Source organism: Phoxinus phoxinus, assembly GCF_949152265.1.
Source record: "Phoxinus phoxinus genome assembly, chromosome: 9".
Classification (NCBI taxonomy): domain Eukaryota; kingdom Metazoa; phylum Chordata; class Actinopteri; order Cypriniformes; family Leuciscidae; genus Phoxinus; species Phoxinus phoxinus.
Window position 1 is genome coordinate 8967568 of NC_136884.1, and position 141681 is coordinate 9109248.

The 141681-nt window shown below is 38.0% G+C and overlaps 13 protein-coding genes across 36 annotated transcripts; 4 read left to right on the forward strand and 9 right to left on the reverse strand.

Annotated features, from left to right (window-relative positions):
• Window positions 1-36212: 36212 nt before the first annotated feature.
• Window positions 36213-39429, reverse strand: LOC307004112 (uncharacterized protein). The gene is made up of 6 exons (XM_079623061.1): window positions 39001-39429; window positions 38683-38745; window positions 38078-38236; window positions 37458-37505; window positions 37270-37344; window positions 36213-37171 (listed from the first exon to the last, which is right to left on the reverse strand). The coding sequence occupies exons 1-6, from the start codon at window positions 39157-39159 to the stop codon at window positions 37061-37063; spliced, it is 615 nt and encodes a 204-aa protein (XP_079479187.1). The 5' UTR covers window positions 39160-39429; the 3' UTR covers window positions 36213-37060.
• Window positions 39430-44834: 5405 nt separating this feature from the next.
• Window positions 44835-47022, reverse strand: ifng1 (interferon gamma 1). Of its 2 annotated transcripts, none has more exons than XM_079624440.1 (4): window positions 46755-47022; window positions 46231-46308; window positions 45855-46058; window positions 44835-45192 (listed from the first exon to the last, which is right to left on the reverse strand). In XM_079624440.1, exons 1-4 carry the CDS (start codon window positions 46881-46883, stop codon window positions 45055-45057), a joined length of 549 nt encoding a protein of 182 aa, XP_079480566.1. In that variant the 5' UTR covers window positions 46884-47022; the 3' UTR covers window positions 44835-45054. The 2 variants fall into 2 exon arrangements, with proteins under 2 accessions (XP_079480566.1, XP_079480565.1); XM_079624439.1 differs by having other exon boundaries at window positions 44938-45192; window positions 46243-46308; window positions 46755-47012.
• Window positions 47023-51415: 4393 nt separating this feature from the next.
• Window positions 51416-52701, reverse strand: ifng1r (interferon gamma related). The gene is made up of 4 exons (XM_079623812.1): window positions 52493-52701; window positions 52207-52266; window positions 51895-52104; window positions 51416-51748 (listed from the first exon to the last, which is right to left on the reverse strand). The coding sequence occupies exons 1-4, from the start codon at window positions 52631-52633 to the stop codon at window positions 51665-51667; spliced, it is 495 nt and encodes a 164-aa protein (XP_079479938.1). The 5' UTR covers window positions 52634-52701; the 3' UTR covers window positions 51416-51664.
• A 7059-nt stretch (window positions 52702-59760) lies between these two features.
• il26 (interleukin 26) lies at window positions 59761-63113 on the reverse strand. The gene is made up of 5 exons (XM_079622898.1): window positions 62897-63113; window positions 62762-62815; window positions 62012-62161; window positions 61782-61871; window positions 59761-60626 (listed from the first exon to the last, which is right to left on the reverse strand). Exons 1-5 carry the CDS (start codon window positions 63041-63043, stop codon window positions 60522-60524), a joined length of 546 nt encoding a protein of 181 aa, XP_079479024.1. The 5' UTR covers window positions 63044-63113; the 3' UTR covers window positions 59761-60521.
• A 4401-nt stretch (window positions 63114-67514) lies between these two features.
• il22 (interleukin 22) lies at window positions 67515-70072 on the reverse strand. The gene is made up of 5 exons (XM_079624446.1): window positions 69105-70072; window positions 68884-68949; window positions 68193-68348; window positions 68045-68110; window positions 67515-67958 (listed from the first exon to the last, which is right to left on the reverse strand). Exons 1-5 carry the CDS (start codon window positions 69237-69239, stop codon window positions 67872-67874), a joined length of 510 nt encoding a protein of 169 aa, XP_079480572.1. The 5' UTR covers window positions 69240-70072; the 3' UTR covers window positions 67515-67871.
• A 398-nt stretch (window positions 70073-70470) lies between these two features.
• Window positions 70471-82988, reverse strand: mdm1 (Mdm1 nuclear protein). 18 transcript variants are annotated; one of them, XM_079622498.1, is made up of 16 exons: window positions 81999-82063; window positions 81773-81864; window positions 81160-81265; window positions 80716-81023; window positions 80223-80357; window positions 79716-79892; window positions 78451-78578; window positions 78113-78209; window positions 77460-77492; window positions 75860-76059; window positions 75535-75771; window positions 74817-74950; window positions 74422-74558; window positions 74106-74343; window positions 72560-72613; window positions 70471-71377 (listed from the first exon to the last, which is right to left on the reverse strand). In XM_079622498.1, exons 2-16 carry the CDS (start codon window positions 81788-81790, stop codon window positions 71268-71270), a joined length of 2112 nt encoding a protein of 703 aa, XP_079478624.1. In that variant the 5' UTR covers window positions 81791-81864; window positions 81999-82063; the 3' UTR covers window positions 70471-71267. The 18 variants fall into 18 exon arrangements, 16 of the variants coding, with proteins under 16 accessions (XP_079478624.1, XP_079478629.1, XP_079478615.1 ...); XM_079622503.1 differs by lacking the exons at window positions 81773-81864; window positions 81999-82063 and adding an exon at window positions 82852-82988; XM_079622489.1 differs by lacking the exons at window positions 81773-81864; window positions 81999-82063 and adding an exon at window positions 82797-82902.
• Window positions 82989-83004: 16 nt separating this feature from the next.
• calua (calumenin a) lies at window positions 83005-88019 on the forward strand. The gene is made up of 7 exons (XM_079622504.1): window positions 83005-83180; window positions 84405-84641; window positions 84802-84995; window positions 85336-85502; window positions 86340-86400; window positions 86523-86722; window positions 86809-88019. The coding sequence occupies exons 2-7, from the start codon at window positions 84415-84417 to the stop codon at window positions 86911-86913; spliced, it is 954 nt and encodes a 317-aa protein (XP_079478630.1). The 5' UTR covers window positions 83005-83180; window positions 84405-84414; the 3' UTR covers window positions 86914-88019.
• A 1298-nt stretch (window positions 88020-89317) lies between these two features.
• On the reverse strand, window positions 89318-95288 carry opn1sw1 (opsin 1 (cone pigments), short-wave-sensitive 1). The gene is made up of 7 exons (XM_079623649.1): window positions 95201-95288; window positions 94422-94521; window positions 91658-92226; window positions 91408-91576; window positions 91157-91322; window positions 90359-90598; window positions 89318-90279 (listed from the first exon to the last, which is right to left on the reverse strand). Exons 3-7 carry the CDS (start codon window positions 91995-91997, stop codon window positions 90184-90186), a joined length of 1011 nt encoding a protein of 336 aa, XP_079479775.1. The 5' UTR covers window positions 91998-92226; window positions 94422-94521; window positions 95201-95288; the 3' UTR covers window positions 89318-90183.
• A 1793-nt stretch (window positions 95289-97081) lies between these two features.
• On the forward strand, window positions 97082-110392 carry tnpo3 (transportin 3). Of its 3 annotated transcripts, none has more exons than XM_079623643.1 (23): window positions 97082-97640; window positions 99746-99946; window positions 100200-100273; window positions 100486-100642; window positions 101259-101402; window positions 101491-101666; window positions 102754-102892; window positions 102971-103117; window positions 104023-104130; window positions 104286-104377; window positions 105140-105279; window positions 105370-105561; window positions 105746-105837; window positions 105916-105992; window positions 106574-106646; window positions 106725-106865; window positions 106968-107084; window positions 107473-107567; window positions 107709-107865; window positions 107956-108123; window positions 108472-108584; window positions 109107-109199; window positions 109569-110392. In XM_079623643.1, the coding sequence occupies exons 1-22, from the start codon at window positions 97521-97523 to the stop codon at window positions 109165-109167; spliced, it is 2784 nt and encodes a 927-aa protein (XP_079479769.1). In that variant the 5' UTR covers window positions 97082-97520; the 3' UTR covers window positions 109168-109199; window positions 109569-110392. The 3 variants fall into 3 exon arrangements, with proteins under 3 accessions (XP_079479769.1, XP_079479770.1, XP_079479768.1); XM_079623644.1 differs by having other exon boundaries at window positions 97137-97640; window positions 106574-106634; XM_079623642.1 differs by having other exon boundaries at window positions 97354-97640; window positions 106574-106634; window positions 107709-108123.
• irf5 (interferon regulatory factor 5) lies at window positions 110386-118866 on the reverse strand. Of its 4 annotated transcripts, none has more exons than XM_079623647.1 (11): window positions 118558-118839; window positions 116773-116896; window positions 115672-115794; window positions 114469-114655; window positions 114356-114381; window positions 114213-114240; window positions 113870-114124; window positions 113696-113794; window positions 112538-112927; window positions 111883-112001; window positions 110386-111315 (listed from the first exon to the last, which is right to left on the reverse strand). In XM_079623647.1, the coding sequence occupies exons 2-11, from the start codon at window positions 116821-116823 to the stop codon at window positions 111127-111129; spliced, it is 1467 nt and encodes a 488-aa protein (XP_079479773.1). In that variant the 5' UTR covers window positions 116824-116896; window positions 118558-118839; the 3' UTR covers window positions 110386-111126. The 4 variants fall into 4 exon arrangements, with proteins under 4 accessions (XP_079479773.1, XP_079479774.1, XP_079479771.1 ...); XM_079623648.1 differs by having other exon boundaries at window positions 118608-118792; XM_079623645.1 differs by having other exon boundaries at window positions 113696-114124; window positions 118558-118866.
• Window positions 118867-121370: 2504 nt separating this feature from the next.
• On the forward strand, window positions 121371-127117 carry ccdc87 (coiled-coil domain containing 87). The gene is made up of 19 exons (XM_079623355.1): window positions 121371-121915; window positions 122003-122154; window positions 122544-122794; window positions 122924-123086; window positions 123157-123250; window positions 123801-123880; window positions 123978-124132; window positions 124227-124347; window positions 124426-124623; window positions 124756-124875; window positions 124960-125075; window positions 125166-125295; window positions 125397-125509; window positions 125719-125834; window positions 125935-125966; window positions 126087-126242; window positions 126331-126445; window positions 126583-126725; window positions 126814-127117. The coding sequence occupies exons 1-19, from the start codon at window positions 121828-121830 to the stop codon at window positions 127012-127014; spliced, it is 2544 nt and encodes an 847-aa protein (XP_079479481.1). The 5' UTR covers window positions 121371-121827; the 3' UTR covers window positions 127015-127117.
• Window positions 127118-127812: 695 nt separating this feature from the next.
• Window positions 127813-139177, forward strand: pnpla8 (patatin-like phospholipase domain containing 8). The gene is made up of 10 exons (XM_079622292.1): window positions 127813-127975; window positions 129617-130673; window positions 131132-131281; window positions 131387-131538; window positions 132482-132576; window positions 132670-132841; window positions 133091-133148; window positions 133233-133427; window positions 136966-137164; window positions 137909-139177. The coding sequence occupies exons 2-10, from the start codon at window positions 129795-129797 to the stop codon at window positions 138181-138183; spliced, it is 2175 nt and encodes a 724-aa protein (XP_079478418.1). The 5' UTR covers window positions 127813-127975; window positions 129617-129794; the 3' UTR covers window positions 138184-139177.
• akap14 (A-kinase anchoring protein 14) lies at window positions 128420-128899 on the reverse strand (the record flags this gene model as incomplete). Its single annotated transcript, XM_079622986.1, has 1 exon — window positions 128420-128899. The coding sequence occupies one exon, from the start codon at window positions 128897-128899 to the stop codon at window positions 128420-128422; it is 480 nt and encodes a 159-aa protein (XP_079479112.1).
• Window positions 139178-141681: the final 2504 nt, after the last annotated feature.

Sequence of the window (141681 nt, forward strand, 5' to 3'; positions counted from 1 at the left end):
CTTCTTATGTGTTTTCATGCACCACACAGTGCTTTTCTTGCACGAAGAAAAAAGATATGGACACACAAAGCTACCTTTATAAGACTATATTATGTTTTCAATCCAGGTCTTCCATACCACATGGGTTTAATGTCTGCAAGCCCCATTTCTGTTTTGAGTTTTACTGTCTCTTATGTGTGTGTTTTTTTGATCTGCTGAACTGTCCTGTTTAATTACTGGCATTGGATCGGTAAATGTAGCTAATCTTCCTCAGCAGGCACTGTCATCAGCAATGATGTCAGCTGATTTGAGGGTCGGGGAGGGCCTGAGACCTTTAGTAAAAGAAGGCAGTTTCTCTTTTGCTCTGTGGTAAATATTAAGCTCTGTTTTCCCCCCATGTACAAAGATCTGAATTGGCTATATTTTAAAATTAGTTGTACATTATAATCCTTAAAACTAAACAATTAAATATGTCTTGCATTTATAAATTATATTCTTAAATAATACATTCAATTAATTATATGTTTGAATATTATTTGCAGCACAGATACAATGATTTTATAGTTCACAAAATCACAACCATATAGTTCACAGCACCGCATTGCATATCCTTGGCTTTCCCTGGACTTTACACTTGGTGGTCAAGAATGTTTTGGTTTAATGTATTAATGAAGATTTTTGGAAATACAGCATTCCAATTTCATTCTGGGTGATATATAACTATTTATAAGTTATTGTTTTTGCCATGTTTAAGAAAACTGAGAGAAAAAAACAACGACATTCAAACACTTAAATTAACTGAATATGAAACTTAACAATTGCAAATGTTTTTTTTTTTTCAGAATTGTGTTTATGCCATCAATACAAATAACTACTCTTAAGTGGTGACAGGATAATTAACTCTTGATAGTAATGGAGAAGCTGGCAGCCTGGACCATCTTCATCACCATATTAGGAATGTGAGAGACTGAGACTGCCATGATAAGTCAGTTGAGGTTGAGCCATGCTATTTTCAGCCATCAGAATCCCAGAGAGAGAAGACGAGCAGCTTTGAATCAGGGGATCAGAGTGCCTGCATACAAGTGCATACATCTTGACCTGTGATTGGGCATGCTGGGATAGCTATGTTTCTTTGAGCAGTCTCTCTATTGTTCTAGACTGCAATAAAAATAGTATGGCAAAGCAATACTAAAGCATTTGGATATTTGTTAAAACACTGCTTTAACTATAATTATTAGATGCAAACTACCATGATCTCCACTTGCTCTATTACTTGTTCTATGTCATTTGAATACTATAGAAAATATATCACTGTATTGACAAAATGGTTTCTTCATGGCTTAGCTCTGCAGTTGATTGAAAGGTTAGAAGAAGGGGGAGCTTTTTGCGATCGACCATATCATAACAGAGGAGATGAAAGGTTTATAAATGTGTGGATGAGCACTTTCCAGCATCATTGGAAGTCTATCAAATCCTTTATGGATAGAGATGTGCTGTATCAGCTGGCTGAAGATGATGTTCAAGCAGTTTAGCTTTACATTTTCCTTCTAATGCAAACTGTAAGTTGTATATTGTTTTCCTATCAGCTCTGTAATTATAGGTCCCAAACCAGATGCACCGCTTTGGCTCTTATACGCTGCACTAACAAATAATATCACAGTCACCATGTTTTTAGTCGAAGTCACTGCAGTTTGACATTATCTTTATGTAGGTACCATTAACCTTGGGTAAAACTTGTTTTATTTTATTTTGTGCTTATCTGACAGATTCAGTTTTATTTAATCATGTAATGATTTTGTAGTATTTTTTGTAGTATTCTTAATCATGCATGCTTTATTTGGCTTAAACCAGTTTTGAGTAGCACAGAAAAGTTATATGCAAATAAGATTAATTGAAGTTAGTTTTTAGTTTTGTAATCCAGGAAAAAAAATCAGTCAATGTAGAGTCCAAAAAAAAAAATCAGAGCTTCCTTGGAAAAGCTTTTTAGTCTGTAGTTGGTTATTTTACTCCTCATTTAGTCTTTGGTTGTCTTTTCCTTTGTTGCAGTTGCAAAGCAACAGTTTAGTCAGCGGATAAATCCCTAATGCAATCAGCATTAATTAATGTGGGCAGGTGAAAGGTCACAGCATAAGCCAACCATTGGCTTTAGGGCTTGTATGTATGAAGCAGTGAATGCAGGAGACATAAAGACAGGGAGTATATATACTCATACTAAACAGAATGATTAATCAAACACACAAACCTGGTCAGATTACAGGGCACACAGGCAAACAAGAACAGAACTAAAAACACAAAGCCAAAACAGAACATATATGTGACAGTTCTCTTAACAGGTCTGTGGGGCTAGACTTGGTGGGCGGGCGCTGTGAGCGAGGTTTAGATTCCTCACCGGCAGGCATCACAGTATTCAGATTCTTCTACACATGGCCTGCCAATGTGAATGATTCTGTCCCCCTCAGTCACTTGAAATTAAATTAGTGCTTACCTGTTCTTCCGACACAAACAGCAAGCAGCTGTTTCTGTACAAAGGTCCAGCACTGCATGACCCCCTTATATTTAGCCTCAGACCTGCTATCTGTATGCCATTTTGATCAGGTACATCGGGTCCCTAGCAAGGTTATATGTTTGGCACAGGTTAATGGGACCCTGGGTTGTAAATCAGGATTAACTGTCAAGAAATATATGACTTTTTGACATCAGTGATTTTAAATTTGACAAAAATTCTGATGTAAAAATCTGTGTAATAAAAGTACAAATATATGTATAGTGTCAATATTTTTAGGAAAGATTAGCTCTGCTGTAAGCATTGTTTTACTCAGCTACTATAATGTGTCATGCTTGGTAAGCAGAAAATTATGTTTTACTTTCAGGTGAGAACACTCATTTCTCTGATTGAAGCTTCAACTGCAGACAGTTAATGACTTGCCAGAGAAACTCCACAGCCATTTATTAAAGCATTGTAATGCACTCACCATCCAAAAGTGAGTGTTTGCAGAGCTTTATTGGATTTTGAAGTGGATGCTGAAACTAGAGATGTCTAATGAATGATTCAACCATTTGCAGATGTTTTAGCAGCAGAGACAAGGCAGGCACAGGATCCAGCAAACACCTTAGCTAGCCATAATGTCTTACAAGTCCTTACCACTTCTCTGTGCTTTTCCAGGTCAGATTTTGATTATGCTTAGTAGATAAATATATTTCATGCCAATATTTGTTGTCATTCAAAATAGAGATTACTGTACTTACTGTTGTTGCGTCCGCCATTACACTAAAAATTAGGACAAAACCACAAATCCCACCTTGCTTTTGCATGGGCATGTTATCCTAAGGATCTCAGCCAGTAAACCACACACGTGTGAGAGCCCATTTGTTAGACCTGCATGGCACAGGGCCTTCTTTTCATGCCAGTTCCACTCTATTGTTCTTTCATAATGGATAATGTGGGGACAGCAATGCTGCCAACATGACTCACACAATAGGTAGACAAAATGGATAGGTGGTCATTTTAGCTGTGTATTTGTATGTTTGTGTGCGTGGATATACAAAGTACTGGTTGGATAAACCAGTCATAGAAGGGGACACCAATGGGTCATCTGTGCTGCAGTTCCTATACCTGTTCTCATTCTGTTTTTTCCTTAGTCACCTTGCTTGATCTGTCATTCAGCACTGTTTGTTTATTTCACCTCTACATCAACCTCCATTTGCACCTGCCTATCTTTCTTTCTCTCTCTCTGCCTGGCCAGCCTCAGCTCCAAAGCTTCCCATTCTGTTTGCTCAATTCCCTGTTGTTCTGAGCTGCTAATAGTGCACTTTCCTGAAAAACTATTCGCCTTTTCAGGACAGCAGAATTCCATGTCAGCTCTGGAAAATCTGTTAATTGTCATGTTAATGCCACCATTAGCTGCTGCAATTCTCTCTTCAGAGACTCACCAATCAACATCACTTCCTCCCTTGTTTTGACTGCATGCTTCACAGCTCCCTCATCTTTACAGTACCATTACAAAACTGCAGTAAATAGTAGTCTCATGGTTACTGGGTGTTATTCCCTAGGATAGCAATAAATAAAAATTACAAAATATAATGTGCGCATGTTGTCTCACGTGAGTATCTATCAAGTCTGTTTATATAATGGCATGTTACAGAATAGTTTTTTTTTCGCAATCTATACTTAATGTAAGCTCGACTTCTATTACAGACGTTTATCAGTACTGTTTAATGGTAATGTGTTGCCGTTCTCTATCTTACTATGCTCACAGGGTGATTGAAAGATGTAGACTTCACTAGCCACACAGCTTGCCACCAGTAGGCCGATGAGGCCCAGGTGTCAGTGTTAATTAACAGCTTTTGAAATAGCCCTTTACTATGGGCCTGGCTATCAGCATCTATATAGGGGAGTGAACTTTATGATATATTTGCAGATGGCACGCACCATGGAGCCTTTGGTTCAAGTTTCTTCGGCCGTAGCTCATGGGTCCTATTTAGGCCATTGGCAGAGTTTGAAATTTGAATTTCGTCACCCATAAATCTTCGCTCAGGCCATAGCACGGGCAGGTTATTCATGCAACGGGTTCTCTCATCGTTGTTTGTCTTTGCCCAGGTCCCTCAGGGAACATAGTTGGACTGGAGGGGGCTGAGGTATCATAACAGGCAGCTGTCAAACAGAGATGAAAGCTTTTCCTGTCAAACCATGAGCTTGCCAAGAAAGGTCCTCCTCTGTGAGCTGACATACTCATCCCAGACTGCCACGTCCTGAGCCAATCCCACACCAGGACTGTGTCCGAACATAAAACAACCTATCTTCATCAAGTAATTGATACAGAAAATATATCTTGCTCTAGTCACTATTTAACTTCTCTTTTGGTTTTTATTTATTGTCTTTTTAGTATAGACAGGAAAGTATGGACAAATGGTCATCCGGACATGACCCAGGTTGGATTCAAACCTGGGTCTCCATGAGCAGACAGCTCTTAAAAGCATATGAATAATCCACTGCACCACAGCTCTGATAGATCATTGCTTTGACCTGTTGTTAATTTCCTGCTGGCTGTAATCAAAAGTAAGCCATTAGATTGTATCAGTGCCATCAGGTTTGCATCATTGTGGCATTTCATGTGGCACTAGTGTACCTGCAGTTTTGTTTTGTGAGATGTATTTCTGCTAATAGATCAGGACACTTAAGCCCTATGAAGATGCACAGGTCAAGTGTACTTAGAGAGGCACACATACTTTTCACCCATACAATATATGTCTTTCATTGCTGCTTGTCTTTTAGAGGGTGTGGATATTATTGGCATCGTTTTACTAGCCCGTCGTTCTCTGGAGAAATGTGACTCCATTACACAATTAGAACCAGGGCAGTAAATTGTATGTTTGTGTCAAAGCGTATAAGGCCAAGATACAGTGACAGAATGAAGACTGTCATACTAACACAGAAAGGTCACGTATATTGGCGCACATCATCAATGTGTGAAAGTTCAAAGGGCATTTGATTTGTCGGAGCGATTTGACCATCTGTAAAGTATATTCAACCTTAATAAAGTGGGGGGGTTCAAATTATTCTTTTCAATTAATCCGTTGATTTAGTTCACAAAACAGTCTGAATGATTAGTTCACAAATCAAACTGTTCCAGTTCTCACTGACTCAATGATCAGGTCAGAGGGATTAACAGCTCACTGGAGGGGAAGATTATCAGTGAAAACAACTTAAATGTGGGTCTGTTGCTCACACAAACCTGTTGTATGAAATCAGAAGGAATATAGTGAATTTGTGAACTGGATCAACCATTTAATTAAAAAGATTTGATGCAAAATAATGATTTGTTCATCATTAATTCTCTCGTGAATGAGCGGTTGAGTAAATAATGGCAGATAACTTTAATTATGCTAATAAAAACTAGCCCTATTCACAGCAAGCCATTTCTCTATATCAACGAAACATTCAAGTATTGGAGTGTTGGATTAAATAAGCACGTCTGTCTATAGACAACGAAAGATGTCCCTTTAAGTCATGTCCTCATCCTCTGCGATTTTTAGCAGTGTAATTGCAGAAACAAAGTGAGGTATTGCGTCTTGAGCTAATCTGATTAGCTAGCCTATAAGCAGGTACAGGATAACACTGTCCTGTGATCCCGGGAGACTTTGGAAATGATGCGTCATGGAAACATGCATCATTTGAAACACTACAAACAAAAATATGCAGCATATTGTGTGAGTAAGAGGTAATGTGAAAGGATGATGCCTATATTGTACCTGTGGCATGTAATTGTTAATATGCTATTTAATATGTCATTTATAATATGTTATTTATTTAAGATGTTGTAGTTTTCATATAACACATGCAAAAAAAGCATTTTTGGCATAGTTGGCCTATCAATATCATTGCAGTTTCTGTCCAGTCAGTGTATATATTTCATCAAAGCAAATGAAATGATGATCTCACCATTTGTACATGTCTGGTAGTTGAAAAGCACGAGGCAGTTAGAGAGATCTGAATTCTTTGGAACTGTATGGATTGCTATCTCTTATCCCTGTTTGCCATAGATTAAAAACCTGATGCCTCAGGTTTCTAGGCTTTTTCTTGCCTTTCCATGAACACTGAGCTACATTAGGGTGTTATCATTATTCTGTTGATGGATGTAAGTTTTGCACGTGATCCATGTAGCATCTGTCCCGGATCACCTTACAGGTCCTATCTAGGAGAATAAATGTGTTGGGGTGGGGGTAAGAAGGGATCGGCTTACGGCTCTGTACTGTGGCTGTTCCTGCTAGCTCAACTTGACATTTGTCATATCGCCCAGAGGCAATAAAGAGCAAATAAATTGTTTGGAAAAAAAGGTTGTAACTTATACTTCATATTGTGGTAAAGGCTGTATCCTGTGTAGTCATTTATATAAAACAAAACTAGTTTGACCAAGTGATCTAATTTGTCCTGAGCTGACTTTCCTGTCAAGAGCCTTCATGTTAAAGATACAATATGTAATTGTTTTTAGCCGCTAGGGGTCGCTAACCTCTTACAATAACAGGCGCAGTTTCATGACGCAAAATTTCCTGCGTAATTATGGAACTTGTCGTCAAGCCGATGGATCTAATAATATTTATGGTTGAGTGAATACATTGATGTTTTTATCATGACTATGAAGCAGGGCGCGATTGCTAATAAGAGACAGATATCAGCGCCACACACACGAGTCCCGCGGATATTAAGGAATAAGGACATTTAATTCTACCAAACTACCCACAAGTGCTGAATTACTACTCACAAAGGTCAGTTTATTTGACGAATTAAACTTGTGAGGTAACACAGCGCTGTTTCACTTGGTCTACACTATCACACTAAACTGCATTTGAGTGTGTTGAAAGTTATAATGTTATTCTATGTGTTAGTTTGCTTGCTATATGAGACTAGCAGTAAGCTAGATCAACATTAGAATAACATACAGATCATATTCTAACATTTCATCATGTTGAACTATATAACATTGATTAGTTTTATGTACATTTGCTCACCTGTCTAATAAAGTACATGAGAGCTCTGTCAAGTCGAAGTTTGTCATGGACGTGGAGCTCTCGGCGTCTCAAAAACGCCACGCTGATATTGATCCTCGTGTTAGTTCTCCTTTTTTCCCAAAGTCTGCTTGCCATGGTCCATAAATTTTATTGGACGCAGTTGTCCACGTCTGTCGCCATGGTCACTATGGCAGTACAAGCGGCCGGAAACCAGGGATAATGCGGATATTACGTCAGTGACAGGCAACAAGTGAACAGGTTTTCCGGGATGTCAATAATTTAAAATTGGAATTTCTCCGAAATTAAAAATCTTTGGGAACTTTTGGGATATTGTAAGTACCCAACTGCAGAAAATATAACACGGTGCAAGTGATTTTTGGATATTTTATTACAAAAATCTTACATATTGTAGCATTAACATTCTAATGGTGTCTTTTTCCTTTGAGGTCTGATGTTAAACAAACAACTCAATTGTCAGAAAGGGGGACACCAAAGCTGGCATCTACTTGCCATCAATCTGTGCATGAGCTTGGCTCTTGCATGTAATTAGACAAATATCGTATCTTTGATGCTGTACTATCCAGACTTTATATATTAAGAGCAGGATAAAAATTGAGGTCTATTTGACATGTAACTGTCAGAAATGTAATAGTTATTGGCCATCATCCAGTTTTGTCATTACTTGCCCTAAAATGTAAATTGCTTTCATTAGAATATTTTGCACACTTGGAATTTTCAATTTACTACAGGGGGTCATCTGTCTTGGTCTGATCAGATGGCACAGCACTGGGTGATAATGTGTAATGTGGACGCCTTTGTGACAATCAGCGGCTGGAGTGCCCGCGTGAGCCACTGGGGGGCACTCCTTCTCTGTTTCACTCATTTTTATGTTTTACTCTGGACTGATTAATGTTGATTTTATGCACCTGTGTTTTATTATCTTGTTTAGCGCACCTGTCTTAAGCCTGAGTGGCCCGTTGCACCAGTGCTGAGTATTGTTTGTGTCTTACTGCATTACCCAGCGTTTTCCGAGTTCCTTTGTATTTTCTAGTTTCACGGTTCCTGGATTCTTTGCCTGTCTCTGGTTTTCCCGTTTGCCTTCTCCCTGCATTGTACTTCTGATATTGGACTGCTTACCTGGTTTTGACCCCTGCCTGTTTCCTTGTACCTGTCTCTGGATTCTCCTCTCATTAAAGCCTGCATTTGGATCACCACTGTCTGCGTCCTCGAGCAGTTTATGACAGAATACTGAGCCACTACTGATCCAGCGGCTGAGAGAGACACGGACCTCGTCATGGATCCCACAGCGCAGATCGTATGCCTCCGTCAAGGGGAACGTCCTCTCAAGGTTTTTGTGACCGATTTTTTGAAGCTCTCTCGTCAGTCCTATTTAGATGATTTCTGTTTAATGATGTTCTTTCGGGGAGGACTGTCTGAACCGCTCGGCTCTGCTCTACCGTTTCCAAGTTCAAGCTGGACTCTAACCCAATATATTGACCTGGCCCTTTCCATGGGCGGTTCGCTTTTTACTGTGGATTTTTTGAAACTTTTGCTTCACAGAAAGCCAGACGATTCGCCATTGTACACTGAATCTACGCGTCAATTGTCTCCCGGTGAAGCAGCGATTCGTAAGGGGTCCGCCGTAACCACGCAACATGTGAATCCCGACGTTCGGACACTTCACGTGAGCTCAGTTGTATTCCTGCCTCAAGGGTTTTCTACTGAGTCTGAGCGCGTGCCAACCGAACCCACGCTTCACGTCAGCCCAGCCGAGACCGCGCTCGATGAACCAGAGCTTCACGTCAGCCTCGACGAACCGAGTGAGCCGAGTGAGCCGAGTGAGCCGAGCGAGCCGAGCGAGTCAAGTGCATCCTGTGAGTCAACTGAGTCAAGTGCATCCTGTGAGTCAACTGAGTCAAGTGCATCCTGTGAGTCAACTGAGTCAAGTGCATCCTGTGAGTCAACTGAGTCAAGTGCATCCTGTGAGTCAACTGAGTCAAGTGCATCCTGTGAGTCAACTGAGTCAAGTGCATCCTGTGAGTCAACTGAGTCAAGTGCATCCTGTGAGTCAACTGAGTCAAGTGCATCCTGTGAGTCAACTGAGTCAAGTGCATCCTGTGAGTCAACTGAGTCAAGTGCATCCTGTGAGTCAACTGAGTCAAGTGCATCCTGTGAGTCAACTGAGTCAACTGAGTCAAGTGCATCCTGTGAGTCAACTGAGTCAACTGAGTCAAGTGCATCCTGTGAGTCAACTGAGTCAAGTGCATCCTGTGAGTCAACTGAGTCAAGTGCATCCTGTGAGTCAACTGAGTCAAGTGCATCCTGTGAGTCAACTGAGTCAAGTGCATCCTGTGAGTCAACTGAGTCAAGTGCATCCTGTGAGTCAACTGAGTCAAGTGCATCCTGTGAGTCAACTGAGTCAACTGAATCCTCTGAGTCAACTGAGTCAAGTGCATCCTGTGAGTCAACTGAGTCAACTGAGTCAAGTGCATCCTGTGAGTCAACTGAGTCAAGTGCATCCTGTGAGTCAACTGAGTCAAGTGCATCCTGTGAGTCAACTGAGTCAAGTGCATCCTGTAATGAATCAAGCCCAGTGAAGCGCCGTCGCAGAAGGAGAAGGAGGACTCGTTGGGCTCGCCAGGCTCCGGAGGGCGTTCCCAGACTCCTCGCCCTGCCGGCCCCGCCTCTGCGCCTCGCCCTGCCGGCCCCGCCTCTGCGCCTCGCCCTGCCGGCCCCGCCTCTGCGCCTCGCCCTGCCGGCCCCGCCTCTGCGCCTCGCCCTGCCGGCCCCGCCTCTGCGCCTCGCCCTGCCGGCCCCGCCTCTGCGCCACGCCCTGCCGGCTCCGCCTCTTCGCCTCGTTTTACCTGCGCCTCTTCCTGTGGCGGTTTCCAGCCTGGAGGCTTTAGCCTTAGACTTCCCCAAGTATTTTTTGGGGGGGGGCCGTAGGTACCCTGTGAGGGCCATGGAGGCGGCGCCTACATGGACCTCTACACGTCGACCTTCGGCTGAGCTCTTGTCACTGGTCCTGTCCAGCCCTGTGCTCCCTACGTCTTGGTCCTGTGTTAAGTGTGCTCCGCCCTGGTCCCCTGTTAAGTGTACTCTGCCCTGGTCCTGTGTTAAGTGTGCTCCACCCTGTCTCCCTTCTGAGTGTGCTCCGCCCTGGCCGTCGGCACGCCCTGCTCCGCCCTGGTCGCCCACGCTCCACGGCCCAGGCCCGGTCTGCCTGTGTCCTGGTCCCGTTCCCCTGCACGGGCCTGGCCCTCCATCCCATCCCCCGTTGACCTCCCCCCGGAGCTCTTTGGAGCGTCTGGAAGCCGCTCCTTAGAGGGGGGGTTATGTGACAATCAGCGGCTGGAGTGCCCGCGTGAGCCACTGGGGGGCACTCCTTCTCTGTTTCACTCATTTTTATGTTTTACTCTGGACTGATTAATGTTGATTTTATGCACCTGTGTTTTATTATCTTGTTTAGCGCACCTGTCTTAAGCCTGAGTGGCCCGTTGCACCAGTGCTGAGTATTGTTTGTGTCTTACTGCATTACCCAGCGTTTTCCGAGTTCCTTTGTATTTTCTAGTTTCACGGTTCCTGGATTCTTTGCCTGTCTCTGGTTTTCCCGTTTGCCTTCTCCCTGCATTGTACTTCTGATATTGGACTGCTTACCTGGTTTTGACCCCTGCCTGTTTCCTTGTACCTGTCTCTGGATTCTCCTCTCATTAAAGCCTGCATTTGGATCACCACTGTCTGCGTCCTCGAGCAGTTTATGACAGCCTTCATAATCTGAATGCAATGCTTTTTTCTTTTTTTTTGTTATTGCGCATTTTATTTTTAACTTAAATCAGATAATAGGTTTTCCCATTTTTTCTATTGTTCTTCTGCCATCAAAGCCTCAGGAATAAATGTTAAACAATAAAAGACAGGGATGTGCAAATTATTTAAAAGCTTTTGTTTATTAACCAGTAACCAGTGGCATCATAAATATTAGAAAAGAGTGTAGTACTCCACAAGCCACCATGACCAGTGATAGGTAGGCCTAAATGAGATGGTGGTCTAAACTTGGGTCGCTTTGAATGCCGAGAACTTTTGTATTTAATACTTGCTTATTTTAGATAAAATGATATACTGTAAGCTCATATCTCAGTGTCCATCCTGTATTAACTAAGCCTGGTTCATGCAAGAACATGTATTGCATACATCATTTTGTACAGTATGTTAAACATCAACTAGCCCTTGTCCACTCAAATAAATGATGGTCTATATTTGGATAAGCAGGCACCATGCTGACCTTGGGTATCTCTTTGTTTGTCATGAGGGATGATGAGGGGGTGCTTAGAACATGTGTAAAGTGATGCATGTCATGTCTATGCACAGGTATAGCTATACAATTTTAGGAACCAACACGCAAGTAAAGTGCTACTTACTGAATAATCAGACTACACACTACAAGCAAAACCTCCCCAGTTTCTTCCTAATTTACAGCAATGCATTCTTGCTCAACAGTGCAAGGAGGTGAGTACTCAACTGCAATGCAGGTGAAATTGCCATTGAAGGCAATATCTGCAATGACCTCGCCCCACATGGGTCAGCCTTGCACACCAAGACCTCTACTGTCAATCCTTGACATGGCATCAGGTTTCAACACAGGGATTACTAGAAAAAGATCTGTCCTCCCAGGATAGCACAGCGAGGTTATATTTAGCAGGCTTGATGAGTAGCCAGAATAATGCCACGTCTGCTGTCCACTGACCGCCCTTTGCCCCCTGATGCTCCCCAGTGAGAGTCTCACCAAGTGAGGGCCACACAGCAAAGAGTTTGAAAAGCAGGGAACTCCCAAAAAAAGCAGTCTACTCATTGAGTTTTCAATTTCTTCCTGTCATCTTATAAGACATTGTTCTTGTCTTTTTACATATTAGAATCTAAAGCCTATTAGTCATCGCTGATCTAGCAGAATATCCCAAGAGTGTGTGATTGTTTCTGTATCCAGACACAGACATTTCACACACGTTATTTACCCGTCCGCTTCGGTGACAATATAAAATAGCCCCTTAAACTGAAGATATAGCTAGTTGTTATATTTTTAATAAGTTAAGAGCATTTTACAGCATTTTTATATATTTTTTTATATATATTTTTCCGATAGGTATGTGTCACAGGCATGGAAATCATTTTAGTCTATCTTTTTTCAGGTATGCAGCTGAGGCTAATGGAAGAAGTTCTCTTATACAACTTCACCTTTAATCTATTGTGTTTTCTTGACCCTGACATATGGGTGGCACAACTATTCTGCAAGAGAAAACAGATACTAGCTAGTACTCCAACTCGGGCACATTTGTGACCCCTCTCTCATCTTATTTGTTTTCCTCTGCTTTTTTTTCATTGAACATTCTTAGCTTGCAAGTACTCTCCATGACACATAAACAGCTTTAAGTTTACCCTCTTGTAAACCAGTTGAGCCAGCATTTTAACTTACAGTCATGCATAGAGCCTTATCACTTTGAGTCTTTCATGTCGGAATGGAGTGACAGGCTGGACCTTTTGTCTTTTTTCAGGTGCTTATTCATGGCGGTTTTCCAATTATCTTTACTTAAATATATGATACATAAGCTAATAAAAAGCTGCATCTATACATCCAAGCATTTATATAGCAAATTAGCATATTAGATTAGATTTTGTTCTTTTTAATTTGAAAATGAAAGAGTGTATTATGAAAATGCACAGTAGCCAGATCTGTTTTCACATATTCCAGATACTTTCTTAACTGCTGTTTTCTCACCACTGTAATTTTTTGTGTGTGTTTATTTTGTTATTGAGAGGAAAGCTATAAATGCCAATCTAAATGCCACTCTCAGCAGTGTGGACAGCGTCAGGTGTTCGTTGACAGTATCGCTGGCGCTGCAAAGGTATTAAAAATGTTTTACTTCTAAGTGAAGAACGAAAAAGTACTTTGCCATGATTGGGGCCTTGAATCACATTCACTCTTGTATGTTACGTGTGCACGAGTGCAAGTACGAACAATAAGTTGCTGGGTACAGCTCACTTAATAGCCACCAGTGTCTCAAATAACAAGGGTTTCTGAATTCTACTTATAGACTTTTTTTTCTCAAATCATATTTGTTCAGCAGACTTTCCACACAATTATTGTCCAAGTGGTCAAATAAGATTTGTATGTGCAGACATAACTACGTTTTTTTTTACATTATAGTTGTGTCGCATTAAGAGTAACGCAGAAGACAGTGGCTGCATTTACACTGCAAGTCTTAATGCACAGATCTGATCTTTAGACCATATCTGATTTTTTTTGTCAGATTTTTTTTGGGATACCAGACATGTCTAAAGTGAATGTTAGCTGCCTGTTTACATTCACTTTAGACATGCCTGGTATCCCCCCCCAAAAAATATTTAAAAAATAATATATCTGTGTTTACATTAATCTCTGCCAAAAAATTATTCTGTTGGTGATCGCTTTATATGCAACAAGGTTGACTCTTAGGTTTTGAATGGCCGTTCAAAAGTTATTTTTATAATTCACGTCGGGTGGCACCAACTTGCAAGCATGGTTAAGTTAAAAGCTGTTATACTGTAGGCAGCGCAAAATCTGGCTGAACGGATGTAAACCGGAAAATAACGGTAAGTTTCATGTTATTTTATCTACAACTCTAGAATTCTGAAGCGAAATAAAGTAGCGTGGTAAGATTACATTTAAGAATTTCAATGAATTAACAAACGAGAGAGAGAGATTGTGTGTGAATTATCCGTATGCGTCTGTAAAGCGAACTATATAACACTCTATATAACAGTGAAGCTTTTAAGTTTAATAGCAAAAACAGCAAAGTTATCACCTCATTGCTGACAAATATAATGTAGCTTTTGTTTTTTTAAAAATCACAAGGCAATTTCTATCCTCGTGAGTTCTGAATGTTTCAGTGTGTGCAATTTTTACCTATATATAAATAGGTAAAGTTTCCACCTCAAAAGCTGAGTTTTATTGCATACAGGCTTGTCTGCTTCATAATACAAAATTAAAAAGCTATCTTTGGCTTGGAATTCCAAGGGGAATCAGATATACTTGTTTAGACATAGGTCAGATGTTCAGATATCGGATATGTATCTGATTTAAAACCACATTTGGAAGTGGCTCAGAACGGATGGTAAAAAATCAGATCTCGTGCAGATTTTGTGTTTACACGTGTGCAACTAATTCCGAACTGTGTCAGATTCGGATTCAATTTCAGCAGCCAGAGCATCCAGACTGAGACGCATCTATAAAAATATGATTGGAATTGCATTTTAAAGCACCTCCATAAGTGGTGTGAATCAAATTGGAAAAATCATATTGTATGTGTTTTTTGTTTGTTTGTTTGTTTGTTTGTTTGTTTGTTTGTTTGTTTGTTTTGCTGTCCAGACTTTCTAAAACCCATCTGGATAAAATCTGGATATGCAAAATATTAGATTTTTGTTGATGAAAGATGAAAATGGATTAATTTAAAACTAATGTGAAATGTAAAGGAGCTCCCATTTAAATACTGAATTGACAGAAGGTCATCTCTAAAAAAAAAACTAAAAAACAGTGCTCTAAAGAAGACCAAAGACCAAGAATATCAGAGCCCTTCATTAGCTACGAAGATCAGGGTCAGTCTGTCCACTATCTTAATTTGATCCACTGCTTGCTCATGTCTATGTCTATGAAAAGGGTTCAACAGGTTCATCCAACTGACCAGGGGCAGGACATACACCCATTCAATGGAACAGTAATATGATACTACTGATCTGTCTGAGGGATTTGAGTATAACTCAGAATCCCAACAAAGCAAATCCCAGCTTCACACAGTCACACAGGTGTCACTGTTCCCAAGTGACTGTTACTAGCCAGGGATGAGTGATTTTCTTTCTTTCTTTTTTCAAAAGGGTTGGATCCCTTGTGCTTGCAGGAATCAATAAGCACATCTTTAGAGCAGGGCTATTTCTGACTACACGATGGGGCCTGGCCACATTCCTGCTTCACAAACTCTGCTCTGTATGTTATAAGGCACAATCATACATTGGCTGTTCTTAAATAAAAAGTCCATACAATTTTTTTCTGCAGAGTATAACATTTTAAAGAATGTGCAAAACCCCCCACAAATATTTTCTTTTATATTCCACAGAAAAAAAAGAGATGCATATTGTTTTGGAATGACATGAGGGTGAGTAAATGTTACAAAATTACAACAAAAGTCAAGATGTAATTAAATTAAATTAAAATCACGCATAAGTAAGAAGTAAAGCTTTATTTACATTGCACCTTTTAAAACCAGTGGTTACAAATGTGTTTAAAGAAGAGAAATGCATGTGTGCATTCACAGAAAAGAAAAACATACATAGACATAATAGAAATAAGATAATATCAAAATACAACAATTAAAAATAAATAAAGGAAAGACCCTATAGTGATTAAATGTGTTTTTGAGAATTGGTCATGTATCTATGCAAAAACATTTCTAAATAGGTTCTATCCTGATTGTTGATATAGAGCTCATAAGTCATTATGCGGGTGGTCAGTGTGGGCCAACACACAAAAGTGGACCTTGGTCTGATATGAGAGACCCTCATGACCTAGATTTGGCAGGTTGGTTAAGTGAGAGCTCTTAAATTTCAAGTGACCCAATTGGCTGCATAAAATATTGTCCCCTGCTGGCAGTAACTGATTGCCGTCTGGCCTCATGAGAATGTGTAATGTTATCTCTTTATTTCGATCACTTTAGTTTATTCTCTGATCATTTTTTAATGAAAAAATTTGAGTTTTTCTGTTTTAGGATTTGTGTCTTAGGCCTCTCATGTGCTACGCTAACTTATTCCATCCCATCCAAATACTCTCTGGTTGCACCAGTCCGTGTTTATGACTGTGAAGTAATAATAATGATGGCTTTTAAATAAAACAAATATTTAAATGCATAAATATGTATTTGAAAATAATATAGAAATTTGATATTCCATGACCTCTATGATTCACATTTGTTTTATTTTTCTCTCTCCATTGCTAGTGACTACCATAGCTATACACATGGACCATCAACTTCTAACTGTCCGCTTGCTATTGTTAGTAACCTTGTGAAACTTTTAACCCCCTTTTAACATTTTTCACACATATGTCAGTAGGAAGATTCCATGACACTGGTTCTCTAAATATAAAGCCAGTTCCCTGTTCCTACTCAGGAATAGACATGTTTCCATCAAAGGTTGGCCTCTGGTGCACGACTGGAACATATGCAGCTTGTTCTTGCTCTACATTTCTCAAGCTCTTTTTTATAGGGTCTCGGAGTGTCCCTATAGGTTTAAATTACAATCGTCTATCGGCACTTTGTTGGACTGCCGGCTCACTTGAACGTGACAAACTAAATCCCAACTGCAGATCTGAGTCGGTGTTGTACTTCATGTTGTACTTCAACTTAGGGCTGGGCGATAAAATGGTATTGGCATCGACAGTACACCATTGTCGGTAACGATATAAAAAATGTTCGATATAGCGCTCGATATTTTTATTAAAATGCGCGTGCATCTCCCGTAGATCTTAGTTCGTAGTTCACATATTGCGTCTAAAAACGCATGGAAAGTCTCCTGTCTCCTTCTTTCCAAAGAAGCTTTCTTTGCGCTCCCGTGGTGTCTGTCGATGCTATGCAACCATGAACTGTGCACTCCACATCATGTTGACTGAAGGTGCGTTCCACCACAACGTTGCCCAACATCAAATGGCAAACGTAATGAAAGCGGAACGAAAGCTGCGCAACTCATTATTTTGTGCGCTAAGAGATCCGGTAAAGAAAGCATTTGAATTCGCCACAAAAGTAATAACATCGCTGCGGAATCTAGTGAGAAACATAAAAATGTATCTCTTATTAACGGATCAAACAGCGCTGACGTGGAAACCAGGAGAAACATTGTGCCATGAATGAAGTAGGCTATTTTATGAAAGTTTGGCAGGAATAGTAAAATCCTTTCAAGTTGTCACACATCTTTTTTCACTTCAAAACTCAAATATTATCACATTTAAATGTTATTTTTAATGTGATGACCAAAACATTATTTGTTTATCCTTCAAAGATTATACCCTCATTTATAAAACTAAAAGTTTCAAAATTTTGTATAAAACTAAAAATATATATTTGAAAAAAAAAATCAAGGAAATTTCTCAGGCATTTCTTTTTTTCCGCTGTATCGGAAACTAACCGAACCGTGACACCACTGTGTATTGAACTGAACTGAATTTTGTGAACCATTACACCATTATTATTACTTATTACAGATGTTGATCTACCTCAAAGTTTGCCTTGATTGTTCTACGTTTACACTTTTACATTGCACACATTTTGTAACATTTTATTTTAGTTCAAGAGTTTCTTTGACACTTACTTTTGACTGCTAAAACTAATATAATTAGTTGTTTGCCTTAATAATGTGGATAAATAAATAAAAAACAGTGGTTTAAATTCAAACTTTTCTATGCTTGCCTTTTAAAAAAAGGTTATAAAAAATTTCAATAATTATCGATACCGAACGATATGAAACATTATATAAACATTTTGTTATCTTTTTAGAAGCAACAATGTTATTTATATTTCTTCCAACAGTAAGCTGAGGACACTGGAACCAATGACCCATTTAACCTGCGAAATAGCAGGACTATACAGTAGAAACAGCTTTGTCCACAATAACAGACTTCTATTTCATAGTTTATCTGCTGCATTTTCTGACTTCATACACACTTCTAAAGATGACATCAAACATATAGCTGGACAGCCTTTCACAAAACATTCAAGCATTAGCATGTCTTACAAATTATGTATAATATCTTAATGAACTGTCTAGCTTATTCATGTCATGTTGGAAATATGTTTTTTTTTTTTCAGAATTCTGAGCAGATATACTGTGATAGGACTACATATTCACACTTTTGGACATGTCTGTCCATTTGCTTAACCGCTTTTATAAATATATTAAATAATTTTAAGGAAATTAAGTTATAAATGCCATTGAAGGATTGTTGGTAGAGGGTGGTGCAAAAGTCTGATAGATCACTGGTCCAATAATGACTGAAGGCTAGATGTTAGCCAGAGTAACTCTACAGATTTATTTGCAAAAGTAAGGAGGGAAAATATATGGCCAAATATTTTAGTTTAGAATTTCATACTTGAAACTCTTGTATCATTCTCAGGATGGATAATGTACCCAGAGGAATGCATTTGAAACAGACGATCACACTAGGAATAGAGTGACAGTCAAGGAGATTCAAAACAGAGTGCTTGTGAAAGCTGACCGAATCAGAATGCAGGGCTACCCGCATGACACTGAGCAGGACGCATCATCTGGTTTCATCACAGATCATTTCATCCTCCAGCTATCCCATTTACCATGGTGTTCTATCGGTGCCAAACAGCAGACTGATCCGAGTAGCTGGTGAGCGCTTTTCACATGAGTGGCGCTCCAGTAATGGCTACTATTCTAGCCTGTGGTTGAAGCTACATCTGGGAAACTGCAGGCCCTGTCACTGACAGCCTCAGTAAAGAGCATCTTTCCATGGGATGGTATTTCAGCATGCCGTTTTTGAAAGGCAAGCTAGACAGTGGTCCTCACATGGTTGCGGTTGCAGAGGCTCAGCTCTTGGCTCTAAGCAGGTCATCTCATGGAGGGTATACCCCAGCTAGACACATGGTCCTACCCCCTTTCTCTCCTAACTTAAGATTCAATGATTGCATGGGCTGGCAGATGTCAGAGACTTAGAGTGCAACTGTACATCAATAAACAGACTTTGCCTCTGCCAAAGCTCATTAAGGCTTATGTTCTCCACTTATCTACATGGCAGACAGACCTGCATGCCCTTCTTTCTATAGGCTCATTCCATGTAAGATGTGATGTGGCATTTTTAGTCCACACTCAAAATAACTATTTTTGCTGCTTGTTAAATTGACTTACCGGTAATTAAAATGAGCTGAAGCAATACAATTTTGTTTCATTGTCATGTTCACTTCATTTCATCATGCTCAATCCACCTAAATTTGTACAATGAAAGATAACAATATTTTTGTTTTGGGAAACATGAATCATTTTTGTTGCATTAACTGAAACTAGGCAGTGGATTTGTAGTTCCGGGCTTGCTTTGCATAGGACTGGATTATGTTATGAGTTTTTTTAGAAAAGGGAAAGACTTGTTAGTGTTTAATGTTCAGTTAGGTCGGACATTTAAGCGGTTACCACTGTGCTGAAGAGTAGAGTTTGTGGTTAGGTTGTGGGTGGCGATATTAAGATTATCATGTTCCTTTATTCATTGAGCCATATACGGAAGCATCAATGCAGTGATAAGTAACATGCAACCTATAGAAAGTTATTTAGCATGTAAACATGTGCTGTGTTAGTTATTAATTCTAACTTAAAGCAAGATGATTTGATAACAGTGCTGCTCTTTCCCATACGCAGATTATGCCACCTGTGTACGGCAACTGGCCCCGCCCCCATCAAACAAACAATACAGAGATTCTGTATAAATGTAATGTTCAATATTGCATTAAGAATAAACAATAAGAAACCACACATATATTTGTCATAACTGTGAAGTGCCGATAAGGGGAACATTTTAAAGTACTATTGCATTTCAATGAAATTCTGCATTGAAAGAATGTTAAAACAGAGCTAGCCAGGAAAATAGGTTCTCAGCTTCTCACTTACACAAAAAAGAATCAGTGCCAACATGATTGATTGTAACAACTACCACAAGCATTTATAAAAGCAGATATTTTACTTTATGTAGCTGATGGTGAAAATAGCTGAGACTTTTTGTGTACTGCAACAGACCTCCATATTTTGTAGTATGAATCTGAAGAACATGTGACCCTAATCTGTGTTTTACATGTTTGCTTTTAAGTTGCCTTCTGGGGACAGATTAATTGCCTTATCCATGTTTAAAATGGTCCTTGAGTTTCTTGCTTGGTTTAGATTCACTCTGTAAATTTTCTGATACCAAGCTTTGTGATTAGATAACTAAAAGCTGCAATTGAAGCCATGTCTATTTTAAAGAAATGTATATTAAGATGTATATATTTGTTGCAAATGGAATAGTCATTGATCTTGTGGAGCTTCCAAAACAGATGAAAAAAGGAAATACAATCAATCATTTAGATGACACTTTGGTGTCATTATATTTGATGAGATGTTATTTTATTTTCTTCTGCATACACAATCCAGTTTCCGAAACAAATCCTTGGCAATTTAGCAAGACAACACAGAAGGAACATCCTTTGTAACTTATAACATGTCATTGTGGAGTGAGGAAGCCAAACATACACTTTGTTTGTTTGTACTTGGGCCCTGCAACTGTCACCAGATGACAAGTTTGTCTTTTTGTTGTCTTTGTCACCGTCCAGGGTCTCACTAGGGAATAGACTTAATCACGGTCCTACCTCCATCCAACAAAAATACCTGCATCCTAGTAGCTGTTGACTGCTTCTCTAAAGCCTTCAAACTAATCCCATTCAAAGATCTACCCACTGCCATGGAGCCGAGGCCATTTTAATCACGTCTTCCTTAACTTTGGATAACCAGAAGACGTTGTGTCAGATAGAGGCTCACAATTCATCTCTCATGTCTGGAAAGCCTTCTTTCGTCTTCTCGAAGTGCAGTGAGCTTGTCTTCAGGCTATCACCCATAGATCAACGGCCAAACCGAATGCAAGATTCAAGAAATTGGACGTTATCTGCAGTCATACTGCCACCATCATCAACATAGCTGGAACCGGAATGCACAGAATTTTCTTCGTCAGAACACCACAGGACTCACTTCTTTCCAGTGCATACTCGGCTACCAATCGCCCGTTTCCCTGGAAAGGTAAGCCATCCGAGGTTACAGCTGTCAACCATTGGTTTTGAGAGGGTGTGGGACTCAGCTCACAGCACCAGGTCCTTCAGCACCACCCACTCGTTCCCAGTCACCTGAATACTAACCTGTCACACCCTCATCAAGCACCCAGTTCATACACACTCATTGTCCGGTCTCGTCAGTCTCTACACGAGTACACTTACCTGACCACTCACCTTCCTATGCCTACCTTCATCGCCCTCTTCCAGAGAATTTTTGCCTTGGACCCACTACCTTCTTCGTGCTTGTCTTGAACCTTGCAAGCAGAAATACACCATCATTTAAGTGTGACTGTCATTCGAACTGCTTATGCTCATCACTCACCTGTCTGCCTATCTTCCAGATCACCACCAACCCTTTAATAAAGAACTTTATTACTTTTGTTACTCTTACCTCTGTGTCTCCTCTCCTGTTTTGTGACAGATAGGCATAAAATGAAATAAGAAACCAGTGCCAATACAGTTGTGGAGCTCAAGGGACATGTAGAACACAGACATGTGCTACAATGAAAAGCTACTATGATAGAACCCAGTTAACCTGTTCCAGTCTTTAGGTTGAATCCATACTGAGACACCCTTTTTTTGTAAATACTGATGTTTACATAAGAATCAGACAGTTTCTGAAAGCTAGGACAAGTTTTCCAGTCAATGTGAGGTTATAGGGAATCCAAGACTGTGTACGAGGTAAACAAAGGTAGATTGTAAATAAACTTATTTTAAGCAATGAACTGCATTCTGTATAATTACATTTTTTTATAATTTTATTGAGCGTTGCATAATACATTGATATCAAATTAGCTATTAGATAATATTAGACTTTCTTTAATTTATCGCCATCTGTAAATATTAGACATATCATTTAAATTGTATTTAAATGTACATTTAATTGTGCATGGTCTTTTTCTGCTATTTTAACAATTAAATTACTTTTGTGGACATTTAACCCTCACTTAAATGTATTCTTTGTTCATACTGCACATTATAACATTGTGATATCTATATCCATTTGTAAATTTAAAATAAATAATATAAGTTTTTAGATTTTAGTGTTTTGTTTTAAATTTATTTCGGCAAAATATAATTTAAATATCAGCCATTTACCGGTTATCAGCCATTACAGAAAAAAAATTAGCGGCTTATCAGTATAGTTCAAATTTTTTATATTGTGCATCCCCTATTTCATTAGTTATTTATATGCCCTAATTGCGTATCGTAAAAAGACGCTGCCTATGCATATCATTGCATGATGGTTTTTCTGCCTAATAAAATTAAAAAATAATTCTAGTTGTAGTTATAACATAAAAAAAATCTTATTTTTTACAAATAAATCTATGTTTGTTACTTTACTTAGATAATCGCTACTTGGATAATTGCTTAATTTAGATTTATAGCAAAAACATTTTATATGAATATTTATTGCTGGATTTGGCTAATGCAATGAACACTATCCACACGGTGATGATGACGTACTGCAACATAAATCTAGCAACCTTTCTCATATTTCCATTTTTTTAAATTATTTAGTGTAATTTAATTACACTGTTGTCTACAACAGGTGCGACCGTTGTAGTGCCGCGCCACGCCGCAACAGCTTGAAGCTGTTGATGCTTGAAGCTGGATGCATCAAAGGAAACTTTTCAAATCCATTGTTTCTGTTGTTGGAAGCTTTGCAACAGTGTGGATTACCTTATAGTCTAGATGGGATGTACCCAAAAAGTGAAAGTGAGGAGCATTTATGGGTACAAGTCGGGAACCGGCCTACTTTACATATTTCAAGGGTGCTGAATCCAAAAAAACTGGTACCCGAGCGAAATTGTGAGTTTTTGACCTTCTAATTTGCATATCAAAATGGCCGCCAAATTGCCTATCTTGCTCAGTCGTTGGACCATTTTCCCCTAGTTTTTTTGTAAGTAGGCAATCAAGATGAGGAAATTAAGTTTCTAGATCGATAGTCAAGGGTCAGAGCAAAGATATAATGGAGGCTCACCGCCTTTTTTATGTATATATATATGCAAAATACCAACTTTTAAGTTGAAATTAAGCATTATTTGTGTCATTTTTTAAGGCAGACATAAATATTCAATCAATATCACTCTATCTTGTTCCCAGTGTATATTATGATATGTGATGTATTCCATATTACATAATAACTAAGAAAAACACCATTGCAAGTTGTCTGAGATTTCATTTTTTTATGCAAACAAAGCATTTATGCTCTTAATTAAAACATCGAAAAACCCAAGTGAATAGGGAAAAAAACACCATGAAACTTCCCTTGAACAGATCTACAGATCACATCTTGTTTCTGTATATTTTCTTTCATGTTTGTAGCTTAATTGCTTTGCTTTTTTCTGTTAGATTTTTAGTTCTGTAGTTCACTCCCTCTTTAAATTGTTTTTATACCTTTCTAGTTTGCTTGTCTGCCATTTGTCTTTGGAATTTCATTTTGATTAGTATTTCTTTCTGCAGTCCTTTTCCAAGTTCTTTGGTTACCCCTTGCCTTGGTATACTTGAGGACTACAACTCCACATTTAAACAAGGACATTGGTCATCACTCTGACATGCACACATTGCAGTGCATAACACCCCTGATTTTCGGCATTTGCACTGGCGTGTTTGTGCATTGTTTTTTACAGGTACACAGGATCATTTCTAGGCAACTTTCAGGTATTGGATTCTGTGAAATAAGAATGGGCTGTAGTCCTGAACCGCCATGTTTCCATCCCATGTCCAAGGGTGAAGGAAGCTCAGGTGTGGCATAGTGAGCATTTCTCCAAACGATTGCCTGGTAGTGTACTCTCAGCAGATGGAAGTGGAGCGCATCGCTTGTCGCCGGCATTGCTTCTGGTTTACCTGTCCTGGAGAAAAGTATATGCCTTGCTGCATCAACAGAGTCTGTTTTATGCACATCATATATTCTGCAGAAAAAAGCCTCTGAAGATCTTTGAGTCTCCTCCGTGAGATCACCAATTCCGAGGTTGCTGAGCAATTGATGGTGCATTTTCCAGACTTTCCACGATGTACTTTTGGTGTATTTGTACTCAACAGTGTATGTAGACCCTCAACAGTGTCTACCCCAAGCTATTCACGCAAATGCGTGGGCAAAGCTTCCCGAGGTATCATAATGGGTGCTGAACATTATAAAAAGAGGCTACTCACTGCAGTTTGCTCAACGTCCCCGCCGTTACATGGCGCGGGTCGAAACTACGGTAAAAAACGAAGTAGCTCATCTGCTTCGAGCCGAAATAGCGAAACTATTGAGCAAAGGGGCCATAGAGCCTTTATCTCAAGCTCAGAGCGAAGGGGGTCTATACAGCAGATATTTTCTGGTACCGAAAAAAGACAGGGTTCTCAGACCCATTCTAGATCTAAGACAGCTGAACAAAGTGCTTGTGAAACGCCAGTTCAGAATGCTCATAACCAGGAAAATCCTCGCGCAGATTTGCCAAGAGGACTGGTTTATGTCAATAGATCTGAAGGACGTGTATTTCCAAATACAAATAGCGTCACGTCACAGGCGATTCTTGAGATTCGCCTTTGAGGGCCAGGCATATCAATACACAGTCCTACCGTTCGGCCTGTCCCTAGCACCACGTACATTTACAGTGTGCATGAAACTTCGGGGCATGCGAGTTTTGAACGACTTGGACGATTGGCTGATTCTAGCTCGATCACACTCAGAGCTCATAGAACACAGGACCATATAACTCGAACATCTCGAGAATCTGGATCTCAAAGTCAATTGAGCGAAAAGTTTGCTGTCTCCCAGTCAGAGAATATCTTTTCTGGGCACAGAACTGGACTCGCTGTCTATGACAGCGCGACTGTCGCCAGAGCGCAGACTGAACATTCAGCGCATCACAAAATCCTTCCGCTGCGGCACAATAGTTCCACTCAAAATGTTTCAGAAAATGCTGGGTCTCATGGCCTCAGCATCATCAGTACTCCAGTTGGGTCTGCTTCGCATGCGCCCGCTGCAGTAATGGCTAAAAGCGCGAGTACCACCTCGGGCATGGGCCTCCGGTCTGTTTCGCCTCATGGTCAATCAGAAATGCGTCTCAGCTCTGAAACCTTGGAGAGCAATCGACTGGTATCAGTCAGGTATAAACCTGGGGACTTCCTTGAGTGTGAAGGTGGTGTCCACGGACGCCTCCACCTCGGGATGGGGAGCGCTGCTCGAGGGCAGACCGTTCTTTGGCCAGTGGTCAGAACGGGAGAAGCTTCTACACATAAACTGTCTAGGAAATGATGGCAGTCGACAACGTGCTGAGGCGCTTTTGTCCCCAGATAAAGGACTACCACGTCTTGGTCCGCTCGGACAACATGTCAGTGGTGGCCTATATAAATCGCCAGGGTGGTATCAGGTCCCGAAACCTTTACAGGCTGACGGAACACCTCCTGGTCTGGGCTCAGCACAATCTGCGCTCATTGAGAGCAGCACATGTGCCTGGTCACCTGAATTTGGGACCAGACAGACTGTCCAGAAACAATGTTCCAGCAAGAGAATGGTCTCTGCACCCGCAGACGGTCCTACTGCTGTGGGAGACATTCGGCAGAGCGCAGGTAGACCTGTTTGCGTCCCGCTCACTGTCCGAAGTTTTTCTCCAAGAGCAGGGATGCGCTGGCCCACGATACCGATGAGGAAAGACCTCCTCTCTCAGGCCAAGGGCTCGATCTGGCATCCTCACCTAGAGCTTTGGTCCCTACATGTGTGGGCCATCAACGGGTACCCGCTAACCTCCCGGAGGGAGTGTTAAACACGATCACGCAGGCTAGAGCCCCATCTACTAGACAACTCTATTCCTCAAAATGGTCTGTGTTTTCTGGCTGGTGCAGAGCTCGAGGCTTTTCACCCCCAGACTGTGGGGTTACGGAAGTTCTCTCCTTCCTTCAAGAGCTACTGGATAAGGGCAGAACCCCATCCATGCTCAAGGTTTATGTGGCGGCCATAGCAGCGTTTACTAAATCAGCGACTGGCCAGTCACTAGGGAGGAACGATCTGGTCATCCGCTTCCTTAAGGGAGCCAAGAGGCTGAACCCTCCCAGACCCCCTTCAGTCCCCATGTGGGACCTTTCTACGGTTTTGGAAGCCATGAAAGGTGCCCCATTCGAGCCAATCCATTTATCGGACATGAAACATTTGAAACACTCAAACCAAGACACGGTTACGTGCCTAAATCCCTCAACACACCGTTCAGGGCTCAGGATATTTCCCTGTCTGCCCTGCCGGTTTACAACGAGGAAAAGGACGCGAGCTTCCTTTGCCCAGTCAGGGCATTAAGAGGTTATGTGTCTCGCTCGTCTGTTTTCAGACAGACTGAGCAGCTCTTCGTTTCGTTCAGCGGACGTTCTAAGGGACTAGCCGCATCGAAACAGAGCCTATCCAGGTGGATAGTTAATGCCATAGCACTGGCCTACACTTCTAAAGGCTTGCAGTGTCCTTTGGGTGTCAGAGCGCACTCCACTAGAGGCATGGCCTCGTCGTGGGCGTTGTCTAGCGGGATTACCTTGCAGGATATCTGTATGGCGGCAGACTGGGCCTCCCCGTCTACATTTATAAGGTTTTATAACCTGCGACTAGTTAACTTTCTAAAAGTTAATCGCTTCTCGGGTCGATATTAACACACTGACAAAATTATATTCAGAATTTAAAAGATTATACCACTTTTTAATGCGTGATTGTGTAAAGGTGTTCACGAGATACCAACCTTTTGCGAACTTGCTTTCAACGTTGATCACTCATTCTCATGGAGACGCGGCGTGCACGGAGGGGGAGGGGTGTGTGTATTTGTGTGTATGCGGCCTGCGCACGCGTGCATGTGAGTGACAGAGAGACTATTCACCTGGGTTTTTCCCGTCTTAGAATTTAGAGAACAAATGCTTAATTTGCATAAAAAAATTAAATCTCAGACAACTTGCAATGGTGTTTTTCTTAGTTATTATGTAATATGGAATACATCACATATCATATATACACTGGGAAAATTTAAGAATGATATTGATTGAATATTTATGTCGGCCTTAAAAAATGACACAAATAATGCTTAATTTCAACTTAAAAGTTGGTATTTTGCATATATATATACATAAAAAAGGCGGTGAGCCTCCATTATATCTTTGCTCTGACCCTTGACTATCGATTTAGAAACTTAATTTCCTCATCTTGATTGCCTACTTACAAAAAAACTAGGGGAAAACGGTCCAACGACTGAGCAAGATAGGCAATTTGGCGGCCATTTTGATATGCAAATTAGAAGGTAAAAAACAAAAAATTTCGCTCGGGTACCAGTTTTTTTGGACTCAGCACCCTTGAAATATGTAAGGTAGGCCGGTTCCCAACTTGTACCCATAAATGCTCCTCACTTCTTATAGAAGGCCATTTTTCTGAAATCCGTCTAGCCTCAGATATACTACAGAGAATCCGTTTACAGTCTTTTCGCGCCACATCAAGTATAGACAGAATCATGATTTTAATGGTTTCTTGCTTTTGACATGTCGCGATGCCCCGCTCACATCTGTTGTAAACAGGGTGTAGCAGTATTATGTGTAACGTTACCTTGCTATTACTATATATAAAAAAAAGTTAACCTAGCGAGATTTCGAGAGTTGAGCCTAACCTTAGGCTGGCGAGTAGTGCATTATGTGAATTACTGTATTTAATGAGCAGCTGTGTTGGTAGTGGCATTGTAGTCAATCTCTACTGCATACTGCTTATTACATAATGAAAAAACTAATGCATGTCATACCAATGTGTATTCACATGAGTTACTTCTACATTTAATTTGATTGATGCTTTTTCATTTCATTACATTTCACAAAAAACAAGGCAATATTTTTTAAGCAGGGAGGCCCCCAAAGAAAAACAAATAGTAAGACTGCGTACTGTTTCACATCCATACCTGTTGCAATGCATGTTCATTTCTTAGACAGTAGACTGTGCCTGCATATATTAATACAATTATTATAATTTTTTTATATAGGTATTATAGTCACCTGCAATTGTGTTTAATGTAGGGAAGAAGGAGGAAAGGGATGCCTTACCTGTAATCAGATGACTTCTGGGTTGTTGTTTTTTTAAAGAATAACTTTTTTTTAAAGGTCCAATAAGTAGTTTTTATGTTTTTCTTGCTCCTGTTCTTCCCAGTGCTCCTTGACTTCATACTGTTTTATTTCTTTGTTCAAACTCATTCTGTTTGCATTGATGGGTTGCACACGTGATGATCCATACCTTCGATCTGAATTATGCCTATGCTAGACTCCTGTTGCGTCTTTAATATGGTGTCTAAAATATGGTGTTTGTTGTATTATTCCTTGATTTACTTGTCTGTTCAGCTTAGGTGTATGTTTGTATTTTTTGTAATGTGCTCTGACCACTGGAAAAGTGCCAGATAAATTACAATTATTTTGAACTTGGTCAAACTGCAAGACACTGCTGGCCAAGTGATCTCAACATAGAGAATTTAAACTACCACATTTCAGTATTTCATGTGGCTCTACATTTGCTTTATTTTGATGTCTGTGGCTCTCCCTTACCTTGTTCTCCAGCTATTTTCCGAAGTTCAAGAATCTCACTTCTTTCCGGGGTTTTTTCAAAACGAGCTTCCACCCTGAGGGGTTCAAATACCTGCAAAATATTATTATATTATTAGCTATATTGTACTGCACGACAAATTAATTATCCATATTATGAACATAATTATTAATGTATAATTATGAATATCTAAAGGTGCATTTGATTTTAATATCCTCTAGATGGCACAAAAACTCAACACAACACTTTCCTAAGCATCCATGTTTCCGTTTAATAGACAGTCTATAGCCCCTTTCATTATGGTACAAACTTTGCCGAAGCCATTGTTCTGAACAAGTATAAATTTTTTATAAGATATTAGCATATACAAAACATATTACTTTAGCTAAAGTAAATGTCAATACTGGGGGCCTTTTGCCCCATGCTGATTAGCCTTTTATCTCAAGTGTGAGGTAAAGGCTTCTCTACCCAATACATTTTTATGATTTTTAAACAAAACAAACTAATTTTATGGTTTATTTCCATACACAATATCCATAAATGTGTAATTATAAAGATATACATTTTCTGCAATCAAACACATTTTCCTATGGTATACACTACAATATTTCAGGCTAATTCCGGCCCAAAAGAGTCATTTGTTGGTGAATCTCGCTACACTTACTGCAATGTGCTTTTGATTCAATAAAACAAACCAGCTTATGATAATCATTTGTTCATGAATCGGTCTAGTATTGTGATGGATGCTGTTAATTCACTAAGAACGACTCTTAAAGGAATGCAAGAAGTGCTGCACGGGGTGTAACTTCAGTATCTCAGTGCTCTCGTGTGTAGGGTTGGTTTCACTCATAAGAAAAAAACAATCCAACTTAGGCACTCGTCTCGAGTAATTCAGTTTTTTTTTTTTATATATAAAAGAAATAAAAAAGAGTAATTTGTAAGTGAATAGAGGTAAAATATGACAACAAAGGCATGACTAACATGATCGAGTCACTTACCAATTTCTTTCATAAATTAAACACTTCCTCGGACTCGGAGACGTTCATAAAATCGTACAGTAGGCCTAGCCTATTCCTGGAATCAAGAAACAGCACACAAAAAAAGAATGTTACAAAATGAGTTATGTCTGTCGTAATCAATATCGAATACTGTTTTCTAGGCCTAGTTTTCGCAAAGTTAAGCCTGCTTCATAGTAAAAGGAAATAGTTGTTTTACAGTTGATTACTGGCTTAGAAATTACAACAAGTCACATTACAAAATAAGTAGGTTAGAGTCGATATTCTAATTACTGGCCTAAATGAGTTTAGGAATGAAGGAACCTTGCTGCAAAGTTGTCATGTGACCCGCCAAATAATTTCTAAAGTGATATTTTGAATGTAAGCTATTCAAGGTGAGTTCACCATGTTGTAATTACCGTAATTAAAAGATTCAACTTACGTCCTCATAAAATGGTAATTTTGTGAGAGGTCCTAACTTACTTGTATCACGTGGCCGCTGTTGATAGTATGTGCGTTCACGCCATAATTACTGTAACAATTCTGAACTGTGAAGAAGCATAGACCTTGGGATTACAACGTGTAAACTCGTAATTTTCTGATAGCTACGTCCATAGTCTACGACTTGTATCACGTGGCCGCTGTACCAACTGCCCACTGCAGATTTAAAAAAGTGTTCGATTAGTATTCGACGGAGCTTTATTTACTGTAATTACGACGACATGGCGCGAAAGCAGTAAGTGTTGCCAGGCTACAGCTCAGTCGTGTTGTCATCAGATTTACGACATGGCGTGATCAGCATAATTTTTTTTGTCCTCGAATTTTTTCCTTGGAATTCATATTTTGATAGTAGGCTAATAGGTCTATTAGGATTTTGTAATTATTTGATTATTCCCATAAAATTGTGCATCATGTCTTTAATATTACAACCCTATTAGCATACGCCTACTTCATAATAGCATTAATAAAGGAACTATAGCCAGTCTAAATTGCGGTGTATTTATGTTTGGGATCTTCTTTTTTATTTTTTTCTTGGAGGGATGTTTGTTTTTCGAATTTCTCCATTAGACGGCGCTATATCACCATAGATCACTCTGTATGCAAGGGTATTTTGCAATTGGATAAATGACTTATCCCTAATTTTTTTTTTTTTTTTTTTTTTTTTTTTTTTTGCTTGTTTGAATGAATCATACATATTCTAATGTATAGAATATCATTAGTTATTACATATTTTATATACTGCATCATTTAGATGAAAAGTTCAAAGCACCCTGTCACATATTTTCCTAAGTTGACAATGGCTTATTTTCAGCATATTCATGTAGCATATCAACTTTATGTGAGCACTCTTTCTTGTCAATGGTCCAGTCCTTACTGAGGAGAAAAGTGTGTATTTGGAAATACCCTCAGCCCCTCCCCAGCTCAGTATCCTTGTTTCAAATAAACCCCATGGCCTGGTGACACTGAGAGCTTGCTAACTTCAACACTTATTTTTACACCTCATGCATTTTTTTTTACCCCCAAGGTAGTCCAGACCAACCACAACCAGAAAAAAAAATGGTATCTTCAAAGAATAACCACAGTCATACTTGATAATTCTGAATAATATTTTCCATCCCTGATGTTTGATGAAGTGTTTAACAGTGTTGTTCCTGCAAAAATACAGATAATGCTGTGCACAAAAATGTTCTGGAAATGTTGCGATCTGACCATTTTGACTGGAAACATCATCCATTTCAAATGACTTCTTTAAACTTAAATTATTTGTATATTATCTGGGTCAGTAATTCTGTACATTACCTAAAGTAATCCCTTATCCTAATTAATTGCCTATTGTTAATTATAATTTTTATTTATAGTGTGCATAGATTTGTATATTGTATATAGGAAAGTTCAATTATATATTTACAATAGGCCTATACCAGCCATAAGGCGGCTCAACTAGGCCGTTCATACTTGTGATCCATGAGGCAGCACATGTGTGAGAGAGCATGTGTGTGGGTGGTTGGAGCCTGACTCATCCGTATTTTCCAATCACCTTTTCTTAATGTGACCTTCTCACCTATGGAACAGAAATGATTGTTGGATTATACCATTCTGGTTAGGGACAGTCCTTAAGCATCAGTGTCTTGTGAATGGACAAATGGCTCTATTGTATTATGCTCAAGCCATGTTTTCAGAGATTAAACAGTATTCCGCATGAATATTCATTGTGTGAGTGTTTCTGTTTGTTCTTCACTCCTACATGTTTACAACCACGCAGTGTTCAAAGTAATTGAGCATGCACAGGAAATGTAACACATTCTGAAATGACAACTCATGGAAACTAAATTGCTTCTGCCCTTTTCTATATGCAAATGAGGTGCAGCAAGGGCTAAGATATAGGTTGAATTTATGCTTACCAATGCATGAACATCTACAAGGGAGCACAATGAATCCAGAGAATATGGTGTTTAAAATATTGTTGGATTGTAGAGGATTGCATCTTGCCCAAAGTCAGTAACTGATGCAAGATGTTTCGTATAGTTTGATGTTGTTACTGTTTTAAAAAGACAGCATGTTGGCCTTTTATAGCCAACTGGATGTTATTCTTAGCATTAGCCAGTTGCTAGGCCCTATAAACTCTCCACAACACTTTAGCATCTGCCTAGCAGTGAACACCCTAAATTGCTTAGTAACACCGTAGCAACAAATCAATGAATCTAGCTTGTCTTTATCTTGATCACTGACAATAGTTTGCGGTTTAGTGCACCTTCTAAAAGCCTGACACCTGTATCTACAGTCGAATTACTCTGAAAAAGGATGTGTCAGCTCCTTTGTGTCTGTTTTGGTTTCATGATATGCATCAATATAATTTTCTATTTGAGTTTCTGATCTTTATCTCCAAACCACTTTGTACCTGGCTTCCGAAACGACTAGATGTGCATGTTGCAGGAGTGTAATTATTTTGAATGAGTTGTGTTTCAATGTCCATATTTTATTTTTATGTTATACTTCCAAATTGTGAAAAGTACACAGTCACCATTAGTCCATTGGGGGTACCGGGGTCAACGAATTGACATTTCAATTCAATTTATCTATGGAAGTGTTACAAGACTTTTAGGTGTTTTACTTGATGAGGATTTTACACTTGACCTTTCCAAACATAGTGTGTGGTTGTCCCTAGAAACTCGTCTCGTGTTTTGAAATCATACTACGAAAAAATTATTTCTTGTCTCAATGCACATATAGCACGAGGGCCTTGTTTGATGGAAGCCCATGTATGACACCGGAACCTTTAGAAATCCTCAACCTACACAATGTGCCAGTTCCGGAACATTCTCCCCGAAACTTTAAGCAGCGGTGAATTTCAATGATAGACGGGTGAATTTCAATTTCGGAGGGTAATGCGGTGAAGAGAACTGTATGACTTCAAAGGTTTGCGATTTGGTTAACTAAAGTCATTACTTTTTGTTCTGACCTGATCAATTATTTCTCATCTTCCTCATTTCATTACTATATAATAGCTGTATGCCAGTTAAGCATCGATCTGACATTTTGTGTTATAGCACATTTCATATATGTATACAACTTCATTAAAATGGCAAAACAATATCATCATTTTGACAATATGTTGCATATATATATATATATATATATATATATACATGCCAAATAATTTGTAGTTATTTTTCTTCCACCTCAATGCTGATTCCACGTAAGCTTTAATTCAATTGGTTCAAGGAAAAAGCCTCTAAAAGCTGATGTCATTAACATGTGTGTAGAGCAGAGATGCTCATGGTGCATTTTGGATGCAAAGCGGGGCAAAACGAAAGTGCTGACGATTAACACCCACTCATTTGCACACATATAAATAGATATACTTTTATTTCCAACCCGAATGCCTAATGACATATAACTTGCTGACTGTATGCTGGTCTTGTTTTCAAACGGCTCATGATCAGGTGGCATAAATGTTACATTTTCACAGGAATTGCAACAGGTGAATGGAGATGCAACAATTCTTCAGAAATAGTAACACAGCCTCACTGTCATGTTTTATTTCATTTATTTTCATTTGTCGCCTTCATGAAGCCAGCCAGCAAGTGATGTTTTCCTGTGAAAAGCACCCTGATTGATTCTCACCAAATTCTTCAGACTGTCACTGTGCGTCTTACCCATGGTTCTCTCTCACTCTATTTGTGTCGTACACCACCCTTCAGTAGAAGGATGAGTCTGTGGTCTGCTCTGCTCTACTTATCGTAAGCTTCACAAGCTCTCGCTTACCAGAAGTGACGGGACACGGGGGGTTTCTCAGTGACATCACTTCATGCGACGAGGCAGAGCATCCAGACAGGGCTGTTGCAACCATGCATGCATGAGAAGCAATCACACGTGTTTAATCATCTTTTTAGTCCTAGAAGATTATCAAAGATTTATAGATCTTTCATTTATTCATTACTTTCTTTATTTTCTTCACATTCACGCTTTCCTCACCCTTTCACAGTTTCCGTTGTGGGCGCTGCTGTGTCTTGTGTGTCTCTGGCTGGTTTTCAGCATGATTCGAATGAGATATCATCAAGATCTGAGAAGCCTTTGGCACCCTATAAGTCACTATAGTTTAAAAGCTTAGCAGCAATGATATCCTGCCTGGGCATGGTGTGTAGTTTCGCTGATAAGTTCTTTCTTTTTTCAAATCTATTGCTTTCACTAGTTTCATTTTTTTATTTTTTATTAAGAAAGACAACATGAGCAAGCAAAAAATGTAAATACTTTAATTAACTTGAAAAAGCACATCACTTCTGGAGCATTTGTTTGACTTAAACATTCTAACTAAATATAATGTATTCCAGTAATTAATAATTGGTGATGATTCAAAAAGGAGGGGGAAACAATGCTTATTGAAAATTATTAAATGTAACAATCATGCTTAGTATAGCAAAATACATATAGGCCCTTATAGGTAGGTGAAAAGGAACATATATTAAGTTCAGATCTCTGAACAGTTCGTTTCTTGATCACATCAGATTTGAATTTCGTATTGATTTAAGCAAATTGCATGTGTTTTGGCACATGTGTGCAAAAGAGTAAGTACAATTGTCTACAATTTCCACAATAATACACATGGCTTGTTGATCAAAACTGATGAGTTGATTCTCAGTGAAACTGTCAAACTCTTCACAACTTCTAAACTGTGAAAGAAAAGAAAATTATTTTATCGTGTGAGCCTTCGCATGCAAAATGATCCATTCAATTATCAAAATCTGTTGGACATGCATGTATAATCCATAAATACATTTGACATGGAATGTTTGTAAAGTCTGCTAAATTGGCAAATTGCCTCCATTGTAATGAAATCGGAATCACAATCTTACCAATCAAGTTACACGTCAACTGAAAGTTCACAGTTGCTTAAATTTTCATGGAAGAGCAATACGATATGAAAGAATGTGTGGTTTTAGGGGAAGACATAATAGAATATGTAAAAATGAACAAGCAACTGTGAATTTTCAGTTTACTTTCACTTGATTGGTAAGATTGTGATTCCTATTTCATTAGGCCATTTTACATTTCTGTAAAAATAAATGTGCTAAAAATGTTCGGTCCCACTTTAGGTGTCTTTAACTAGCCTACTACTGACATTTCATGTAAATGAATCATTTGATACAATGCACTTATTTTGTATATACGTTTTTACATTGTACTTACATTTATAAAATACTTGCATGTAATTACAGCTGTAATCAAATATAGAATGACACTGTTGACCCTTCCCTGACCCCTGAAACCACCCATAAACCTACCCATACCACTAAACCTGTACCTATAACCATACCTGCATCCCACCTCAATAACAGCACAAGTGTTTTGCAATCCAATATGAACACAATAAGTACACTGTACTTATAGGTACAGGACACCTAAAGTGTGACTACATGTCCATTTTTTTTGTTGTTGACTTTGCCCAGTAAATTACTACTGCTGAACTACTGCTGAAATCTGTATCTAATGAGCTCAGTGATACACAAAAGCTTTCTGTTAAACAAAACTGTCGTTTTTTTTGTATTACACATGAAATTTGTACAAAATATTTCCATCGGTTGCACTTTACTTTACAGAATTTGTACTTACAGTGTACCTAAAGTACTGGTTAAAATAAACTACGTAGGTTAAGGTTAGGTTTAGGGGTAGGTTCAGAGTTAGTACCTAGTTATTACCAAGTTATTGTAATAACTACAATATGCACATATGTACACGGTGAACAGGACTGTAAAATAACGTGCTACCAAGACATCTAAACATTTTAACCAGTATGGCTTACACAAAGACAAAAACACTTTTTATTTTGGTGGCATTGGCCAATTTACTGACTCAATAGGTTTTACTGTAAGCATGAAGCATTTCATGAAGCAAATGTTTTGGGTGAGTAACTACATTTTGCAGACATGCAACAGAGTTCACGAAAACAGTTGTTATAATTAAGCTTACAAATGCACAAAAGACAAACTGCAGTTCTGTTAGAGCTTGAAGTTGAAAGAAAGAAAGAAACTAACTAGATAGATAGATAAGATAGATAGATAGATAGATAGATAGATAGATAGATAGATAGATGGATGGATGGATGGATGGATGGATGGATGGATGGATGGATGGATGGATGGATGGATGGATGGATGGATGGATGGATGGATGGATGGATAGATAGATAGATAGATAGATAGATAGATAGATAGATAGATAGATAGATAGATAGATAGATAGATAGATAGATAGATAGATAGATAGATAGATAGATGAAACATAATTAAACATATTCATGGACATAGATGTTAGAAAGGTTTTACTGAGCAAGGAAAACAAGGAAAACATTTTTCTTGTGTTTTCATTTACAAAAAAATATATACTTGGTCTATTTTCTCACCTGCGTTTACTGCAGTACACTCAATCTTTCACCGAAAGTACGTAAGCAATATGCATATACGGTTTAAATACTCATTACTTAAAAAAAAGCAAAAAATACATTTGCACTAAAAGCATTAACAACTACAATTCCATATTAGAAACAAAAGGTCAGGAAAACGTGGTCTCATTTAAAAGAGATAGCTTGCTATTCTGTCACTGCTTAAACTGTCACGTCTTAAAGTGAGCAGGCAGAGATGTTACATAACACATTGTTGGCTGCAATTCATGGAACGCTATGCCTCTCCATAGTCATTCGTATTTTTCTGGAAGCCTTTTCCCCGCATGTAGAGATGGAGGGTTTTTAGCTCATCCATGACCCTCTCCTGGATATGCACATCACTGAGCTGTAAGTTGTGAAGATGGAGTTTATAACACACACACACACACACACACACACACACACGGACAAGTTTAATCCGTCTTTCAATAGTTCAATATTTACCCTCTTATTGGCATTCATCAGTTTTTGTAGCTGTAAGATAGCAAGCTGCTTTGGTTTCATTTTTTCCTCCCGAATCTGGATAGAAGAAGTGTTTTAATTCCTTCTGAGTAAAATTGGTGATTAATTACTAATTATTTACTAATATTAAATAATATATATTTATTTAAAATATGTACAAGAATATTTACCTTTATGCGGGAAGTTGCAGCCTTTTCATAAAGCTTATTACATTTGATCTGAAACAAGGTAGAGGGAGTAAAGAAATGAGTCAGTTGTTCAGTGCGGCCTAATACCCTAAGCTTAAGAAATGGACTTTTGTTTAGAAGCTCATGAAAGTGCGTATCTATACCACGAATGTTATTTCTCGTGTCATTTATACGCCAAAAATAGTTTTTGCGTGCATATGATACGCAGTTTTTGCGTGCATATGATACGCACTTTATGGCGTGTAATACGCACGCACTCCTAACCCCTAATCCTACCCAAGGGTTTTTTTCAGTGCGTATCATATGCACGCAAACACAATTTTTGCCGTATAAATGGCACGAGAAATAGCATTCGTGGTATAGATACGCATCTTTATGAGATTGTGTCGGGTAAAATGCTATATTGTAACCCTGATGGCCAGCATGAGGCCACAATGAACCTCAAAGCTGGTGAAGTTCTGCTAGTTATATGCTGTTACCCATTGCCCATTTTTTTCCAGCTTTATATGTTCCCTCTATTGCTATTTGATATAATCACTCAAAGGCATAGTAATGTAACATGACATGGTTTCATATCTATTCTGAAAAAAGAATGTGCTGACCTTATAAACACAGTTTCTGAGTTGATCCAAAATGTGTATAAGCTCACGATGGTAGTTAATGTCTTCTTTGTGGTGGACAGATGACGTCTTCTCTGTCTCAATGAGAACCTTTTGAAATAGGTCGATGATTTCCAGCAGGACACAGCTGTGGAGATTTTTCTGGTGAATGAAAAAGATACAGCTCAGTTTACATGAAATATGTGAAACCGGATGCCACCAATTGTAGATGGCATGATAGTATACAAATAAAAGTTTCCACAAATTGGAATTAAGTCATATATTGTGAAGCTAAAAGACTGAAATATGTGATGACATAGAAATCAGTTTTTTTATAGGTTTATCAAGATTGTTGCTAAAATTCATGGGGAGCCCAGCCCAGGACAACATTTGTATGGGTTGGGCTTCTTTTATGGGTTAGGGCCCAATTGTGTATCATACAGGACCTGATTGAGCCCCACCTCATAACACGGCCCCAGATTGATTTCATTACATTCATATTACTCTAACATTGATTTTTTTCATTAAGTAACTGGATTTATGGACCACTGAATATGATAGTATGATATATGATAACTTATAATATGAACTCAGACAATGCCTCTTACCCTTTTCCGTATTTTGTCAAAGGAATTGTGCCTCAGGAGGATCTTCTCACCATCTGCAGCTACCTAAGAGGAACATTCATACCGTCATATATTGAAATATTCTAAGTCTACAGGGCATTTAAAAAAAAAAACGTGTTAGTAAACTGTTTCTTCGTGTGAACACCTGACTTTTCTTATCTAATTGCAGCCCTTTGTTGTCACGCAAGATTATTTCCATGGCCATATCATTGTCGCGTTGTACTGATTTCATTCTGTTCATGCAGTTATTTGGCAATTTGAGTTCTAACACAAGACAGATAGTAGGATCAGAGTACTCACCACATCTTTGCTGACATACTCGGCTATATTCGCCACCGTGTTCAGATCAAAACAAGGTCCCTCTTTGATGCAGTTTTCATTTTGGAATACCGCCATGCATTCATGTATCGGAATGCCAAGAATTAGGATCAGAACTAAATATTGCAAAGCACTAGCCATATTCTGTCCCCAAATGACTAAATGAATGTTTCTGAATGGAGGTCCTGCTGATACACCTGTCTCATTCTTTTCTTCCTTCTTTTGCCTTCGCTCTGGTCCTCACCTTTTTATTTAGTTTCCTGGTGACGTCAGCATGTCCTTTCCTTCTTTTCTACCTTACCCATTCAGATCAAACAATGATGTCAGACTGCCGAACCGTAACGTAATCCATATTGGGTTATGAATCCAGAGGGGGGTCATGTCTGGGCTTAGATTGTCACTGCAGAATGCAAGGTTTTCAGGCAGCTTCAAGCTTTTCAAGGGAGCTTAAATAAAAGAAAGTCACCACAAAATTGTAATACAACTCTATAACGAGGTCATGACATTTATGCGGCTCGAGGATGTCCCAGATTCTAAATTTCTACCCAAACCACAGTCTTGGTCAAGGAAAGTTCATTGACAACATAAATGGCACCATGATAATGGTACTTACCCAAAAGACAATTAGAAAGAATTTAATATTGAGTTCGCAGGTTTGAGATGCTAAGGCTAGACTAAAAATCTTTCTGAACAGAAATGAAATGAGATGACTGATCATCTGATAAGGGGTCACTAACGGAAACTTAGTGGGAATTGAAATCTAGGCCACTTATCTCATCTCAATCTTTTTTGTTTTTGAGGTCAAACGAGGCTTTGGTTATTACTTTGCCATGTTATAACTTGATTTTATTTAAACGGACTTACTCTTGTTGTTATTCAATGGTTCAGTTTAATCGGCCTTGGAATCTGTCTCACAACCAACAATTTTGCCACTAATAAAATGTTTAAAAGTTAGTGTACTTGGTAATTAAACTCAAAGCTTGAGATGAAATATGAGATGTGACATAAAAAACAATGAAAAATCAAGGTAAACATCACTTGTGAACATTTTAATTGTGCATCTTTTCAAATTATTTAACTCTATTTAGGGATAAAAATTGCTAGCTATGAAATTAGCCTTGGCAAGACAAAGACGTCAGCTATTTTATTTAAAAAATCAGCAACATTTCCACTACGTAAATTTAATAAACACAATACATAATTTGAAATGTTTTCTCAAAAGATGTTATAATGGAAATGTTTCAGAAAAATTAATATTCCAGTGATGCAAGTATTGTTAGTGGACAAATTAAAGTCTTATTTCCTCGGTTAACACAGCAAATGTTAACTAAACTTTCGATAATGTCTACTTACCCTTAAAAATTAATTTTCAAAAAGCAACACACTGTAAGATGTGGCGTGCAATCTCCACACCCAAGGAATTTCCAACTTCTGTTGTCATGCACTCAGCATTAAATGAGAAGAGATAAAGGAATATAGGGTTGGGGAGGGAAGGGGAAGAGGGGATTTCCAGAGAAATGGTGTTTGTCTTATCCTCACTTCATCAGCGTTTACCCTGTTTCTTCGAAATGTATGTACATGTAAACAGGAAGTAGTTTGAGCTGATTAAAAATGAAAGGAATCTCAACGTTTCCTTAATGTACCGGGCCATTTAAAAATGTAAACATACATCATAATTCAAGGCTCACTTAGTTCCATCCCAGCCATAAACCATGATTTGCTTGCCTGACGTCGTCATACTCAGATTCTAGTCAGAATATGAGTCTGATACTGCTCCATTGGGCTGTGATTATTGGGTGGGTTTCAACCGAACCAGGAAAGAAAATGCCTCTGCACTCAATTGGTGCAACTACAACCAATCAGAGCAAGAATGTAAGTGTAACATCTATCCGATCGACCAATGGCTTGATCGCTGTTCCTATTTTAAAATGAATGCGCTGTTGATCTTGCGCATTCATTGCGCTGTTGATGACTCAATTTCATCTCAACATCTCAATTCTCCAGCGGCAACCATCTTTGTTGTAAACAAATTCAACCCAAGCACTCTTTGGTGACGTGGATGATTACGTTACTGTTGATCATCTGTCCATCATCGTATAAAGCCCGCCCTGAAAATTTGATTGGTCCGAACAGCTCTGGTTCGAGCATAGTTGCTCCACAATGGAAACAAGTCCCGTTGTTGTGGGACGGGACTTAGTTCGGCTGGCATCCAGGCTAATGATTTGCTATTTGATAGTCAGATGCAGGAGCAGGGGTCACCAAACTCGGTCCTGGAGGCCTGCTGTCCTGCAGGGTTTAGTTTCTGCAAGAGAAAGACTGTAAATTTGAAACATGTATATTTATCAATCGTTAGTCAACATTTAGAAGTACACTAGCATATACATGACCTCAAAGTTAACACACATGGACTGAAAGCCACAAAAGCCTTCTTTCCAGGATCATATTTCTATTTTTTCCTCTGTCTTCTCTGTCAAATGACTGTGGCGAGCCGGACGAGGTAGAGGGCCGTGGTAGAACGGCGCGAGGCCGGTGGCGTGATTGATGATGACCTGCACGACACACCGGTCTCGTATCTCTCACGGAGGAGCGGAAGTGAAGGACAAGAGAAGACCAGGCCTGGATTTTACGTTGTGTTCTGTTTATGTTTTATTATGTGTGTGCGCGGCAGTCATCCGCGAGGGGCTGCTGCCTTTGCTTTCATTTTGTATTTGTTTATTTTATTATTAAACTTTGAGAACGTTCGGTGGTTCCCGCTTTCTTCTTCCCATAACAACATACCTTGCTACAATGACTTTTCCATATTGCAGATGCTGCAGACACTATGAGTTAATATACAGAAACAAGGGTTGCACGTGTTTCCATACATGGTGCTAAAATATAAAGGTGTTGCATAGCTTCAGTGCTATATGGCAACAGGCAAAAAGGTTTATGTTGACACCCCGGGTTCTATTTTCTGCCATTCTTCTACTGTCAGATTGGATGGGGACCATTGGTGAATAGACATTTTCAAGTTTCTCCAGAGCTGTTCGATTGGGTATATATATACAGGTGCTGGTCATATAATTAGAATATCATATATAATAATGATTATGGCTTACAGCTTATGAAACCCACAAAATCAAAATCCCAGAAAATTAGAATATTACATGAAATCACACAGTAATTACACAGAAATACCATGGTCATTGAACCAGGTTTTGGTTCTTTTGGCAGTGTGGGCAGGTGCAAATCCTGCTGGAAAATGAAGGAAGCATGAAGTGCTCTGAACATGTCCTGGTAGACGGCTGCGTTGACTCTGGATTTAATAAAGCACAGTGGACCAAAGTCCTCTTTTCTGATGAGAGCAAATTTTGCATCTCATTTGGAAATCAAGGTCCCAGAGTCTGGAGGAAGAGAGGAGAGGCACACAATCCACGTTGCTTGAAGTCCATTGTAAAGTTTCCACAGTCAGTGATGGTTTGGGGTGCCATGTCATCTGCTAGTGTTGGTCCACTGTGTTTTCTGAGGTCCAAGGTCAACGCAGCCGTCTACCAGGAAGTTTTAGAGCACTTCATTCTTCCTGCTGCGGACCAACTTTATGAAGATGCAGATTTAATTTTCCAACAGGACTTGGCACCTGCACACAGTCCCAAAGCTACCAGTACCTGGTTTAAGGACCATGGTATCCCTGTTCTTAATTGGCCAGCAAACTCGCCTGACCTTAACCCTATAGAAAATCTATGGGGTATTGTGAAGAGGAAGATGTGATATGCCAGACCCAACAATGCAGAAGAGCTGAAGGCCACTATCAGAGCAACTTGGGCTCTCATTACACCTGAGCAGTGCCACAGACTGATCGACTCCATGCCACGCCGCATTGCTGCAGTAATTCAGGCAAAAGGAGCCTGTATTGAGTGCTGTACATGCTCATACTTTTCAGTTGACCAGCATTTCTAAAAATCCTTTTTTTGTATTGGTCTTAAGTAAAATTCTAATTTTCTGAGATACTGAATTTGGGATTTTCATTAGTTGTCAGTTATAATCATCAAAATTAAAAGAAATAAACATTTGAAATATATCTGTATATTCAGTGTAATGAATGAATATAATACAAGCTTCACTTTTTGAATGGAATTACTGAATTCAACTTTTTCATGATATTCTAATTACATGACCAGCACCTGTAAGATTGTGCATATGAGTTGCTTTTGAAATATAACTTGTCAGCATAAACCTTGAAACTTACCCTGTTGCTCAGAAATTTTGGAAAGTCTGTTGCCGTATAGCACTGTGGGGAAGCTATGCAACACCTTTATATTTAAGCACCATGCAGACAAACATATATTTTGCTACAATACAGATTGTGACATTGACATTGTATAATATTTAGCAGTGTATTTTGTTTTGTGCATCTGTGAGAACCTTTGATACTGTTAACCTCATTTAAAGTGAAATAAACTGGCTGGACCGCAGACAGTGCTGTCTGCAGTGTTTTTCTAAACTGTGGTGAGAGCTGGCATGTGTTAGAAATGGGTAGTTTCATGACTCTTAAAGCAAAAGGCAATCATTTTATCATGCTTAGATCCATGAGGTTTAATGTGCAAAGTGCAAAAAACATCTCTTGACAGCAGTAAATCATGGATGCTGTTCAAGTGTGAGTATGACTGTTATCAATACTCTCATTCTGCTGGTTTGTGGTTAATGCATCATCAACAGTTAAAACCCCTTTGCTGAGAAATAACACTTGCATCATCATTTCTTCTACAGTGAAAGCTGGTCCTCAGTGTAAGGCTCTTCTGTAATCACCCGGCATTTGAGCTTAAATAGGAAGACTGGTCAACTAGCTTCACCAAAAAGACCATGCAATTTGACCAGCTTCATGAAGTGCATGCCTATGCTGGTCCAGCAGTTAGACCAGCATCAAACCATAAGTAGTATAAACCAGCTTGAAGCGGCAAGGAAATTCACAGTGTCACATGCTAATTGTTCATTTGAACAGCGTCTGTAAAATATACAAAAGCCGTCCGCTTTCCCCACCCGCTTGACATAAGACATCCTGGCAGTAAAACAATACGTCTACATTTCCAACGTTTCTTTTTTGTAAGGAAGTCATGGTGAAACCTTATATGAAAAAATTGTGGACTGTAGTTGTGTATTGAAAGTTTTGCTTACATAAACAGATGGGCCCAAACCTGTTTAATGACATTTTTCTTTCTTTTTTGTCTGGAATTCCCATAAGTATTGTATAAGAGTAGTTTTATATTTCACATGCAGGTAGGTCACTTGACAGTCTTTTAAATAAAAATAAAATAGTGAAGGAAGAGATTGTGCTAGAGTATGTTAACATGACCACTAGCGGGTTACAGTAGTCTTAAAAGGTATGATTATTCAGATACAAAATGTCAAATTAAGTGGCATCAGCAAACAAATGATTCTTTTCTCGAAATTTACTTCACTTATCTTATCAATTTAAACCAATGAATGTCAAGTTTTTTGTTTGTTTTTATTTGTATCTAATACAATGACATTCTTACATCTTTAAGTGCGACATAAGTGTCCTTTTCCTCAGGGCTCTATATGTGTTGACTTTGGTGCCTGATTTCAAACGTGTAATATGATGGTGAAGTCATGATTTATTTTGCTTTCAGTGGCACTTTAGTCTGTAATGTGACATTCAGAGATGTGTGGGCTAAGTCAAATTTTAATCAATGAAACTGATGACAAAGAGTTTCAAATCCTGGGGTAGGACAGGAGACATTACTGTGTCAAATAGAAACATGTCTTGGCATGTAGACTGGCATATCTATAAAGTCAATTAAATCAACACTAGCATTCTTAAAAATAGTTTTTATTTAGTCATAGACCATACAGCTTTTGCTATGTACCTAGCAAGTGGTTTACAGTGTTGTTGTTGTTTTTTTCAAATAAATAAGCACAAATAAATACTGTCAGTTTGAGCAATTATCTCTTGCGCACAATGTGTGCACAACATAAGCTTTATAAATAAAATAAATAACACTGATTTTCCACCATTCTTTAAATGATGATCAAGATCTACTAAGACTTCTGCTTCCTGATGCTTTTGGCCTGTCGTCTCCTGCGGTCTTTATTCTTCAGGTTTCTCATCTGCGTTGCTTCTCTGTAGACACGCTTGAGCTCAAACAAGGCTTTGCGCTGGATGATTGGGTCATTTTCCTGCAATTGCAAAGCATTTAATCAGTGATATGTCTTTATAATGGCATCTTATTGATTCTGAGTGGACGCAAAGTAAAAAAGTGAAATTTACACTCTAACTTGTATGTTTTTTTATTTGATCAAGCATAGTATAGCAAATATAGTGTGCATTGTAATGGAAAACATAGTTTCAAAAAGCCTGGGCCACAAACCTTGATTACGCACTTTTAGAAATAAGACTCATTTCATGTGGTTACCAAAGGTGGTCTTTTAACCAAGGTCACATTCAAAATGTAGTGAAATATCAGTTCTAATTAAATGTTTAAAATGTGGTGGCAATATCAGGCAAATATTCCTGCCACTTTTTAGCTGTGCTAATTTTGTGCAGATTTTTTTGATTGTCCCTATATGCTCATGGTCCAAAATTAATGCAAATGCAAGTAAAAAACTATAGGCCTACTATACTACAAAAACAATATATACATTTTTTTTTAAATATCACTTTATATTTGTTATTGTTTATGACCAGTTTGTTTAGGGCCAGTAACATTTATCAGTTACCTGGCCATTGGCAGGTGTGAAAAAACATACTTTTATATATATATATATAGCTCTGAAGGTTTGGTGTTCGGTGCTTCTTGGTGTCAAGTTAGGTTTCACAGAATCTGAAACTATCATCTCACCTTAATCGCCCATAGGGTTTCTGCATATGTCTTGAGCTCTGCACTCTTGCCTGGGAAGTAGTTTTCTTGCAGTTTTTTCAGATGCTCTTGAACATGCGCCAATCTGTCTTTTGTAGCTACATCCAAGCTCTCGTTCTGCATGCGAGTAAATATCCTAGTGTATGTGTCCATAATGATGCTCATCAGTAGATTCTGTTCACTTTCCTGCCACACAAAAACAACACACATAAGCATAATGTGCAGTCATTACAGGATATCTCATATAGGATGTAACAAAACAATATGCCCTTTGGTTTAGAAAGGCTACACTGGTATCTTTTGGATCACAAAGGGGCAAATACCAAGCCATTCTGCCTTTTTGAAAGAGGCTATTTACCTCAAGATTCACCTTTAAGTCTTTCAGGATCCGCAGGAAGACAGGGTGTGCGTTGTGTGTCTCAAAGTCATCTTTTATCTGGAAGAAATGAAAAGGTCATCGTTTAAATCAGTTACTGTTTTAGACTGCAGATGTCATTTTGAACTCTTATCTCTTCTCACTTAATCAGATGAATGCGTTTATTATTATTAGCATCTGAAACCCAAACTCAACCTACAGACCAGACATTTTCCACCATGCAAGAAAGGCCCATATGTAGGAGTTTCAGTCTGTATGGATGGTAGACTATACTTCCTGTTTTGTATTAAACTACCTCTTAACCCCCCAATTTCAGTAAAACTTGACTAGTTTGTAAAGCCAGCTTGTTCAAAACGGTTTGCGGCCCATCTTTGAATATCTTGCAGGCCATATCCTCCTGGAACAGTACACCTTTATCTATCCCTATGAGTTAACTTTTTGAACTCTTTTTTTTACTTCCTGCCTATGATGTGACATATGAAGGAAATTCGAACTGGTCTACTTACATAGTACGCTTTCAGCTCATCAATGCTCTTGTCCAGGTTCTCCGGGACGCTGGCCTCGGCATATGTCATCCATCCCAAAGTCATCAAGCATACTCCCCAGAAAAAGGCCATCATGTGTTGCGCAATCATACTCCTTGTTAGTTTCAGGTGTTCGCTGAAGTTTGACTTCTATTCCTATCTTTTAAAAAGTCGAAGTTGCCTTTTACACTGTTGCGCGACACCCGACTGTTCTCGTGTCCTGTTGATGGTCTGAATGCATCTGTTCAAGTGAATGGGGTATTTATAGTTATGTGTGAGAGCAAGCGAGCGAGCGAGCTGTGATCTAGGTGTGAAGTTGTGTGGCTTTTACAGCCGATGTTTCCTATAAATCACAATGCACCATGATACTGCTCTGCACCATTGAGCCCACCACTCATCTTCTCGGCTGGAATCCCGTGGATGCCACTGGGCGGGGCTGTTGGTGGTTTTGTGGTCTGGAATCTTTTTGGTGATTCAGTAAGGTGTTCGGGCTTCCTAGGCCTAAACGTCAATGCAGGTATGGCCACTCCAATGACGTGTGCATTAATGACTGCCAATAGGGAAGGACGTAGTGGATTTTTCTTATCCTAGGGTTTCGAATAATGGCCTTGCACCAAATTTAGCAGCTTTTAACTTATACCCACTTGCATAATTTTCTTCTCTTATTCCATTTTCAACTTCTACTGGCATGCAATAAACTGTTCACACAACTCTTCTGTGCAATCTGACAGCTAGGAAATCACAAGTTTATGTTATTTTAGTTAAATAAGACGTTTGATGTTATGAGTATAAGAGTGATTAACCTTGATGCTTTATCTCTCTTAGATGCAGCTGGTGGAAAAATTAACAAAAGTGGGCTGAAACATTCACTAGAAGTTCCTCAGAATCACACATGTGACCTGCCACATACAGGGCTAAGATGCTGAGAAGAGATTATATAGAATAGATAAAGAAGGACCTTTTTGTCTTTCTGATGTCAGAAGAACTGAGTTGCGCTGTTGCTCATAAGGAGATGCAACTAGCGTTTGAGGTTTTAACACTTCTTCAGCTCAGCCTTTCGCAGAGAAAGAGAGAGAGTGACAGAGGAAGATAACGAGAGGAAGACAGATTCAAGTGATGAGTATAGTGCGAGACAGGTACGGTTACGCAAAGGGGAAGCTACTTTCCTAGTAGGTCAGTTGAGGTGATGCTACATCTAGGTAAGAATATGAATCTAGGAAGGCCATCTGAAATCTGAAGAAGCGTGTTGTGACTTGGCTTAAATTCAGGTTGCTATTTTTGTCATGATTAAGCTCCTCCAAACAGTTTTGTTATGGTTAAACCAAAAACATGAATTATAGAAAATCCCGCATTTACATGTACGTCATCAAATGTAGGAAAAGTGTGACTTGAACTCCTATCAGCCGTCACTCAGACACTCCGGACCTCAATGTTGGAGGTATGTCTAATTTTCCTGTACAGCGTCATCGGCGTGGTTGATTTCCCGCGGCTGTGGTTGTAGAGAGGTGTTACCCCAGACTCCTCATTACACATCATACAGACCACGTGGAAACCTAAAAGGATATTCCTTCTAAGAACCGTTTACTTGACAGTTTTGTACGGTTTCATTGTTGTTAATCATCAGCTAAATTTTTTTTTTAAATAATCCATATTTTGCCAAATATATTCAATCATTTTGAAGATTTACGGGGATTCTGAGAGTAAACCAGTAGGAGAATGAATTGTAGTGGTGGTTAGATGGTTTATCAAAGATAAATTCGTATCATTCCAAATGTATCCTGTAAGATGTGTTTTTTTTGTGTGTGTGTGTGTGTGAAAAAGTTCCATTTGACAAGGACTTAAGATGCAGCAGGAGACTAAAGTGATCCATCACTGAGGACGTTTTAAACATCTGTTGACATATGAGGCTGTAACCAAATATTCAATCATGGAATTACATAGAAAAGACTTAAGGGTTATATAAAGCAACATACATTTCATTACTTTATCACTATCCATTCCCTGGGGATCAAACCCATGACCTTAGTTATGCTAGTGCAGGGGTGTCCAATCCCGCTCATGGAGGGCCAACATCCTGCTGAGTTTAGCTCCAACCAGCTCCAACACACTTACCTGGAAAGCAAAGCCACTTAAAGGCAAGTGTAATGTCTGCTAACACTGCAGTACGCAGTGAAGGAGACCACAGTTTCACGAGTTCACACTTACAAATAAGTCAGATGGAATAAATGTGTATTTGGCGTGCTGTCCGAGGAGAGGGCTCCGGGCTCGGTATTCGGCCCGAACACAGAGTACTCCCCCCGTATTCCTGGCCGTGAAAGAATAAGCCAAGAGTGAGGAGTCGGGGTGGTGGAGGAATGCTGAAAACTGTCAAGGAATGTTGACAGTGTGAATATATATGGTTCCTCTCATGCTGATAGGGTAGACATGGTAATTGTTTGATGACAAGTTGATTTGATTGATTATTTGAACGTGCTCCTCTCGAACTTTGTTTATGAAACATGCTTTTTTTTTAAATGGATGTGAATGGAGGAGAGGCTTCACTATGCTGTACAAACGCGACCAGCTGTCTACACGACATGACAGACCATTGCAAGTCTATTTGTCCTTCGCAACAGAAGTATCACAAGAGCTTGGAGTGCATCCGAAATAGAATGTGGCATCAGTTCGTGGTCTTGTTGTGTTGTGTCGCGCCAGTTCCAGTGTAGTATCACTGATTACAATGGGTTCTATTGTCTTTGTCTGGTCTAGAGTTATGAAATAGCAGTGCCCGGCCACATGTTCTCAGTGCTCCGCCTCTAAATCCTAGACCTCAAGCTTAAACTGACATATTTCATGAACAACAAGGTACTGGATTGGAAATTGAAATCCATGGCTTAGTGTGGATGTCACAACCAAATTAACATATTACTTAACAATTAATAGTCATGTGCCTCAACAAGTAGTCATAACATAATTATACCTTTGCAAATCATTAGCTAATGATTCATTAAAGCAGACAACTGGAGGTTGAATATATATGACTTCGACCCATTCGAGTCACACATTAACACGTAATTATCTGTGCATTAGTTAAGCATGAATTAATCCACATTAATTCACACCGGACCACTTTCCAGACATTCCAGTCCAGACCACTTTTTATAAAAAAAGTCACAGACAATTGCACAACAGTATGATTATGTTTACGACACTTCTCATTCATTTCTATGGTCTCCACAAACAGTGATTGACTGTCACACAACTCTGAATGAAGTTCAATGACGTCAAGCCTGTAATGGGATTGGTTATCAAGGCACACATGATCTAAGTTAGCCATTACGCTTTCTCCTATGGTAGTGACACGCACCCTTGTATCACCCAATAAATACCCTATACCCTTAAATTGGGTATTTGAGAGGACAGCCATAGTGGTGTCCGAAACCATTGCACTCATTCAATCCCATAATGCATCCCATAACGAGTGTACAACTAATGTACACTCAACGGCTAGAGAATACCCATAATGCACTGTGAAGTTTGTGCCGAATGAATTCCCACATCTCGCCAGAAGGACGAGGGCGCTATCACAGTGGAATCATCCATCCATTAATTTTCCAAACTACTTGTCCAATGTGGGTACAGTGTAATATCATACAGGTAAATACGGTTTATTAAGGTTTATACATGCTATAGTTTCTCATGACAGAGTTAAAGAAAAATCTTTTCATTACTACTGGATCCTCCAGTTTGCTACGTTTCAAATATTTATGAAACAGCAAGCACAACCTATGCAAAAGCGGCAGCCCTTCCGGCGCACTTAGTGTCCGCTTACTCATTTTCATTCACTGCATCAAGTGGAATTGAATTGAGAGAAAAAAGTGGACTATATTAGTTGAGTAATGTAGGGAAGAGTGAATGAGGGTATAGGGGGATTTTGAACACAGCTCATCTCTGTTTCTAGTGAGTCTGAAGACTTTGATTAGCTGCTTCAGGTGTGTTTAATTAAGGTTGGAGCTAAACTCTGCAGGATAGTGGCCCTCCGGGACTTGGTATTGAGGAACAGTCCAGGTTTTGATGCACATGTGCTATAGGCTATGCTCTAGCCTACTGTTTAAGCTGCAGGAACACTTGTCTGTGGTTCTGGTTCAAACAATCAAATACATCATCTTGTTTGAATGACATTCACCCCTTAATGTTTCAAGTACTTGAGAATGGACACTATAGCCTACATGACTTTTAAAATCTGAAATAGGCATCATTCACTTGCTGACTTTGTAAATGAGAATACTAAACAAATCAGATCACACACTACCAGACTTTTGAGTCATTCCAAACCCAATAACATGACACATTGCTAGGTGTAGCATAACAAATGAAAATAATAATAAAATGGTCTAAAATCAGCTGAAAATATCAAAGATTGATATTCTCCTATATCCGCTACATAATTTTCTCTGAACTGACCAATGTTTACAGACTGGCTCTGACTTTCAGCAACTAGCCTCAACTTCTTGTAGATAGCAGATCAGCCAAAAATCTGTGCTAAAACCATGCAGTGTATTCCGGCCTTTATTTGAACATTTTTGTATTTTGTGTGCGTTTGTGTGTAATGTCATTTAAACGTACATTGTAAAGTTTGTTATTGAACAAGTCGAGCCGTAATTGAACGCAAAATCATTTTTATTGTAATTAACCATTTAGCCAGTGAAGCTCACAAAATATTTCAAGCAAATCCAGTTAGAAATCTGTAAACTGTAAATGATGCAAATACATGAGAATGCGATGAGAATAAGTTAGATTTTAAGTTATGGATGGTGTAGTAGAGTACATTATAAAGTCAAAAATAAATAATTATTTCAACATAATTTATAAATAAATAGGCTAATACAATAGCAAAGGACTTTTGGATCTTTTCATATGTGTTTTTCTGTTTGGGCCTCTTTAAACACCATAAGAAAGTCATTCAATGCTCCTCCTTGGGTTGTTCCATTTTTCACCTGAGGGAGAACAAACATATGTATTAGATATCATATCATATATATGATATCACATGGCCTATATCATATTATATCATAAACAGCAATTCAACAACTAAAAATGTACACTTTTCACAATGAAGACAGGACTATCTCTGTATGTTTACCTTGACTAAGTCAATGTTCTGAAGGTCTTTCCATACTCTATGTTCTGTGCTGTACTTGTCTCTCAGTTTTTTCACCTCGCTCATTACACTTGTTAGATTGTTTTTCACGTCTTTCTTCTCAGACTTCTTCATCATGTCATTGAACATATCTTCATAGATGTTCAGCATTCTTTCAAGCAACAGCGCATGACAAGTGCAGGAAGACTTGGACTAAGAGAAACAAATATCATTAGCACGAAATATACAGATGCATATATATATATCATTCAGTAGCATTTTCATATTTTAGCATTTTGCACAGTAAAAACTTACATCCAGGGGCAGATAAGAAGCAAAAACAGACTTTGGAACCCATTCTGTGCCAAGTATGTTCTAAAGAAAGTGGGCATAAAACAGCGACCGTTAATAATGAATGTGCATCTCTTGTGAATCTTAACCCCTAATCTAAGATCAAAGTGTCACGAAATGCTAATATTAGCTGCAAGACCGAACTATAGCTTACAGATATGAGTAAGATTATAAGTGATTCATCTTGCATACACAGACTGTATTGCTTTCAAACCCGCTGCAGAAGTTCATGACAGTAGATATCACTTACATAATCTTTTTGCAGATGGCGGATATTTGTCTTAAGTGATATGCTCTTCTCGGACCGTCTAAATCTGAACGAGTTGGTTGTCTGAAGAGATGCTATTACCAGAAGTCCACACATCAGCGCCATGTTGAGCCAAGAATCCATTCTTTGTGTTCGTGTTTCAAGTGACTTTAAACAAGAGGTTGTGAACTGATGCTAGTCAGCAGGTGAGTGTTGATGATCGGAAAGTGCCGGGGGGTTTATATAGGAGCACAACCTAAAAAAGAGCACCGGTATGAAGGCGGCAGTGGATGTGCTTGGGGTTTTGGGGTTTCTGTGGGCTACATTTCTATGAAGGTTTCCTATCAAAGATGAGATGCTCTCAAGTAAGTGACGTCACGTCACTAACCCCGTACCCCAGGAGCAGCTCAAACGATTCACAAGGTCGCAGTGGCCTTTGAGAATGACCATGGTTGCCAACCGCTTTTCGGACTGTTAGAAACTGGGTAGGGGATTTGTTGACATGCGCTCCCAATGAGTCAATAGCAAACCGAAACTTTGCTCATTATCAGATATAATTTTTTGTTTTGTGTGAAATCGAAACTTGTTATCAGTGGTTATCAGCTGGGTTTATTTCCAACAACTACATCCAATGGACATCTGTTTTTTCTTTCATTGTTTTTATTTTATTTTTATAAAGCATGTGTGCACATATGTACCTGCGTGAGTCTGCATATGTTGCATATGCATTTTTGACCACAAGTGTTTGTTGGCATATATGCATATGTAGCTGTTTGTGTTTGGTGCTGCAAATGCATACTGAAAACATTCTATAAATCAATTGCTAAATTATCACTGTAAAATTTTGATCCCATATGCATTACTTTGCATTGGTGGTAAATTTGTGGTGATGTAAATTTGCTTAAGCTTCAACTTACTGCCTGTGGCCACATAGTTTTTCAGTTGAATTCCCCTTCAAACTTACTGTGGTGTAGCAACAAACATCAGTTCTCTGAATCTGAACCTCGGAAATCTTAAAACCATGTTGATTTGAATTAAATTGTGCATAGTAAATGCTGTGGTATGGATTATGCATACAGTGCAGTACAGTGCAAGTTTCAGGAACGGTTTCTCTTTTAAGTCTGGGAGTTCCTGTAGCTCAAACAGTGGAGCGTTAAAAGTTGAATGCAATGTAGATTATTTGGATAAAAGTGTCTGCAAAAAAGCATTTAGCAGTTGCATACTGTACATGCTTGGCACATTGAAGTCTTGGTGCCCATGTCAGTGATATAGGTTTGAGTCTGACTTATAAAGTGATGTTTCCCAATCTCTCACTCTTCCAAATGTATCATTGTCCCTCTCCATTGCAGAGCCCAAAAATATGAGAAATAAAGTGATCTTAGAAGGTTATTTTATGTATCGATGTCCAGGTTTCTCATCTCTAATGGGTATTGCTAGCTTGAATTTAAATGGACAATTCCATGGATGCTTTTTATACTAGTTCATGCAAGATTTTAGCCAGCCAGCTTTTAAATGACACCTTTTATTCTTAAACTGTATTTATTTATTTTAATTTCAAAGTTTTACTTGTTTGAACATCTTTTTATATATATATTTTCATTTTTATAGGGGTGAATTCAGGATGCTTAGGAATGGAATGAATGAAATGGAAAAAGTGTCCCAATCAACCTGAATTCACTATTACACAAGACATAATTTAATGGAAATATTGTAATGTTATTAGTTTTGTTAAGTCCAGTGGGATAAATAATTGACTGGGGCAGGTGATGCCCTTTTGGTTTTGGGGTTGTTGTTGGCTACTTTTTTTTATAAAGCTTGTATTACAAGGATTCATATGATATGGTATTCATATGGTGTTTATTGAATGTTACCATGGTCGCAAGTCACCCAACAAACCTTCTAGAAACTGGTTGAGGGGAACTATGACTCAGCAAACTGAAATTTGCATCACTATCACATGTTATATTTATCCTTTTAGAACATTAAACATGTTAGTGGGTGTGTTTTTTATATCTAATAAATAATGGCCAACATGTTTGTTGTGTTATAAAAGTATACCATTGATGTAAAGAAGCCAATTTCTGCAACATACTTTAAAAAATGCTTTGGTAATCAGAATAATCCATAAGTCATAATTATGATATATAAGTCAAAATTAAAATAAAATTGTAACTTTTATCTCATAATAATGACTTTGTATCTCATAATTATGAGTCCTAATCATGATTTTTCCTTTCATTCAAACCTGGGATTCCATACAATGGGCACATTTGGTAATATCAGACATTTTTATGATTTCCCATCCATCTGAAGTCAGTTCAAACTCCTATTTTAAATCATTTGCAAATGTTATGGTGTTTCTGTAGCTCAAACAGCAATGCATGGTACTCAAAATGCCAAGGTTAAGGATTCAAGGATAAAATATTCAACTTCAATGCAATAAGTGACTTAATAGTGTCTGACAAAAGTCAAATTGCATTGTGCTGCATCATGCAATCCTCTCATTTCTATAGAATTGGTGGTTGATCTCTGGTGATGTAAATTTTCTTAATTTACACTTTACTGCCTGTGGCCACATAGTTTTTTTTTTCTTCAGTGGAATTCCCTGAGACATGCTGTGGTGTAGCAACATCAGTTCTCTGAATCTGAATCTCAGAAATCATTGACGTGCTTGTCTCTGCACTTAAAACCACTGTGAATAAATGGGATAAATGGATTGGAAAGAATGAAATAATGAAATGCTATCTGGCATCAGTAATTGGCAACACTGAAAGTGGCTAATTAAGATTTAAGCAGCAGATGAAACTATTTTAAGGGTCCAGGATGTGTCACATTTGTCAGATGGACTGAAAATGCAAGTAGTAGCAAAGTCATTCCTCGAAAGACAAAACTCGTTTATAGAAGAGTGTAGGGTGACTCTGAACTAAATGCCACTTTTGAGTGTGTATATTTCTACGGTTTTAAGCCATGTTGTTTATATTTTGCTGTAGTATGTCAGTAGGAAATATCAGTTTACATTTCCAAACATTCATTTTGCCATTAATTGTAACAATGCAGTTAATAATCTAATCCAGTAAGATTCAAGGAGTCTGACAACATCCGGTATGCACCACACAGAGATCTGATCTCACCATCTTACTTCAAGCGTCTTGGAGACGTTTCCGCAGTTCTTCCGCATTTAGTCTGTCTCAGTTTTTTCTTTTTTGTTCATGTATCACAGATGGACTCAATGATGGTGAGATTAGATCTACAGCATACCGGCTGTTGTCAGACTCCTTGTGCATACAAAAATGTCACTATAGATACTTTTTTTTTACTTTTTTTTTTTTTTTGTGCACATCTGATTGCATGATAATTTATAGGCCCACATACACTGCAGAACATTTAACCTAACATTCAAAATCAAATACTTCCATAGTATTCAAATAAACAGTACGCCTAAAGAATTTACAGTATTAGAAAACAGTAGGTGAAAAGTACCCAGAACTACTTCTGGCGAGATTCTGAAGTGTGTATTCGATGGACACTTCACTATCCCATAAGGCCAAGGGAGGGGATTTGTGAATGGAAGTGAAGCAATGCAACTGACACTAGTAGGTTACGTGACAGTAACAACATGGTCTGAATTTCATTCATACTACACATATTCATACTAGAGCGTACTTTTTAACAGCCACAAAGTGGATTCAAATTCAAATGTAGTAGGCTATACCTATTCAGACAGTAGCTCCAGTTGCTTTAGAAGATACCTGAGATCTGAGATACGCGATGAAGACTGCACATGTGCATTGGCTGGTCCAGCCTGAAAATGTTATATGAAAATGTTATTTGAGCATAAGAAACAACATTTATGGGACAGTTCAAGGCAGATTTTGTTGCTGATTTGAAATATGTTATTTAATTGTGAGTTAGGCAAGCAGTTTTTGAGATTTCAGGTTTCCCCCATTAGTAGATAGGACTTGATCTTGGGGTGCCCAAATAGCTGGCCGGAAGTGTTGCGAATATGGCCGCCATATGACTTTCCTTAAAAGGGAATTTGGTTCAAGTGGTATATTTTAGGTTTCAAATAATAAAACAAGATATGTTGTATAAATGATGACAAAAAATACATTTTCTGATTGTCAATTTGTGGATCATGTTCATACAGCAAATGTGATGCACTATGCTTAATGAACTTACATACATCCACTAGTAGAAATCACTTTGGGAGCAGCTGGATGTGAGTATAAAAATGTCTCAGAAAAGTAATGTAAGTTCAATGAAAAGGGAAACATTTAAGAATACTGTTCCGTCATTAATAAACAACTTCGCAGGAACACATGAGTTGCATTCTAGTAACTACTATTAAGTGGAATAGTGGAAACTATGGAAACTTTTTGTGGTCCGATTGGCTGGTGGTTTTAATTGTTTAAAAATTCAGTAACACTTTATAATTACTGTTCAGTAATTAATAAATAACTTCACATGAACAAATATGTAATGCAATATACATTTTAGTAAATATATTAACTAAGTATAAACTATATGATTAACAAATTAGTAAGTAATAGCACAAAGCAGAATGCAGTAGTTTATTCTATTAGCTAATCAATAACTAAAAAAATGTCATGTCTACCAGAGAACAACTAAGAAACTATATACAGTTTCAAAATTAATGTAAATAATGCATAATTCATTCTAAAGTGAAGATCATGCTAACCTACTAGTAATGATTAATGAATATTGTGTTACTCATTTGTTGTGTGTAGGGCCTATAAATCATTAATGACAGAATATTGTAACGTTTTAAGCTATTTTAAACAATAATCACTAAAACCACCAGCCAATCAGACCTCAATAGTTTCACCAAGTGGGCATTTCTGCGACTGTGACACACAATACACATCCGACCCCAAGATTTACCACCCGAAAGCCAAGATAGAATGAAACTGTGTCACTGCGAGGTTTAACCATGTCGTTTTATCAGATGTGATTCCGCTCATTTATATTGACTGAGAAGTATATGTTTTAAAAACGTAGCCTAAGTATTGGACAGCCATCCATAGAGAAACTGAGCAAAAAGAGTTCAGTCAAGGACTCTCCAGTCTCCACTCCTTATTGGAAAAGAGAGTGATTTAGCTGTATAATAGACTGAGTCACTGAGTCAATGACCTAACTGCTTCCTCCGCAGCCTCTCCATCTGCGTAGCAGCTTAACTGTGAGTTTCCAGTGAGCATGCTGTGGTCAGGTTAGCACTGCTGCTTCTGAGCACTGGAGTCACAATTCATTCGACTTCTCACTCACCCCTTTTTTCCTCTTTTGTAAGGAGGATTTGAGGTGGCAATTTACAATTTACATTTACGTAAGCATTTATGGTGAAATGAGTTTTATGCTAAAGTTACTGGGAGAGCAGAATTTGTGATAATGGTTTGACGTTTACGATTCATATAATAGTTTTTATTTTCTTAATTTTATTTCTTTATTAAGTCACTACAAAGCTTACAGACTAATTTGTGGATATTGTATTGAAGAAAATGTATCAAAACTCAAAGGGATAGTTCACCCTAAAATGAGAAGGAAGTCATCATTCACTCACCCTGGTGTTGTTTTAATGCCGTATGCCCTTTTTCGGTTCACAAAAGGAGAATTTTTTAATTGCCGCAGTTCACTCCGAGAGGCCCTGAAAAAGCAGTGAGAAATCAAGGTTAATAAATAGCTTACGTGACATGAAATACATGGCTCACGCTAATAGTCTCACGTATGCACACGTCACATAGCCGTGCAGAAGGTTACATTACATCATAGTTTGTTTTCTACCTAAACCTATCGCCCAGAAAACTTGGGATTCATGGCACGTGTCACATGGGATCATTCTGTGACACATTTGCGTCTTTTTTTTTAAAAGTTTGATGCTGGTCGCTATTTACTGCCATTATATGGACGAGTACAAGCTTTTATTTATTTATTTTTTATTGTGGTCCATTAAAGAAAGAACGGTTTACGGCATTAGAACAACACCAGGGTGAGTAAATTATGATTTAATTTTCACTTTAAAGAGATACAGTAGTTCACCCCCCCCAAAAAAAGTTATAATTTACTCAGCATCATGTCATTTTATACTTGTATGCAGCTTGGACATTCTTATAACTATCTCTTTATCTCTTATAACTGTCGTTTCACAGTGATAAGTGTACATGTTTAAGTTAAGTACACATTCTTTATTGATTCTAACAGGTAAATGTGTCTAACTACAAGGACTTGTAGTTGTGAGTATAAACTTCAATAGGCAACCTCTTGAAACTCCAAGCTTGCAGTTTTGATAACCAGCATTTGCAGCAGTTGTTTATTGGAGCTTTTGTGTCTAAGAAAGACAACCGTCTCTCTCTCTCTCTCTCTCTCTCTCTCTCTCTCTCTCTCTCTCTCTCTCTCTCTCTCTCTCTCTCTCTCTCTCTCTCTCTCTCTCTCTCTCTCTCTCTCTCTGTGTGTGTGTGTGTGTGTGTGTGTGTGTGTGTGTGTGTGTGTGTGTGTGTGTGTGTGTGTGTGTGTGTGTGTGTGTGTGTGTGTGTGTGTGTGTGTGTGTGTGTGTGCATATGCATGCCCTCGCCCTTTCGTTGCACCAGAACTGAGCATAGGTTGGGTTGTTTGGTGGCGATGCGAGAGAGACGTTTGTGGTCGCGCTTCACAGTGCTACAACTTCCAGGAACTGCAACTGTGTACAGTGACAGTGATGGTAGAGTTTGCATTGGTATTGGTTACAATTGTTTGACAAATAAAAAAATTAGTCACATTTTTTTTTTTAAGTATTATAAACATGATTGCAGACTAAATAGTCTTGGTTATTGTGCAATAGCCTATTTTGAGTAAGAATATATTATAAACTTTTGATCATTATGTGATTATTATTGAACTAAAATGTTAAGGCTCATAGCCTTCTGTGCCTAGTACCACAGTTGGCAAATAATCTACTTCAGCAGAGAGCGCAATACCTAAATATGAGCCACGAGAGGGAGCCAATAGTGCAGTCTAAAATCTAAAGTGACTCGGCGAATAATACAGTGTCTGTACGATTCTGTCTTCTTGTTTGCCAAGTTCTGCCAACTAAGTGTGCAGTCCTTATGTGCAGTGCTTTGATACTGTTGTTGACCATGTAAAGTTAGTTACATTTAGCACTCTGAACAGTAATTAGAGGCAACCGAACACCACCCGTCCGAAAGCTATATCATTTACAGTCGCCGGAGCGCCATTGAAAAGCTTTTGTCATGGAAACAAGACAAGCACAATGGGAACCTCTCAAGCTGATTTAAACTTTATTTAATTGCAAGGTTCACAAACAATATTCAATCACAAACAGCAATGCACAACACGGCTAACCGTGTTCATTTATGACACTTATCACACAGAATACTCGCACCTTTTTTTCTCTTTTGGGAGAAGAATTTGAGTTGGCAGTTGAGAGAATGTAAGGCCTGCATATAGTGCCTGATCATAACTTAATCAAATAAATATTAGATATTTTTAAGATCTCTCATTTCCCCTATAACATTTCAAACTGCTCAAATAATACTTTACAAGTAATAAACAAAAATACAAACAAATAAAACACAAAAATAAATTATGCATTTGAAAATGAACAATCACAAAAATACTATAAATATGCCTTCAATTATTCTAAACTATATCATACTGTATTCTTTATGCATTTCGTTTTAATAAGCATACAGATTGCTCTTCATAATGCCAAGTTACCGAAATGTTAATGCAAAATATCCGTATCCTTGGCTTGTCTAACCAGTGCATGTAAGCATCGAGTCTTTTTGCTATGTAAAAAAAAAATGCTCATAGCTTCCCTGAGATGTATTGGATTCAACTAGAATTTGGCTTGTTCAGTGAAACAGTGAGCCTTTCATGTTTTTAATGACTCAAGCCACTGTGTTTTGTGTGTATTAATTGAGCCTGGTTCCTCCACTGCAGTGTGTGTGTCTGGATAGTGATAGTGATACAAATGTGTTTGACTCCTACTGCATCCTGAGTTCCTCTGTGCCAGTGCGGAGAACTACTGGATCTTCTTGTGCGTTCTGCTTCTATCCATGGATAAACTGATCCAGACCAAAACATTGTGAAACTCTCTCATTGCTTTAATTTGAACTCCTGGCTCAGGCTGTGTATGAAAAACAGAGAGGAGAACTCATAAATCACAATGTAATAGCCATAGATAGAGTAGGCTTCTGGGTCAGTGATGAGTATCCACGACAAAGAAAAGTGAAAATATCTATCTATCTATCTATCTATCTATCTATCTATCTATCTATCTATCTATCTATCTATCTATCTATCTATCTATCTATCTATCTATCTATCTATCTATCTATCTATCTATCTATCCATCCATCCATCTAACAAATATCATAAATTATTAATTAATAAATATTATATTTTTCAGGAGTCACTCTACATGATATTTTACAACCTTAACTAAACTTTTCTTGTCAAAAAAAGTCAAATTATTAGTGCTGTCAGATCGATTAATCGTGATTAATTACATATAAGTATATATATATATATATATATATATATTTGTGTGTATATATATATATATATATATTTGTATATATATACTGTATATGTATATACACACACACACGCACACATATATATATTTACAAACTTTTATGTTAGATGCGATTAATCGATCTGACAGCACTACAAATTATCTGATATTTATAAGAGATAAATTATATATAATGAGGGTCTGCAGGGGTCCTCTCCATGATATCATATCCTGTTTTATGTTTTGTTTCTTTTGCATGGTGGTTACGCTATTTGATTGTGCAGATTACTTTTTTATATATATTAGCCTATATGAGTAGTGAAAAAAAACACTCATTGTATAAGATTTGTAATCAAGTCACTAAATGTGCGAATTGCATTTTTTTATATTTTTTTATAAATTATTATATACGCCATTGGCCCCTCTCTAACAATATTCTTCATCTATCTTATATTTGATAATTTTGAGATGCCTGACATTGGCTGATTACTGTGGCCACTTGACCGATCCACCAACTATCGATTTGTGTTTAACGCACAATTGGTTTACAAATATTTTGAATGTGAATTTTAAGTAAATATGTGTATGTGTTATAATCTTAATCGCTTTAACTAGCCTAAATTGTATTATCCAGCCACCCAACTAAAGTTATTGGTATTGGCATTGGCCCCTGACTTGATCATTTAGCACACTAAATAAACTAAGCACAAGTAAACTTCTAATAAGGCAAAGGGTGCAATCAGATAATAAAGTAATGTCTCTTACCATCATAAAAGTGTCCTCAATTTTTTTAAGTTTCTCTCGTGCGCATAATGACAGAGTTCGTTTGCCTTCAGTCTCCGGTGTCAAGGAAAACTAAACCAGTAAAAAAAAAATGGCCATGAAAATTTTTGTTTGTTTATGGCAACATAAATCATCTGTTATTGCCTTTTAGTTTTAATAACTTTCAACAAGTATATTTACTAAGTGGTAAATGTTAGTGATGTCTTACTTACACATGACTCCATGTTGCCCTTCAGCCTTTTGAAAAATTCCAGAAACATTTTTGTCGACTGATGAGCGTTATTCTTCCACAACTTTTGGAACACATGTTCATCATAGATTTCCAGGATGCGTTTTAAGTCAGCGACGTTCAGTTTCCGTTTCTGAGGTGTGCAGAACAGTTTATTTTATTTTACCCAACGTATTTTGTTATTCTGAATGGCAAATGAATAGGGAAGACCAGGGCTAGTTGTCACAGGAGCACAAAGAGTTAAAAGTGATGTTGGGGCAAATTGGTTTATTTGTAATACAATTTATTAACTGTTAACTTATTAATATATTGATCGCTGTTGTTTGAAATTTTAACATGTATATATATATCTTTATCCAATTTGTTTAACTTTCATTAATTGTTTAACTTTCATTCATTGTTTTAAGGATTTTACTTCTAACAGCAAGTTTGTATTGTGACTTTCTCCATATATTGTGACAACATGCCCTCCAAAAAGGCAAATTTTTGCATAATTTTGCAGAAACACACACACACACACAAATGTAAACATAATAAATAATAATATATGTATACATAATACATAAAATGTGTGTGCATTTATATATATATATATATAACATGTATATATAAAAGTATATACATATATTTTGAAATATGTAAACAAATACTTGTATTATGTATAGTTTTTTTTTTAAAATAGCTATGAAGTTTCAGTTCAGGTGTATAGGTAAATAATGCACAATTATCTTACCTTGTAGCAGTTTTTAAGTTGTCCTAATATCCGATGGAAGGGTTTATTGTCCCTCTGCAACAACAAAATAACATTTGTGATGCATGTCACCCTCTTAAATGCACATATCGTTACTGTATGAATCAGAATACTTACATCTAGAGGTTCCCGGATGAATTTTGAAGTCTTGATCATTTCTTTGATCATATGCAGCGGGATCCTCTCTTTCAGGCACTCTTCCTGCATATGGCCTTGAGAGCAGCACAGGACAGCACAGAGGGCGAGCAAGGTTACGATCCGCATCCTGGTTCGGTTTCAGAGAGGGCTGAAAATTGTATTGCACAGTCTGTACAGTACAGTGGCTCAGTGTGCTTTCAACAACCAGTGACATTCATAGCTTTTATAGCTCCATACTTTGTAAAAAAAAAAAAAATCCCCACTCATCACAAGTTTTTGTCAGTTTTCCTTTTTAGTTCAGTCACCTGCTGGCTGATGTGTTTTTTTTTATTGTAGTGACGAAAGCCTCTCGCATATTGATTACTGGACGATGAAATCTAGGTTGCGAGAGCGTTAAATGTGTTGCAATGCATTCAAACCTACAGTGTTTCCTTTGATGTGAATAGTGTGTCTTGAAACTGTTTAGCTATTGGAAAAATATCTGTGAGAATTTATGAAACATACGGAACACAAAAATGATGATGTCAGTGTTATAGAAGAATATTCTTAGTTTTTGCAAGTCATCACAATGGCAAAAAGTGTCGCAATGACCCTGAATTCACCCTATACTTAAGTTATATGTGTGTATGTGTGTGTGTGTATATATATATATATATATATATATATATATATATATATATATATATATATATATATATATATATATATAAAAACTTAAGTTTGTGGTTTAAGACAAAAAAATCTAATTCATTATTTAAGACAATTTAATTAGGCCCTATTTAAAATGATGTCAGACATTTGGGCCAGAGGTTAGTGACTACCTAGGTGATTGTCGACATTTACTGAAACACATTTTACCATGACAAAGTATAACCCCCTCTTCCAGAGGGCTTAACCACCTTCTCAAACCAGGTCAGCACCTACAAAACTCAGCAAAAGACCTTAACCTGACCCAGAAAGCATTCTCAAGAGCTGCCGCAATATATAAATACCGATCAAACCATTCAAAGGCAAACTGTTACAATGAACAGTTGAGTCAGAGGGGGAAAGAAGTTAAACGCTAAAAACATGCATTTGTTGACGGACCACTAGCCCATCTCAGTTAAATGGCTCAGCTCAGTTGAGTTGAATCATGATTCAGTGTGAATGAAAGGGAGAAAAAAGCTTCCCAATATCACTACTACTCGACTTCAACCACAAGATCTGATAAAATCAGAGGTTAAAGCTAAAAATAACCCCAGCTCCTTGAACAACTTTCACTCTTGTCAGTCTGCGTAATGTGCGTGCATGTTATGCATGTCAAACAATAGACATGAGGAAATATGAGCCTGTAAATTCCCAAGCCTGTCATTATGCAGTGGATTCCGCCATTTTTCGTATGTTTGCCTTACAAATTGGTCATGCTAAAGTTTTGAAATATTTGAAAGGTTTTGTAAAGTATCCAACAGTTATGCACTTCCTGGGAATTTCCCAATTCATCATACCTATAGAATGGAGGGCTTAGTATGCAAACCTTTTGTTGTTGTTGTTGGGTGATGCAATTATGATTGTGCATGCGCAAAGAGGGCATCAGAGAATTGTTCAGACAAACGAATATTAAAATGTGTTTTACCCCAGCTAGGGAACATTTGAAGAAACTTTCTGGCAAAGTTCTCTCAAATCTATGACCAAACCTTTCAGTGACATTAATATAATATTGTTCAAAGTTATCTGGTCTGTAAAATGTTAACAAATATTTGCCAAAAAATTGCCAATCATAAATTGATACTTATACGCAGCATGGAAGAGAAGGTGCGAGAATTCAATTGCAGAAAAGTTTATATAAAAAAACACAAACGAAGATAAACCAAACCGGAAACCGGGCGGTATGAACAACGCAGGGTTACTGGATTAGTTTCGAGTTGAACAAACCAAACCAATCCATTCAGGCTTTGTTGGTGTGACACTGATCATCAATTTTTTTTCTGTCAACTCAGGCTTTGATCCTGTTTATAACTATGGAGCACGTGCACATGAAAGTTTGACATCAGTAGCGAACAGCCAATCACATCCTGTAAAACACTTGAAACGAGAGAAATAGCGCGGAGACAGCGCATGGACAGTAGGCAAAAACATGCATATATTGACGGACCACTAGCCCGTCTCAGTTAAATTGCTCAGCTCAGTTGAGTTGAATCAGGATTGAATCTCAGTTGAGTTGAAACAAAAGCATGTATCAAAACGCTTTATAGGCTGCTGACTTGACTTTGCAGGTAGCATTTGGGCACGAAGGTACCTTATGAAACTGATTTTGGACCGGATTCTGAGGCAGCGTTTAATGATACAAAATCATGAATATAAAGTGAGCTTTGGTGATTAATCAAATATTTAATTACTATAATAGTTCTTGTTAAAAAAAACAAACATCAAAAGTGGAAAAAGTTGGTCAAAAACAGACAAACTGACTACCAACCGCAACTTTTAGACGCTATCTTTATTTTTTTAACTCAACTGTCAAGGAATGGAAAGCACAGGATTGTGGGATAAAGGCAGTGAGGACTTTGATTTTTGGTACTTGCTGATACCGACACCTATATTTTCTTTGCATTTGTAATTTTTTTTCAATATTGGGTTGAGTTTGTTGGGGGGAAAAACATACCAAAAAGTTGGATTGAGTTTGGGCCAGTGGTTCACATTTTTAGATACCAGTGAAAAATATAAATTTAAGTAAACAGAGTGTGTGCTGGGACTGGGAGGTTGTTGCTTGGCGACACGTAACTTGAAACTATTTCATGACATTCTATTAAAACGTACAAATATACGATAGGAAGCACATCTCCTTATGGCCTTACCCTAAAGTTGGTTCACCCTCTGCCTATAACAAAGATACAAGTGGGGAAAAAAACTGTCCTTTTCAGATCTAATGGTAGTTTTCAGGTACATAAATGTAATCAAATGTAAAACAAACATAGTCTTCACAGTATATATTAAATGTAGATTAATCTGTATTTAAGTTACAAAAGATATTCAGTCAAAAGCAGTGAGTTGTCTTTTGTTGTTTGATTAACATTAAAAACAGACGACAGCAGGAATATTACACTATAAAAAATGCTGGGTTGTTTCAACCCAAAATTGGTTTGAAATAACCCAGCATTTTTTAGAGTGTAGGTAGCCTGCTGTCACTTTAAAAGCTAATGCACGGATCCAATATGGCGACTGATACATAGGCTACTGATGTGTTGTCTTTCTCTACTGTTTAATTTCATTTAAGAAACGACTATGTACAAGGATACTCACCAAGATGGGCATTTTGAAATATTTGAAATTGAAATTGTCAGTTCAAGTGCAAGAAGTAGAAAGAGAATTCAATTCGGTATTCATGAGCTGAGACGCGGCTTTCTGGGCACATAATATTATTGTGTGTCATGTATGTATACTTTTACCATGTTCTGATGATTTGTGCTACACTACCTATCAGATTGTGCATATAGTTTGAGGCCTTATTAACATCCAAATCCCAAACCTACCCTACAAACAATGCAAATATAGTGGTTAGCACAATCTTATAGGAGATACAATCAGCCAAAGTGGGCCAGTAATATTTCAACACCTTACAAGTTACAAGAAAACCAACACATTTTTTTATGCTTTGCAATTTACTCCCTGTTAATGGTAACAAAACATGAACTGTTACAATAATATTTGTTTATATTTAGTAAGCAATCTTATAAGTTAGAAATGAAAATCCTGTCAAAGGGTTTTCTACCTTTCACAAGTCCTCCTCTGAGGTGTGGCCACACCCACCAGTGTCATATTGCATCATTTAAAGAAACAGTGTCTCTTTAATTAAAGACCATTGTATGCTTGTAAAGTGTAAACCCGTTGTGCACAGTACAACCAAGCTAAAATTACCCACCTTACCTGAATTCTCCCTAGATACAAATATATCTTTTTTTTTTTCACCAAACAATATCGTATACATTTTGCATGGTACCGTTCTATTCAATTCTACCATTGCATTTTCATTTTAGGGTTAACTAAATGTGTTAAAGGGATAGTTCACTTTAAAATGAAAATTCTGTCATCATTTACTCACCCTCAAGTTGTTTCAAACCTGTATGAATTTCTTTCTTCTGCTGAACACAAAGGAAGATATTTTGAAGAATGTCGGTAACCAAACAGTTTACTGGTCCCATTGACTTCCATAGTATATATATTTATTCTACTATGGAAGCCAATGGGACCAGATCACTGTTTGGTTACTGACATTCTTCAAAATATCTTCCTTTGTGTTCAGCAGAAGAAAGAAATTCATACAGGTTTGAAACAACTTGAGGGTGAGTAAACGATGACAGAATTTTCATTTTAAAGTGAACTATCCATTTAACAGCCACCCATATAAGTGAAGTTACTGCAATACATTGTTGAATAATATTTTATTTACTTTCAAAATCAAATAGCTGATCTCCTTAAAATTATTGTCTTGCTCACTAAGGGGGTTTCAGCAACCCTCTTAACACACATATGGGAAAGAATGATGGGGTTGTTCTGACTAACACTTTGATATTAAGACAAACTTTGGATATGCATGTTGTGAAATAAGCAGAAACAAGTAAGATAAGTAATATATAAATTTTATTTTAAAAACAAACACACATCTCATACTGAATGTAGAAAAATAAATTAATATATTGCAAAACAAAATCTATTAAATTATTATTATTATTATTTTTAATGCTTTTACAATGCATTTACTTGGTAGTGGCCTGTCTTAGGATGTTTAGCCCAAGTCAGTCACAACAGCAGCCACAAATGTGACCTTAAAACACATAGCATGAAAGCACAGTTCCCATGCCGTTTGTAAAACTTCATATAACATACAATAAATATCTAAAATAAATACATCCATAATAAATAATACTTTGAATACTGAAAAAAAAGAAGAAAAAATCCAATACTGATGAGGGTTTCAGAATCACATTCTTGCAGAGCAGGATTCAAAAAGGTAGTGGAAGAGAATAATCGTCTCTCCGACTGCTTTGTTACGAGCTAGTGTCAAACTCTGAAGAATAAACACAATGGATGTTAAAGGCATGCAGAACAACACATTTTTCACTGATTTAAAACTGAACAAAAACATCAACTTACAGTACGTCCAAAGGTACTAAATCTCTCCTTGTATTTCGTGACTTGTACATGTTCTGCACTGTCTCTCTGTAAAAACAGAATGTTTAAGTACAGAGCACATAACAGTTGGTCAGCTGGTCAAAAATATCAAACCGTTTCAAACACTTACACAGTATGGTTTCAAAATTTGTGAGACCCTGTGCAGATCAGACCTCACAAAACGAATTTGTGGGTATTTATCAACGTGCTCATGATCATCTGCATGCAAGATGTGCTTTAGATAGTAATCCAGAATCATGGTGTTGATGCAACAAGTGCCCTCTTCCTAGAACAGATATGATCATAACGTATTAGTTTAATGCCATAATAGTTTAGTAAGAAATCTAAGTCTCAACAATAGCTGAACGGTGACTTTTAGGAAAACATAATAAGTTTTAGTAGCCTATGTTATACTACAGTAACACTTTAATACAATTTAGACTAACTAAAAGTAACTTTGCAGCTACATGTCAACTAACTCTCAGAGGATTAGAAGACTGTTAGGTTAGGGTTAGTGGAATAAGTCGACATGTACATGTGTAAAATGTCAACTAAAACAGCTGACATGTAGTTGCAAAGTTATTAAACTGACTTCAAAAAACGACTTGAATCTTTTATAACTTATAAAAAAATAGAAAATTGTTAAAGCAATGTAAAAACATGTTGTCATAACGTATTGATCATATAATGTTTTAGAATCTAACAGATATAATTCAAAATTAGAAAAAGTACAGTATCCAGTGGTAGTAACAGTCAACAGTGGATTGCTTACTAAATAATTATTACCACAATTATTACTTAAAGTTAATTATCACACATACATTTAGCATAACCTCGGAGAAAACTGGAAGCAGTCGTGTTTCGTGGTCTTTGTCTTCCTTTTGAGCCTGCAAGGATTAATATGCATAATGTTATACATTGTATTTTCAAATAAATAAATATCTATGTAATTACATATCTACATAAAAATTAAATTAGTTAAAACATGATAGATATTTTATGTAAATAACATATCAATTATAGATGAGGCATTCAAACGTACATGTTCAGTCATCACATAGAGGTCGTTCCAGGTGACGGGGCTGTCTAAAGGCTTGGGCCGCGGGCGCATGAGGTGCATCGCCTGGCCGTGCACAAAGCACCAGCACATCACAGCAAGCAGAGTAAGGAACTTCATATTGCAGGTAGACGGGGGTGGATTCAGTGATATATGTCCTCCGCAGGCGAGATTTGGAGTGCAAGTTGTGACTCTAGAGCTTTTATGTTCTCCAGTTTTGTCCCAGATCTACGTCATTGTGGTATTGTCTGTTTACCTTTGGCGTAATAACCCAACCTGCACCTGAAGTTTATCAGGTCAAACGGATCTCCGAGAAACCGTGCATGCTTCATATTCGCTGACTGCTATGATTGCATCGGAAATTCATCTGACACAAATAAATCTTCCAATAATTAGGCTGCAATAAGGACGTAGAATGAGGAAGCGTTCTGAAGTGGACAGAGTAGCTGCTTCCTGTGAATTTCCCTCACTGACGAATAGTATTAATAAGTGCGCGACAAAAATAAAATCTTTATTATGTACATAAAGTTATTTCCACTTAATGTTGCTAGGTAATCTTTCAATAACCTTTTTCCTGATCAGCATGTTATGAGTTTGAAAGATGCAAGTGCGACAGGGAAAATATTATATCATAAACCAAATGTTGCTAAAAAAAAATCCTGCCAGGATGTTTGGGGAAGCTGTCAAACGTCTGTGACAGGAACAATAAGGACCACTGCAATAAAAGAACGAGCGCATTTTATTGAATTCATTACGTCAAACTGTGCAATGTATTGCCGAAAGTGACATAAAAACTCTGTGTATTTATGAATTTATGAAAGTTGTGTAATTTACTGACGTGGGATACAATTCTCAGGGATCGTATCATTGCGAAATTCTTTTTACATAGATACTTTTACATTGTCATTCATAAAAGTTATATCGAAAGGTTCTATAATTTATTAAATTATTCAAAAAAATATATTTAAAAAGAACATTTAGGCTCTGAGGTATGTACGCACACACACACACACACACACACACACACACACACACACACACACACACACACACACACACACACACACACACACACACACACACACACACACACACACACACACACACACACACACACACACACACACACACACACACACACACACACACACACACACACACACACACACACACACACACACACACACACACACACACACACACACACACACACACACACACACACACACACACACACACACACACACACACACACACACACACACACACACACACACACACACACACACACACACACACCACAATAATAATAATATATGTGTGTGTGTGTGTGTGTGTGTATATATATACATGTATGTACATATCAAATATATAACCCTTAATAGTAACTCGGATAAAAATTGGACAGATAAAAATAGAATATTTTTGCGTTTTTGGTGGCACAGCAGGTAAGAGCAGCAATGGCTATAAGAAACTTGCAGTGAGTCATATGTTGATTCAGTAGTCACTGGATTTGTTGAGTTCATTAAAGGTTTAGACTGACACAAATTGCTAAAGTTGTAGAATGATTATTTCAAGAGTCTCTTATTCGTGAATCATCTGTTCTGCATGAAAAATATGGTGAAGAAAATACTGCTATGTGACATGTTATGCGTTCTGACAATAAATACGTAAAACAATGAATTTGTTAACTGAATTTCAAGACTTATTTTTTTCCATGTTTATGAAATAGCATTCTCACACTATGAGCAATCCCTGATGTGAGCCTGAATGTAATGCTATGTGGTTTTATTGTGTTCAATTGCTCAACCTAGAACTATTAAATATGAATATTTATCAGATTTAATTTTGTATCAAAGAGAAATATACAGCATCTTTGTATCTCTCATACAAAAAAAATGTTTTTGTTGCAGACAGAGTTATAGTGTTTAATTAGCTAAATAATTTGTACTGAACTTGTCTAGTCATATAAAAAATTAAGTAAATAAAATATTAAATACAAATCTCTTTTCTTCATTTTAAATACCAGACTATCACAAAAACAAATTCTATTTTTTAAATTAGGAGAAAGACATTTCATGTTTACATCCTGAGGAGTAAATGGCCATTTTTCAGTCAATGCACAGCTGATGAATGGGCTTTGACACATTAGCCCTTTCCCCAGAATTCCTCCTTCCTTCTCTGCGCGCGGCCCAACAGCTCAGAGGCCACGGAGCACGAGGCTGCCGATCTAGATGAGATCTGAGACATCTTATCATCTGGATTTAATATGAAAAAGAGATTTGAAAAATGTTCAATGAGAAATATATAAGAATAATATTTAATATCATTATAATTATAAAATATATAATATTTTTTTATAAAAGACATTTTAAGATATTACTGTTTCCATAAATGAGTAATTAACCCTTTAAGTGTCACGCCCCTTTTTTTGAATATACATGAAAATGCACTTTCCGAACTTAAATGCTTGTAACTCAAGAATGCTTTGGAATATGGATGTAAGATTGGTCTTGTTTTAAAGAAGAAAATTAGCAGATTTTTGTAGAAGTGAAATAAATTAAGAAAGTGTAACAGAAAAAAAGTTATAGAAGTTTGAGTTTAGGAAAATAAAAAAATAAAAAAATTAATTATTCATATTTTATATAAAATATATTTTTTCAAAACCCTGGTGACTCTAAAACTGCACAAAAATCAAAGCCAAAAATCTGAACAAGTTGTGTTTTAAATTTTAGGTTGATATCTCAAAAAATGAGCTTTCAGTAAGATTTTGTTTGGGCGCAGTACCACACTTTTTCACTAGTTGACATTACTGCCCATATAAGGGCGCCTCCATTTCCATATATGGTTTTTCTTTATTTCTAAAACATTTTCAGACCTTTTTTTCTAAAATAATTGAACAAATGCTATCTTTTGAACTCTTGGCATGAAAACAAACTGAGGTTTCTACCATTTTTTTCATAATTTTTCATATTTATCACTATTTCAAAATAAAGGACTGAACACCTTAGGAGTATGAAAATATTATTGTTGCAAATTGATAAATTACAGATCCTCTGTAATTTATTTTGAAAATCAGTCACCAAATATGAAAACTAGAGATTGTAAGCTTTCAAATGATATATAGTTTGTCAATATTAATTTAGGTTTAGTATAGGATATTACTATTTTAAATATGTAATGAATTTGGGCCCACCGGTGGGCCGGTGACACTTAAGGAGTTAAGGGCAACATGTATGAACAAACAGTGCAGACATGCAAACGGTGAAACCAGTAATATGAAATGCATTAGCTGTTCTTGATATGCGCACCACATCAAAAGACACGTTGATCTAATTCCTGTTCCAACTAAAACTGCTAGACAGTCATACAAGCATGAAGTATGGCTGCTTATGGCTGCTCATATCTGCTAATATTAAGAAGATGATTTTACCACACACCAGAATCAGATTCAGGAAATAGAAACAGCTCTGGCCGAGAAATTCCCAGGTTACCTACAGAGGATAGAGGATATTGTGATAACGTATGGGTGGATTACACAATTGAACGTAACATCAAAGGCAGTGAAACTTAATCACGTAATTTCCACATTCTACACTGTACATGTTTTGTAAGGTTGGCTGGACGAAGTCAACAATATCTTATTTAATATGATTCAATCAACTTAACTACATTAGGTTAGACCAAAGGTCAGGTATAACAACTGACATTTTCAGACATTTACAGTTTTTCATTTAAAGCAGATTACCTTATATGTAACACTGAATAATTCTCAATACTGGCAGGGAAATAAAGTCACATTTGGCAGTAGTTTATAATGATTTTACATATGTACTACTGATCAAATGTTTGGGGTTGGTACATTTTTTAAATGTCTCTTATGCTCACCAAGGCTGCATTTATTTGATTAAAAAAAATCAGTAAACATGTTAACATTGTGAAATATTATTGTGATTTTTCTATTTGTATACATTTTATGTCAGTAACATTAATCTTCAGAAATCATTTTAATATGCTGACTTGGTGCTTTCTTATTATTATCACAGTTTTAAACGGTTGTATTGGTTAATATTTTTGTGGAATTTTATTTGAAATAAAATATTTTGCGAAAGTGTCTTTAAAGTCACTTTTGATCAATTTAATGTCCTTGATGAATAAAACTATAATTTATTTTTAAAAATACATTTGAATAGTAGTGTATATATATATATATATATACCGTATATATGTATATACCGTATATATAGATATATAATATAAATGAGTTAATTAGTTAATATATATATATATATAAATTAGTTCATTTTCAATGAGTTCAATCATTTTAGTGATTGTATGACTGTTTAAAAAAACGTTATGTGTATACGTTTTTTTGAATGAGACTTTTCAAATAACTAATTCCTGTCAAATGCCTTTGAGGTATAAATGCAATAATTCAAATTATGATAGTTCTCTTGAAATGTCATAATTAGGAGAAACGCAAGTATACATCAATCAATAGGTGTATTAACTACACTCGATAGAAGTTAAATAATCTTTTGTAATAAATGACTCCAGGAAGACCAGGGAAAATCTGACCCGATAGCATGAGGACAATACAGTGGTACCAAAATAATGCACTGACGTTAGTGGAAAAAAACTAAACAGACACCAAAAAAAAAAAGACAACAGGAGACTGACCTAGATTATTCTCCCCCTATTGCTGGCGGTAACCTAACCTCCCTCTACTCCTTCTGCTGGTAAATGACTCAGTCACGTTTCAATTGCGTGCTTATAGAGTGGCGCTTTTTTTCCCTATGTATGGATCGATGATCACGCAATCAAATAAAGCCATATTTTTGTAGCGCAAACTAAAATGTTCACATCTAACGTGCATAAATGTCTTTACAGCTTGTTAAGGCTCAGTAGCGATCGGTAGGCTTCTCATAATAAAACTCCCATGGCTGACACTAGATCTACATCAGTGGATGCTGAAAGGAAGCATACCATTATGCTGAAACTCCGGGTTTCTCATCATGCCCTGAATTCTGTTGGGAAGTGGAGGGACAGCAGCTTTGTGACGGTGGCTGGTCTGTTGTTTTTGTGTTGGCTTGGGTTGTCTTGGATGGGGGGTGTAGTCTGCCACTTCCTCATCCTCAGACCAAGCATCTTCACGCATGGGAAGTAGATCTACGGTGGTCAGGCCAGCAGCCAGTGGGGAACGTGGCAAGCTTCCATTCTCAGCCTTCGCAATACAATGGAGATTGAAATCTGAAGACAATGTATGACATAATATTGCACGTTTGACTTAAGAATCATGTACCTTACTGTGTGGCTGCTGTGGAGAGCCATCTATGATATATTTATAAGGAGAGTGAGGTTTTCCTAAAGGTGGCTCACTCCTCCTAACTTTCCTGGAGGAATGTTTGATCTTCGGAGGAGAGACCAGCAAAGCTCCTCCTAATAAAAAAATAAAAAAACAACTTTTTCCTTAATTGATTACAAAGTATGTCCAACGAACGAGAGGCTTGGAGTCATTCTGACTGCAAACCATTAAATCAAATTGAAACTGTTGCGAAATGCCAAATGTAAAGGTTCAATGTACGGATGTACCATCTGCACAGAAAAAAACCACAGCTGTCTGTAAAACCAAGTTAAACTAAAACATTATTCATTATTAATAGGTCGATGTGGCCTGAACTTTTGAAAGTATGTTACCAGTGGCTGGAGTTGTCCGATCGTGATGCGTTCTTTGTACAATCTGCAAGGTCTTCAGTTTGGGAGTTGGTAATCTGCCCGCATCTCCAGACCCATCCACCACCAATGATGACTCAGTTTCCAATAGCTGCAACCTACAAAAGATATGTGAAACGTCTGAATAAAAAACTGCCACGGCATAGGCAAAAACATTCTGCACACAAGACTCCCTGCTCCTGGATTTGGTACTATTTATACTGGACTTGGACTAGCCAAAAGGATGCTGGACTTTAAACGCTGGTTTAAACCCCACTGTAAACCAGCGTTTTGCATCTTTCAGAACTGAACTGGAAATTACTTCTAAATTCCAATACTATTCCTGAATTCAATTTTCATATAATATATCAAATGTATATATATATATAAAAAAAATATATATATAATACCTTTTATTTTTCATTTGAATTATTCTTAAACTAAATTATTTCAAATAATTTGTAATTAATAATCTATTTTCTGTATTCATTAACTTCATTTCAATTCAAATTCCAGCTCAACTTGCTGTGTTGCAGCCAACTCAAATTCAAATTCTTCAAATCTGACTTTTGAGCCCAACAATCAGCCCAACAATGAGACCGTCATGTCCATGTTAGTTGAGATAAGAGAACCTGCCAACACTAGAACCGTCTCAAATGGAACTGAGGTGAGGTAACAATTCAGAGAAACAACCAGCACAAACCTGTCATTTCTCTCCTTCATGTTTCCATGATCATCTTTTGGATTCCACTGATTTTTTTCAACTGTGAACTCTTCCTGTGAAATCTCAGACTCATTTCTCTCTGCATGTCCGTCTTCTTCACCCCAGGCCAACTTCCTCTGCACAGGGAGGGTGGGATCCTCTCCTAGAGAGCTTCTCCTGCTGGCTGCCACAGAAGCAGAAGATCCAGGGCTAGAGCTTGCCCTGGCACTGCCAGCCCTAAATAGACATGCCAAAGAGACCAGGTCATTAATAAAAGAAAGCTCTGAACTGACTAGAAGAATTATGATGCCTGAGCTCTGCTCACCGGGCCAGGTCCAGAGCCTCAATGATAGGACTGATACTAGTGCTTCTGCGGGCCTCAGATTCAATGGAGGATGAGGTGCCATTTGAAGGCTCCCACATCCAGTTGTGATCTGACAGGATCTGATTCAAGTGTTGCCGAGAAAAATGAGTTCCCCATGCCCGTTTCCTGTAGGCCTCTGCTTTCTCACGTAGCTCCCGCACCTGTCGAAAAACAGCAGAACTTTAGAATTGTGATAAATCAGAGCCTGGAATAATAGGGCAACGCTGCAGATAATATGTGTAGACAAGAAGACTGATAATTCATAGCAAGCACAGACAAAACACTGCTTTAAATATTCAGGACTCAACAATAAGAATGCCGAGCTGACCCAGTGAGATTTTTGGCCAGTTGATATAATGTTTTAAAAATCACTATTTAATTATAATAAAAAATATAATTTAAAAGTACCGGTAGTAAACTTTTTTCATATGTATAAAAATATGTTGGTAAAAATCTTAATTTTCTGAGGTGGGAAAATGTATTGTTGAGCCCTGATATTGTAATTATACATGCTTAACATAAATTTGATGAGTCAATATAAATTCACATCATGCGACATTGTCAGATCCGCTTCGAAACCCGTGGAGTATGCGTGTAAAAGTGGAGGCAGTCATGCTCCGCTCCTAAAGGGCTGACTCAAAAAGACACCCCTGTCCCATATGGCAAGACTTACATAAAAGTTTTGCTGGAGACTTTTTGAAGCAGACTTGACACCATAACCTAAAATCTAGTACTTCTGTCTTACAAAAGTTACTTTGTTTTTACAGGGTCAGCATGATACGAAACCTATAAGGTTTACAGTATAAGAAAAAAAATGAAGGACATACACCTTGAAATAAAGAGGCAAGCACTGAATTTATCAGCATGACAGATGCTGATCATGTAAAAAACAAAGACATCAGATCAAATAATTTACCAAGCAGCAAAGGTCATAGTGTGACACTCTCATAAAAATTGAGAAATAGTGATCAATTATATAATATGACAAATATTAATTATACTACATCTTTTTACAAAGAATATTATTTTTGTCCCCCTCTGTCAATTTAATGTATACTCTAGCTGTGTATTGTTATGGTTTACTTTTGAAATTGGGCAATATTGTTGGCTCCTCTAATATGCTAATATTGATTCAGATCTATTCACTGCTAAATGAATAATGAATGAATAAGTAAATCAAATAAAGTACAATTAGGTGTTATGAACTGTACCTTAACATTTTAGCTATGCTTTTATATAATCAGTGAGTGAGCCAAGTCAATATAGGGTTACACCTGAAAGCAAAAAAAAAAAAAAAAAAAAAAAACACAAAACCACAGACAACTTCAAAGTTCCAAGTATGCTGACAGATAACATCTTGATGATTGATCCCACATGCACACACACACAGACACTTCAAATCTAGGTCTATATGAGATGATACCATTTAGTCAAAGTTTGAATGATATCATACATTTGATGTGGCAGCACAAAACAGATACACATAACAAGCATATTAAGGTATCTGTTGAGACAGCAGCAGCAGCAGCTAGAGTATGGATGTAACAGGCGGTACAGTTACCTCATGATACCACTCGTGAAAACCATCACACTCCTGTAAGATTAAATCACACAGACCAGTGATTAGAGAGATTATCTATCTGCCACTTTAATCCATCTAATCATATGGATTTGTTGTATGATTTTCAATACAGGGACAGAAATTCAGATTTCATTTAAAATACCTTCATTTGTGTTTCAAAGATGAACAAATGTCTAATGGATTTGGAATGACATGAGGGTGGGTAAATTATGAAAGTTTTTACACTTTTGGGTGAACTAAAGCCGGGTGCACACTTTTCAAGACAAGCCATGACCAAAATAAACGTTAGAGATTTCTTTGTAGCCACCATTTCAATCATGTGTAAAATGCAGCTCACTGTCACCAAACGTGTCATTGATTGATGATGTAAAACTCCTGACAAGTTTTCTTGCGTGCATTTAACGCATCTTGACTGTCGAACAGTCTGACAATAATGACAACTGAGATCTTACAATGTGACATGGCTTACAGCGAGGATCATGTTCGTACAATCTGATAATCAACAATCGTAAAGGACTATTATAAATCACACAGTGGGCAGCCGTCTTTACTCTTTAATTCATGAATTTTACTTATATATTTTAGGCCTGCACGTTTTGTTCCCATATATATATATTTTTTCAGAAGCTCACCTCCTCCTTTGCAGGTCTGACCTTCACCCACGCTTTATCTCTGTAGCTGTATTGGACGGGAGAACGGAAGTTGGATCTGTACTCAGTTTTCACCTTCCTGTCAAACAGAAAAAGAGGGAGACTGGTAAATACTCTTATGGAATTTTAGAAAAAAATAAATTAGACGCAATTTGAAGAATTTATAATTGTAACTTGTTGAATAAAATACGGGTGTCAAAATAAACATGTTGTGCTTATGTGCTGCTTATGAAAAATGTATGAAACAGCCATATGAAATTAATTTTCTGTGTTGTTTCTGTTTTTTTCCAGTCCTGTACAAAATAAAATACAAAGGTCACCTCATAGCCTTGGGTGAAGGGTCTCTCAGGGCACAAGGTGACCTCATTTCCTGTTTCTGTAGATAGGTGACTTCCTCTTCGGGGCTTGACTTCCTGCTGTGTTGTCGCTCCTTCTTCTTCCTCTTACTCTGGTATGGTGGGCATTTAGGCAAAGGCACAAGAAATACCATGTCAAAGGTACAAACATGTATAATTCCTCACTACACATTGGTCAGCATGTGTAAAAAAATTAAGATATATGAATTTCAGTTATCTATAGTCGGATGCATTTACATTGTGACTGTCCCTAACATGCAACAACTGTGGCTCATACAGGTGATCTAACTGTCATGATCCTGGTATTCTCCTCTCTCTTTTTCTCCCTCTGCTGGTCTTATTTACACACATACACACGTACTTACACGCGCCTTCACTCATACTCAGCTGTTTCTCATTACCGTTTGCCATCACACTCATCTATTCCACACCTGTCTTCTCTTTCTCTCGGATTAGCATCACTACTTGTAGTTCCCCTCTTTCCTTTGTCCTCTGCCAGATTATTATCAATGATTACGTGCGTGTCAGATCTATCTCCCTTTTTCTCCAGTTTTGTCCTGTCTAACGTGGTCTTGTCTCGCCGTTCTCCCTGGCCTTAGTGTGTGCTCCATCCCTGCTCTACCCAGCTATCCTGCTGTTGATTACAAGAGATCGGTCCGAAGCCTCATCTAATACCTTCAGCTGCTGAGACATTACCCGGACCTTCCAGCCCAGCCCTGGCTCTTCTTCTGTTTGTTATTATCTAAGAGAACTTTCTGTTGACTGCCCTGTATGGCTATTTCCTTGGTTTCATTAAAGACATAATTTACCTGCTATTACTCTTGCTCTAGAAACTGGTTTATCCAGCTCCATACTGATGCTGTCATACTTGGAAAGTTTGATGTATGTGACTAAGCTGAAAGTATATCCACCAAGTTTGTGACGCAGAACTAAGCGATTTTCTTTGTATGTGTGAAACTTCCCATTTATTAGCAACTATAGGGAAATAACTTGAATAATAAAGGGCAGGAAGAACGGTAAATCTGTTTGCACTACAAACGAGTTTGTTAATGATTATGATCATTAAAATAGTATGACAGCAAATACCGGTTTGCAATATCAAGCAGCATAACAGACTGTATTGTACAGCTAAATGAATTGGAAGTGAATGACACTGGAACTAAGCCTTTAAAGTTACAAATGCCCGCACCCAATCTTACATTCAAAATAAGGTGCATATTTCAATGTACCTTCTCTGGGGTTGTGTTCTCTGTATGAAGCAGAGGGACCTCATATTGTTCAACATCTCGCCTCAAGCGCGGTGGTCTGGGAGGAGGTGATCCTTTGAAACTTCTCTTGTACTCGCTCTCGATAGTTACAGGGTTTGATTTGAAGGGTGGGATGGCTCTATTGTTACTGTACAACATCTAAAACAGACACCAAAAGGTCCAATGAAAAATTTATTTTCGTTGAATAATTAAAATTATAAACAAGATTAATAATGACATACTCAATTATAACACACACACACATATATATACGTGTGTGTGTGTGTGTATAAAACATAGTGGCATGCAAAACTGTACTGCCATCTACTGGAATAGTGTTTTATAGGTAAGAAATGCACTTCTGGTGAGCAAAAGTGCTCTGTCCAATAATATGTCAGTTAATCTGGCCAGGGACTGGACGCAAGCCTATGTGTGATGATACAAATTATTTTGAATTGTGACAATGCTGATAAAATTGCAAGGAAGTACCTCATGTGCAGCAAGCAGGGGCGAATCGGCAACAGGCGTTTTCCACATGAACTGTCGCTGGTACTCTGAGCTCAAACGACCATTTCTCTGTTGCTCAGACCTCAGTCCTGCTTTTTTCCGCAGTGCATGGTTAATCTAATAGACAATACAAGCTCTGAATTACTGTAACTGCATTGATGGTGGTATTAATAGTTAATAATACAATTCTAATGGTTATACACCAATTATGGTCTGAAAATATATATTATAATAAATATTAAGACTGGGCCTTTGAATGTATATATATATGTGTGTGTGTGTGTGTGTGTGTGTGTGTGTGTGTGCGTGTGTGTGTGTGTGTGTGTGTGTGTGTGTGTGTGTGTGTGTGTGTGTGTGTAATTGTGGTATAGAAACACAGAGGAATCTGCTCCTCAAGGGGAATAACTTGCTATTCCCCATTAACCCAACTTTGCACCGATATACACTTTTAACACTGACTTATAACCAGACTCACTCCATTTAGTCTCTGCTGGTCTACAGCACTGGTGGATGTCTGAGCTGCTTGTGCCTCTGCTTGTAATCGGTGGGATGGTGCAGTGGTGCCCTCTGGTGGCACGGGGTCTCTTGGGGCTAGAGGGGTCGCCTCTCTTTCTGCACTAGAGGCTCTGAGCACAGGTGTGACAGGAGGAGGTGTGACAGGCCTGCTCTTCTCCTGACGCTGTGGAGATGAAACATGCCCTTCCCAGTGGAAAGAACTGGATACCTGAGGTGGATAAAATAGCACTTTCCTTTTGGATATGAATTGGGGTTCCCGAGTAGTTCCTTTAATGATAGTAAAAGATCAATCAGTTCAATATTAACCAAGTTATTAATGTGATAAGCTTATTCATTTTTATGAATATTCTATCTATCTATCTATCTATCTATCTATCTATCTATCTATCTATCTATCACATACTTGACTGGTCAGAGGACAGTCCTGCCAGTCGCATCCTGCGATGTGGAGAATCGCTTCTGGGTCGTGTTGTTCGATTCTTGTATTTACTTCGATACTCGCTGATTCCCTATTAGAAGAGCATACAACAAACAAGTACACTTTATAGCACAAGTAAATCAGTATAAATGGGCGGTATGATAAATTCCATATCTGATTTATTAGAAAAGCCAATAATAACAATAATAACTGCTTAATAACTAGCTCTTAGCTGACAATTGGATCATCTTGATGCCATTGCTTTTTAATCCGCGCACAAACTTCTTCAAGAAATAACAGGAAGTCCCGACAATACAGCTTATAAAGGTTTTACTGTTTAAGTTTAACACGTTTCTTAATACAGTCACGTAGTTTATCTTTGTTTTCGGCAAAGCGTAAACTATATTTTACCAGAATTCATATGAATGTATATGTAGTTACCTAAAAGTAAACAACAAGACTAAATATCAAAACTGAAAGCATTTCTGCAGCGCGCGCTCTATGTTCCTTAAACAAATGACGTCGCACGAGCGCGTGCACTTTCAATCTGTGTTAGAAAAAAACTATTCGTTTCCAATGGATAATTTAAATAACTCACCTTAAAATGCACAGTCATTTTGAGTCAGAGCTAATGGTGTCTAATGCACAAAGAGGTCCGTGAACAAAAGAAGTGTGTGGTTTTTTTACTCGCTTAGTAGTGTGAGATACGCTACTTGCACACCTACTTCCGCGTTCTTTTAAATAGGGCTAAGTCAGTTCCGGTTTAGCAATGGCTACGTTCTACACCCGCTGTCTCCAAGATCTCCCACGGATTAACGTTACCTCTTAGTGGTGTGAGATTGGATTCGGTTGCAGGCTCGAGCTGTTACCTTGGTGAGGGCTGCAGCGTCCCACGATACGCGCATGCGCACGACTGAGAGCCGCTTTGTTATGACCTGTCTATGGTTATGACGCTATACTGCGCCGTGTGTTTATGTTGTAGTCATAGACAGTGGTTGTAGTAGTAGTAGTTTTTTCTGAATCCAAAACAAACATTCAAATAAAATAAGATCTTTACTTCTTAAGAATTTCAGTTACACTTTGATTTCTTTTTGGAACAATTTGTTTGAGAAGCTAAATTGTAAAACAAATGTGGTCTTTACTGCAAAAAATATTGATCAGAAATGAAATAAAAGAAGTACCCGTAAAATTTAACCTCGTAACTACGTTACCTGTGTTGCTTCAAAAATATATTCATCAATTGACGGTTTTTCAAATGTCACGCTGATTATTTCAACCACCAGATGGTAGTAAACGGTGTGGAAAAGCATCCAAGTAATAAATACAGGCTAACTTCTTCACTACTAACGTTACTCAAATGTGTAACTTAACTTGACTTGCTAACGTTACTTACTTACGAGTAGCATGTTGCTAAACTCAAGTTGCTTTCTAAACACTTCTGTTTTTGTGTTCTGTTCTAAACACTTCTGTTCAATGGCTAAATCTGATATCAGTTTTAGGTAACGTTAACCCAGCCATTCAAAATCGAGGCCGATACTACTTTTATCGATTTAACAAATATCTACCGCCACTTCAGTTTGGTTTGTGTAGTTAACGTTACACACTACACAGGATGGTAGCACCTTTCCGCGAGGATTTGCGGGTCTCTCTCAAATTTGGGGACGTGGCAAGACGTACCCAATAAGACAATTCACAAAGTGAACAACGGCCTTGAGCGACGCATCAACCGATTTTGTAGTATCTTGTGCTGATTGGTTTTCCGTTCGACTGTAGCCAATTCAAAGAGAGTGCGCGGAGTCAGCGCATTATTAAACAACGGTTTCAGTTACATCCGGGGTTTGTAGTGCTGAAGTGGCCCAATGGCAGTGGACGGACTTCACTATTCGAGCTGTGATTGGATCGCGTCGTTGCTCTCGTCCGAAAAACGGTGTGGCACAGGGGTTTGCAGATTGAACCAAAGACCCCCAGTATTGTGTCTGAGATTTTCGGCTTCGTACTAAATCTAGGTAAGTTTGTATTTGTATACGTGTTTGTTTGTACTATAGAAAATATGTTTGACCGTTGTATTGCCTGACCGTATGCGTTGTAACGTTAATGACGACTCACTTAAAGGGACAGTTAGTATTGATAATTAAAGGGATAACGTTAGTTTACCTCCAAATTAAAATTCTGTTATCCTGATGTTGTTATAAATGTCTTTCTTTCATTTGTGGAAAACAAAACTAGAATATTAGAGGACAGGCGGCCCCAGTCACCATTTGCGTTCATTGCATTTTTTCCATACAATAAAAGTGAATGGTGACCGAGACTGCCATAACATCTTATATGTACCGAAATGTAACATGGTGGCCTCTATTTTTGCTTTTGGATCATATCTGTCTTAGTTTTTGTTTACGTATATGTTAACCAGTAGTATAAAGCTATTGTGTTATTTTTGTTTGAGACTAAAACATCATAACTGTTTCTCAAATTACTGTGCCTAGTGTCTACCAAAGTCCCAAGGAAACTGCTAATGCAGTCAACATATGTGATTTATTTCTGGTGTGACATCTCTGATTGAGACTGAAATTATTTAAAGGTATGCAGGTCACTGTGATAACCTTATGATTGTATTATTGCATTATAACTTTCATTTGTGTTTCTAAAATGTCCAATTTGTAAAATACTGACCCCGAACCTTTAAACGGTAGTGTAAATATGTGTAGCAGGCAGGGGAACGAAAACCATCATGACTGGCAAATTATCAGACAGTATTTTATTTATATTTTTTATTTATGAAAGAATGTGACACTTTCATTCAACAAGGACAAATTAGATTGTCCAAAAGTAACAGAAATCCTTTGTCGCAGTATACATGTCTTTACTTTTTCTAATCAATTCTGTTCTTTTGAACTCTCTATTCATAATATTTCTGAATGATCACGTGACACTGAAGACTGAAGTAATGATGCTAAATGATCAAATGTAATAATATTCAGCAATATTACTTAGTTTTACTGTACTATTGACCCTATAAATGCAGCCACGTAGTTCATACTTCTTAATCAAACACACACAATGTTTACATACACTGATTAAAACAGACCTTGTGAACTCATGCAGTTATGTTTGCACGGTGGTTTATTCAAACATAACCACACTAGAAATTCTTGTGGTCAGTATTATTTTAGTTTAAAAGGGACTATTTGGGACATATACTATATGTTAATATTTGCTCTCTCTTTCCTCAGAGCTTACAGGATGAAGATGGAGATTAGGCCTCTGTTGATGTGCTTTGCTCTGTGTGTGGTTTATGCCACCAGCAAACCCACAGAGAAGAAGGAACGTGTCCACCATGATGCGCAGCTCAGCAGCAAAGAGCACGACGATGGTGCAAACTTTGACTATGACCACGATGCATTCCTTGGGGAGGAGGAAGCCAAGTCTTTTGACGACCTGACCCCAGAGGAAAGCAAGAATAGGCTTGGGTAAGGATTGTGCTGAGTGTTAAGGGGCATTTAGCAGTGATTTGCTGCAACAAAGATGAGTGGAAGTCATTATTTTCTTTGAGAGTTGGTCTCCAGCAACATATGTGACTGCGCAAAAATTAAGTGAATTTTTTTTTGTTCTTCTTATTTTGCCTTTTAGTAAAATTGTGGATAAGATTGATGCAGACGAGGATGGTTTTGTCACAGAGGCTGAGCTGAAAGCATGGATCAAAAAGGCTCAAAAGAAGTACATCTATGACAACGTGGATAGGCAATGGAAGGATTTTGACATGAATAATGATGGCATGATATCTTGGGACGAATACAAGAATATCACATACGGCACTTACCTTGGTAAAAATGCAGTCTCTTTTTCTAAACAACCTTAAAGGATTGGTCGCACAAAAAGTATAATTCTGTCATCATTTACTCAGCCGCATGTAATTCCAAACTTGAATGAATTTATTTCTGATGTGGAACACAAAATGTTTTTTTAAATCAAATAATGAAAGTCAGTGGCATCCAATGTTGTTTTAGATCCCATTGACTTTCATTTTATGAACAAAAACAGTTCTTCAAAATATCATATGTTGTGTTCCAGAGAAGAAAGTCAGTCATACAGATTTGGAACAACATGAATTGTCAAGCAGAATTGCAAAAAAAATGTATTTTAATAATAATTTGTGCCGTCTAGATGATCCTGAACCTGATGACGGCTACAACTACAAGCAGATGATGGCCAGAGATGAACGGCGCTTTAAAATGGCTGATGGAAATGGAGACCACACCGCTAACAAAGAGGAGTTCACTGCCTTCCTACATCCTGAGGAGTATGAACATATGAAGGACATTGTTGTGTTGGTGGGTCTGTTTCTATTATGTCAGTTCTATCTGAACCTGAGGTCTAAACCTGTTCACATCCCATTTTACTTTTGTAATTTGACGTACACCACCGTTCAAAAGTTTGGAGTTTACGCCACTTGCGGACAAAATTAAATATACTATATATTATGGCCACGAATTAACAATTCATTCTCGTTTTAGTAAATCATAGCCAGACACATAATTTCTTCCTTCTTTAACTAAAACAAGTGAATAAATTATTACAACATGCCCACGAAAAGCAAGGGAACAATTATTATATTTATTAAAATGAGGGTCCAAATTATTATATCGTGCACACAATACTTAAAACGAGGGAACAAATTAGTTGAATGTGTTGACTTATTAGTAAGTCATGGGAACGAATTGTTAATTTTCTCTTTATTTTAAAATCTTTTGTGACATTTTAAATGTCTTCACTGACTTGTGATTAATTTTAAGCACCATTGCTGAATAAAAGTATTAATTTCTTTAAAAGGTAAAAAAAAAAAAAAAAACTTATTTCTGAGTTAAATGTGTGAGAAAATAGTGGTGTAATTTTATCCATTGGAAATTGATTGGATCATAGAAAGTGGGTGTGAATCCAGAATGGATCTTGCTATTTTGGTAGGGGTTTAAAAATAAAAAATACTGGTGACGTTGATTAGAAAGTAAAACAAACTTTTTTTTTTCTTCTTAATTATGTGCACTGACGATTTTTTTCCATCAGCACATGTATGAAGGAAGTTCATATAATCTGCTTAGGATGTTTCCTGTTTTAAATGTAATTTTCTCTAGCCTATTTCACTGATCTTCCTTCTTCAATTTTATCATCAGGAAACTATGGAGGATATTGATAAGAATGGTGATGGTTTTATCGACCTAGAGGAGTATATTGGTGAGTGAAAGTATTTCAAATCTGAAAGTGTTTTTTTAAAAGTTTTCATGTTTTTATACATTGCTTAAAGAAGTAAATGTGTGGTTATAGCTTAAAATCGGTTGAATTTGTTTGAATATCAGGCGACATGTACAACCATGAGGATGAAATGGACGAGCCAGAATGGGTGGCGACAGAGCGAGAGCAGTTTTCCGAGTTTAGAGACAAGAACAAGGATGGAAAGATGGACCAAGAGGAAACCATGGACTGGATCCTGCCGGCCGACTACGACCACGCAGAAGCCGAAGCAAAGCATCTGGTGTACGAGTCTGACACAGACAAGGTAAGCCCACCATCACTTATTTTGTCAGCTTTTGTAAAGTTATCATTGAAATCGTTTAAAACTGAGTCCGTCACACTGTTTTTCAGGATGGCAAACTCACCAAAGAGGAAGTACTCAACAAGTACGATTTGTTTGTGGGAAGTCAAGCGACTGACTTTGGGGAGGCGTTAGTTCGACATGATGAGTTTTAATTATTTCTTTCTTTTTTTCTAGTATAATAGAAAAATACTTTTGAACTTGTTTTGGTAAAAGAATATAATTTATTTTATATTGCTTCATCATAATACAACACTAAATCCTCAGATTTAGTTCACTTGATAGATTGTTTTCTCTTTTTGCACATGGATATGCATTCACGACATGCATTCTTATTTAGTTTTTTGTTTTTACTGTAAAGTGTTTGATCTGTCTTTGGAATCGTGGTCCATGTACATCATTTTTATCATTTCAATTACTGTTTATATTTGATAATGCGAAGCTGTTTATTCAGAGCTAAATTCAAGGCAGTTTTATACATGTTACTGATCTATGATCAGCTCCCCTTGCTGTTCACAGTCCTGTTCATTAGGATACTGTACTGAAAGCTCTCAGATTGGTTTCTTTCGAGGGTTTATACAAATAGGTATAAAATATATGTATATATTTACACGTTTATGTGAATATGTTTATAGCTTTATACATATAATCTCACATTTCCCTCCTCTGTGTACTTGTCCTGGCACAAACATTGATTATAAGATGATGTGGACCCTCTCTGTTTCTCTCTAAAGGCAATATACTGTTTTATTTCTATATTTATTTAGGAAATTTCTATCAATATTAGATTTTTGTGTTCTTTAAGACTCCTAGATTCTCAACACTCATCTCTCATTGTGCCTTTCACTAATTTTCTATTTGATTTGGATCTTCAGTTTGAGCTATATGTCTAAAACTTCAAATCATTTTGGTTAATAGGGTCCAATCGAACACATTGCTGAATATTTGTTGCATTCAATTTCATTATTTGAAATACACTATCAATTATATGATGTTTGTAACAAATGTGCCATGTTACAAGTATAGCAGCATCCTTTGTGGTCCATTAATGCATTTTTTTCCCTATATAAAATGTTTTAGCACCTAAGGTTTTCAGGTGACTTCCTTCAAATGGTGCTGTTTTAACTCAATAGACTGTATCTTGAAAAGAACAAATTGTCAATAAAGAATTATGACTGATTATCTTTTTTCAGTAATTACTTTCTGTCTGTCATTTTGTTTGAGATTCCAAATAATAAAAGAAATCTACAATGTAGTCAGTAAATATTTTGTGGGTTCTCCTTTGTTTTTGATTACAGCAGGCATTCTGCAGGGCATTTACTCACTAAACTTTGTGCATGTCATGCTTAACTTCTTTTCCAATCCTCCTTAGGTTCTTCCCAGAGTTGAGCTTCATTGAAAGACCTGCATGACTTCTCACAATTCAGCTTTATCATTTCCCAAAGGTTTTCTGTCAATGGCATTAAGGTCAGAGGACTGAGTAGCCCACTTGAAGACTTCAAAATGCTGAGCATGAACGCTTATTGCGTGATCATATATCATGGATCGATATCAGGTTGGAAAATACAGATTTGCTCTCCAAACATATCCTGCGTACTACATTGTGTTCAGCAGGATTCCTAAGCGTTGGTCCATTTTCAAAGTACCAGAAACTTTGAATATTCTTCCAACACCTGCTGCAGACATGCTGCAACAATGCCATTATGTTCCCCCTGCCATGCTTGGCTTGGTATTAAAACACTCCAGTCGTCTCCGAACATACCTGACACCATCTAATGCTAGGTTGTTAAATTTTGACTTGTTGGAATGCAGAACACTGCTCCAATCTTCCACAAACCAGTCCTTATTTTTTTTACTGGTACACAACATCCAGCCTCTTGTAACTGTTGGCTTACGGTTCAAGATGAAATTGGAGGTTGGAGGTCTCATTCAGGTGATTTTTCATCCTCCAGGCAAAATGCTCACTAGTCTTCCTTGACCAGCCACAGCACTTTACATTCTGCATGGTAGTGGTCACACTGTGCTTTGAAATAATTCTGTGAACATTGTGACCATTCACATCCTGCACCCGAGCAATATCCAAAACCAATTGATAAGATTTAGCCATTTCAACAATGAAGAAGACCGCTCCTTCTATCTGGCCATTTTCACTGAAACCCACAAAATAACATCTGATAATATACCAAGCTAATAATATAGTTTGGTATGACCACTTGGTCAAAAATATCTGCACAATTTGGAAACTTTTTACCAGGCACAAAGTTTGAATAAAGGGCAAAGAAACCCATTTCCCTAGGTTGGATATCACTTTTGGCCACTATACTGTGTATATATATATTCCATTGCTTAATGGATTTTACTCATGTATTTATATTTTTTAACCTATTGTACCCACTTATTGTAAGTTATTAGAAGAAATAGAATATACAAGTAATATGTTATATATCGAAATGTTTAAATCTATCATCCTCGATTGATTTGTTGATTTTAGTCTTTCAGACAATGGGATAAAGGCCATTTCAGTTGATTAATAGAAACCAACAGGTAGAGAGAAGAAAAATGCATCAAACAATATAAATCTTTATTAATTCTAAAAAACAGTGAACATGTACAAATTCATGCACACTGCATGTCTATAATTACAACATAACATGTACAGAGGTAATATAGATACAGGTATTAGAGATCCGACGTCATTAAGCCAGTGATTGGACAAGAGCTGTCGCTCATCATTTGTTACCAGCAAACTTCCAATGAAAGGTTCCTCAGCTGCAAACAAGCGGATGGACTTGGATAATTCCTTGTGATCTTACTTATCTTGGCTAAGCCAGCCAGAAAGCTGGGCCTGAGTAGGTTCTTTAGAGGAGAGGAGAGTAAACCGCTTAGTTACATTCTGCTCTTTTGTCAAAACAAGCACTTTTGATTGGTATGGGGTGTTAGAATATTCTCAATGCTTAGTTTCCTTCAGCTCTCATTGCGATTGAATACAAAACGCCATTATGAAGCATCGTGCCTAATGGGTCAGTCAAAGAGCATTTTAAAGACAAAATCAGGAATTTCCATTTTCAGTTTGCCTGAGTCCATTCACACAATTATTATCTTTTTTTTTTTTGATTTTCTTTTGCAAGTTGATAAATTAAATATTCTACTTCATCATCAATGCATAATGCATTGTTTTAACATGAAATAGCAGTGTTTTTCATTACAAAAAAAATAAAGAAAAGACGTATTTGAAGATGTACCAGTTCTGCATAGAAATGATAGTGGGATATCGCCCCCAGTTTGGCCATCCAGTGGGCTGTGTCTTCGGGACAAAGGGTCTCCCTTGGCCCTTGACAATGTGTAAAGGTACGGGATTTGAACAATCAGGGGGAGTATAACAGGAAAACAGGTCCTGAGAAATTTTAAATGTGGTATGGAATAATTTATGCAGCCACAGAAGAGGTTTCGGTCTTGCTGGAAACCTCTGAGGCCTCATCAATCTTCTTGCCAAATACCGTCTCCATGATGCAGGCATTGAACTGGAATACAAAATGGAAGATTAGTGTTTGTCTGCGTGTGCACAGTTATTATTCAACACACGTGTGGTGTCCATCTCACCTGTTTGTTCATGAAGGCGTAGATTAGAGGATTGTATACGCAGGAGCTCTTTGAGAAGAAAGCTGGGATGGCTACCAGACGGTAATCTTTGTTTGATTCATCAGCATTGGCAAACCACATAGCAGTTGCGGCATAGGGGGCATAGCAAAGTACAAAAGAGCCAACCATTACAATAACCATCCTGGACACTTCCTTCTCGGCCTTCTGGGTAGAGGCTGACTCAGCTTGCTGGGCTGCAACCTGTGGATAAATAATGAAACATTTCCAGCATTTCATTTTATAGCATTTGAAATATCCACGTTTGTTTTGATGAAGTACACACACACACACACACACACACACACACATTAAATGCTTTAAAAAATAATGTCCTTATATTTAATCCATATCCGATTGGAAAAGTCATGGAAAATTCAGTGTTATTAATTAATGCCTAATAGCTCATGGGAAGGTCATTGTAATTTCTAATGCTTTGAAGAAATCAAATGAAATAAAATTACCATGAAGAAAAATCTGACAGTTTGTAAAAATTAAATTGATTTTGTTTTGCATTGCTTTCATGCAAGAACATAATTGAGCCTGATTTAAGCATGGCCAGAAGTTCTTAGAGAAGTTGAAATTAATTATTAATTAAATCATTATTAGATGCCTATTAATATATTAATCATACATAAACCACAAATATTGCCTGATTATATGCAATAACAAAATAAACATTCATTAAAATCATAAAAATCTACACTTTTTTTTATTTCTGTCTATAAGAGTTTATAAAAAGCAATGAGTTGGACCACTCACAGCACGCAGGGCTCCCAGGAGCTGTGAGTACGAGAAGACGATGATGGTCATTGGCATGATGAAGCAGGTGACGATGAGGAAGTAAGTGTAGCTCTCTGAATTGTACTCCTCGCTTTTTGTATACCAGTCAGGTCCGCATGCGGTCCCGAGACCCTCGGGAATGTATCTGTGCATTCAAATGTAAATTAAAATCAATCCTTAAAATTATGAGTGTCTGTTTCCAAATATTTCACCAAGAACATTTCCTTCACCTGCTCCATCCCCAGAATGGAGGAGTGGCACAGCCGGTACCCACGATCCAGGTGAACACCACGGCACCGATGGCCTGGTTTTGTCCGAACTTGAAGCCACCGAAGGGTTTGCAGATGACCACGTATCTCTCGAAAGCCAGAACAGCAAGGGACCATCCCGTCACAAGACCTGCGAGAACAAGACAAGCATCATTACACCAATCTGAAGGTAATGTATATGCTGTTCAAACTCATAGACTCTGCCTCTTACCCGCAATAGCTCCCATTGCTGCTTCCAACGCGCATAACGTAGGGCCGAGGAAGTAATAACCTCTTAGAGCGCTGACGAATACTTGACTTACAGAGAATGTGTCGAAAATGAAGCCTGCTAGGGAGATGTTCACCAGGATGTAGTTGAGAGGCTGTCGAAGCTTCTTGTACTTCATTGTAACGATGAGGATGATGGCGTTCAGAGGGGTGCCCACGAAAAATACGAAGCCCATGAAAGCTGCCTGCAGGTAGAAAGCCCACTTGGGGGCTAGGTGGTACTGTGGGCCCTCGAAGGGGCTGACTTTGGAAAGGTTCCCGAACTGAACGGCCCACGCGTCCATGGTTGCGCCGTTAGAGGCCTTGTTCTAGCACGGTGTCCTGGTGAAGTCAATGAGCAGCCTGACTGAACGAATGCAGACGGGATAGCCTTTTATAAAATTCTCAAAGTCTTGCCTGGTGTGAAAAGTTGGGGATGAAAAGGAAGATCATCCTCCGGGTGATCTTCCGGACATGTTGCCGGGATAATCCGCCCTGTCCATGCGAATTACACTCAACACTCCCCTGGAATCTCTAAGAACATGATTAGGCAACACGTGTTGTTCTATTTATATATTTTAGGTTGAATTACAGCATAAACAACAGTAGTACCGTGAATTCAACATCTCTAGAAAGACAATTCTAAAAGACAATGAATATTCAGTAGTATTATCTTGAGCTTTAAATAAACTTGGACTGAACTGAGTTGGATAATGACAGTATCGTCTTCTGTATAGAGCTGCTTTAGCCTAAGCTTAATTGAATTTGCTTCATAATTGATGAACTTTGCAATGTGCACACTGTTACTGAACTGAACTGAATCAACATTGAACTTGCTTGAGCTGAATAACGACACAAATGCCTTCTGTAGAGCTGCTTTATAGCTGAATTAAACTTGTTCAACTAAATGGAATCAGCAGTGAACTGACTTGAACTGAACATTATTGTCTTCTGTAGAGCTGCTTTATAGTTGATTTGAGTTTGTTTCTTAATTCATGAACTTTGCATTGACAATTTTATTGAATTCAATTTAATCAAAACTGAACTCAAATGAGCTGAGCTGAATAATGACGCCATTGTCATCTTTAGAGCTGCTTTACAGCTAAAATTGAATTTGTTTCATAATTTATTAATTTAGCTAAATTGACACAGTTATTCCCCTGTTTATTATACTTTTAAGATGCTGAATTGTATAACGCACTATATAACTAAATGCCCTAAACAGCCCAATGAAACCACATTTGACCTCCATTTTGCTTTCCAATAACTTTAGATCAGGGTTTTAGGTTTGTAATAAATCAATGGACTCATTTGTTAACAACATGTATTCATTACATCGATGAGCTCATTGTTTCTGCCTTAAATTAATAAATTGTCTAAATTAATATATTGTTAGCTAACTGCGTGATTTGTATATGTACATTTCTGAAATGCATAACTTGCACCCAGTCACCCAGATCACTCTAAATTGTAATGTTAGACACATGCATTTTCTGTAAAGCTGCTTTAAATTGATATGTATTGTGAAAAGCACTATACAAATAAACGTGAATTGAATTCAATTGAATTGAAATTCTCTTGGTACAGTATAAAATACTGTACTATATGCCTCAGCTGACTTCAAGGTTGCTCTATGTTTGTGGTCTGTTGAGAAATGTGAAGATTATACGCATTATTTCCTGACTGGCCCATCATTTTTAGACACTTTACTTAAATGGTTTGGAAGCTTTTGAAGCATTTTCTCCGTACTAAAAACACTGTCCTAAATCACTGGATCCTGATAGATTGGTTCGGATGCGCTAAATCACATTGAAGGTAATATAACAGGTAACAAAGTATTTGACCTAGTTCTTTTTTTTTAGGCCAAACAAGCTTATTAGCTTGGCTTCTATTTCATGAGCACCAGTATAAGCAGGCGAAAGGCTAACCAAACTCTTAAGGTCCCCAAGCACAAGGATGAGCCGTAATCTGGAAACCAGATTTACCCAAACCAATCCCTAAAAATCCCCACAACGCACTGATGTCACAGAGGGATTACGTCCAAACTGGCAGTTTATCTTGTTAGCTGAGACTTAGATTGTGGGTAAATTTTGATAATCTGGTAAGAGATAAAGAGTGTTAAACTGTAAATCCGGCCTCTTTTTATACACCTCACTTCAGTTCCTTCATTTCTCCTTGGAGACTCTACTCTTCCCCTCTCTCTTTGCCAGTTCTTATCTCCGGTTTTGGCAGGTAAGTATTGTTTTATATGTTGGGAGCGTTTTACAATGTGAATTTTGTTTATTATTCATTATATTTAATGAAATGCAGCATAATAACCTAAGAATGTATTCATCTGAAGTATGCATATTTTAGAATTGTTAGTTTGATTTGACTTCTTTATTTGCACAGATGTAATCAAAAGTAAAATTTTCCAGTTACTTTTTTAATGTTTAATATATTTACAGGTCTTTAATTTGAACTGTCTGGAAGAAATATGTTTTCTGTTTATATATGTAGATGTACAATCTTAATATGTATATATTCCGTTCATACACGTAACAGTTTCAATAACCTGCATGTTTAACAATTATATTCACGTGTCAGTAATATTAATGTGTTATATTCATGTTTGACAATTATATTATAATGTATTGTGCTACTTTTTTATCCTCTAAAATTCAAAATAAGACTGCATGTAGATTTGTATTAGATATTTTATATTGTATGTTGATTTTGTAGTCTCTTACATGTTAAATGATCCAATTCACGAAAGTCAGATGCCATCCAGTGACCCGGGGTTGTATTGTAACCAAGCTATGCATTTGAGTTGCATGGGTATGATACGACCTGGGTTACAGGAAGGCGATGGACATCATTACAGAGATGAACTATGTAATGCACCTTTATCAATAGCATATCAATAAACGATAACAGAATCTGATGCATATGTTTACATTCATTGGATGTGTGTGAATAAAGTGGAAGATTTATTGGTTAAAAACTGAAATATAAATGAATGTGTATTTGAAGTAATCTATATGAAATTGTGCTGTTCGGAAGATCTTTTCATTTTAGTCTGTTATGCCAATGTGTGAGAGATATACGTGGTATGAGAGAAAAAGAGAAATAGAGAAGAAAGAGACAGGGAAAGACTGAAAGACTTGGCTGGCTGAAGAAGTTGAAACTTGTCTGGAAAGCAAAGATGGATTATTCTTTTTTCTTCTTCAAATTACACATGTATGATGTCAGAAATGTAAATGTTAATACATACCTTAGATAAATTTAATAAAAGTTAATTGTAGAGTATTATTTTTGTAAATTCAAAACTTTTCCATTATCTCAGAGAGAAAAGCTTTAAAGAAACAAGCAAAAAATAAATCATTGATTACTCCTCGCACAGTAAAAACGTAGAATTATTATTAATGATATATTATTTAAGCAAAGGGTCATTCTCACATAACAGTGTCATTTGTGCCAAAACATTTTTAGAACCATTTTATTAAATATTTTCATTAATTTTACATACCATTCAGAGATTACTCAACTTTGAAGAGATCAAGTTCAAAGTACCAGCCAGGGCTGTTGAGGACCGTCCACCATAATGGGATGTGCCCTACTCCCCAATATTCAGATTATTGTTCAGCAAATATACATTTTACAAGGACTGATTCTTAAAATTTGTGAAACTTGTACAACCCAAAGGAGCCTAACGATAAAGTAAATAAGGTCTTAATAATGTACAAAAATATCAAACTGTTTAACAAATAACCAATTTAATTAATAAAGGTGTCAATTATACATAATATAATTACAAAAGTGAAACACACGAATGAGTGACTTTTATGAGCCGTTTCTTTTTGGTGAATCAACATCCTGTGCGAACAGTGTCAACTCAACTACTGAACTGAAGTAATTCATTTAGTTATCATGTCTGACTTGAAATGAACCAAGAGCTGCAAAGGTGTTATGCTACAGCGGTTGGACAATGAAACTGAAACATCGGGTTATAGACAATAATTAATTAGAGCCTTCTTTTGCAGCCAACCAGCATCAATACATATTGGGAATGAAAGATACAAGTCCTTCGCAGTGAGCAGAGGGATTTTAAGCCATTCCTCTTCCAGAACAGTTGCTAGGAATATGTAGCCTAATGCTGCTGGAGGAAAAAAATGCTGGCTCAAAAATATTTAATTCTGGCACATCTGGGAGTTGTTCAACTTCACTTTCATATTCATCAAACCATTCTTTCACAAGTCTTGCGGTGTGTATTGGTGCATTATCATGCTGATACACGGCCCCTCCTTTAGGGTACAATGTTTGAACTCTTAGGTGCACATGGTCCTCCAGAATGGTTCAGTTGTCCATGGCAGTGATGCGCCTATCAAGCAAGGTAGGGAATGTTATGATGCTGGCCAAACCATCAATGATGGTTCCCTGTACTTCACTTTGGGCAGCCCCGGGTGTTAAGCCTCTTTGGGGCTTCGCCACACTGTAACTCCCATGGTGAACTCATCAGAGAACAATACATGTTTCACATTGCCCACAGCCCAAGATTTGCACAATTGGCACCAATGAAACGACATTTGGCTTTGGCACAAGTGACCAAAGGTTTGGCTATAGCAGCCCGACCATGAATATCGACTGTGGAGCTCCCGACGAACAGTATTGGTGGAAACAGGAGAGTCGAGGTGCGCAATTAATTCTGCAGTAAGTTGGGCAGCGGTGGTTTTATGTTTTTTAGATGCAATAGGCTACTTGGACATCAATTTCAGGCAGCTTCCTCTTGCTTCGACAGTACTTCTGTTGGAAGTGGTTCTTCCTACGTGATGGTATGTCGACATTACCCTGGATACCATAGCCCTCGATACACCACAAAGACTTGCTGTCCTGGTCACAGATGAGCCAGCAAGACGTGCACTAACAATTTGTCCACTTTCAAACTCTTATATGTCTCCCATTAGGGTATGTTATGTGGATTGCAGTAGCCTATTTTATGTACAGCTGTGCTATTGCTCTGCTAATTCAACCTGCACACTCTGCTCTAACTATTGGAATGTAAAATCAGTGAAGATTGGCCACCAGGCCACGTATAAATTGGCGTGCAAACTTCCACATTATATAGGCTAATTGGCCAGTGTTTCAGTTTCATTGTCCAACATTGTCTTAAGACTTAAATCAGAGAAGTCACTGGCTGTTTTTAATATAAAGTGCCGAAAAGGTTGTGTTGTAATTATTGGTATTTTACTGAATAAATAAAATTATAAACCTTACCTTCTCATATTTCATGCAATATACTAATTAAACATATCTTCAGAAATAATTTTGTTAAATTAATTAATGGTTTGTTAGTTCTGCTCTGTTGGAATCAGAAACGATCCCACAATAATCCCACAATTTAACCATAATCGATTCCTGACGACTCCCATTTGGAACATTTATTGCTCCGTCACTGTTTCATGAGAACGAATGTCACACTCACAGTGGGTGTGTCTACAATGAAATTATCGCCGTAGTAAGAATACCTCGTAATATGCTAAATTCACAAACATTAAAACACATTTAAACCTGTGGTATTCTTCGTCATAAATTGATATATTTCTAAAAACTGTCAGTAGAGCGCGTTGTTATTATAAAATCGCTCTCGTCTGGACTAATTAATAGTTCCTGTGCCTCGGTTTCCACACGGACTTGTTTGACAGGAGCGCCCTGTGTCTGCTTGAGATGGCGGCCAGATCGGAGAACGCGAGGGCCGAATAAACAGTAAACCTGCGCGTCTACAACCTTCCGAGAAGCGCAAGCCGTGTCATTTATCCCATATCTACATCCTCTAGAAACAGAAGAGCGCCATGGAAGGCGGGAAACCCACCCTGCCGCTGGTTTACCAGGCCGTGCAGGCGCTGTATCACGACCCGGACCCTGCCGGCAAGGAGCGCGCCTCGGTCTGGCTGGGAGAGCTGCAGAGATCGGTGCGTTCATTAGCGGGCCTACTGCGCCACAGCACCCTCACGCACTAATTAACATTTACAATGTGCTATCCATTATAAAAAGTGTCCATTTAGACCGTAATGAAGCTTTTTAAAACATCACCATTTGCTGTGTTGGGAAGTGGAGGTGGTCACATGTGTTTGGGCTCTTGTGGGGGTTTATTTGTATCCATTGCTAAATCCATCTAGCTTGTCTGTGGTTGGATGGTCGAGTTATGGGTGGATTTAAGCAGCAAGTTTTGCGGAAATAGTTATTTTAAACATAATAACTTGCGGAAATCGAGTTTACCTAGACTGCCCTGTTAGAAAGCTCGTAGTTGTGTTTTGAAACATGGTAGCGAGTTTGTAGCTGGGCATTAGCTGGTTAACCATGTTATAGAAACCAGCTTGACCACCTCATTAACAGGAATGACCAACAAGTAGTTTTTTTTTCTTCTTTTTTTTTTGCTGGTCCAAGATGCTTTACCATCTAGTGCCAGCTAGATACCAGCTACCATGTTCCAAAACACGGTTTATTAGCATGGTAGGCTGAATTCAAACTGAATTGGCCATCTATTCTAGAGCATTTCTGTGCATCATAAGACATAGGCTGGATATTAATGTTTTAACTTCAATAATGCCATTGTGATTCTGGTATAACGTTATATGCATTTATGCCACCTCTATGCAGCATTAAACGCCATTAGTTTGCTTTTTCACCCTTTCTGCTTAAGGTTACTGGTTCTTAACTTAGTTCCGCCTCAGCAAACTGTAATATCACAGATGTGGAAGGTGTTAAAATTACAAACCACAAACCGGTGGGTGAGATTTTGCAAGACACGTGTTTCTTTTTGCAGAAGAAAGTGGCACAAGACTAAATTACCTCATCAATGAATTGCATGGCTTCACCTTGACACTTGGAGGGATAGTGCACCCCCCCAAAAAATGGTCATTAATTACTCACCCTCATGTCGTTCCAAACCCGTAAGACTTTATCTTCTGAACACAATTGAAGATCTTATTGATGAAATGTGAGTGATTTCTGTCCCTCATTTGACCACTACAGTTCATAAAACTAATTCATATGAATTGAGCGGTATAGTCCAAATTTTATTTCAAGAGACTTGATTGTCTTAATAAACTTGATAAACAGATTTATTTCACATATAAACACTGGTAAGCGAAAAATCAGAAGCTCAACCGAACATGCTTGATGCACAAGAACAAACCTCATTGGTTCTTGCGTAAGCTCAAATGTGCTGCGAAACACACGAGAATGAACCGCAATGATTCTCGCACGTCAAGTGAACATGCTTGAGCTTCCGTATACCAAAGTTGATGAATGTTTATGTGAATAAAAGCCTAAATTCAATCTGTTCATCATATAAAGCGATCATTGTCTCTCCAGAAAATTGACTAAACCGATCAATTCATATGGATTAGTTTTACTATCTCTCTTTATTAACTTTTTGAAGCGTCAAAGTGGTAGTTGCGTAGCTGTCATGAGAGGGACTGAAAGCTCTCGGATTTCATCAAAAAGATCAATTGTGTTCCGAAGATGAACGAAAGTCTTACAGGTTTGTAACGACATGAGGGTGAGTAATTAATGACAGAATTAAAATTTTTGGGTGAACTATCACTTTAAGTTGATTGTCATGCTCCTCACACATGCTGATCTACCAAGACAGCCTGTCCCTTCAGGTTGTACATTATGAGGTTACACTACACATGAGTTCCTGGTTCCTGATGTTTCAATTTATTTGCATTAGTAATGTGTATCTTGTTGTGACGCATCTGATGTTCAAGTTTTGCTTTTACTTGTTTATGCAAAATACAACTGGTCTGACTTGATACTCAGTGGTCATAGTACTAACAAGACGTGGGGTGGCTGATATAATACTGATTATATATGTAAAATGAGTTAATACAGGTTATTCAATGCTATTGATGTAAAGTAATAATTTCTAGCACTATTTAGTCATTAAAAATCCTGAAACAGAAATGATGCATTGATGAGGGTGGCGATCGTCTCATAATGGACAACACAAATCATCAGATGTTATTGGCACCTCCTCATTGAAGTTGTTTTTCTGTGCTAAACCTTTCAGATGTACGCGTGGGAGATCTCGGATCAGCTCCTGCAGCTGAAGCAGGACGTGGAGTCGTGTTACTTCGCAGCCCAGACGATGAAGATGAAGATCCAGACGGCGTTCTACGAGCTTCCCCCAGAGACCCACACCGCACTGAGAGATTCACTCCTGTCTCACATCCAGAACCTCAAAGACCTGTCTCCCATCATCGTCACACAGGTAACGTCCCAGCGTCTGTCAGTCCAGGGGGTCGTGTCTGCTAAACATGTGTGATTTGTGTCCTGAGGTTGCTGAATCAAAAACGCAAGTCAGTGCAGATGACCTTAAACGACTGCTGTTAATGATTGTATATTGAACATGCAGTGTGAGGTGTTGATGGGGGACCGTCGATCGCGACCACACTGCAGTGTTACATATTGAGAGCTGTTAAGAAAGTGGCGCTGATCCTCTAATGTCATTCTCTCTCTCCCAGCTTGCATTGGCAATCGCAGATCTGGCTCTTCAGATGGCCTCGTGGAAAGGCTGTGTTCACACCCTCATAGAAAAGTAAGAATCTTCTACAGACTTCTACAGAGCCAGAATTGGCTGTAAAATTAACTTAATAGGACTGGTTTTAATCACCTGAAGCACAAATAATCAAAATGGTCTCTCAGTTAATTTGAGCTCAATAAACGTGTAATAAGAATTAAAATAGTTGTTCATTGTCGCACCTTGAAATTGTATCATCTACCCAATGCTTGATTTTACTCCTTCCCCAGGTACAGTAATGATGTGTCCTCTATGCCTTTCCTGATTGAGATACTCACGGTTCTGCCGGAGGAGGTGCATAGCCGCTCTCTGAGGATCGGAGCTAATCGACGGACAGAGATCATTGAAGATCTGGCCTACTACTCTACCACAGTGGTCACTCTTCTGGTGCAGACATTATTCTATCTACAAAGCAGTTTCTATCATTTATTGTCCTCTTCCCAACCTAAACAAGATGCCTTACCTGTCTGTTCATAGCCAAATGGTAATGGTGCTGATGCAAGAGACGTGATACCATCATATTATGTCATCATCCCTCCAGTTTAGCTGTTTGCAAAATGCAGGGCTCAACTATTTACTTTTTTTTTTAATTTGCAGTAATACAATTGCAGGGAATACAAACATTTCTTCTATAGGCCCTTCATGTGTCGCTTTTACTTTATTATGCTTTAATAATGCCCAACCATTGTTCTGTGCTATCATTCCCTCCATGCAAATCATTTTAAAGTTTTAGATGTTGCATAAGTATTTAAATCAGGGGTGTCCAAACTCTGTCCTGGAGGGCCACTGTCCTGCAGAGTTCAGCTATAACTTGCCTCAACACGCATGCCTGGAAGTTTCCAATATGCCCAGTAAGGCCTTGATTTTCTAGTTCAGGTGTGTTAAATTAGGGTTGGAGCTAAACTCTGCCGGACGGTGTCCTGGATTAGACACCCCTAATTTAAATGCATGGATTTTGATTCTAAACTAAGCTTGGCTAATATTGTTGCATTTCCATGATCAGGTATCATGTGCCGAGAAGTCTGGACATAATGAGAAGATGCTTATCAAGATATTCCGATGTTTGGGGAGCTGGTTTAATTTAGGAGTGCTGGACAACAACTTCATGGCCAACAATCAACTGCTGATGATTCTCTTCCAAGTGCTGGTGAGATTAGCAAATGGAATCCGATATTCAGTTCCTTTCTCCCTTAACTCTTATATTTAAAAATCTTTTTTCCCCCTCTTTATTGCAGCAGAGGGATGAGACGTCTACAAATCTTCACGAGGCAGCGTCAGACTGCGTGTGTTCAGCGCTGTACGCGATTGAGAACGTGGCCATAAACATGCCCCTGGCCATGCAGCTCTTCCAGGGAGTCCTCACCCTAGAAACGGCCTACCACATGGCCGTAGCCCGAGAGGACCTCGACAAGTACGTATGGCATTGTTTATGATCCATGTATGCAGTTCATGCAGACCTCTAATACAATGGCTCTGTTCCCATACCCAATGAGCTGGATGCTGCCTATAGATGTCTTATGAGGCAGCATTTTGAGTCACATGGTATCATAACTGACTATTTGAACGGTGTACATGAATAGCTAAAACAAATGGCGCTTGTCACGCAAAGCCTACTGGAGACTCAACTCACAATTGATTTCAATAGTTGATGTTAGCATGTTACTAAATAGAGGACTCTACTTAATTGATTTGAATATAGTTTGACATTAACATGTTGCTATGCTAAATATTCAAATGAGCTAAATACTTGGAAATAAACTGGAGAGTTGACTCACAATTGATTTCAATAGTTAGGACGTTAAGCTAAAAGCTCCAATAGTGCAATACTTAAGATGCAAGCCTTGAATCAGTTGATTCCAATAGTTTGCCAGTTGCTGTGCTAAAATTTCAAATTGTGTGTTAAATTAAACTGGAAACTTGTCTAACAGTTCATTTCAGTAGAGCTTGGTGTTAGCATGCCTTTAAGCTAAAAGCTTAAATTGCGCAAGTACACTAAACGGAGGTCTCTGCTGTATTGATTTGAATATAGTTTGACATTAACATGTTGCTATGCTAAAAGTTCAGATTTGTGCAATATTTTAAACTGGAGAGTTGACTCTCAATTGACGTTAGCAGGTTAATGTGCTAAAATCTCAAATTGCTAAATTCTAAGTTGATTTTCAAAAGTTTGATGTTAGTATTTTGCTGTGCTAAAAGCTCAAACTACGCAATACTCTAAACATGAAAATACATCACACACAAATATTGTGTGAATTAGTAATATGAAAAAAAGTAAACCTTTTTTGGTATTAAGGAAATATTAATACCATGGCTTTTTTTTATTTAAACATAATGCATTAATTTCTTTCCTTCTCATTGAAAGAAACCTCACTAAGCCTTATAATTTGGTCAAAATAATGTACAGGTAATATTAAAAGCAGCGTATTCATGCTCCTGAAGTAGGAAGCTCACTAGGTTTTGGGATGGTTTTGGATCTTGCTTGCATTTTTCCACCACAGGGTGCTAAATTACTGCCGAATCTTTACTGAATTGTGCGAGACGTTTTTGGAGATGACAGTAAGGACTCCTGGGCAGGGCATGGGAGATCTACGCACGTTAGAGATGCTGCTTATTTGTGCTGGACATCCCCAGTATGAGGTGAGTGTGAAGGCTGACAAGTATTCAGTCGTCTCCACCTATAATGACAGGTGAGCATGTATATGTGTCCTTCAACAGGTGGTTGAGATCTCGTTCAACTTCTGGTATCGTCTGGGAGAGCATCTTTACAAAATGAACGATCCAGCGCTGCACAGAGTGTTCAGGCCGTTCATACAGAGGCTACTTCACAGTCTCGCCCGCCACTGCCAACTTGACCCAGATCATGTGAGCATTTCTCTTTCCACATCTCTCGCTTGCTTCTTCACAGGAAAGACACAAATCATTCATTAGCCTGGTTTCCATCCAAAAAAAGGTTTAGTGCATCAAAATGTTTACCAATATAGCTGATAGAAATGCTAATTATCTGTAATTTTTTCTGTTTAGCCTAAGCACATAAATTCTAAGTTGATACTTCAAGTGTTGTGAGAAACTAATTTGGAAACACTTTTTGTTGAGAAAAAGAGATTTAACGCAAATAAATGTGGTTTCACATGACTGAATTAGACTACAGCATCCACAGTCATGTCGTTGCTCCCCCTAAAGAACCGTTTCTCTGTAGTTCAAAGGCGCATTAAAACTTAGGCTAACCTGTGTGTGTATTGTTCCCATTTTAAAAATACGACTATTACCAAGCATTCTTTTCAATCTACAGTTAATCAGAAAAATATTACAAAACTGCACCCGTTTTTGAATGCTGCTTGGTAATCAAGAAAAAACACAACACTTGTTAATAAAAAATAATTGTATGTATACATATACAATTTAATCATGTATAAAACATTTTTTCAAATGGATGAGGGAAATATAGTGCTTTAAAAATCTCTGCAGCTCATCAAAAATAAAAATTCTGCGAGATTCTGGCATCTGTCAAACGAAGGAAGGCTGTTGGGGGTTTCTAAAGCTGACAAAAGTTAAAGGTTTTTTTTTTAGCTTTACAATAAAACTTTACAATAAAAGGCCAATTAGATGGAAACATACTGGAGACAGCAAATTTTGCAATCTTTTAACGCATTTTCTAGTGGATGGAAACTTGGCTGTTGATGGCTTCTATCGTGTGCAATAAAAACGAATGAGGTTCACGATTTCCAGCTTTTTTTTACTTAATTTCTTATTTTGTGTTTCCTGTACAGGAGGGAGTCCCAGAGGACACTGATGATTTTGGGGAGTTCAGGATGAGAGTGTCTGATCTTGTGAAAGATGTGATTTTCCTAGTCGGCTCCATGGAGTGTTTCTCACAGGTAAAATTTATAGTTTCAAGAATAGAAACATGAAGTGAAAATGATTTGAGGTAAAGAACCCAAAGTGATTGAATATTCCCTCTTGTTTCTCAGGAAACCATGCTAAATTATACCATCTAATATATTTTTATAAAAACTTTGTGTCCTCTCGTCAGCTGTATTCGACTCTGAGGGAGGGAAACCCCCCATGGGAAGTAACTGAGGCTGTTCTGTTTATCATGGCTTCCATAGCTAAGAGTGTCGATCCGTGAGTATCACTTTCAGTCATGACTCAGCAGCTTCATTTTCCTGCGACTGGTGTAGTCCTTAAAGTACAAGCGTTAAGTAATATATTGGCAGATTATATATATTTCATTATCATATTGTCCTGTGTTTTAAAGCTAAAATGGTACTACGTGAAGCGACATAATAAAATAAAATAATTTAAATTTGTTTAAAAAAATAGTCATATGTCGGGCTGGGAATTGAATTGATACAGATTTGCTGATTCATTTAGATCCTGATTCACAAGCTCTCTATTTGATTTTTATTTGATTAGATAAGAAACTTGTCTTTGAGTTATTATTCTAAAGAATCTGCTCAGTTTTTTTATTTGATTAGATAAGAAACTTGTCTTTTTGAGTTATTATTCTAAAGAATCTGCTCAGTTTTTTGTTTCAGTAATCAGGCTACACTGGTTGTGCTTTTGTTTTTTTTAATGAATTTTTAAAGAACAGTTCCTTATGAGTCATTTGTTCATGAATCATTTGTTCCTGGATAGAACCGGCTCATAAGAATATTTTTTGAATCTTAAGTTAAATGTTTGTTTTTGCGTGAAGACAACTCACTAGAAAGCCATTAATTTGCAGGATCGTTCAAATTAAGATTGCAATTAATCATGAAATCTGTATTTTTACCCAGCCCTAATAATTTGTTCAAAACACTTTTTCAAACTGGTTATTCTGTAGTACACGAAGCTTAATGTGTTAGTGTTTGTAACGCTAAAATGTCTCCCTCTGCTCGTTCCTAGTGAAAACAATCCCACCCTAACGGAGGTGCTGGAGCAGATAGTATTGCTTCCTGAGACCGTCCATCTTGCTGTCCGCTACACCAGCATTGAGCTGGTTGGAGAAATGAGCGAAGTGATCGACCGGAACCCTTGCATGTTAGGTGACTGTCACAAAAGAGTGCGGTTGATCTTCACCTGCAGGATGTTTTGTTTCTCTCTGTGTGTTCATGATGTATGTATTGGGTTGGCAGATCCTGTTTTGAACTTCCTGATGAAGGGTTTGCGGGAGAAGCCGTTAGCCTCTGTGGCAGCTAAAGCCATTCACAACATTTGCTCGGTGTGTCGAGACCATATGGCGCAGCACTTCCAGGGCCTGCTGGACATCGCCCGCTCTCTCGACTCCTTTGCCCTGTCGACGGATGCTGCCGTTGGCCTGCTGAAAGGTGAGGTGCCTTTTTACACTTCAGAGATGTTAAGTTTAGGTTTTTTTGTTATTCCTTGATGGATTGTTAGCTGGTGTTCTACACGGTTCACATTAAAGTAGCGTTCTACGCTCTTCTGTTGGTCTTAGTCATGCCCTTGTTGTGTGGCTGGTTTTGTTTAAGTGGTGTGATTGGTTTACTTCAGGCACGGCGCTGGTGTTGGCCCGACTCCCCCTGGAGAAGATCGCGGAGTGTCTGAGCGATTTGTGCGCAGTTCAGGTCATGGCACTGAAGAAGGTTAGATGCTCGTGACACTGGTCTGTATGTCTACTGTCTGTGTTTAACTCAATAAAGTAATGTTGTCTTTGTGTCCAGCTGCTGGCTCAGGACTCCAGCAGTGGGAAATCATCAGACCCCACCGTGTGGCTGGACAGACTGGCTGTTATCTTCAGGTTAGACTCTCCACCTCTCTACCAATGCGCTTTATGCCAGAGCTCACTGTTTGTGAAATACTTTATTGGATTGTGACTATTTCTAGTCCTCTGAGAAAATCGTTGTTTCCTATTAACTCTTGAAAAGTATTTTAAGGTTTTTAGTGTTTTAATCTATCAATTATGTATACATGGTCTTTATTTTATTTTTACTATTAATTTTAATATCTAAACCTGGATTTTTCCATGAAAATAAGCCATAGAAGCTGTCATGGTGTTAAAAACAAACAAAAAATAATCCTTGTATCATGGCTTTGATATCATGGCTCTGTTGCAGATAATTGGTTAATTTAAAGTGTACATGTCAAAAGATATGAAATGGAACGGCATCTGAATTCTACACAATATTTTCTTGCTCTTAATTTGCACGATTTATCCGTGCATCGATGTTATTGTGAAGAAAAGTGTCTTTAATTAGCATTAATAAAATAAAAATCCATTATTTCCCTTTAAATATTATTTTTGTCTATGAAATTATTATATTAAACGAGTTAAATGTGTTGTGAAAGCCGTTTTTTTCAATGGTTATTTTTCTCCATTAGACACACAAACCCCATAGTAGAGAATGGACAAACACATCCCTGCCAGAAAGTCATTCAAGAGGTACCCTTACATGTGCGTTAACTGTCACATTATTTAAGTCTGTCTTTATAGTAGTTTCTTTCTGATCCTCATCTCCGTTCTTTGTTGTAGATCTGGCCGGTGTTGTCAGAGACGTTGAACGCCCATCAGGGTGATAACCGGATAGTGGAGCGCTGCTGCCGCTGCTTGAGATTTGCAGTGCGTTGCGTTGGCAAAGGCTCTGCTTCCCTATTACAGCCACTCGTTACCCAGGTGTGTTTGTGCCCTAAAAATGAATGTCCTCTGATCTGTATCTGTGGTTTTGGAATATAGAGCTGGTGTAGGTCTTAAAGATGTTTTTTTTGTGTGCTTTAGATGGTGAGCGTGTACCAGGTGTACCCTCACTCCTGTTTCCTGTACCTGGGCAGTATTCTAGTGGACGAGTATGGCATGGAGGAAGGATGTAGACAAGGCCTTTTGGATATGCTACAGGTAACGCACACAAACATATTCCAGTCTAACAACCTATAAGCCAGGGACACACCAAGCCGACGGTTGGCTGTCAGGTTGTTTCTGAGCGTCGACCGCTTCGGTTTTTATTTTGGTGTGTTCCGCACCGTTGGACGGTGTCAGTTTTTGTTTTTTGGTCGATTCAACATGTAGAATCAGCGCTGGGCTGTCGGTGAGAGAGATCCCTCTGATTGGTTGTTCAGTTTAGCAAACAAGTCAGTGCACAATAAAAAGAGCAAAAGTGATGAAAGCGAGCAAAGAAGTCATGACGGCACAGACAGAAAGCTGTTATTTTACGTCTTTTACATCATGAGATGATGTTGATGAACTCAGTGTTACTGATCAGTGGCTCTATCTCTTACCCTTGCAGGCTCTCTGTATGCCGACTTTCCAGCTGTTAGAACAGCCTAATGGACTGCGCAATCACCCGGACACAGTGGATGATCTTTTTAGACTCGCCACAAGGTACCAGTTTTGTGTTTTTGTACTTCTGCAGAAGTGTTAGAAAAACAATCAACCTGAAATGATCAAACAAGCCCAAAATAAGTGACTTGTCACACCAAAATAACGTACATTAAGATATGCACCTATTTTCTCTCATTTCAGGTTTGTCCAGCGCAGTCCGGTCACGTTGCTGAGCAGCAATATTATCATCCACATCATCCAGTGTGCCATCGCTGCCACCTCCCTGGACCATCGAGATGCTAACTGCAGCGTTATGAAGTTCATCAGAGACCTTATTCACACAGGGGTCTCCAATGACGTAAGTGGCACTGTCGAACCAGTCGAAAGACCTTGTATATTACATTGTCGTTCCTGTTCATTGCACATAACTGATTTTCCTCTCCTTCAGCATGAGGATGACTTTGAGGTGCGAAAGCGTCTGATTGGCCAGGCGATGGAGCAGCATGGGCTGCAGCTAGTGACTCAGCTGATCAACACCTGCTGTTTCTGCCTGCCGCCTTACACTCTGCCTGATGTGGCGGAGGTACTCTGGGAGATCATGCTCTTTGATCGGCCGGTATGTTTTCAACCTTTTTGAACATTGCTCAAATTCATATTTACATTTAATTTGGCAGCTGCGTTTATGTAAAGCGACTTGCATTGCATTCAAGCAGACATGAGTTCTTGAATTTTATTATATTATTCTTTATATTATATTTTAATAATAAAAATTATTTTGATTTTATTATTTAGTCTAATTTAAAGTTTATCAGTGCTTTTGTCATCACCCAGGATAAAATTTGTGGCTGAATTGCATCTTATTTTAATTTCCATTTCTTTTAATTTGATTATTATTTTGTTGTGATAACCACAAGATGTTTTTCCACTTTTTAAGTCTTTTTAAACGTTTATTTTATTTGTCTAGACGTTTTGTCGCTGGTTGGAAACCGCACTGAAGGGTCTTCCAAAAGAAACAGCAGGAGGCGCTGTATCAGTCACACACAAGCAGCTCACAGACTTCCATAAGCAGGTCACAAGGTGAGTTTGTCTGTGCCTGCCGTCACCTGAGCCTTCGTTAACACCACTGGCATTAGGATAATTTCATTACACTCCCGAAAGAAATCGGCCTGTTCTCTAATTAAAAAGTGCTTTTTGTCCACAATTAAAAGTAATGTAGTGCTCATCAGTGTAGATTACAGGCAGCAGTTGTCTTTTGAGGATTCAGTTTTCCATGCGATTAGCTCGGCATGGCAAGCCTAAACAAGTACCCATAACCAGTCGTCCAGGAGGGTGAAGTATCTCATACTTCAGCAAGTCTTGACCTGAGAAACGAGGAGCCTCCCAGCGTGGTGTCATGCACAGATGTCAAATACATATTCTGACAGCGCAGAATGAGTCACAGTCTTTCATGGAAAGTCCAAACCCCGCCAGACTGATGCAGTGCCGTTGCGTTGCTCGCCCATCCTGTCGGCGTGTTTGTACTGTGATTAGTAATAATAGGCCAACTTATTGTTCAGTACTTTGTTGAAAATTGATGCTAATTTGTTCTCTCTACCCCAGTGCAGAGGAATGTAAACAGGTTTGTTGGGCGATAAGAGAGTTTACAAGGCTGTACCGATAGCTGTCTTTTACCTGCTGATGCTGCAAGACCAGGTGAGAGAAGCATATTAAAACATAATTTGTCTCATTGTGCAACAGGGAAATAAAATATTTACTTATCTAAATGATGATTAAATCCGTCTCATTGTGTAACAGGGAATTTTTTTTCAGGAAATAAAATCTAATTTGCTTAACTACATAATAATTGAATCAATTAATTTAAATAAGATGTGTTGAAGTTTTTGCTTTTAATTTTATAGATGAGACTTTTCTTATGTTTGTAAATGATTTTAAAGAACATATACAAAAAAAAACTATTTTTTTTAATTACAAAAGACTGGAAAAGTCTTGTAAATTCATTGGTCAGAGTTGTGGCACCCCTTAAATGATAAAGTTATTATAAAATTCTCTTTTCCTCTGCAGGTCAGATTTTTTTGTTTTGCTAACATTTGGAGGAAGTGGCAAAGGGAGCCATGATGACCACTGTTGATAAACTAAAGGGAACTCTTGCATGAAGGATTTGTGGGACTTGGCACCATGGGAAAGCCAACCAATTGGATTGGAGCTTTGGAGTGGCAGGGTTTCAGGAAAAGCAAATTGCCTTGTGGGTGTCTCAAGACCGCAGCCCCATCCCTCCCTTTTACCCCTCCAAGCACACCGATGCCAGCTGCAGCGAGAGAGGGGGTTTCGGAAAGGACATCGTCGTCTTGAGAGGGGGTGGGCCATCGAATGGACATTGAAACGTATACACCCATTTCAACGTCTGCATCAGTCGGATTTTTGGGGATCCATCAAAAAACAAAAAACAAAAAAAAAACAAATAAGGATGTGCCTGGTTGCAAATCATAATGCATCGTTAAAAAAAAAGACTTGTACGTTTTTAAAAACAAAATGGAGATTTATTTTCATGGACGTGTGTTTAGAGATCAAGACATGGCTTTGCTGCCAGTGCCATACAAATGATTACCAAACTAAAGATTGTCACAGCAGCAACCTGCGCCTGTGGGACATTTGCAAAGGGGAGAATCTTGGGAGAGTTGGTGTCACCCTTGATCTTTTTAAAGTTGGCTGGGATTTTATCCGTACAGGTTATGCTGTAAATTATGGAGGGGACTGACTGGCAGGTGCTTTTTTTTTTTTTTGTTCTTTCATTATGTTGGCATATCTCAAGAGACTCTGAGATCATCTTAGGAGCGTGACCGGCTGATTGGGCGAAATAAAATCCAACATTGTGAGGAACAAACTAATATTTGTCTCGAGTATCTTTTCCAATGCACTTGTGTGTTTGAGAACTGATTTACACTTTTTCTGCAGCTCTAGGTAGGAACCTGTTTGACCAGGTTTCATTTTAAGAAAGTTACATTGGTCCTTTAGGTCTTGTTTTCTGAGTCACAGAGTAAATTGAACCCTCTTCTATTGTATAAGGCCCTACAATCATGCATTTCTCACAATTGCACGTGTAAACCCTCAGGTTACTCCTCCCTCATCCCTTTTTCTGAATGAGCGCATGTAGTCAAGTACGTAGTCATCCGTTCAAGTCCTACAGGTTCATGTTACTGGCACGGACCCTTATAGGATGAGGTCAGCAGATGTTATCTGCCTGCTCTTGTAATGTTTGCAAGGAACTCGCATGAAATATGAGTCTTAAATCTATGAGCTTATTTAAGGTTTTAACTGTCAGTTGTGCTAACGTCGAGTAGACGCTCAAATGTTCATTGGATGAATCATACAGTGGTAACCTGATCATGCCAGCAACCATTTAAAATACTGCAATGGTATTTATTGAAATCTAACATTTTAAAAGACAAGTTAACCAAGACATAGAAAAAGAGAAATTTTAAAAAAAAAAAGTCAAGAGGTCTGGTCCAATGGTGAGGGCTCCTATATATTCCAGTGTTCAAAGGTGCTGAAAGGACCTCCAATTTTGAGCAAGCCATGAACAAGATGGTGAAGGTAATGGAAAAATGGGTTCCTTTTTCAGTTAGTGAATGTTCTGAGGCCAGGTGGGGTGTGTGTTTTGACTCTGCAACAGTCTATGGAGCTCTTTGAACTGCTCCACCGTCTGGTCTTTCAAGTCGGGATTGGAGATCTGCAACCGAATGCTGTCTGTAGACCACGAAAGCTCGCCTGAAAACATCTCGGTAAGGATTCTTGCAACAACTGGAACAACCTAGGGGGAAAAAAAAAATGACAGCATAAACTTTCAATAAGAGCAGATGCTGTTTTTTGTGTGAAAATTTATAAAGCGATCTCTGCTAGGTTTGACAGTTGTTAAATTATAAAACATAGTTGTGGTTCTGGATGTTGATTGTCTTAAATACACAAAAATAACAGCTATGACGTAAAACATCTGTGCTATATTGTGCTATAAAACAATGCTGCACAATTTAGCAACATATCATGGTTTACTAAGTTTGAAGAATGTTAAATTATAAAACACTGTTCCAGTCCTGGATGCTGATTGGGTAAAATGCACTTATGTATATATATAGACGCAGAATTCTAAAGCAGTTCTGGATGCTGACTGGCTACACAATACATTATATAGCAACATCTATGATGTGAAACCGGTTTATCTAGTTATAGCTATGCTACATTGTAAATACAATGCCGTACGTCATTGGTAACAACTTAATTTGCCAATACAACACGGCCTTGTACACCTTCCTGCATAAATAAATGACTAGCGTCTTCACACTCCAAATGAAACCAACAAACATGGATTTCATCTTCACACCTGGACAATGATGAGCTTTTTCTCCTTGGGCTTTCTGTCTGGCCAGTCCTCACCGAAGCAGAAGTAGATCTCAAAGGGTGGTGGAGTTGGTGCCTCCCCTTTCTGATACAAAATGAGATCTGAGGGGGAGGAAAAAACACTGAATTATCACATATCAAATCAACACAATGATTTCAGGTGGTCACATGCATTTTTGGTGCCTCCTGTGAAGTTCATGCATGAATTTGGAAGTGATTTTTACATATACTCAATAAAATGGAGTTGGGCAATTTTGTGTTTTCTCTTTTTCACTTCCCACCAAAGACAGGAAGCTTCTGTACCACAAGTGCAACAGAGCAACGAGTGTTGAATTGGCAGTTTATGTATTTTGTCAATCTTATATTGCCACAGAGAATGAATGCGAATGTTTTGTCGCCTCAATGTTACATGCATCAAGTTTTATAGCTATTCTTCATCAACAGTACATAAAATGTGTAAATATTTAAAATTAATAATTTAAACTCCGAAACTTGAGGCTCAAATAAAATCCAGAGGTTGCCAATTGTAACATTGGCTTTGAATTAATATATGCTCAATTGTTTGTTATTGCTGTAATGCTGCAGTCACAATAAATTTGACATCATGATCATTGAAATCCCAAACTGGTTCCTCTTACCCTGAAGGAAGTTGTTCAGACTGAAGACCCTTATCTTCATCTCTCTTTCCATTGGATTGGGCGGCCCCTGCTCAGGCACACCTGGCCCAGACCAGAACACTTTACACTGGCACAACCTGATGGCATAGATATCTTGTCCCCTGATCTCCAAAATCAGCCCTCGGTCCATCACATCCAGCAGATGTTCGGTGTAGAACCTCTGCTTTTCGTTCGGGATCTCAGCGGCCCCTGGAAACAGTACCTGCTGAAGAGTGACTGGACCGAACAGCTCCACCTGCTCTGGTGTGGGTGCCAGGTTACCGTAGTAAAGTCTACAACCCTGAGGGTTACTGACAGTCAAAGAACCAGCTGTCCGACCCCTGTATTGGAACTTGATATCCAGATCGGTTACTAGAAGAGAAAAAGACAATGACCATTTTATCATCGTTCACTTCTTTGTTTTCTTTTTTTTTGTGGAATGCAAAAGATGTTTAGAAGAATGTTGATGCTGCCCTTTTCCATAATTTAAAATGAATGGCAACAAAGAGCAAATAAAATACAAAGGGAATTGTAAAAGTGGTCCGTATGACTTCCAGGTCTCATGGAGCCATAGTAAGGTTTGTGTGAGAAACAAATAAAACTTTATATCAATCACTGATCATTTTCTTAACAGCTCACAAATTTAACAAACTTTTTGTATCTGGTGTATCAAGAAGTGTTAGGCCAGGTTTGACATCAATGATGCCAGATGCCGAACATCATTGTAACCAATCATGATGTGCCAAAATTGAAAATGCACATGATTAAATAGCAATGACTTTTTGTAATTTTGGTCACCATTAACTCACAATGTATGGAAGAGAGCAGCATGAACATCCAGCCTAATATTCTCCTTTTGTGGTCTTTAAAATGACAGACGTAAAATGACAGACATAAAATGTATGATGATGACAGACCTTTCATTTTTGGATGAAGTATTTCTTAAATAAAAGATTCTCAGTCTAACAAATGAAATTGATAACACAGCCAAGGTGTGCACTATATGTTGTGCCTCTATGCACGCCTCTTGCGAAGTCACTCAAAATAAGAGGGTGGGATTAGACTTTTTCCTGAGATTAAGGTATGTCTTCATCACAAATTGCAACATTAATCCAGAATAACAAGGCATTAGAGGCTTACAGGGCAACATGTGTGGACTGCTCAGCAGCTCTGAGATGCAGGGATGAATCTGGTTCTCCGCTTGAGATGGCACCTCTTGCATTGGGGTGTCCACTATGTCTGGAGGGCCAACAGAATGAGAGACTACATCCTGAAGAACAGGAGGCGGAATGACTCCAGACCCTATGTCCATACCATTTGAGAGTCCTCCACCATGAACGGGATATGATCCCTGCTCAATTTTGATTGCACTGTGACTGGGAAATTCAGGAGGTCCTGTCCCGGGCCGGGCGAGATGAGTGGTCATAGGAGCAACTCCGTTGGGGTTATGGATAATTTCTCCTAAAAGGTTCATTTGAGGGTTATGGTGGGCAGCATTATAGCCATCGCCAATGGAAGATGTGAAGGGAACGTCAACTCTAGGAGTATATGCTGAGTAGCTGGAAGGGTCTATCGGAAAATATAATGATATTTTTTAGTTTTAGATTTATGTTATCTGACATTTTTCCAAATGACATCTACTTTGACGAAATCTTACCAATGGAGAGTTTGACAAAGTTTTGCAGCTGAAATGGAAAAAAAAAATCTGTTACATTACTATATGAAGAAAGTAGCAACCATTTATTTATTTCAACAGTTATTCAAGCCATTCCTCCACGCTCCATGCTCTTCAGCACTTACCTCTTCTTCCTCGTCCTCTCCAGCATCTAAAATCAACAAAAGACGAGATGATTTATTGGCTCATCCATTTTTTTTTATCCCTGACTGACTAGGCATGCGTTCCGGGTCTTTACCTCCATTGACTGACTGGTCGCACACCTCATAGATCTTATAAGGCTGGACGGGGGTGTCCTTAGTGCCATCATAGTGGAGTCCGAACTCTCGGCTTTTGTTAAGTGCACAGCGGAGGTTAGCCTTCCATTTTGCTGGATCTGGCTCATCTACTCCTTCCTGGTACTTGCCTGTTTCCAGAGCCCAAGCCTGCAGAGCAAAATGAGTGAATGAAGGGATGCTTAAGGGAAATGTCTAGACATGTCTTGTCCCTTACTCTTTTTTTTTTTTAAATAGACAATGGCCTGGTTTCACAGACAGGGCTTAGATTAGGCCTTGGTTAAATTAGGATATTTAAGTAGCTTTAATAAATGTGCCTTAAAAAATACATTACTGATGGGCATCTTGAGAAAACAATGGCACTGACATATTTTAAGATAGGTCAGTGCAAGCTGCTTTCAGATAAGACCCGTCAAACATGTATTTTAGTCTGGGACTAGGCTTAAACCTTGTCTGTAAAACCAGGAAAATGGGTCTTAAGTTAAGTTACAGTCCATTTCGAGTGTAATGAGGGGGTGGGGCATTCCTATTCTAGCATTTGATTGGGCAAAATCTGCATAGTGCAGGATGAGTCAACACTATTTTTGGTCTGTTTCCAGAAAGACTAAATCTGTTGATTTTAAAGCATATCCATGTTAATACACTATACATAAAGACACAACAAAACAGCAAAACAACCTTTCACAGGGTTTATAACCTCAAGGTTCTAAGCTTTTCATGACTTCCTCTAAAAATCTTGCTGCAGTTAAGCCAAGTGGAATTGAAACTCCATTTTTAGTTCTCGAAAAGAGTGGTTGCAAAAGTACTGAAAAGCCTATCTTTGAACACATCACTAGAACTTGTAAATACAGACATTTAATGGTTCAATGTTCTAGAATAGACATTGTTTTTAAAAGCATGAGAGGACAGCGGTTCACAATATTTTTTTTTGAAAAGTGAAACTAATAGGCATTTCAGTATATTGAAACTAAAGCAGCCCAAGATTTCCCCCTAGTTCTAACTTTAGAACAGAATAAGGGTTGTGACAAAGAATGTAACCTCAGCATCCAGGTGACAATCTTGGGTTGGTGTTGGATTGAAGCTCATATTATGGGTAAATATACTATTGCAACATCCACAAAAAGGGTTATAAACAGCAGGGGTGATGCCAAAACCATATGATTCACCTTAAATATAGTGTTCTCCTCTTCCAGGGTAGGCATATGACGGGTGGCGTGTCTCCATGGGATCCGGAACAGTCTGCGCTCTTGATTGAGCCAGTGCAGTCCTGGGTATTTCCCACTGTTAATCTGGTGGAGTGATAAATGTTTACTTTACTAATGTAGAACTTGCTCAGGATGTCAAGATTTTTAAATGATATTCCTTCTGTTATTCCCTCCATTTTAGATGCTGATATCTGGAAGTACTGGATGGGTGAAAGCAAGTTGGTAGCCGGACACTGACACCTTTCCAATCTGTTTTCAATCTGAAGCATTGATGATGAGGTAAAGAGTATATCAAGTGTTTGAAGTGCTACATCCCCAGTGTGGTTTTATGTGTTTTTTTTAAATCTCTAAGGTGGTTTGGAAATATGGTTACAACTATTCTATGACCAATTGTTTCATTTACACACCTCACAAATTTGCGTAACATAGAAAGCATACAGTGACCAAAGACTTTTAGCAATATTTCAGGAACTTTCAAAGGCCAAAAGAAATAGCACCAATAGTGAAGCGATGCAGGACGCACTGTTCACACAGAAGTCACTTTTAAACCAAGCAACTTTTTTGTCGTTGTTCAATCCAGCGAATTCAGAGTGTTGCGAACTCTGCATGGGGGAAATCTTTAGTCCAAAAGAGAACACCTTCAAAACAAATTATGGGTGTCATAAAAGTAATCTATCCAACTTTTGCGCTATATTCCGTTTCTGATGTCATCTGAGGAAAAGACGTTATACGCTGAAAAACGTACCATCTGCAGTAGAACTCATATCATTATGCACATATTTAAAAACTGCTGTGTCATGACTGGTCATCTGACGTGTGAATAAATGCAAATGGCATAATAAGAGTCATTAGAAATACTTTCATGGTGCTTTTCATTCATGTATAGAGCTTTAATTGTATTAAAAGAGAATCTGCTTTTTATGTTCCACATAAGAAAGTCATACAGGTTTGGAATGACATGCGGGTAAGTAAATGATGCCAGGATTATCATGTTTGGGTGAACGATCTCTTTAAAATACATCTTCAAAAAGGTTAAAATGTGATTAATAGATCACAATTCACCTGTGCCAGCAGCCATGGCTTCAGACGAATCCTCCGTGGTTGACCACTCATGGTGCTGGAGAACGAGGGGGTCGGAGGAGGTGGTAATGTGAACACTTATTTTTTTTGGTCAGAAATTATAGCACTGGGGAAGAAAAAAAAAGAAGAATAGAATAGTTACATTGTTGACAGATGATTTAGTCTGGAAGTTGGCAACTATCAGAGAAGAACATGATTAAAAGTTGAATCTGCAATCTTGGCACAACCAAAGAGATGCTGAGATGGACAAGCTGACAAAACTTCTTATACAACAACAACAAAAAAAATTAGGGCAATTTTAGGGCAACAAGTCGAATAAATCTTTAGCACAAAAGCAGCACAATGACAAATGTGACAAGACATGAGCCTTGAGGCCTCTGCCAAGTCCTCAAATCGCTGCTATAAAAGCAAGTGCTCGTGGGAAAACAGAAAGCATGTGGGATGAGGGTATATAGTTTTTTAAAAGCTCAGTAGCAGGGAGGTCATGTTACCTCTGTAAATAAACGTCAAACATGACTGAGCACAATAACAACCAAGATCGAACGCCACCATTAGCGCAGTCTGCTTTTATACGGAGGAAAAGGCCAAGGTGTTGTTGTGATAGCTGTGTATTTGACTTATGCAGAAATGAAAAAGAGGCTGTGAAACTTTCAAGGCCATTTCTTATTAAACACACTGACAGTCATGAGACTTCATGTGAGCTTTTCAATGAGTGTTAAACGGTGTCTTGATATTGCACTCCCATAAAGGAAGTTCTAAATACTACTATATTCATTCTTTATCAAATTGATGAGGAACACTTATTAACCAAATGCTAAAAAAGTTATTTTGATTTGGTGTAGGGTTAGAGAAGTAGGTGAAGTTCCTAAATAAAGAAAATCTGTTCAGTGTTATCCAGTTAAGTTCCTTTAACTCTCTATTGCACGGTGTTATCTCTTTAGGTAACAAACCCAGTTCTCCACTTTTAGAGAATATAATAGGGTTAATAATGAAGGTCCCTCAAAAACATATTTTTATTTATTTTTTCATCCATAAAAAAAATTAAAGAACTATTTAGAGTTTATGTTATGAGAATTTGCTTAAAGCAACAATGTGTGTCAGTGGAAAAACAGGACATATTTTTATTAAGATTATGTTGTATGATGCATTACTATTATAATCCTTTAAGTATTTACTCAACATTTAAGTTAAATTAAGGCGAAACATTAAACGTAAATTGAGATAGATAATGATATTAGATACTGTCAGCAGTAAAAGCTTTTTTTTAAAAAATTCTATCATTACATGTTTAGTCCCCCACTTTCTTTTCAGATATTTTAATTAAAAATAAATGTAACTTATTATGATTTAATTTATTTTCATCGTCACTTCCTTTCATTCCTAAAATATATTTTTATTTCTTTCTTTCAAATTATTATTTACATAGCCCATTTTCTGTTTTTAAATTTTAGCAATGAGGTCAAATGTATGCAAATAAAACTTTAAATAGCTTTGATTTCAAAGTACAAGCAAAAGATAAGGGTTAGATATTGACTGATATTATGCTTTTAAAGTTAGTAGCATGCAAATACACCCAAAAGATACACATAGCCAATAACTCAATGTCTCAACTCAAACCACAATGTTGCCAAAACGCCTATTTAATTCCCACCTGTCCAAAAATAACACGCGCCCAGAGCTTCTTAAACCACATTTTATACGACAAAACCATCCAGAATCAATGCTCTGTAAATTTGGCAAATGTTAAACAAACCTAAAATCACGTACCTGCAATGAAAAGTATCCAAACTTTGAATCGGGCTCAGTTCAGCGTTTACCTGACGCACGGGCTCATATAGATCAGGTGAGGTTCAGATCCGCGTCGGTTCGTCCTCTCGGCTCCAGCAGATCAAATGGCCGTGGACTGACTGATCCCAGCTCTCCAGGAGGACTCTCTCATATCCATGTTGTTTTTTTTACAAGCATGAGACGACAGAAACGTATTTGCAGAAGTAGAACAGGTACCACCCTTCCGGATGACAGGGGCTAATGTAAACGGAAGTGGTGTGTGTGTTTCATTTTTCATACATGCCCTGTGACCTGTGTTGTAGTGTTTAGCATTTGACAAGAAGAAAATGCCATAGATCATATCATTAGACAAAATAAGAGAGGTAAATACTATTTTTATTAGACTGTTAGTGCTGTTTTTTAAGTCGGTATCCCATTATAGTGCAATTTATTAACTGTGTAAAAAACATTCACTAAATATGCCAAAATACAGAAATACAAAAATTACAAGTTAATACGACTGTTCTTAGGCTATATTAAGTGTTGTTTAGACTTTAAACTGCAATGCGTTTATTTTTTCACTAGGTGGGTTCTGTGACTGTTGGTATTTGTTGAGACGTCATGTGACCAAAGTCGAACGAAAGGAAGTGACAGATGGTTCTGGTTGTTTTTTTATTTAGGCTATTATTTATTTTATTTTATTTTTTATTCATTTAAATTGTTTTACTTGCATTATTTATTTAATATATTATACTGTATATAATTATTTTTCTATTTGTTGTAGTCTATAGTTGTTCAATACTTTTATGTTGGAAAAAATTACTATTATCATGTTCATTGTTGGATTTGACTCAAATACATGTTTATTTTGTGGTGATATTGAAAGCACGGAGCATCTGTTTTTCCACTGTATGTATGTGGAGGCCTTATGGTCATATATTTATGACTGGCTTTACCCAAATATACCTCACCTCGACGACTTCACAAAGGACATTATCTATGGACTTATAATGAACAATAACAAAGATAACTTCCTGGTTAACAATATCCTCATGCTTAGGAAATTTGATGTACACAAATCGAAATACCTAAAGGTGAAACCAATGTTCTGTGCATTTCATGGTGAATTTGTTTCTTATATAAAAGCCCTCAAAGTGATAAAAAAGAAATACGCAATTAGTCTTCTTTCTATCATAGAAGAATATGATTTAAAAGAAAAACCTTAGCCCCTTGATTAATTAATTAATGTTTTATTATTTTTTATTATTTGTGTGTGTGTGTGTGTGTGTGTGTGTGTGTTTGTGTTTCTTTCATGCACAACTTGCACATGCTCTGTATGTTCTAATGTAAAGATTTGCCAATATTGCCATATTGTTTGTACATTAATAATTGACCGTTCGCAAAAGCCACGCCCCTTAGTTATTGTTACTACGCCCGTCAAACAATTGAGAACCATAGCCATGGCTGGGTTGAGATCCATACATTAAGTGATTGGTTTTGGAGTAATGCTGCAGACATATCCTCCAGTGCACGACAGAAAGTATAGACAGAATAGCGCACGGGAGCACATGCACAAAACAGTTTTGTAAAATTATATATCAATCATTTTTATTTGATCATATATCATTTTACAAAACTGTTTTGCGCATGTGCTCCCGCGCGCGCTATTTCAGTCACAACACTGCAATCAGAGGACGCGCTGAAACCATCAACTCTCTGTTCTCTTCATTCATAAATCAGCCGACTGAGAAGGATATATTTGTGTAAATAGTTGTGCAACTGCGCGAACTTTGTTTTGAAGTTTAATGCTTGAGTTCCAGAGGAATTTGTGACTGTGTTCCTGTTCAACCACATCAACGTTTCGTAATTAAGTTAGTAAGTCCGTGCTTTTCTCTTTTTTTCCTCTTGTTTGCTGACTGATGAGGGGCCGCAGTGCCGTAGTGAAACGGTGTTTGTACATGTAGCCTATTTTTTAATAATAGTTCCAAGCAATCATAAAATACAGCAAGTTTTAAGCCCGTGCAGACCTCACTGCCATAGGCGCATCATTGCACTATCTTGCTGAAATCGGAATGTTTGGCGGAGGTCCTTCTCCTAGTTACAGTTGCTGAGCTAGGATTGGACGAGAACCGTTAGAGGGCGGGGTTTTGCGAACGGTCAATTGTTCAATAAAAATAATAATATTAATCTCGTTCATTGTTTGTAATATTAGTGACAGGGGTACGCGGAAAAGTCTTGAGAAAAACTACTAGAAAGAAATAATAAGATTAAAATGAATAAGTAAACTAGATTAAAATAATTAAACAAATAAATGAATAAATAAAATGTGATTTATATCAAATATATTTGTTAGTTTATTATTCTATTAAATTAAATTAAATAAAAAATATATTTAACAGTACATAACTACTATAGTATGTATGTATATATATAAACACATTTTGGAATTATAGGCCTAATATGAAATTTTCAGTGTATAAATTGGGTGTTTATAAACGCCACCCTTTTAGGATGGGGTCCACAGCATCTAAAAGATTAAAAACACCTGAGACTAGCATAGAAATGTAGATTACCATATATGAGCCATAGACAGTATGGATATGAGCTTGGTATACTTTTTTGTTTTGTTTTTATCAAGACTAAACACCATTATAATTCGTTTTTTTTATTAGGCCTATCGTGCATGCAGTTTTATGAGTTCGTGTTAATGAAAAGACTGCATTAAATATTTTGGTTTTAAATTAATTCCAAGAGTATTTTAAATGATATAAGGAAAAAGAAAAGAAAAAAGTTAAAAAGTGATTCATAATGAAGGTTTCGAGCGCAATGATGACGTTGTGCGTGACAGTGCGTGACCTGCGTTTCCAGGGGAACGTGACTTGTTAGGAGGACTCTGGCTTTTATTTTTATTTTTTACAATCTATGGGCGTGCAGGTGGAAGTATTCAGTCGTTTTGTTACATTCGATAAATGTTTACATATTTTTTTTCTAGCAATTTTTCTTTTGATCTTAAAACGACCGTAGACTCTAGCCGAATTAATGCGTCTGTTTTTTAATCCCTCGTATTGTTGTTGTGACAGAAATCAGGTCACATTTATTGAAGTGCACCAGGTTTAAACCTGAAAAGCTTCTCTTTTTCTTTTTTCTTTTTTTGATTAAAGTTTAAATTAACTTAGATATTTTATTTGGTTTTCATTGTTTTGAGAATGACTGGGGAAATAACAAGCAACACACAGTTTTGCTAGCAACATCAAAAGTTTGGATCTCCAAATGATGGTCCACAGTCAAGAGGTTCAGAACCTTCTGGGACCTCTTTCACTAACGTTACTCTGCCACATCAATGGTGACAGGATGACAGGTTAGTACTTTCTTCACAAGCTTTCAATAGTTAATTCATTCTTGACATCAATATTAAAGTATTGCTGATTTACAAATTCATCTTCAGACAGGTTTAAGGAGGTCAGATCAGAGTCTTCAGCTTATAAGAAGTATCAACGCATTCCAACCTCTTTGACACAGTTGTGCAAACAGCTGGAGGAGAGAATCACCCAGAAATCACAGCATTACTCCATCTGCCATGAAGACAGAGAGTCTCTGGTCAGATTGGATTCTCCTAATCCACCAAAAGCATCATATGCCTAGAAGTTCTCATGCTGTTTTTGACAATTAAATAGAGAATTAGAGGAACTTTTCATGTTTAGGTCAAAATTATACACTTCCTCTTTTTTTCTCTCTCTTTTCACTTTATGTTTATTGCTGTTCTTTATTAGATGTATGATATGTTATGTTTTTATGATTGTAATTATATTATTTATCGTGCATATTAAATATACAGAGAAAATAAAGCCAAAACAAACAGATGTTGAGTTGTACAGTTAGAGTTTATGCTGTCAATCTCAAATTTAAAATACTCCCAGAAGTATGAATTATTTTTTTTAAATGAGTTTACATAATACATCTCTTTTCTTTTTGCTTTTGACCTTCAGACTGCAATGTTGACCTCTGAGCTGGGTCTGATCTGGCAGAACCTGAAAACCCCGTCTGTGGACACCACACTGTCCCAGGAAGAGAAAGTGCAGCTGAACTGCCAGATCTTCAGTGAAGTGCTGCACATCTGTGAGCAGCTGTTTCTTCACCACCTGCAGCTGACGAAGACTCTACAGAGGCGAGGCGTCTTCAGTGACTGTGCTAATCGCAGAAGGGTGGCAGCTCAGCTCGCTATGGACTGTACCAGACTGTGAGAGCTACTCTTTTGATCTAAATTACAAAGAATTTAACAGGCTTTGATCCCATAAAACAGCCCATTTGATGACATGTAGTGTGGCATAGCTTATTCATTGTAGATTGTGACTGTTTCTATTTACAGCTTGAATGTTCGCTCCATAAGATGCAGGATTGTTACAGGAATCAAGGCTGCCAGAACAAGTGCTGTTACACAGAAGAAGACACTACAAACATGCTCTGATAGCATGGAGAGGTCCATGATGGGCACACCATGGGAAAAAGCTGTGGAGGATGACCTCAAGGAGGTGCGTTTGTGTTCATGCCTGTTGTAAAGAGTGACGGTAAGGTCAAATTAATACGTTTCTATGTGTCCAGATTCAGGAGAAAATCGGCGAGCTGGATCTGCAACGTGTGTATGATCTCCTGCCCTGCCACATGAAGCCAATCTTCTATAAGACAGACACACTGTGTACGGCAAGATACACAGATACATTTAGGGATAGTTTACTCACCCTCATGTTGTTCCAAACCTGCAATGTTGTTTTGGTAGATAGATAGATAGATAGATAGATAGATAGATAGATAGATAGATAGATAGATAGATAGATAGATAGATAGATAGATAGATAGATAGATAGATAGATAGATAGATAGATAGATAGACAGATAGATTGATAGATAGATAGATAGATACGTAGATAAAGGTGATGTAGATAGATAGATAGATAGATAGATAGATAGATAGATAGATAGATAGATAGATAGATAGATGCGTAGATAGATAGGTAGATAAAGGTGAGATAGAAAGATAGATAGACAGACAGACAGATAGATAGATAGATAGATAGATAGATAGATAGATAGATAGATAGACAGACAGACAGACAGACAGACAGACAGACAGACAGACAGACAGATAGATAGGTAAAGGTGAGATAGAAAGACAGACAGACAGACAGACAGACGGGTTATAATTCAGGATATTAGATCAGGACACTGTAATTTGTGCATGTGTCCAGGTTCCACAGCCCACATGGCCAGTATACCGACACAAGAGCAGGATCAGAATCCCAGTCAAAACCGGTTGTTCCGAATGAAGGTGACTAGGACTTTTTAAACAGTTGCACTGCACAAATTCCATATTGCAACTTTTCAAAGAGTAGCCTGCTTCACAATTTGTCCTTCTGCCCTCTCAGGGATGTCATTCCATGCCTGACCTACAGAGGGAGACACTGCTGGAGGAGCTGGAGATAAAGCTGCCGAATCGGCCTCCATCCTCGTTGGTCCTACTGTCCACAGATCCTCCCTCCAGCTTGGAGAAACGCATCAGCCCTAGGGAGGATCTGAGGAGGTTGGGCTGTTACGAAACACCAATACAACATATAAATCACAGTGTCTGTGTGCATGAGTAACCGGAACTGAAACTGCATTATTTATTTTTTTAGATTATTAAAAGAAAGCGATTACAAGGAGGACAGTATTTGTGAGACAGATCTGTGCCCACTTATAGAAGCCATAATCTGTTATAAATCTAGCAGACTCCAAAGGCGCAAACAAAGACTACAGGTACAGAAATAAACTCACTGCAGACATAATCGTGTGCAGTATACCCGAGCCAGTTGTTTCATGGGCTTTTCCTTCTAGAAAATGATGGAGGAAGAAGAGGAAACAAAGAAGCACAAAGTTCTTGTGGAGAGACCTTCACACACACAAGGAGACGTGGCCATAGTGGCGGTTTCACCTCGCACCATTGTGCGCACAGCAGCAGCCAGAGCGACCGATAGGGTTCTCCCAGAGACCATCAAACTGTACCCACCAGTCTACAATGACCTCATTAAAGAGGTATCACAGCAGTGTTATTTCAGTATTTTATATATATATATATATATACACTATACATATCCCTATATTGTAGCTACGACATCTAATTTGGCTTATAAAGGACTTACCCGTATAATCATTTTAAACCTCTAGATCGATTCAACATCGGTTGCTCGGATGGATCGGAACTTGGTTGGAGAAAATATAGAAATAAGTCAAGTCTATGACGAGTTATCCAAAAGTATTTCAACAAAGTATTTCAACTTTGATGAGGTAAGCTGAGCTTGTGGACTCAAATGTAGATGTCCTCGCATCATGAAGTTGAGAATATTAAAAGCAGCTTTCTGTCTTTTAAAGGACCCCAGGATTGAGCCTGCTCTGCCAAATGCCACATGCTGCTCGAAAAGAGTAATGGATGACGAATTAATCAACCCATCTCTCAGGAAGCCCAGCCCATACAGCATATCCCACAGGTGTTCTCTTCTTCCTTATTATCTGTGTTTGTGGTTCTTTGTTACCCCCGAAATGATGATAGAATCTTACATTTAACGGCATAAATACAGAGAGAGAATAAGGAGGTCTGAGAACAGAAAGAGGCCTGTGGATGCGACTGCACGAGCGTACAGAGCTTGGTTTCAGTGGTGGAGGTGTCAACTATCACTGGATGATTATCTTAACTACATATCCAACCAGGTACGTTTATAATAGGAGTGTGTTTATGAGCGATACATGCTAAATGTATTCAGGATGCAGGCTCAAATGTGGACTTGAACAGTGCATGTGTTATTTTGAAGGACTCTGATTATCTGTCAGCGCTGTTTCACCTGTATGACAGTGATGATGATGATGATGAAGAAGAGGCAGAGAGACACAAGCTGGCTCAGCTGCAGAGAGACGAGAGGAGAAGGTCTTGTATTCATTTCTTGTTAATCCTCCCTTTACTCTTGAGAATGACACATGAGACAACACTTCTAATACTGGGAATGTGACTGTCAGCAAAATGGCTGATCACAAATGTTTTGCCTGTTCCGTTTACCGTACTTTATTTCTATAATTAAATCAAAGTTAGCCTGTAGATTTGGCTTCTAATTTGTATCTGACCGTTATCTCTTCCAGAAGGCAGCAGGAAAAGATCAGTTCACTTAGGAGACGGAAACAGGAATTTGTTCCTGGATTCTGGAACATCAACACCATAAAGATGGGAGGACTGGGGAGGGAAGCAGAACAGGATGGCATGTTATTGTTTTTCTAGAAAAAAAATATTGGTACATTTATGAACATGCATTATTTAGTGTCCGAAAAGGAATGAGTGACGAAATATCTGTGTTTCAGAGAGACATCCAGAGGAGGAAACACAAGATGCAGTGAGCTCATGTTCTCTTCCTCATAATATGACTGCACTTCTGTTTTCCGCTGATTTCTGCTTCGTCTATCACGTCATGTTAGTGTTATTTTTAGGACATTGATTGATTGATGTTCTTCAGTCTGTGGGAGGAGAGGAAGTTGAAGGTCTGCTGGATGGAGAACAGACGCAGGTCAGGCTGGAAAGGGTCTGGAACGCCCTGCGTCTGCCAGAAGGACGGCGACTAGACATGGCCATCAAATACAGCTCCCATGAGTACAGGGACCATCTGCAGGAGGTAGAGATCGTGAGAATAAACTATCCAGGCTTTCCATCATGATCATCAAGGTTTTTATGTGTTCACATGGATTTATTTGTGCTATCAGGCAATTGCTGCATGGGAGGAGGCTGCTCGTTTGATCCAGAAGAGGGAGCTCTTGCTCTCCAGGTTGGAGGACTTTGAGAGGGAGGCATCAGACCCCAACAGATTTTTCCAGCGAGGTACATCAGAGGCACATAATAATGAATTTTGACCCTTGAAATCTGCTTTTGGGATGGCGTATTGCCTGCATGGCTTTATATTTCGAGAAATGATTATAAAAGAACGAATCTAATACAGATTCATTGCGAACACACAGGCTATCATGGTTCATCTATCGCTAGAATGGAGGAGGCAAGTCAAAGGGAGAATCTCAACTCTCAGATTTCAGTCGTAGACCATGAACTGTCCAGTACTATGGGCCACATCACAACCCGTTTCAATGACAGCATCAGCTATGAGGTGAGTGCATCAAGGCACGTCATTGGTTATCTGCAGCAGAAACCGTTCGTCCTGTTGTTCATCCTTGTCGCTGATTTGGTTCTCACAGGGTCGGCCGTACCGGGAGAAGATGCGCTGGGACCGGACTGAGATGCTGTACTGGCTGCAGCAGGAGAGAAGGGTCCACTCACTGGAGATGTTTGTAGAGGGACGGACGGCTCTGCCTGTAAGGCTTCCTCCTCTAAACCAATGCCAGGAGCTTCACTCAGGCAGCCATCAAACTCTCCACGAACAACCTCCATCAGACTGAGAGAGAAATGGCAGAATTTTGCAACACTGTGAATTTTAAAACATATATATACTCATGTGAGCCAAATAATAGTAAATAAAGCAAGATCTGTTCATTTTTATAGAGCTGTTTTATTTTGATTATTGATTTATTTAGTATATTCTTGTTAGTTGCTGAAGAAATTTCAGACTCTAAAAATTAGTGTGCTTAAGAGTTTTACATTAAAAAATGTATCATTTATTTTATATATTATATGTATTACACACCACCAGTGTTATTTTAGTATCTCTGAGATACTGTTATTGTTTTTATTAATATTTTAAATGTATTTTTTGTCTTTTTATTATTATTAGTTGTTTAATGTGTTTTTGAAAATGAAGATATATTGCCATATAACAAAAAATATCTATATTTTAATTGTTTTAGTTTTAGTTAAATATAATAACCCTGCAACACACTGCATGCATATATAAGTAAAAGTAGTGTAGAAAATGGCAAATGATGGTATTCATTACATTAATTATGTTCACATTTTAACTGACAAACCTGTTGGTTGAATATGTTTACATGCATTAGGCCGGAGGAAATATGCTCCCCTTGCTTTTATCTTGCAACACGTACATCAGAATAGTAACAGATATCATGTACTATTTAATATGCAAAAATCACTTTTTTACGTAACTAAACATTATTTGTTCATAAAGTTTCTCATTTCATGACGGGATGATATTCAGTTTTTGTTTGGTATGTTGTTTCACTTATTACCAGTAGTTGGCAGTGCGCTCTTTCCCTTTTGTTTGCGTTGATCCTGTCAACTGAGAAGAAGAGAAGATTTGCGGCCCTCTGATTGGCTGCGTGCGCATCACGTCATGTGTTCTGTTTCTAAACGTTTCCTGTCGAATTTTCCATTTGGGATTCATACATCTCTCTGTTTTCGAAATATTTCTGAACGAAATGACAGCGAATAATAGACACTCGCCGGGTATGTAATTTCATTTGTATGCTTAATATGTCAAATTCCCTCTTAATAGAGCAGAGTTAATTATTTTACAGTCTTAGTTGATCATAACAACACCAATGGTCCAATGAACAGCCTCTTAAAAAAAATAGTAAACAATACATTGTTATCTCTATAAACATATTAAATGCATAAGTTATACATATAACGATGTATTACTTTGATAAAAGTAAATGCCATTTTTTGCGCGTAGATAAGTAACGTTAGGTCTAACTGGGAAAAACAGCATTTTATGGTTGCTATGAGGCACTTTAGAGAGGTTTCTTATTTCTATAATGCAAAACACCTGTAACGTTACATACAATAGTACAGCTTATAAAACAACAGTTAAATCATTTTAATTGATTTCCATTTAAATATATTGTTTGTAAACAGCACTACAGAGTTACAATGACAGATTTTGACGTTTTAAAAGCCAACAGTGTCTATAAACAGTCTATTGCTCTCAATGACATCCATCAGCCACTTTTCCCTGAACCTCGTTTGTCCTGGAATATGTTTGAACCTGTTGGTTTCAACGAGGAAGTGAACGTCCACAGGCAGTGTATCTGGTTTGATTTTGGAGATTTCTATGATGAAATACACGCTTGCTGTGGCTGTGGGGATCGGGGTACTTCGGGTCGGGATGCTCCATTTGGCTCCGTACTGGTATTGCTTTTTAAACTCCAGCTCTGTTTCCTGCAGAAACTTCAGACTGTAGAGCCAGCCGGGCTGCTGTATCTCCCACGTGTCCATGTATTGCCTGATCTGCTGCTCTCCTATCTCGATTGTAAAGTCTTTGCATGAGATCCAGTCGATATTTTTGATTTTATGCTCACATTGTGCGATATTTGCGCTGTCCATCTCCATAGCTATCAGTGTTTCTGTCATGTTGGCGTCGGTTTCCATGGTGATGACAGACAGGGGGGAAGGGTGTTGCATTAACTCTGCGACGTAGGCTAATACTTATAAATGATTTTCATAGTTAACCGTTTGTTGTTGTTTTTTGCTTTGCAAACCTGTATGGTTTCTGTAGGGAAAAAGCTAACACTTTATTTTAAGGTGACGTAGTTACAAATTACTGTATGCACTTACTATATAACAGTAAATTATGTATATAATTACAAGCAGGGTTTGAAATTAACTTTTTCACTCACCGGCCAAATTGGTTTCTTTTTAAGTTACCGGCCATTCAGAACTTCATAAAAATAAATAAATAAACCAGATTAACTACGTCACAGCTTGTGTATATATATCCCTAAACCAAAAACCAAACTCTATAGTATGTACATAGGCCTAATTAATATTACTCAGTACTTGTTTGAGAAAGTACAATGTAACTACATCTCCTTACAATAAAGTGTAACTGAAAAATTGAATAATGAACTAGATACTCTTTTCATGTAGTTACAATAAATGGTGTTTTCAAACTTCAAAAAGGACACAAAAGTGGTCAATATTATACATGCACTAGGCCTATATTTAAAGTTTTCAAGTCAAACCATAGTTTGTGTTTTTTAGCACATGTCTATGCGGTTCCAAGGATGTTCTGTGTAATTTCTTACTTTTTATGATAATAGACATTATTAACTTAATAATAACAAATGACAATCTTTCACTTTACAGGTCGCCTTTAAAATGAGGAAAGCTCCTACTCTTATAAATAAGCACAGAGCTCTTATCTAGCAGATGTGAAATGGCTGAAGCTTTGAATGAGCTCTGAATGGCTCAATAGCTTTGATGCCAAATTCACACAAGTGTGTTTTCTCAAGGAATATCCCAGAATTCCCTCGAGTAACCTCGCATGTCGCGAATCAGGAGCACACTGGACACCGTTACCAAGGCCGTGAGCGGAACGGTGAACACCGACCTCTTCTCCAGGATCACACGCCTCAAACCCGGTGCCACCCAGGCCAAAAGTATAGAAGTTAAAGTGGAATGCGCCGAGGCAGAGGCTGGAGCTGTCATGACTGTGGCGGCACCTGATCCGCCCAGGGAGATTGAAGTAAAAAAAGACATGGAACCTCCTAAAGAAGCACCAAAATCTATTAGTAATCTATCAAACAACACAGGAAACGCATCCAGCGGAGTTGCAAAGCAAACGCTGCAACGCTTCCAGCCCGCTGCGTTCACAGCCAACATGGATGAAACGTATAGTCACCTGGCTGAACATGTCAATGCCTACTTTGGAAGCGACACACGAGATGACAAACGATCACAACCGGATAGAGGAGACACAACACCTTCGACATCTCAGATCCAACCTAGCACTCTTCCCACAGTTAGCAAGGATCATATCCTTATGGCAGCACCTGTGTCCCATAGATTCACACCAGAAAAGCCCCCTGGTCCATCTGCAATTGACAAGGATGGCTCCATCCCAAGTCCACAAGCCCCTTCTGGTCCAGCTCAGGACGAGGGCGTTCCAGCCATCCCCATATCGCCAAGGAAAGGCATCAGTCATTACCTGTCCTACCCTAGGCCAAGCGTCCAGGCTTTTGTAGGTAACTACATCACTCCTCTCGTTCCGAAGTTTAGAACGGACTCAAAGGGCGGCACGGCAGAGAAGGACAAACCCTCTGGAGTCGAAGTGGCAGTGTCTCAGGATGCAAAGAGTGCAGAAAGCAAGGAGAAGAAAGAGGCAGAGGAGAAAGCACAGAAACTGATGTCTCAGAGGGAGAAGGTAGAATACTGTACTATCCCTGTCATTATAGACTTGACTGAGTTCTTGAGTGAAAGCTTAGTTTCAAACAACCGATACATTTATTTCAGTGTGGTCAGCAGAATAGATTTGGGGTTGAATCCATCTATCAAAAAGAAAATATTGGATAAATTAAGCTTGTTTTTAGAACCACACACAATTTTGGTAATATATGTTTAAAAAATATTCTAAAAATATATATATATACATTATATATAATTCATGCAACAGGAGCAGAATGAATCTGTGTGCAATTCATTCTTATATAAATTGTCACATTTGATTGTATGCTGTTTTAGTAAGAATGGATTTTTTTGATTAACACTCAAATTCCTTCTGCTCATGTCTCAGGAATGAAGCCCGTTGCTTTGCCTATGCAAAATATATACATTTCCCATTGATTATAATGTTTAAAGAACAAAAGTGACTGTTGTGTGTAGATTATAGCACGTGTCAGTGTGGATAACCGAACCAGAGCACTGGTCAAGAGTCTTCAGCGAGTCACCGATGTGAAGATCACCATCAGCAGGGTGGAGGAACTGAGCTTCCACTTACTGGAGTTTCCTGAGACCAGAGGAGTGGCAGTCTCTGTAAGTGTGTCCAAACATGTCTGTGAGGAGGAGGACTACTTTATTTTTCTACATTGTAATCTCAATCAATAACTTTCATTTCTTCCGTTCTCTCGATGTGTTCAGGAGAAGATCATCCCTTGTCTGTTGCGTTTGAGGCAGGCACGAGATGCCAAGCTGCAGGCTGCAGTGAGAGAGGCTCTGGCCCTGGTGGGCTACAATGACCCGGTGAAAGGCAGAGGGATACGTGTTCTCTCCATTGACGGAGGAGGCACCAGGTGACAGACAGAGGATAGTTGGTGTGGGGGGGGATGATTAACCTAAAGTTAACAGATTGTGAAAGGACTTTTAAGATAAAAGTAGGTCAGCCAAAATGTACCTAAAAGTAGGTCATCCAAAAATAGAACTGACACAATTTTGTCAATCCCTTTAGATGTTGTCTGTCATCCTAGGCTAATTTTTTTAATGTTTTAAATTTGTCACAATTTTACCTAGAATAAAAAATCACATAAATAAAACTCAAATAAACAAAGTGACAGCAGTGGGTCATGATAAGTAAAAAAAAAAAAAAAAAGATCTATAGACATTAATTAATAATAATAACACTTTACAGTAATTGTTAACATTAGTTAAATACATTAGTTTACATGAACTAACAACTTCTACAGCATTCGTTAATATTAGCTAATGTTAATCTCAACATTTATGAATAATCTCATACATTTTTAAGATCATAAGTTGTTTCTTTTAACATTAGTCAACACACTGTGAACTAACCGGAATATGAACATTCTTAAGTAACATAAAGGTTAATAAATGCTACAAAAATATATTTACTCATTGTTAGTTCATGTTAGTTAATACATTAACTAATGTTAACAAATGAGACCTTATTGTAAAGTGTTACCAATATAATGTTCAATTAAAGACCTTATGAAATATTTAAATTGATTAAGTAGTGATAAAACTTATAAATATATAAATTGTGACCAGTTATAGGATTTGAACTATAACTGTACACTGAATATATTTGCATACATTTCCCTATAAATGTTTATCCTAAAGTGTAAAAAAAACGTATTGTGCATGATTTTGGTAAGAGTAAACTACTCTTAAACATTTAATTTGGTTCAGTGAATCCTTTAAGTTTCATGTTATTAGATTTATGAACATTTGTATACTGTATGAACAGACCTGTAACTTTATGTCATTATTTTGTAGGGGTTTGGTTGCATTACAGGCTTTGTACAGGCTGGAGAGTTTGACAGGGAAGCCCATCTATCAGCTATTTGACTACATATGTGGAGTTAGTACAGGTATATTATTAAAATTACTTGCAAAATGACGACAAGGTATAGGAGTGAACAATCTTCTTCTATGTCTTCTAAATCTTCTATGATTCTTTTTAGGGGCCATTCTTGCCTTTATGCTGGGTGTGTTCCAGATCCCTCTGGATGAGTGTGAGGAACTCTATCGGAAGTTGGGATCTGATGTCTTTAAACAAAACCTGATTGTGGGCACAGTGAAAATGGGCTGGAGTCACGCGTACTATGACAGCCAGATTTGGGAGGAGATCCTAAAGTAAGACAATGAAGTGAACAAGTCTGTTTGGGGTTATTTATTTATTTTTAGTCCAACAATATTTTGAAGCTGAAATAGAAATAAAAAAAATAATAGAGGTAAAGACGAGACGTATATAAAACTACATTGAAATAAAAGCAAAAATAAATATGTATAAATACAATCCTTAAATTAATTACAATACAATGCCCATCTCATTTGCTGTTTACATTTAATGTATTCTTTCCCCCCCCCTTTTATTCACCACAGAGAGAGAATGGGGCATGGACTAATGATAGAGACTTCCAAGAACCCTAAATGCCCCAAGGTGGGTTTCAAAATATATATTTGTAACAGAAACGCAATTCTCATCTTTTCACTGCTTAGATAAATCACTCAATGCTTCCACCAGGTGTCGGCAGTGAGCACCTTAGTGAACAGAGGCCTGCCGCTGAAGGCGTATGTCTTCAGGAATTATAACTTCCTGCCTGGGGTTCGCTCACACTACCTGGGTGGCTGTCAGCACAAAATGTGGCAGGCCCTTCGAGCCTCCTCCGCTGCTCCAGGCTACTTCCAGGAATGTGTTCTAGGAAATGACCTCCACCAGGTAAACCACACAAAGTCTGGTCTGCATCATATACTACACTCTATCTGCTCTTCTATCAACTTATCCTCATATTATCTTCATGTTCATGAGTTCTCTGACTGTTGACGTTATCCTCGGTCAGACATCTTGCACTATTGAAAATCATTACAAACCCTTTTAGGTGGTTGTCAAGACAAAGGAGGAAAAGCAAACTCTGCACATACAGTACATGCACTCGGACTATTTCCTGTGCCGTCTCATCGGGGGTGCACATTCAGACTCATTAGTTTTCTTGAGTGCCGTCACTTAGGGCACTTCAGTTCGGCTGCCTTAAAGTGGCTCTCAGATTGTTGTTTGAAGAGATTCCCGTCAGAGGGTTTGTTTAGACTCCTCAGTTGTCTGATCCACTTCTCTCTGAATCCTCACACAAAGGACGATAACTATAACAATAAAGATAGAGTTTTAAAAATCGTTCTAAACTGAAAAGTATAGCAGAGTCCACACCACAACTAAAACGCTAACGACACAGAGGAACGATACCGTTGGAATCACTTTTAGTTTTTAGTTTTTTTTTCAGCTGATGAATGATAAAAACATTGACATCAAATCAGAATCAGTCCTGCTTTGAAGAGCTTGAGCCTTTAAAGCGGCAGGCGACAAAACTGCAGCACGCTTACCATAAACGTAACGATATCGTGCGTTGGTGTGGACACTAATATAGTTATCATTAAAGTTATTGTTCTTAATGTGAATGTGGCTCCGTATTTACAATATGCATCAATATATAAACTGTAATACAGAAGGGATACAACACAAGCAAGATTTGTTCGGGAAAGTGTATTATTTTTAATAGTTCATGATCTGAATATGTTTCTGCACTACAGTGGCGAAGCTGTCATGTCTTTTTGCCTGTCTGCTTGTCTTCATCCAGCTCAAACTGGCACGGTGCCACACTGAACGCACCCTCACAGCCTGGGTTTCTTCAGCCTAAAAGTCTCTCCGCCAAGCGGCAGACATTAATGTTGAATCGTAGCCCTCAGCGGTGCCTGTTGCGCCATCAGGAAGGCGTCATTCTGTCCGTCTGCCTATTGACACCCACCAAGTTCACATACTGCTTTCCACAATGTCCCTGTGTTCCCAAATAGGCCAGTAAAGCTATTGGTCACAGAGCTAAATGAATGCCCAGATTCATTCAGAGTCTGAGGAGATCTGTGGTCAATAGGAAGATGAGCCTGTTAGTATATAGAAATGGTGGTATAAAACGGCAATTTTTTATCTATTCATTTATTCAAAGTACATTTAAAATACAGTCAATTTCTGAATTATAATTCATTTTAAAGTTTGTCGGGGCATAAACTAAAAAAAATATCCTGATATATGTCACATGAGTAAATTACATGATTTTTTTTCTATTTAGTTATTCAAAATACAGTTAATTTCTAAATTAAAATGAATTTAGATATTTTTAATAGGCGTTAAGTAAAAATTATGTCACATAGGTAATTGTTTCTGTTGATTTATACATTTACATTTTTAATCTATTAATTTATTTAAAAAATACACTAAAAATACAGTTAATTTCTGAATTTTTAATATTTTTTTGCGTAAAGTTAAAAAAGGAAGAAAAAAGCATTATTAAAATAATTAAATTCAAGTAATTTGTCTTTTGTCATTTTATTCATAATCGATTTTATCATGAACTTTTATATAAAGATAATAGTATTTGAACAAAGTATTCTTAACTTCTTATTAATATATATATATATATATATATATATATATATATATATATATATATATATAAATAAATAAATAAAGTCATGTGGTCCAACCAGAAATGCTCAAATGTTTTCTTTGTCCATTATTGAAAAAGATTCTTCCTTTTCTTTATCATGGACACTCTTACACTCCATTGACCCACATGTTGCTTTCATGCGTCCATCAGAAATAATCCTCTTTTTGTGGTCAAATGTTCTTTGGGGAACAATAGAAGATACATTTTGAGTGACATTATCCTCAGGTAAGGCCTAATTTATTGTCGAACAAGATGAGAATGAACTATTTTTAGATCTTCATCTAATAGTCCGTGTAGATAATTCAAATTTTATGGCCTAAGGGCCGACCGAACCCACTTAATGCACATTCATTAGGCCAATCTTCCCATGATTCCTCATTCAAAGCCGCTGTGATGTGTTTTGATGTATGTTTTTGCCGTGTGTGATGAATGTGTTCTAATTAAAATGCAAATGTAGTAGAGGCTCTTGGCTCTAAACCCTGTTGCCAACAGAGCACTCGATGCCCGGACTCCGAATGCCACTAGTGGAAAAGCCTCTCTCTCTCTCTCTCTCTCTCGCTCTCTCTCTCTCTCTCTCTCGCTCTGAATAGCACTTCAGTTTCTTCTCAACATGCCAGGCCTGTTCTCTGTTATACATACTCTTCTCAAGGGCTTTCAACCATCAAACAAGAAGCCAGTCCTCAACTGTTTGTTTGTTTTTCTTTTTCATTTGATTGATTCATCAATTCATTCATTAAAGGAAAAGTTCACCCACAAATGACAATTCTGCCATCATTTACTCACCCTCATTGAGGAAATAGGATTTTATTTCTCATGTGGAACACAAAATGAGAAGTTTTATTTTATAGAACATTTATTTTATTTCAAATAACAAATAAAGTTAACTATAATAACCCTGTAACAAACTGGATGGTGACCATCAGCTCTCAATCTGCAAAAAGCACCATAAAAGTAGTCCATATGACCCATGTATTATATTCCAAGTCTTCTAAAACAATAGGATAGTTTTATGAGAGTAATAGAGTGAAACTTAAGCTTGACAGCCATGGTCACCATTCACTTTCAATGTATGAAAAAGAGCAGCTTAGACATTTTGCCAAGCATCTTCTTTTGTGTTCCACATAAGAAAGAAAGGCATGCAGGCTTTAAAAGACATGAGGGTAAGTAAATGATGACATTTTTCATTTTGGGGTGAAATATTCCATTTATTAGCTTTTGATTTGTTGATGTATCCTTTGTTAGCTTTGGACTCAGAAAGCCTCTAAAATGTGTCACTAAAATGTAGGGCATACTAGAAAAATAAAGGATGTTGTTTAGCGGACAATTTCATCTTGTTTTCTCTGATGTGCTCCTTAAATGAGGCTTTGAAACAGAGAAGGATGATGCCAAGTAAATGGATTTCAAATGCCTCAGGTGAAATGAACACATCTACCCACGTCTCCTACATAGGAGAGATCCTTCATCCATTATATTCAACAGTGATGATTCCCATAATCATATCAGCTGGAAATACAAATTCACCTCTTTTATGTTGTACCTCTAGTGTTTCAAAGAATAACCCAGATTTCAACAAAGAAGCCTTGCTTTTGGACAAGAATAGATGCAGTTATTTTGGCAGAACCTCAAGATTTCTTTTAAATAGTATATTTTAGTTTCTCCAATTTTAGTTGAGATAGAGCACACAAGAATCTCTTCTCGGTTTCTCACAAATGTGGTTAGTTGTGATGTGATAAAACGTGGTTAATGTTTTTTGATTTTATCCAGGACGGTGGTCTCTTGATCAACAACCCTACTGCTCTGGCCATCCACGAGAGCAAGTGTTTGTGGCCCAACACCCCTGTGCAGTGTGTGGTGTCTCTGGGAACAGGCCGATACGAAACCGTCGCCAAGACCAGCTCGAGCACTTACACCAGCCTGAAGACCAAACTCACCAACGTCATCAGCAGCGCCACAGACACTGAAGGTGGGATGATAGGGTCACATGATCCGATTTGATATCCCTCGGAAGGATCCCAAAGTTAAAAAATTAGCAGCTCTCGGTCTGATTTTAACAGTTTATACAACTATACAACAATGAAAACTGTAATATGACTTTCATGAATAGGCCATATTACAAAGTCGTAATTCGTCACTCTTTTACAAAGTCTTGATTTTGTTTTTGGGGTCTACTAGAATAGGTTTTCATGCTTGAATGTTCAAAAAACATATTTGACATTATTGCAGCACCTCTCTTTCACAGTCTGTCTGTAACGCTCTATTCAGTTCCGTTCTCCTCTTCTTTCCGAAAAGCACAATGCGGTCTGATTGGTCGTCTGGACCAGTGTGTTGTGATCGGTCAACCATTTTGAGTGTGTTTCATAAATGTCACGTCCCTTATCATAACCATGAGTTACTGTATGCCTTGGGGGGGATTTATTTAAATGAGGGATATTGTGATGAGTATGTTCCCGGAAGAAAACTCAAGACTACAACAATTTCCGGGAGTTCGGACACAGTGCGCACTGATATAGAGAATAACTCCCTTTGAAGTGGACTTTATGCTTTGTATCTTTGCAGACGTTTTCATGCTCAAACAGCAACATCACACACTAAAGAAAGTTGAAAATGTCAAAAAGCGAAATATGTCCTCTTTAAATGATGAAACATCGCACAGTTATTTGTCACTCACTACATAAACTACTGTTGATCTCTTCTTTTTGTATTGCAGAGGTCCACACGATGCTGGACGCCCTCCTTCCACCGAACACCTACTTTCGCTTGAACCCTTACATGAGTGAGGATGTCCCGTTGGATGAGAACAGGCAGGACAGGCTGGACTTCTTGCTGGCTGAGGGTCGCATCTACCTGGAGCGTAACGAGAATAAGTTAAGGAAAGTGGCTAGTGTTCTCACTCAAGAAAAGGGCGTCGTTCAAAAGCTAGCCGAATGGGCACAACTTAAAGCTGACATGTACGATGGATTTCCCTTTCGCTCCAAACTCTGAAACTCTAAACCAAACTTGCACAACCACTGACCTTTTCCGTTGTCTCTCTAATGTATAACAATGAAATCGCAATGGAATTAAGTGTTATATTGCCATATGATTTAAAATAGGAAGGGAATCAGGTCTGTTGCCTCATATCGAGCACATAAGAAGACTGAATAGGTTCATTATAGGTCTGATTTTACGTCTTTGTGGTTACTGTAAGGATAGTTATTGTCTCTGTTGTGGGTCTTGTTTGAAACAAAGAGCCTTGCAGGCATGAAATGTTAGCGGCAACACTGACTAGCTATTACTTGCATGTGCTGCTTGTTGTTTGTTGGGATGTACTAATGTCAATTTGATCCATTCATTTACAATAGGATAAAACTGTTAAGTGTCTCCTCGAGAAAATCCTTTGTCGTTTATTCTGCACAATAATGCAGGTAGAGTTGACTGAGCTAACAGTACTGTAGTTAACATGAAGCGAGCTGCTGATGCACAGACCCAAGTGTGCAAGTACATATCAGCTAAACTTTTTCATTTTTTATTCAAAGTGAAATGTTCGTAATTATCAACCTTTATGTCAGACCGCAAAAGGAACCAACAGCACTGTCTGATGTTTAAAAAGTTTGCACAGAATGTTTTGAAAGCATATTATTGCTGAAGATGGCTCTTAATCTTACATTGGTTATTGTGGAAACACTAATGAAGTGATCATTGATTTATTATGCTGTGTTTGAATGCCTCGGCTGCTTTTCAGTATACATTTGTATTTGCTTCTGTGTGCACTTGGCAGGAAAATATTTTACATAATTTATTGGTTCTGTTCAGATTGAGTGTATAATATGTAAAATATCATTAATCCTTGAATGTGTTGAGTAAAATTATGACAGTGTTGTAGATTCAAATTTAACAGCTTGATTTAGAAATACAATTTTTCCTAATAACACCTTTAAACTATTATTCCGTCGTGGTTATGAAGAGAAATAAAGGTTTTTAAACCTCGATTTATGTCAGTTTCAGTTTTTTCTTCTCAGATATATGTTATCCTATTATTTTAGATGACTATTTTTTGTTCCTCTTAATAAGAGTGCTGATCATTGTGAATCTAACATGTACTTGAGGTGGAAGCTATGGAAATCTGAACCACAAGCATTTTTAGGGCCCAAGCCTTGAAAAGGCGAAGGCCCTATTGTTTTCCTTCGGATTATTCTTCTTTATTATTATTTATTATTTATTAGGGCCCAAGCCTTGAAAAGGCGAAGGCCCTATTGTTTTCCAAAGGATTATTCTTCTTAACTATTATTATTATTATTATTATATTACTACCTTTTGGGCACTTTTGGGGGCCTTAACGTGCTCAAAAACTCTTGAAACTTTGCACAAATGTCAGAACCCGCGGCCATTAGAGCCGGACTGAAGCTGGTACCCGGGCGTGGCAGGGGGGCTCGACAGCGCCCCCTGGAACGCGGTCCGAAAACTTGGTCCATAAATCAAACACGCTTGCGTGTAATAATATGAAACTCGGTACACTTATAGATCTCATCGGTTCATATATCCTTCGTGCTCTGACTTTTTACCCCAGCCCAACAGGAAGTCGGCTATTTGGCGTAGTTTAAAAAACACATGCAATGGAATTTAAAATACTCCTCCTAGAAAATTCAACCAATCACCACGAAACTCGGTGTGCATGAAGTCAAGACATGGAGGATGAAAAATTGCCAGGGGATTTTTGATATCTCGAACGGTTTGGCCGTGGCGAGGAAACGAATTTATGGCGAATATTGGAAACAGGAAGTGTGTTATAACATCCTCATACATTAATTGATCTGGATGAAACTTCAGCAGTGTGTTCGCTGTAAGAGGCCGATCACATGGATGTGACTATTGTGAGTCAAAGTTATAGCGCCACCAACTGGCAGCAGGAAGTGTGTCACTTTCAAAATGCTTTAAAATCACCCTCTTATTTTTACCCGATTTGCTTCAAACTTTATGTGTATAATGTAAACACACGGCAGATGTAGACCTGTAAAAAGGATTATTGATATCTTAAATACTGTTGCCATGGCAACGCATCAAACTTTAATATTCTTTTTTAAAGTTTTTGAGACTCTTAACATGCTTGAAATTGCATGAAACTCGACAGACACTTTACATTTATTGCCTAGTACACTTGTGCAAAGTTTCAGAAACGGGCGTGGTAAGGGGCTCAGTAGCGCCACCTTTAGTCAAAAATGGGGTATTAGTTTTACCTACAGTAACAAAAATCTGTATTTATATTTATCTCCCCGAGCCGGACAACTTTCTAATTTACAGTCATTAGCTCCGACCAACAGGAAGTCAGATATTTTGGTTTGAATGTGATTTGATGGGAATTTTGCCAGTCTCTCTAAGTGTCTGTGTGTGTGAGAGAGGAGGGGGGCTTTATTTTAACCCTTTCTCTGCTGTGTGCAAAATCTCAGGCACTTTTGGGGCCCTTAACGTGCTCGAAAACTCTTGAAACTTTGCACACAGGTCAGAACCTGCGGCCATCAGGGCCGGGCTGAAGCTGGTACCCGGGCGTGGCAGGGGGGCTCAACAGCGCCCCCTTTAACGGGGTCCGAAAACTTGGTCCATATATCAAACTGAATATTGCATGAATTAGTATGAAACTCGGTACACATATAGATCTCATCGGGCCGAACAACTTTCGTGCTCTAAGTTTTACGCCAGCCCAACAGGAAGTCGGCTATTATGGGTTGTATGAAAACGCACGCCCCTGGAATTTTATATACTCCTCCAAGAAATTTAATTTGATCTTCACCAAACTCGGTCAGCATGAAGTCAAGACATTGAGGATGCTAAATTGCGGATGGCTTTTTGATATCTCGAACAGTTTGGCCGTGGCGAGGAAACGAAATTATGGCGAGAAAAGAGAAACACGATGTGTTATAACGTCTTCATACATTAATTGATCTTGATGAAACTTCAGTAGCGTGTTTGTTGTAAGAGAGCGATCACATGGATGTAACTAATGTGAGTCAAAGTTATAGCGCCACCAACTGGCAGCAGGAAGTGTGTTACTTTTGACAAAAGTGGGGGGGTTAGTTTTACCTACAGTAACAAAAATCGGTATTTATATTTATCTCCCCGAGCCGGACAACTTTCTGATTTACAGTCATAAGCTCCGACCAACAGGAAGTCAGATATTTTGGTTTGAATGTGGTTTTGTCTCTCTCTGACAGAGTTCCCCCAGCCATTCTGTATGTGTGTGTGTGTGTGTGTGCGTGTGTGTGTGTGTGTGTGTGTGTGTGTGTGTGTGTGTGTGTGTGTCTGTGTGTGTGTGTGTGTGTCTGTGTGGGGTGGGGAGGGGAGGGAGGGCACACACACACACATAGACAGCCCCCCCTGTGTGTGTCTGTGTGGGGAGGGGAGGGAGGGCACACACACAGACAGCCCCCCTGTCTGTGTGTGTGGAGAGGGGAGAAGAAAGACTACGAACAATTGTGCCATCTAGTGTTTTATACTATGTATAAATGT

Excerpts from the sequence above, each read along its gene's own strand:
- LOC307004112 (XM_079623061.1), bottom strand. The coding sequence starts at position 39,159 with ATGGCTAGTGCTTTGCAATATTTAGTTCTGATCCTAATTCTTGGCATT. Across the intron at positions 37,506-38,077 it reads TCAGAAACTGTGTTTATAAG|ATCAAATGTAATAAGCTTTA; the intron begins GTCAGCACATTC and ends ACCTTGTTTCAG. Across the intron at positions 37,172-37,269 it reads TGATGAATGCCAATAAGAGG|CTCAGTGATGTGCATATCCA; the intron begins GTAAATATTGAA and ends CACAACTTACAG.
- il22 (XM_079624446.1), bottom strand. The coding sequence starts at position 69,239 with ATGAAGTTCCTTACTCTGCTTGCTGTGATGTGCTGGTGCTTTGTGCAC. Across the intron at positions 68,349-68,883 it reads TCTCCGAGGTTATGCTAAAT|GAAGAGGGCACTTGTTGCAT; the intron begins GTATGTGTGATA and ends TATCTGTTCTAG. Across the intron at positions 67,959-68,044 it reads TTAGTACCTTTGGACGTACT|AGTTTGACACTAGCTCGTAA; the intron begins GTAAGTTGATGT and ends TTTATTCTTCAG.
- mdm1 (XM_079622488.1), bottom strand. The coding sequence starts at position 82,484 with ATGCTTTTCCACACCGTTTACTACCATCTGGTGGTTGAAATAATCAGC. Across the intron at positions 79,893-80,222 it reads CCCTGCTTGCTGCACATGAG|ATGTTGTACAGTAACAATAG; the intron begins GTACTTCCTTGC and ends TGTCTGTTTTAG. Across the intron at positions 78,210-78,450 it reads CCTTCACCCAAGGCTATGAG|GAAGGTGAAAACTGAGTACA; the intron begins GTGACCTTTGTA and ends TCTGTTTGACAG.
- irf5 (XM_079623645.1), bottom strand. The coding sequence starts at position 116,823 with ATGAGTGGTCAACCACGGAGGATTCGTCTGAAGCCATGGCTGCTGGCA. Across the intron at positions 114,656-115,671 it reads AGGAGAACACTATATTTAAG|GCTTGGGCTCTGGAAACAGG; the intron begins GTGAATCATATG and ends TTTGCTCTGCAG. Across the intron at positions 111,316-111,882 it reads AAAAGCTCATCATTGTCCAG|GTTGTTCCAGTTGTTGCAAG; the intron begins GTGTGAAGATGA and ends TTTTCCCCCTAG.
- pnpla8 (XM_079622292.1), top strand. The coding sequence starts at position 129,795 with ATGTCGCGAATCAGGAGCACACTGGACACCGTTACCAAGGCCGTGAGC. Across the intron at positions 131,282-131,386 it reads CCAGAGGAGTGGCAGTCTCT|GAGAAGATCATCCCTTGTCT; the intron begins GTAAGTGTGTCC and ends CGATGTGTTCAG. Across the intron at positions 133,149-133,232 it reads AGAACCCTAAATGCCCCAAG|GTGTCGGCAGTGAGCACCTT; the intron begins GTGGGTTTCAAA and ends TGCTTCCACCAG.
- il26 (XM_079622898.1), bottom strand. The coding sequence starts at position 63,043 with ATGCGGATCGTAACCTTGCTCGCCCTCTGTGCTGTCCTGTGCTGCTCT. Across the intron at positions 61,872-62,011 it reads AGGGCAACATGGAGTCATGT|TTTTCCTTGACACCGGAGAC; the intron begins GTAAGTAAGACA and ends TTACTGGTTTAG. Across the intron at positions 60,627-61,781 it reads TTGAGGACACTTTTATGATG|CCTGAGCCAGGAGTTCAAAT; the intron begins GTAAGAGACATT and ends TTTCATACACAG.
- calua (XM_079622504.1), top strand. The coding sequence starts at position 84,415 with ATGAAGATGGAGATTAGGCCTCTGTTGATGTGCTTTGCTCTGTGTGTG. Across the intron at positions 84,996-85,335 it reads CACATACGGCACTTACCTTG|ATGATCCTGAACCTGATGAC; the intron begins GTAAAAATGCAG and ends TGTGCCGTCTAG. Across the intron at positions 86,723-86,808 it reads ACGAGTCTGACACAGACAAG|GATGGCAAACTCACCAAAGA; the intron begins GTAAGCCCACCA and ends ACTGTTTTTCAG.
- ifng1 (XM_079624440.1), bottom strand. The coding sequence starts at position 46,883 with ATGATTGCGCAACACATGATGGCCTTTTTCTGGGGAGTATGCTTGATG. Across the intron at positions 46,059-46,230 it reads ACTTAAAGGTGAATCTTGAG|GAAAGTGAACAGAATCTACT; the intron begins GTAAATAGCCTC and ends TTTGTGTGGCAG. Across the intron at positions 45,193-45,854 it reads AAACCCTATGGGCGATTAAG|GAAAATGACCCAATCATCCA; the intron begins GTGAGATGATAG and ends TTGCAATTGCAG.
- ifng1r (XM_079623812.1), bottom strand. The coding sequence starts at position 52,633 with ATGGATTCTTGGCTCAACATGGCGCTGATGTGTGGACTTCTGGTAATA. Across the intron at positions 52,267-52,492 it reads GCCATCTGCAAAAAGATTAT|AACATACTTGGCACAGAATG; the intron begins GTAAGTGATATC and ends CACTTTCTTTAG. Across the intron at positions 51,749-51,894 it reads AGAACATTGACTTAGTCAAG|GTGAAAAATGGAACAACCCA; the intron begins GTAAACATACAG and ends GTTCTCCCTCAG.
- opn1sw1 (XM_079623649.1), bottom strand. The coding sequence starts at position 91,997 with ATGGACGCGTGGGCCGTTCAGTTCGGGAACCTTTCCAAAGTCAGCCCC. Across the intron at positions 91,577-91,657 it reads AGCAATGGGAGCTATTGCGG|GTCTTGTGACGGGATGGTCC; the intron begins GTAAGAGGCAGA and ends TTGTTCTCGCAG. Across the intron at positions 90,280-90,358 it reads ACGCCTTCATGAACAAACAG|TTCAATGCCTGCATCATGGA; the intron begins GTGAGATGGACA and ends TTTGTATTCCAG.
- tnpo3 (XM_079623642.1), top strand. The coding sequence starts at position 97,521 with ATGGAAGGCGGGAAACCCACCCTGCCGCTGGTTTACCAGGCCGTGCAG. Across the intron at positions 105,993-106,573 it reads AGACTGGCTGTTATCTTCAG|ACACACAAACCCCATAGTAG; the intron begins GTTAGACTCTCC and ends TTTCTCCATTAG. Across the intron at positions 107,085-107,472 it reads GCCTTTTGGATATGCTACAG|GCTCTCTGTATGCCGACTTT; the intron begins GTAACGCACACA and ends TTACCCTTGCAG.
- ccdc87 (XM_079623355.1), top strand. The coding sequence starts at position 121,828 with ATGATGGTCCACAGTCAAGAGGTTCAGAACCTTCTGGGACCTCTTTCA. Across the intron at positions 125,510-125,718 it reads CAGAGAGACGAGAGGAGAAG|AAGGCAGCAGGAAAAGATCA; the intron begins GTCTTGTATTCA and ends TATCTCTTCCAG. Across the intron at positions 125,967-126,086 it reads AGGAGGAAACACAAGATGCA|TCTGTGGGAGGAGAGGAAGT; the intron begins GTGAGCTCATGT and ends GATGTTCTTCAG.